At 42.4% G+C, this 144,179-nt stretch overlaps 1 protein-coding gene across 3 annotated transcripts; it reads left to right on the top strand.

Annotated features, from left to right (window-relative positions):
* Nucleotides 1-50,274: 50,274 nt before the first annotated feature.
* Nucleotides 50,275-85,946, top strand: LOC111155705 (microfibril associated protein 3 like). Of its 3 annotated transcripts, XM_022516025.1 has the most exons (3): nucleotides 50,275-50,359; nucleotides 71,635-72,061; nucleotides 84,495-85,946. In XM_022516025.1, the coding sequence occupies exons 2-3, from the start codon at nucleotides 71,767-71,769 to the stop codon at nucleotides 85,427-85,429; spliced, it is 1,230 nt and encodes a 409-aa protein (XP_022371733.1). In that variant the 5' UTR covers nucleotides 50,275-50,359; nucleotides 71,635-71,766; the 3' UTR covers nucleotides 85,430-85,946. The 3 variants fall into 3 exon arrangements, with proteins under 3 accessions (XP_022371733.1, XP_022371742.1, XP_022371751.1); XM_022516034.1 differs by lacking the exon at nucleotides 50,275-50,359 and having other exon boundaries at nucleotides 71,743-72,061; nucleotides 84,498-85,946; XM_022516043.1 differs by lacking the exons at nucleotides 50,275-50,359; nucleotides 71,635-72,061 and adding an exon at nucleotides 73,820-73,849 and having other exon boundaries at nucleotides 84,498-85,946.
* Nucleotides 85,947-144,179: the final 58,233 nt, after the last annotated feature.

Raw genomic sequence — 144,179 nt, 5'->3', positions numbered from 1 at the left:
GCGTCTGACCCAGAGGCCTGGTCCCCAAGTCTCCTAGATTGGGGAACCTTGAGCCATAAACCAGAACCCTGCCTGCCATCCTGCCATGACGTTTGGAATGGCACAGAACCATCAGAGCAGGAGAAAACTGCATGCCCCCGATGCCATCCCCCAATTCTGTGGCCCTCCTGGCCTAAAACCCAGAGTTTGCCGAGCCACCTGAACCCAACCTCAACTCAGCCCCCAGAGGATCCACCGAAGTGCCGGCAGATCGGGCCTGACATGCCCCTAGGCCCTAATCCTTACTCTAGGTTGTATTATCAGGCTTCCATCCCCAGAGTCCTGGCCCCAAGGCTGTCCAGATTGGCGACCCATGAGACACACCGCATGTCCCCACCTGCCACCCAGAGGAAACTGTGTAGTTTGGAACTGCATAGAACCCTCAGAATGGGAGAAGCCTACATGCCTCCCTGAGGCCATGCTGAGTATCGGTGGCTGCCCTGGCCAAAAATCCAGAGTTTGACATGCCGCCTGATCCCCACCCTCAACTCTGTGTAAACCCAGGACCTGACAGCCTGACGGACGCCCTCAACTCAGCTCCCTGGTTGCTGGCCTCAGCACCGGTAGCTTGCGCCTGCCATATCCCTAGGCCCTAACCCTACCCCTAGGTTGGGTTTTCAGGCTTCTGTCCCCAGAGGCCAGGCCCCCAGAACTTACAGCTCATGGACACCAGAGCTATACCAGAGGACTTCATCTGCAACCCTGAAGGAAGCCATGCCTTTTGGAGCTGTACAAAACAGAGAAGGAGAAATCTGCCACGCCCACCTGCATTGAACCCCACCTGAGACAGCGGCCATGGACACAAACGCAGAAATGACACAGCCTGACCCATGCCATCAACTCAGCCCCCCACGATGCTCATCTAAGAGATGGCAGATCAGGCCTTCCATGCCCTTCGGCCCTAACTCTAACCCTAGGTTGGGTTTTCATGTTCTGTCCCCAGAGGCCTGGCTCCAGGCCCTGGTTGTTGGGGATACCAGAGACATATCAGAGGAGTCCAACTGCCATGCAGAAGGATACCGTGCTATTCTCAGCTCTGCAAAACACTCAGTGCAGGAGAAGTCTGCCATGCCAACCTGAGGCCACCCACACCTGATGTTGCCCGCCCCGGACACAAACCCAGAGCCCAACTCTCAACCTGATCTATGCCCTCAACTCAGCCCCCAGGGCACTCATCTCAGTGCTGGCAGAACAGGCCTGCCATGCTTCTAAGCCCTCATCTCAACCCTAGGTTGGGTTTTCAGGCTTCTCTCCCCAGAATCATGGCCCCATGCCCCAGTGGTCATGGAAATTGGAGCCAGACCAGAGGACACCTCCTGCCACCCAGAAGAAACTGGGAGCTCCACAAAACATTCAGGACAGGAGAAATCTGCCATGCCCACCTGAGGCCACCCGCATAAGAGATAGCCACCACAGACATACACGCTAAGCCTGATAGTCTTGCTGACTCACACCCTCAACTCAGTTCCCCAGGGCTCTCCCCTCAGCACTGGCAGTATCACCCAGCATACACCTAGGCCGTAGCTTTGGGAGACAACTGAGCCATACCAAAGGACTCCGCCTGCCACCTAGAAGGAACCTGTGCCATTTGGAGCTCTGACAAAACACTCAGAGCAGGAGACATCTGCCATGCCCACCTGAGGCCACACACACAATGCCCCCCACCCCCCACCGCCCCAGACACAAACGCAGAGGCTTATACTCAGCCTAACCCATGCCCTCAACTCAGCTCCTTGGGGTGTTCCCCTCAGCACTGGCAGATTGGGCCTGCCATGCCCCTATCCCTGACCCTAATCAAAGGTTTTGTTTTCAGGCTTCTGTCCCAGAGGCCTGTCCCCTAGGCCCTAATGAACACCAAAGCCATACCAGAGGACTCCACTTGCTACACAGAAGGAAACCATGCCATTTGGAGCTCCATAAAACATTCAGATCAGCAGAAATTTGCCATGCCCACCTGAGAACAACCACAACTGAAGCAGCCCCCTGGACACAAACCCGGAACCTCACAGTCAGCCTGACCCATGCCATCAAATCAGCCCCCCCAGGGCGCTCATCTCAGCACTGGTCGATCAGACCTGCCATATCCCTAGGCCCTAATGCTCCCCCCTAGGTTGGGTTTTGGTCCCCAAGCCCTAGTGGTTGGGGACACCGGAGCCATATGAGAGGAGTCCACCTGCCACTCAGAAGGAAATTGTGCCATTTGGAGCTCCACAAAACTATCAGAGCATGAGAAATCTGCCATGCCCCCCTGAGGCCACCACCACCTGAAGCGCCACCTTTGGACACAAACCCAGACCCTGACACGCAGCCTGACCCATGCCCTCAACACAGCCACCTGGGGAGCTCACCTCAGTGCCAGCAGATTGGGTCTGTCTTGCCCCTAAGCCCTAACCCTAACCTTAGGTTAGGTTTTCAGGCTTCTGTCTCTAGAGGCCTGGCTCGCAGGTCCTACCAGAGACACCGGACCCATACCAGAGGACCCCCCACCTGCCACCCAGAAAAAAACTGTGCCATTTGGAGTTTCACAAAACACTCAGTGCAGAAGAAATCTGCCATGCTCACCTGAGGCCGCCACCACAAGAGGCAGCCCCACTGGACACAAACCTTGACCCTGACACTCAGCCTGACCCATGCCCTCAACTCAGCACCCCCCCCACACACACACCAGGGAACTCGCATCAGTGGAGGCAGATTGAACCTGCCATGCCCCTATGCCCTAACACTCACCTAGTGTGGGTTTTCTGGCTTCCGTCTGGCTGGCACCCAAGGCCTCCACATTGGGAACCTGAGCCGTACTGCAGGACTGCATCTGCCACCCAGAAGGAAGCTATGCTTTTTGGAACTCTGCAAAGGTTTCAGAGCAGGAGAAATCTGCATGCCCACCTGAGGCCACCATCACATTCAGCAGCCTCCTGGACACAAACCCAGAGCCTGACACTCAGCCTGACACACGCCCTCAACTCAGCGCCACCCCCCAACCCCCGGGAAGTTTGCCTCAGTGCCAGTGGATTCGTCCTGCCATGTCCCTACACCCTAACCCTTATCCTACTTTGGATTTTCAGGCTTCTGTTCCCATAGGCCTGGCACCCACAGTCTCCAGAGTAGGAACACGTGAGCCATACTGGAGGACTTAGCCTGCCATCCAGGACTAAACCGTGACATTTGGAACTCCAGAAAGGATTCAGAGTAGAATTCTGATTGAAATAATCAGCAAATCCCTTTTTAGGTATGTGTTTGTTACCATACTGAACACAAACTCTGAGCCTAATACTATCCCTATCTGTAGCCCTCAAATCTGTCATCTGTGACATTCTCCTCACATCAGCAGATCACACCTTCTATGCTCCTGGGCCTTAAGCCTAACTCTAGCTCAAGACATGGGTGAAAACCTGGACAAGTATACCCTGTAGACCATATAGAAGTGACTAACAGACACATGAAGGAGTGCTCAACATCATTAGCCATCCGGGAAATACAAATCAAAACCACGAGATACCACTTGATACCAGTTAGAATGGTTAAAATTAACAACTCATGGAATAACAAATGTTTTTGAGGATGCATGGAAAGGGGAACCCTCTTCCACTGCTGGTGAGAATGCAAGCTCATACAGCCAGTCTGTAAAATGGTATCGAGTTTCTTCAAGAAGGTAAAAATAGAGCTATCCTACAGCCTAGCAACTGCACGACTGGGTTTTTACCCCAAAGATACAGATTGAGTGAAAAGTAGTGGTACCAGTGTTCACTGCAGCAATATTCACTATAACCAAACTATGGAAAGAGCCCAGGTGTGCATGGACAGATGCATGCATAAATACAATGGAATATTACTCGGCCATCTGAAAGCATGTATACTTACCATTACATCAACCTGGATGGAACTGGATATTATGCTGAGCAAAATGAGTCTATCAGAAAGAAAATTGTCATAGGGTTTCACTCCTATGCGAAACCGAAGAAATAGCACAGAGGATCATAGGGGAAGGGAAGGAAAACTGAATGGGAATCTGTGTGTGGCTGTGTCCTTATTTCTTCTTCATATAAGGACATCTGTCACACCAGTCATATTGGATCAGAGTCTATCTTATGACCTCATTGTAACATGATTCCCTCTAACTCCAAATACAGTCTTATTCTGAGATACAGGGGTTGGGACATCAACACATGAATTTTAGCAGAACACAATTCAGCCCATAATAATAGGTAAGTGGTAGAAGATAAAAAGTCAGAGAGGGGGTCCCTGGGTGACTCATTTGGTTGGGTGGCCAACTCTTGGTTTTGGCTCAGGGCATGATCTCAGGGTCCTGGGATTGAGCCCTCCATCAGACTTCATGCTCAGTGGGGAGTCTTCTTGGGATTCTCTCTCCTTTCCCCTTTGCCCCCACCACCCCCCGCTTTCTTTCTCTCTCTCTCAAATAAATAAAGCTCTAAAAAGTCAGAGAGATGGGAGGGTGAGGGGAGCAGACTAGGTAGAGTCTTGAGTTTCAATAATTCTGATGGAAATGAGAAGCCACTGGGGGGTTTAATCAGAAGAACAGCTATCCTTGGTTTTCAAAAGGTCACTCTGAACCCAGCATGGAAAATGAATGTGAATGGAGCAATGGTAAAAGCTTGGAGATCACTTAGTAGTCTGGACACAAGACCTTCTCTTATGATTAAGACAGTCAAGAAAGAACTCCCCAACAACACAGCACTGAAGTGGAGTACATGAATAAAGTAAGGGGAAATTCATGGAGATACCTGAGGAAAGAGAGAAGCAAAATAATTTCACAATAGAAGTTGAATGTAAAGAGGATACTTAATGAATTTTTTAAATACTTATTTATTTATATGACAGACAGAGATCACAAATAGGCAGAGAGGCAGGCAGAGAGAGAGAGGAGGAAGCAGACTCCCCGTTGAGCAGAGAGCCTGAAGCAGGGTTTGACCCCAGGACCCTGGGATCATGACCTGAGCCGAAGGCAGAAGCTTTAACCCACTGAGCCACCCAGGCTCCCTGGAGTCTACTTAATGAATTTAAGGTGAAATAAGTATTAGAGGATTGCTAACCTCACATGATTTGAATATGTAACTCATTTATTAATCTTATTAGCCTGACTTGTCTAATTTGCTTTTCTTTCCTATTCATGCTTTCAGATTTTTTTATTCCCATTTTATTTCACTAATTTTGCAAACTGTTTTGTGTCTTCTTTCATTTGGAATGCATAACTGAAATTGAAAATTTAATTACTAACTTGAAATATGGTCTTAATTTCAGTAACATTTACTATTGAAATAGCTACATTATCCAGATACTACAACCAAGTTGTAGTCATTGAAAAGGCAATCAAAATTAGAACTTAATGAAGCTGTTAATAATTTTATGTGTAAGGAAGAAACTACATAAAGAGAAAATAAAAACCTTTCTTGATACACTTCAGACATATTGGAAACTACTTTGAAAGTTTAGATCATTTGAGACTCTCCAGGCTTGTGACATTTCAACCATCTGCTATCCTCAGCTCACAGACTTGCCACAGGGTCATGTTTTCCAAGACTCCGTGAGCCCCATTGGAACACCATCTTGGAAGGAAGTACCAAAATAACAGGGGTCCTGGAATTCCCTAGACACCTAAACTTCCACCCTTCCAGCAAAATAATATATGGAAAATTTTAAGAGAAAAAGAAAGAAGGAGGGATGGGAAGAAGACAGGGCAAAACTGCATACATTCTGACCTAGCAATTTTAGTTCTAAGAATTTACCATAAGGAAGTATTTTAAAGATCCTCATCACCGCATCTGTTCATGAAAGAATGAAACAGCCTAGCAGTCTGGTCATAACAACCTTCCTTCTAGTGCCCCACTTGGCCCTACTTCCTTTAATTGCCTGATTCCTATTCATCCTATAGGCTCAGCTTAAATTATATTTTGTGAGAGAACACTGCCCTGACTCCCAAGATAAGATTAGGGCATTCTGCTAGTGACTCATAGAACACCCTACCTCATTGCCTTTGTAGCACTCACCACAATAGTAAGTAATATTTGTGCAGTGCTTAGTTAATGTTTGAATGTCCTCTTCTCTTCCCACACCATAATCTCTGTGAGGACAGAAGTTATGCCCATTTTCTCCATGGCTATATCCTTAGAGTGTATCACTGTGGGGCAGATAGCATGCTCTCAATAAATATGTGTTGGCACTGGATCCACTTTAAATGGATAAATTTTATGGTATGTGAATTACATCTCAATTAAGCTTTTTAAAAAAGATGTTGCCATGGGGCTGCCTGGGTGGCTCAGTGGGTTAAGCCTCTGCCTTCGGCTCAGGTCATGATCTCAGGGTCCTGGGATTGAGTCCCGCATTGGGCTCTCTGCTAGGCAGGGACTCTGCTTCCTCCTCCCTCTCTCTCTGTCTCTCTGCTTGCCTCTCTGCCTACTTGTGATATCTCTCTGTCAAATAAATAAAATCTTTAAAAAAAATAAATAAAAAGATGTTACCATTAACACATTAATTAAGGGGTGCCTGGGTGTCTCAGTCAGTTAAGGATCTTGATTTCAGCTCAGGTCATGATTTCAGGGTCATGAGATCAACTCTGGTGTGGGTCTCAAGCTCTGTGCTCAGCAGGGGGTCTGCTGGAGATTCTCTCTCTCTCTCCCTCTCCCTCTGCTCCTCCTCCCTGCATGCTTCCTCTCTCTAAAATAAATAAATATGTTTTAAAAAGCATAAATTATGGGAGAGGAAGCAAGATGGCAGAGGAGTAGGAAACTGAATTGGCATTAGGTCCCAGGAATTCAGCTAGATAGTTATCAAACCATTCTGAACACCTACAAACTCAACAGGTGATACATGTAAAGAAGAGCAGCAATTCTTGGAACAGAAAATCAACCACTTTTGGGAGAGTAGGATGTGCGGAAAAGTGAATCCAAAGCGATGGGAAGAGAGACCATAGGGTGAAGGGCTGGCTCACAGCAAACAGTGGAGCAGCAGAGCATGAAAACAAAACAAGTCTGCTCCACTGAGGGACGTCGCTCTAGAGGCTAAGCGGAGGTGGAGCCCTCATGGGAACAGTGTGGTCTCAGGACCCATGGGGTCACAGAAAGACCGGGGATGTCTGAGTGTGGCAGAGCTGCCAGGTATTGGATCAGAGAAGCTGGCTAGAGAGACAGAGCCAAGGTGGGGGCTCTCAGCTCAGGGTTACATTAAACCATGATCTGAGGCAAGGTTGGGCCACTGCTCTTCAAGCAGGGGCCCCACAAGTGGCAGATCTGGAAAGACCCCCTCCTTCCTCCTCCAGGAGTAGCAGCGCAGGAGCACACGGCAGGAATCAGCTGGGTTTGGAGAATCCAAATGGGGCCATGCACCAGAGATAAAAATGCTCGATCATGGGCTGGGTGAGCTTGGAATGTGGCTGGAGACCAGGGAGACGTGAGGGATTGACTGCTTTTCTCTGAGGGCACACTGAGGAGTGGGGTCCCAAGCTCTCAGCTCCTCCGGGCCAAACATTGGTAGGCTGCCATTTTCATTCCCATCCGCCAGAGCTCTATGGAAAGTATTCAGGGAACAAAAGCTACAGAGAGTGAACCCAAGCAGATTATTTAGTCTGGCCCCTGGCAAGGGAGGTGCAATTCCACCTCGGGCAAATACTTTTGAGAATCACTGCAACAGGACCCCCACAAAAGATCAGCAAAACATCCAGCCAAGACCAAGTTCACCAATCAATGAGAACTACAGAACTCCAGAGCTAGGGGAAAGCAACACATAGAATTCATGGCCTTTTCCCCATGATCATTTAGTCTTGCAAAGTCAAATATTTTTAATTTAATTTTATTCTTATTCTATTTTTTTAACTTTTCTTCTTTCCTCCTTTAATGTTTTTTAAACTATTTTGTCTTATCAATACATCTTTTTTAAATTTTCATTGTTATAGTCATATTTTATCCCTTCATTGTATTTAACCTTATTTTTTGTATACATATAGATTTTTTTTCTTTAAAATTTTGGGATATAATTTTTTCTGATAGATCAAAATAGACCCTAAATCTAGCTCCAGCATGATCACATTCTCTCCTCTTTTTTTCTTTTTCCAGCCAACATATCAATTCCTTTTTTAGAATCTTTTTAAATTTTCATCTTTACAGTCATATTCCATCCTTTCATCATGTTTAACCTTATTGCTGTATATATATAAGTTTTTCTTTCTTTAAAATTTTGGGAGGTAGTTTCTTCTAAGAGACCAGAATACACCCAAAATCAAGTGGGTGACTCTGTTCTATTCACCAGTCTAATATATATTTTTATTTTTTATTTTTTATTTTTTATTTTTTATTTTTTTATTTTTCCCCCCTTTCCTCTTCTGCCAGTTTCAGGTCTCCTCTGATTTGGTTAGCATATATTTTTCTGGGGTCTTCGCCACCCTTTTAGTATTTTACTCTCTCATTCATATATTTTTATCTCAATAAAATGACAAAGTGGAAAAACTCACCACACCAAAAAAAAAAAAAAAAAAAAAAAAAAGAATTGGAGGCAGTACTGATGACTAGGGATCTAATCAATACAGACATTGGTAATATGTCAGAACTAGAGTTCAGAATGATGATTATCAAGGTGCTAGCTGGGCTTGAAAAAGGCATGGAAGATATTAGAGAATTCCTTTTGGGAGAAATAAAATCTCTTTCTGGAGAAATAAAAGAACTGAAATCTATCCAAGTTGAAATCAGAAAAGCTATTAATGAGGTGCAATAAAAAATGGAGGCTCTTACTGCTAGGATAAATGAGGCAGAAGAGAGAATTAGTTATATAGAAGACCAAATGATGGAGAATAAAGAAGCTGAGCAAAAGAGAAACAAACAACTACTGGACCATGAGGGGAGAATTTGAGAGATAAGTGATACCGTAAGATGAAACAATATTAGAATAATTGGGTCCAGAAGAAGAAGAAAGAGAGGGGCAGAAGGTATATTGGAGCAAATTATAATAGAGAATTTCCCTAATTTGGTGAAGATAACAAGCATCAAAATCCAGGAGGCACAGAGAATTCCCCTCAAAATCAATAAAAATAGGTCCATACCCCGTCATCTAATAGTAAAACTTACAAGCCTTAGTGACAAAGAGGAAATCCTGAAAGCAGCTCAGGACAAGGGGTCTGTAATATACAATGGTAGAAATAATAGATTGACAGCAGATTTATCCATAGAGACATGGCAGGCCAGAAAGGACTGGCATTATATATTCAGAGCACTAAACGAGACAAATATGCAGCCAAGAATACTATATCCAGCTAGGCTGTCATTGAAGATAGAAGGAGAGATAAGAAGCTTTCAGGACAAACAAAAACTAAAAGAATTTGCAAGCACCAAACCAGCCCTACAGGAAATATTGAAAGGGTCCTCTAAGCAAAGAGAGAGCCTAAAAGTAGTAGACCAGAAAGGAACAGAGACAATATACAGTAACAGTCACCTTACAGGCAATACAATGGCACTAAATTAATATCTTTCAATAGTTACCCTGAATGTAAATGGGCTATATGCCCCAATCAAAACACACAGGGTATCAGAATGGATTAAGAAAAACAAGACCCATAGGTATGCTGTCTGAAAGAAACTCATTTAAGGCCCAAAGACACCTCCAGATTTAAAGTGAGGGGGTGGAAAACAATTTACCATGCTAATGGACACCAAAAGAAAGCTGGGGTGGCAATCCTTTTATCAGATAAATTATATTTTTAAGCCAAAGACTATAATAAGAGATGAGGAAGGACACTATATCATACTTAAAGGGTCTGTCCAACAAGAAGATCTAACAATTTTAAATATCTATGCCCCTAACATGGGAGCAGCCAACTATATAAACCAATTAATAACAAAATCAAAGAAACACATTGATGATAATACAATAATAGCAGGGGACTTTACAACCCCCTCACTGAAATGGACAGATCATCTAAGCAAAAGACCAACAAGGAAATAAAGGCTTTAAATGACATACTGGACCAGATGGACATCACAGATATATTCAGAACATTCTATCCCAAAGCAACAGAATACACATTCTTCTCTAGCACACATGGAACATCCTCCAGAATAGATCACATTCTGGGTCACAAATCAGGTCTCAACTGGAATCTAAAGATTGGAACTATTCCCTGCATATTTTCAGACCACAATGCCTTGAAACTAGAACTCAACCACAAGAGGAAAGTTGGAAAGAACTCAAATACATGGAGGCTAAAGAACACCCTACTAGGGGCGCCTGGGTGGCTCAGTGGGTTGGGCCTCTGCCTTCGGCTCAGGTCATGGTCTTAGGGTCCTGGGATTGAGCCCCATGTCGGGCTCTCTGCTTGGTGGAGAGCCTGCTTCCCTTCCTCTCTCTCTCTGCCTGCCTCTCTGCCTACTTGTGATCTCTATCTGTCAAGTGACTGGGTAAAATCTTAAAAAAAAAAAAAAAAAAAGAACACCCTACTAGAGAATGAATGGGTCAACCAGGAAATTAAAGAAGAATTTTAAAAATTCATGGAAACAAATGAAAATGAAAACACAACTGTTCAAAATCTTTGGGTCACAGCAAAGGTGGTCCTGAGAGGAAAGTATATAGTGATACAAGCCTTTCTCAAGAAACAAGAAAGGTCTCAAGTACACAACCTAACCCTACACCTAAAGGAGCTGGAGAAAGAACAGCAAAGAAAGTCTAAACCCAGCAGGAGAAGAGAAATAATGAAGATCAGAGCATAAAACAATGAAATAGAAACCAAAAGAACAGTAGAACACATCAACAAAACTAGGAGTTGGTTCTTTGAAGAATTAATAAGATTGATAAAACCCTGGCCAGACTTATCAAAAAGAAAAGAGAAAGGACCCAAATTAATAAAATCATCAATGAAAGAGGAGAGATCACAACCAGCACCAAAGAAATACAAACAATTATAAGAACATATTATGAGCAACTATACAACAGCAAATTTGACAATCTGGAAGAAATGGATGCATTCCTAGAGACATATAAACTACCACAACTGAACCAGGAAGAAACAGATAACCTGATCTGACCCACCAGTAAGGAGATTGAAACAGTCATCAAAAATCTCCCAAGAAACAAGAGCCCAGGGCCAGACAGCTTCCAGACAGGGGAATTCTACCAAATATTTAAAGAAAAATTAATACCTATTCTCCTGAAACTGTTCCAAAAAATAGAAATGGAAGGAAAACTTCCAAACTCATTTTATGAGGTCAGCATTACCTTGATCCCAAAACCAGACAAAGACCCCATCAAAAAGGAGAATTACAGACCAATACCCTTGATGAACACAGATGCAAAAATTCTCACCAAAATACTAGCCAATAGGATCCAACAGTACATTAAAAGGATTATTCACCACGACCAAGTGGGATTTATTCCTGGGCTGCAAGGTTGGCACAACATCCACAAATCAATCAATGTGATACAGTACATTAATAAAAGAAAGAACAAGAATCATATGATACTCTCTTGGGGGCGCCTGGGTGGCTCAGTGGGTTAAGCCGCTGCCTTCGGCTCGGGTCATGATCCCAGGTCCTGGGTTCGAGCCCTACATCGGGCTTTCTGCTCAGCAGGGAGCCTGCTTCCTCCTCTCTCTCTGCCTGCCTCTCTGCCTACTTGTGATTTCTGTCAAATAAATAAATAAAATCTTTAAAAAAAAAAAAGAAAGAATCATATGATACTCTCAATAGATTCTGAAAAAGCATTTGACAAAGTACAGCATCCATTTTTTTTTTTTTAAGATTTTATTTATTTATTTGACAGAGAGATCACAAGCAGGCAGAGAGGCAGGCAGAGAGAGAGGAGGAAGCAGGCTCCCCGAGAGAGCAGAGAGCCCGATGTGGGGCTCGATCCCAGGACTCTGAGATCATGACCTGAGCCGAAGGCAGCGGCTTAACCCACTGAGCCACCCAGGCGCCCCTACAGCATCCATTCTTGATGAAAAGTCTTCACAGTGTAGGGATAGAGGCTACATACCTCAATATCATCAAAGCCATCTATGAAAAACCCACAGCAAATATCATTCTCAATGGGGAAAAACTGAGAGTTTTCCCCCTAAGGTGAGGAACATGGCAGGGATGTCCACTATCACACTGCTATTTAACATAGTACTAGAAGTCCTAGCCTCAGCAATCAGAGAGAAAGAAATAAAAGGCATCCAAATCAGCACAGAAGAAGTCAAACTCTTACTCTTTGCAGATGATATGATACTTTATGTGGAAAACCCAAAAGGTTCCACTCCAAAACTCCTAGAACTCATACACCAATTCAGTAAGGTGTTAGCATATAAAATCAATGCACAGAAATCAGTTGCATTTGTATACACCAACAGCAAGACAGAAAAAAGAGGAATTAAGGAGTTGATCCCATTTACAATTGTATCCAAAACCATATGATACCTAAGAATAAACCTAACTGAAGAAGCAAAGAATCTGTACTCAGAAACCTATAAAGTACTCATGAAAGAAATTGAGAAAGACACAAAGAAATGGAAAAATGTTCCATACTCATGGACTGGAAGAACAAATATTGTGAAAATGTCTATGCTACCCAAAGCAATCTACACATTTAATGCAATCCCTATTAAAATACCATCAATCTTTTTTCAAAAAAATGGAAAAAATAATCCTGAAATTTATATGAAACAGGAAAAGACCCTGAATAGCCAGAGGAATGTTGAAAAAGAAAGCCAAAGTTGATAGCATCACAATTTCAGACTTCAAGCTCTATTACAAAGCTGTCTTCATCAAGACAGCACAAAAACAGACACATAGATCAATGGAACAGAATAGAGAGCCCAGAAATGGATCCTCCACTCTATGGTCAACTAATCTTCCACAAAGCAGGAAAGAATGTCCAATGGAAAAAAGACAGTCTCTTCAACAAACAGTGTTGGGGAAATTGGACAGCCACATGACGAAGAATGAAACTGGACCATATCCTTATACCACACACAAAAAAAGAGACTCAAAATGGATGAAAGACCTCAATGTGAGACAGGAATCCATCCAAATCCTTGAGGAGAACACAGGTGGCAACCTCTTCAACCTTAGCCACAGCAACTTCTTCCTAGAAGCATTGCCAAAGGAAAGGGAAGCAAGGGCAAAAAATGAACTATTGGGACTTCATCAAGATCAAAAGCTTTTGCACAGCAAAGGAAACACTCAACAAAACCAGAAGTCAGCTGAAAGAATGGCAGACAAAATTTGCAAATGACATATCAGATAAAGGGCGAGTATCCAAAATCTATAAAGAATTTACCAAACTCAACACCCAAAGAACAAATAATCTAATCAAGAAATGGGCAGAAGACATGAACAGACATTTCTGTAAAGAAGACATCCAAATGGCCATCAGATACACAAAAAAGTGCTCCACATCACTCAGCATCAGGGAAATACAAATCAAAACCACAGTGAGATACCACCTCATACCAGTCAGAATGGCTAAAATTAATAAGTCAGGAAATCACAGATGTTGACAAGGGTGTGGAGAAAGGGGTATCCTCCTACACTGTTGGTGGGAATGTGAGCTGGTGAAGCCACCCTGGAAAACAGTATGGAGGTCCCTCAAAAAGTTGAAAATAGAGCTACCCTACGACCCAACAATTGCATTACTGGGTATTTACCCTAAAGATACAAATGTAATGATCTGAAGGGGCATGTGCACCTGAATGTTTACAGCAGCAACGTCCACAATAGCCAAACTATGGAAAGAACCTGGATGTCCATCAATAGATGAATGGATAAAGAAGATGTGGTGTATATATAGACAATAGAATACTATACAGCCATGAAAAATTGAAATCTTGCCATTTGCAATGATGTGGTTGGAATTAGAGGATATTATGCTAAGCAAAATAAGGCAATCAGAGAAAGCTAATTATCATATGATTTCTCTGATATGAGGAATTTGAGAAACAGGCAGGGGGTCATGGGACGTAGGGAGGGAAAAAATGAAACAAGATGGGATTAGGAGGGAGAAAAACCATAAGAGACTCTTAATCTCAGGAAACAAACTGAAGGTTGCTGGGGGGTGGGGGGGTAGGGATAGGGTGGCTAGGTTATGGACATTGGGGAGGGTATGTGCTATGGTGAGTCCTGTGAAAAGGATAAGCCTGATGATTCACAAGCCTGTACCCCTGGAGCAAATAATACATTATATGTTAATTTTTTAAAAAAGATCAATGTGATTGCCAAGTGCTTAGTTTACACTGTGAGCACTGTTTATGCAGGACAGCCAAAGACCCATCTAGAAGATACAAATGTCAACTCTATTGAGGAGAGAAGGGAAATATGAGAAATTTCAGGCACCTGAAGCCTGTAAGACCTAAAAAGGTTAAAAAAAAAAATCCCTGGGAAATCCAAATGTGGACTGGAATTAAAAGGCCAAGAGATTTTTGTGAACTGCTTCTGAATGGAGGCTCTTTTCCTGATCTTCTGTACCCTGTACTTCTCCTAGTAGTGCCCATGGTTAGCACTTAATTAACATTTATTGAACTACTTACCTCACTTGCTCTTTTTTACTGAAGTAGTCATAATGATTTTCCCCTCCTTCTAGCAAACACAAAGTTAGATTTAATGAGTGGAGACTAATTAACATACAAGTAAAGCTAGAGAATCTTGAAATGTTTGGCGGACCCACGGTGGCATTTCTCTCCAGCCTCCAGATGATTTCTGTCATGGAAACAGTGATGTGCTCAATTTCTGGTCCCTGAGGTTGCCAAGTCCATCTGCCAATGAAGGGGGTCTTCAAAGTACAAAAGGGAAGAAAACAAGGATAAAAAAATGGATATGACAATATAGCTGAGGTGAAAAGTCATAGTGTTAAATCTTGGTGAGTCTCCTAACTACTGATAATAGACATACAGTAAAATCTTATCAGGTTAATGAATAATAATAATGAAGCTAAGTGCTCTTCATGCATTATCCAATTGAATGCTCAAAACAACCGGAAACAGAATTATTCGCCCTATCTTACAAACGAGGAAACTGAGTTTCTGGATGACCTGAGTAATGAATGACCCCAAGGCTAGGCTCAGGGCCAGCCAGATGAATGCAGGCAGCTGCAGGCTGGGATCCCACAAGGCGACACAGAAGCGTTACAAGTATATTTGTGCAAAAGTGATCAGAAAAAGAAGGGGCAGAGGAGTGCAGTTCTGCAGGAGGTTTATCAACATTTAGGGACCTCTCACCTACAGATAGATCCTTGGCACACAATGGCTCAAGAGAAAGAAGCCAGAATAGAACTTAGGCTATATCAAAGACTCAGAAATACACCGCTGTAGCTTTATCAGTAGTCATCAAGAGGGAAAAATCAACATGAAAGCCTTGTGGGGGTGACAACTGTCAGAATATACAGGCTTCAATAACTTGATAACCTACAAAATCTCAAGTCAGTGTGTAGAATTGCTTCATATTGTATTACATTCCTATGCTGTAATGAAAAATGCCAAATTTATTTGAAATGTAAAATGAAGTGATAAATCTTGACCAATAGGTGGCAGGCTTTACCTCACGATGATTTCTTAAAAACCTTGCAGAAGGATTACAGTAAACTTTTGAATCTAAGGAATATCATTACAAAAATTCAAATCTACCTCATATGTAGCAGGACTTAGGAATACAAATACTTAATCATACTATGTCCTGTAACTTCATGGCTAAGGTTGACTAAATTTGTTCATTCAACTAACTGCAAGAACACAAGATAATACATATAGGTATTAAGTGAATTCATCTTCAAGACATTTCTGTACACTAGACACAAAGTGTCTAGACCATTCTAAATTATAGTGAGGGGAAATGATATACTTACACATTGATTTCCCATTAAGATATTTAATATATTCTGTCTTCCTATGTGGATCTGTATAATTTTATATTGCATACTCCTGTTTCACTTAATTTTTTAAAAAATGTTTAAGGTTTTCATTCATTCTACATTTAAAAGTATATTTCACATACTATTCAAAATTAATATGGCAAATCCCATCAGATAACCATGGCAAATATATGTTTACTCTTAAAAAATATGTTGAGTCTAGCAGAGTAAGATAACACATTCTGCTTTATTGAAAAGAATGTTTCTTTCTTTACCTTATTTACATTATGGCAACTTCTGGCTTCACTAAATAATGTAATAAGTTAATAAGCATGCCTTCAGCCAGAAAGTTTGTTGGGTACTAAGATGGAAAAGAGAAGGTTCTTCAAGGAGCTTATAACCATATTACAGAGACAAGACCAATAGAATCTTATACTTCTGGGAACCTTCTGAAATTCCCGAGTGTATGATTGCATGTACATTCCATTCAAAAGGTCTTCATTATTAAAGTGCAACAGGGCAGCTAGCTTAACTTTTGAGTAAGGAATGATCAGCTAGGCACTCCCTAACTCAGTTACTCATTACCACCTCACATCACAGCCAGGACCACACACATTCACAACGCTGCACTTCAAAATTCAGGTGATTACAATTTGTTTCTCAGAAAAGCTCCATGGGCCTAGGTATCTGAGTTCCTTCTACTTACGGAACCAGAAAATGTTCAATCTACAAATGCCAGGCACACAAAATGCATGGAATGATAAAAACATAAGACAGTATATACATTTCAAATGCCAGCTAAGAGGGGCGCCTGGGTGTCTTAGTCATTAAGCATCTGACTTCGGCTTGGGTCATGACCGCAGAGTCCTGGGATGGAACCTCCCTGCTTGGTGGGAAGCCTGCTTCTCCCTCTCCCACTCCCCCTCCTTGTGTCCCCTCTCTCCCTGTGTCTCTCTCTGTCAAATAAATAATAAAATCTTAAAAAAAATAAAATAAAAAAGGTCAGCTAAGAAAAGTCAGGAGACAGAATGGACCAAGTCAGGGAAGGCTGGGGGTGCAGGTGACAAGGCAGAGTTGGCAGTGTGCCAGTGGGAACAGCTAAGGAAGACTTCCTGACAGTGATAAAGGTGAACTGGTGCTGGGATGATGGCAGAGATTCAGAGAAAGAAGGGCCTTTTGGGTTGGGAGAGAAATATGAGAAAACATAAAAGAGCTTTTATTATTATACAACATTGGGAAGATAATTCATCTAACTTAACTTTTCAAAATCATGTGCCCTTTACTGGCCACTAATCTCCTAAGAGGGTTGTAGCTAATAGTTAATCTTCTAGGAGCCTACTGGTGCTAACCCTCCATAAGCTGATTTTCTTCATGCCAGCTGCACTGTTATGGGCCGAACTGTGTCCCCCCCAAATTCATATGTTGAAGTCCTAAATTCAGTGACCTCAGAATGTGACCTTATTTGGAAACTGGGTGGTTGCAGATGTAATTACTTAAGACGAGGTCACAATGGACCACAATGGCCACAATATGTCCGGTGTCCTTATAAAAAGGAGACATTTGGACACAGAACCACACCCAGGGAGAACACCACGTGAAGACTGGAGTGAGGCTGCCACAAGCCAGTGAGCTCCCAGAAGCCAGGAGAGGGGGCTGGAAAGGATCCCTCCCTAAGGCCTTCAGAGGGAGCATGGCTTGCCAACACCTTGATGTCGGACTTCTCGCCTCCAGAACTATGACACTAGTTTCTGTTTAAGCACTAGATTTGTGGTCCTTTGTTACAGCAACCCTAGAGCAAACTAACCACCCACACCAACCAGAATTCATGACCTTGACTCAGTTTTGTACATGTACAAATAGATACAGTGAAATCCAGTAGGAGTGTCCAGATGTAGCAGTCTACGGGAATTGCAGATCGGGGGCAAACTGTTTTTGCAGAGGCTGTATACATCCAAAGACTCTGGGTAAATCTTCTTTTGCCAACTTGAAGTGTGGCTACTGGTGGAGGCCCATGAAACAGCAAGAGGCCAAATGAGACTCCTCTCTGGGGTCCCGTCATGGGGAGGGCGGGTTGTGCCCCTGCTCTAGAAACCATCCCCTCATTTGCAACATCAGCCCCATGCAACGTGCTCACACTGTGCTCCCCAAGTTACTCTTCTTGTTCTTGCTCTAATGGCATATCTGTTGGCAGACAGATGGCCTTGCATAGCAGAACTGGGCTCTCAGCTCCGAGGGCCAACCTGGAAAATGATCCAGAATGCTCCTGACCCTGATCTACACATCTATGACTCTCCAGCTTTGGTGGCAGCACTGTGCTGGTTCTGAAAAACAAAACAAGACAAAAAACTGTTCATATCTCTCTGCTTATTTGGTGACTTATTCATTAATTGACATCCCCATTTCTGAAAAGGACTTGAGGTGATTTAAAACAAGAACATCTGGGGGCGCTTGGGTGGCTCAGTGGGTTGAGCCTCTGCCTTCGGCTCAGGTCATGATCTCAGGGTCCTGGAGTCGAGCCCCACATCGGGCTCTCTGCTCAGTGGGGAGCCTGCTTCCTGCCCCCCCCCCCCCCCCCTCCTTGTCACCTCTCTCTCTCTCTTTCAGTTAAATAAATAAAATCTTAAAGAAAAAAAAAAAGTCTGGCCAGCAGGTACATTATAAACTCTATGATCTGAAATAGACAGGGTAGCTACCCATTCCATAAAGTCTATTTTTATGAAATTGTCGGGTCTTCCCAGACACCCAGTGGAAACATATGCCCATCTGTGCTACGAGAATGACGTGTACTTTCCAACTCCAAAATAAGTTTTATTAGCTATCATGTTACCTCTTACACGCAGGAGATAAACAAAGGTAAATTGATCACTGGAAATGACAGAGAGAAGGGGGGGGAAATGTCCCCATTTCTCATTCTTATTATCTGCTGATTACATTTCCCTCTAACAGGCTCGGTAACACAATAAGCTCCTCATACAGGAAAATTCACTTTGTGGAAAATGTTTTGTGTGTGTTACTAACCTGTGCTTGTATATACTCAAAAGGTGATAGAACTTCTAAAGGAGACAGAAAAAACCATAAGAGCCAAATATGTAATAGAACAACAAGGAGTACAAAAAAGTAGGAGAACTAAAAATGAATTGAGTGAAACTTTTTTTTTTCCTAGCAAAATAAGCATTCAAGCACTACAACTCCTTGTAAATTTTTTACACAGAGAACTGCAATTCCAGAAAAGAGGCAGGGATGAAGAGTGACTGACAACTTTTAAAACTGGTAACAAACTGATTTTTTTTAGAAAATTTTAAAGAAAAAAGCAGCATCTAAGAATTTCACTGAGAGCAAATGATCATAGACCTTTCCTGAAAGAGATGCTTTGAGTTATCTTTAAGAGTCTCAAAACAGGGGCGCCTGGGTGGCTCAGTTGTTAAGCAACTGCCTTCAGCTCAGGTCATGATCCCAGCGTCCTGGGATTGAGCCCCGCATTGGGCTCCTTACTCAGCAGGGAGCCTGCCTTTCCCTCTCCCTCTGCCTACTACTCCACCTGCTTGTGTTCTCTCTCTCTGTCAAAAAAAAAAAAAAAAAAAAAAAAGAGTCTCAAAACAAACAAACAAAACCAGAACCATTTCTTCAAAAAAGGTACATACAGTACAAATTGCATTCCAAACCCAATCCCATGCATACCACGTTCAGACTGCATGGCAACACAGCAACTCTCTCCCAAAGAGGCATTTAACTGCCTCCTTACAAAAAAGAAAACTTCTCAGGCCCTCATGCTAGCATCACATTGCATTAACTAAAGGGACACTAATGTTAGCCCCCTCTGAAACTGTCACTCATTTGTCCTACTGAAAGCTGATTCTTCCATATAAGGAGACATGAGTCAGCGAAAGACTATTACCCTGAAGGATAACAGTATGTTCTAGACAAACATTTTCTGGAAACACACAGTCTTAGCTCTGGCTACTATAACAAAATATGATAGGCTAGGCAATTTAAACAACCTATATTTATTGCTCACAGTCTGACAGCTAGAAATCTAAGATCAGAGTGCTAGCATGGTCGGGATCTGGTAAGAGGTTCTTGCTGGCTGCAGAAGGCTGACTTCTGGCTGTGTCCTCCCATTGCCGGAGGACAATGTCCTCTTCTTGTGTCTCTTGTGAAAAAAGCACTAATCCCAGCAGGACCCTACCCTTAAGAACTAACTTCTTTCTAACCCACTCATAATGCCATCACGTTGGGGATTAGGGTTTCAACATACGAATCTGGGGAGGACAGAACTCAGTCCTTAGCGCAAACACAGGATCTATCCAATTTTGCTCCCCTTTTAAGGTCCTCCCTCACGTAACTGACTCATCTGCCCATGGCAAACCCAGCAACACTCAAACCAGTGGGTTTTGAGCTTGTGCTTCAGGCTAAGACAGTAGGGCTCCTGCCACCTCAGTAATGATGCGATGCTGTGTACAGAGCTGCTCGGCAACAGGCAAGCACCATATACAGTCAGCAGAATCACACACCAGATCGCAAAGCACTTGAAGGAAGGATCCGTACACAGTTTGTAAATGAAGCGGAACTCGCAAGGTAGGCTACACAGCGGAGAGGAAAGTAGCTTTCATGGCAGGCTGGCCAGAGGATGCTGGCAGGAGAGGCAGCACATAAAAGACTCTGACCCCCGAGTCGCTCAGTCTGTGGAGGTCCAGCTACTTTGCCCCCATCGAATACCAGGCCTGTTGGAAAGGGCTCCATTAACTTTCTGCTCTGGGATGGAAATACTAAGTGTAATTAAATGAGAAGAGCACAAAGATTCATGGAGCTCATGAACCCCATGTTCTCCATCATTCCATTTTGATCAACAATATGGCTAGTTATCAGTGCTCTTGGGACCATCTGAAAACACTGGACAGACTCCTCCAAAAACCAGAACAAGGTGAAATCAAATTCCAAACATAAATGATGTCTTATTGTGATCTGAGACCAGTAATCAACCAAACAGGCCTTCATCAAACAGTCCAGACTGGATCCAAACCTCTCCTGGTTCAGACTGGATCCCAACCCCTCCCCAACGTGGCCACGGCATGGAGTCACAGCAACTCTCAAGTAATTTGACTGAATCAAAGAACTGCCACAGACGCCCAGTGTCACTCCACATCACAAAACCCCTATTTATAGAACAAAAAGCAGTGGAGACTCTGACTTCTGTATCCGATCCCTACGAGATACAGAATATATGACTACTTGTTACATTTAATCATCATAGTATCATGCATTTCTTAGGCATTATAGTTATAGAGATTGAATACTAAGCCAGAATGGAGCCAACCCTGTGGGCACACAGGAACCTCTGCACGTCCACTCGTAGGCTCCATTCACCTGGGAATTTGATAGGTATCTTCAAAACAGATGGATCTGATGCCCAGATATTTACATAGAGAATTTCCTTTCATCTCTCGCTTTGGAAATAGTTATATACTCAAACAGGTGTGTTAAATTTTATTAATGGAAGGGGTTTTTTCTTATTTAAATTCAATTAGCCAGCATAGAGTACATCATTAGTTTCAGATGTAGTGTTCAATAATTTATTAGTTGCATATAATACCCAGGGCTCATCACATCACATGCTGGAAGGGATTTTCTAGATTAAGTTTTACTATAGACTAATTTTAGAACCCAACTTGACATGAGAAACCACCTCCCCAAATACCAACTTGCTTCTAACCAAATAATCATTCTTTTCTTTTTTTTTTTTTAAAGATTTTATTTATTTATTTGTCAGAGAGAGAGAGGGAGAGAGAGCGAGCACAGGCAGACAGAGTGGCAGGCAGAGGCAGAGGGAGAAGCAGGCTCCCTGATGAGCAAGGAGCCCGATGTGGGACTCCATCCCAGGACGCTGAGATCATGACCTGAGCCGAAGGCAGCTGCCTAACCAACTGAGCCACCCAGGCGTCCCCATTCTTTTCTTTTTTTAAGGTAAGCAACTATTCAAAGTTAAGTCATTGCCTATTTTCCATATACCTCCTTTCCCAATATAGACTAGTTTACTTGAAAACAGCATAAGTCACCATTTAGGTCATATTTTATTCAACAGACATTGAGCAAACACCTACTATGTGTAGGATAATAGCCTGGAAGGCAGAGTGTGCAAGAACATGAGCCATGGCCTCTATCCTCAGGCCATGGTTTGGGTGGGCAAGCAGTGCTGTTAAACGTAACTTGCACAATAAAACAGTGTTAATGTTGTACCAGATACAAATAAAATCACTTCATTTGACGCTTAAGAAAATTCTGTAGACTGATTAAAAATGTAAAATTCATTATACTTTTTATTGTTGCTGATATTTTTTCTTGCTGTAGACCTGTCACTGAAAGTTCATTCATCATGCTTAATGGTTTTATTAATCTTCTGCTATAAATAACTCATGGGATAAGAGTCACTCTCCAATGTGTTTTATAGCGGACACAAACAAAGGCACTCTAGCTCTTTTGTAAATGAACTGTCACTATAAATTATGCAGTGTTCCCGAATTGCAGACAAATCTGGCATATTTATTTTCTTATAAATTGAAATGTATGCATTAGATCTGATTTTCCCTCTTATTGCAATATTAGTTTCACTGATCCAAAATATTACATCTAGTTCATTCTAAAACTCATGAATTATATGGCTAATTTATTGTGATTACATTAAGAGCCAATCATACTGAAACTCATAAAACATTACTCAATTTACCACACCCTCACAGGTGTGCTGGTGGGCCACGTCACCTTAATGTTTAGGATGATCCAACTTGACAGTTAATGCAACAAACCAAAAAACAATCTCTCACTCTGAAACTATCAATATGCATTTACAGATATTAAAGATAACCATTGCATTAAAAAAGTTGCATTCCATTGACAAAGAGTATGACGTGAAGATGTACATACCCCCTACTTAAATTCCCGTTTCCTCTCACTCCAGGGCCCCACCTCTAGGCCTAATGAACTCACAGCTCCAACCATGACTCCAGATGGAGCTGTGGCTCTGAGAGTCCTGGTGGCATTTGAGGAGCTCTGAAGAAATCTGAGGGGTGATCCGCAGGTTGCCAGATACCTTCACTAGGACTGGGTCGGGCGTAGCACTGCCTCAGCACTAAAAACTCGCAAGTCATCTGCCTATATGACTGGTGAAGCAGCGATGATAAGAGCACAGGGGGAGAGTCATTTCAGCCCCAACACCCGGCTTCCAGCTGGTGCCACCACAAGGCACTGGGAGATGGGGGTGGGGTAGTGAACGGCAGTGACAAAAGATTCCTAACTACATTCTTTCATCACCCTCTACCCCAATGACAAAAGACAGGGGCCAAGGAAGAGCTGGAGCGTGAAGCAGAGCACAACACTCTTGATCCAGGGTACCCCGAGTTCCCAGGAGAGCCCCAGAACGCTGTGTTTGATCGCCTGATGAGAGGGCCACTGAGACGGTGACCTTCTCCTACAGCAAGTGAGACCCTGGTGGAGACAGGGGCAGGTGGGGCTTTGGGGGAAGCTGTGGAGCAAGGGAACCCCAGGAAGGGATCTGGTAACACAGCAGCCTTCCTGATGCTGCCAATACTACTCTCAGTGTGGTTTCCTAACAATTTAAATGCATTTGGTTTTTGTTTTTTTTTTTTAAAGATTTTATTTATTTATTTGACAGAGATCACAAGCAGGCTGAGAGGCAGGCAGAGAGAGAGGAGGAAGCAGGCTCCCTGCTGAGCAGAGAGCGCGACATGACGCGGGGCTCTGATCCCAGCATCCTGGGATCATGACCCTAGCCAAAGGCAGAGGCTTTAACCCACTAAGCCACCCAGGCACCCCAATTTAAATGCATTTGTAAGCAGATCTCACAAACTGAAAAAGGTGCGTTTTTGTACTAAATGCTGGCATCAAAGAGCCAGTGATCCTTGAATTGTGTTACTTCTATGTTCCTGATTTGCCTGTCATATCACATTTTTAATATTTTAGTTTAGACAATAACTACTATTTAAAGGAAACCTATGCCGGAGCCCAAATCGTGTAAGAAATCAATCGATCTAATCATTTAAGCACGTGTTCTTTGGGAAGTGTCCGGGACATCAGGCGACAGGAATGGGATCTGGAGGGCTGCAGCCTGGCTGGCATCCGAGAAGTCTCTCAGATTCATCCCATAATGGCTGCGGTTCCTCATTTCTCCATTAGTTTTCTCATGAGTCTTCCCATAATATTACGAAAGGTGGCAAATAACACTCTCAAGAAAAATAGTGTAAGGGTAAATACGAGCAAAGAGAAAAGAGACAGAAATCCAGATTAAGACCTTTTATTTTTTTTAAAGATTTTACTTATTTATTTGACAGAGAGAGACAGTGAGAGAGAGAACACAAGCAGGGGTGGGAAGGTGAAAGAGGGGGAAGCAGGCTCCCCTCTGAGCAGGGAGCCTGATACAGGGCTCGATCCCAAGACCCAGGAATCATGACCTGAGCTGAAGGCAGACACAACGACTGAGCCACCCAGGCGCCCCAGATTAAGACCTTTATAAGAAAAGCATCCTCGTTCCATAGTGACTTCACATAGTGACTTCAAAATGCTGAACTTCAAGCTATAAAAAGCACAAGATGGGGGGAAGGAGTATGATTTTCCTATGGATGCCTATTTTGGGGGCTCTTTTGTAATGCTACCATCTTTCAGAAATCTCTTTGGTTCTCCTGCTCTTCAGGTACCCTTAGCAATGGGGACCCAGTGCCAGATGAATTATAGGCTATAAAGGGCTAAGGGATGACAGGTCGTTCTGCTCTGAGTGAACTCATTACCTACTGTGTCTCTTATGAGCAATAAGCAATAGTGGACTTTTAACATAATTAAATGTAATATTCATGGAACAGTAGAAGATTCCTGAAGATGGGCTGGGTACTCCCCTTTCCAGCTTAGTCTATTTTCAATAATTAGTCCTACAGGCCAAAGCACACAGAATTATAAATCACTGAAATCAATCACATCAAGACAGACATGCAGAATCCTTTTATACTCCACTCTGTTTCTCCCTGTCACTGCAGGCCAATGCCATTATGCTTATTAATGATTCTTAGCTGTACTTCTGAGCCATCTCACCCTTCATTCTTTACTTGTGAGCACCGAATCATAATTTCTGCTCAATTTAAGGAAAAGCCCATTTAGTTCATAAATATAATCACAGAATTCCTCAAGTTTTATGGATGGTTCATTTCAAAATTAAGCCACCTTTAAAAATTCCAACAAAAGCAAAAAGGAAGACTTGTTGAAATTAATAGCAGAAATGCTATTACATGCAATAATAGCTGAAATTACAAGAGAGAACCCATAAACTATGATGCTGGAAAAAATAGCCACTATTTCTTAGGAACCTTCCTTAAAATGTTTCATGCTTTCGGCCCTACACTGATCCACAACAATTTAGCGGCTTTGCCTTTGTGCCGGCTGATCCCAATAAGGGAGGAACATGCAGGTAACAGATCTGGAACACTTCATCAGAAAGAAACGCAGAATCAATCTCACACAGACTAAGGCCAATGTCTGAATGGCATTTCAAACCAGCTAAGCGACTGACAGCATTTGTATTTTAAAATGCCTGCCTCCGAGATACCCCAACGCGTAGTTCTAACTCTAATATCCAGCATGTAATTGAACAAAATTTATTGGCATCTCTTATATGCTAGAAACTATAGTAGAGTAGGTTGAAAAGACTACTGAAGAGAAGCTGTGAAGCTTATACATGCCTGAAAAGCAGGTGTAGTACACATGGGGAAATCCTATTCCCTTAGCCAGATAATCACAGTCACATCATAACCCCCACACCGTCCCTAAGTGAAAACAACTGTCTGTAAGTGCACTCATCTGTGGTGGAGAATGAACCAAACACCATGGCTCCCGTAATTACACGTAGAAACTGTATTTATCGTTTGGGAGAGGGAGGGCGGGGATCACACTGAGGGATAGCACACAGAACTGTGTCTTTTGCAAAGAACAGAGTTTCAATCTGTTAGAACACTTCATTCCTAGGTTTGGCTCCAACCACCACTGTAACGTCATCAAAAGTAAATTTCAGTACCCTCTCAGCCCTCACCCGTGGTGACAATTCACTTGTACATGTCCAGAGCGCTCATGCTCCCCACTAGGAAGCCTCTTAGGGGAGAGCCTGGGCTTTGGACCCCAGCTTTATGGAAACCTGGCCTAGCAGAGGGGAAGGCCTCAAGAAAGGAAACCAGATCTCCATATAATGAGGGGCTTCTCAGCCTTCCAGTGTCCTTCAAATCCTACCAGATGAAAACCAGTGATTTCTACCTACTATTGGGCCAGCATCTCATTCTCCCCATTCTTGCCTCTATAAATCCCCTAAGCCCCCAAAAGAGCTTGTGCTCCTCCGTCATCCCCCCATCCTCTGCCTTCCCTGCCCCAGCCTTACAGTGGGGCTCCTTCCCAGCCTCTGCCCTCACAGAAGCCTGTGCCCACACAGTTCCCTTCTGGTGACCAGACAGCAAGCTGACAGGGTCCTTGCAGTCTTAGGGCCAGTGGAGAGAGCAGCCCTACCCACCATGGTTCAGCCCTAAAGCACTGCCATAACCGCAGCTTGCAGAAGCGCATAAACCACACAGCAGGTTAGCCCTGAAGCTAGTTGGTCTGAGGCCACGTAGTCTAATAGCCCTGAATGAGAAAACTGTTACTTACCTACCGGTAGATTGTTCCATTGAATTATCTATGCAACGATCAAAGGAACTCCCACGTGAGCGTATTGTACTCGAATCATATAAAACTGCTGTAAACAAATAAACGTCTTAGCGTTGGCTGTGACCCTCCTGGTCCCATTTTTTGTGTTTCTTTCTTTTTTATTCTCACCCCTGAACTCTGGTTTCTCCGTTCAGTCAAGACTGGTCCTTGGCAGGTGGTGCCGGAACAGGGACCTGAGCACTCGGGATTGGCATATGCCACAGCGGGTGAGGAACTCCTCTGGGGTAGGGAGGTCTCAGCATTTGGAATTGGTACATGAAGAAGCACTTGTGCATTGGAAGTAAGAAATTATGGGACAGCTAAATTCTAAGAATTGGGTACTTTTTGTACAAGTTCTTAAATCTACGTTAAAGGCCCATGGGACAAAAGTTAGTGATGCTCAAACAGAAAGATTTCTTAAATTTGTCCAAGAAGTTTGCCCCTGGTTTCCTGAGGAGGGCACAGTTAATCTTCCTACCTGGGAAAAGATAGGAGAACGGCTTAAAGATGATGACTCTGTACATGGTCTTACCAAGGCTCTTGTTGATACTTTTTCTTTGTGGAACTGTGTATGTGATTGCCTTGATCTGGTCCATGAATTGGAAAAGGTCTTGGGCTTTTTATAACCCCTTTCTGGAACTGGGTTAAGGAAAAAGGCTTCTACTAAAAATATTTTAAAGAAATGCCTTTCCGAGCCCATCTTATCATCCAGTCAGTGCACTCCTCTGATTCAGATGGCTATAACTGGAGCCAACTGTTGTTCATCTTCCTCAGGATTGAGACTTTAAGGAATATTCCCAAGCAGCTGCTGAAACTCCCTTTGTTTCAGGGAAATTCCCTGTCTTCTCTGGCCCAACGTGGACTGCCTAACCCCTCCCCCGTGTTGGGGGGAAAACATGGCGCCTACTCCTCTGTTGGAGCTGATGAGCTCTGAAACCAGGAACCCTTTCTCTGCCTTCTGGTAGCACTTTCTCTTCTGTTTCCCCTTCTGTTTCTGCACCAACTAGGGTGCAGCCTGCATAACTGGCCTCTAGACCATCCTTGGTGCCTCCTGCACCATGGCTCCTCCCCTCTTCACTGTCAAGGAGCAAGAAGAACACCCCCTGGACTTAGCACCACCCACTCCAGATTTCCCCACCCATGTCTCAGGTAAAAATTGAAAATGGGGTGGACCCAGATGGAACTGTTGTGGAAGTTCTGAGGCAACTGAGAAACTCAAGCGGCTCGCGGAGAGCTGGGAGAATGCAGCTTTATTAACACCTGCAGGCTCAGCAGGGTCCTTCCCAAAGTCTGAGCACATGGCCTTTGTTGGGACAGGTATTTATAGGCAAACTAGGGATTTTTTCGCCATTTCTCACAGCTGATTGGCTCGGGGGTCTCGCGGTAGCTCTTAAAGCTATGTGGAAGTGACTTGGTGGAGAAGTGCCAAGTCATCTTTGGTGGCTCCTCATCTCAGTGAGGTGCCCATTTTGGGCTTTCTGCCTCATGTCCCCCCTCCTGATGATCGATAGGGATTCCCTGAAAATCACCATTTATATCTGGGGGCGATATCCTCAAAGGGCGAGGTTGCAGGCGTTTGTGTACTGGGAGAGTTTCCCTGATAAAGCAAACAAGGCCAGTGAGGATGCAGAGGCCTAGGGTTATTAAGAGGAATAGGGTTAGGAGGGGGCCCGTGAGGGGAAGTAACCACAATGTCCCTGCCTGGGGGTTAAATCCCCAGGTGGTGGGTTCTTCTCTGTGCCCTTGAATGCAGTCGCGAAGCTCTTGAACCTTGGACACAACAATTCCAGACTTGTTGACATAGTAGCAGTATTCTTCTTGCAGGAAAAGGCATGTCCCCCCTTTCTCGGCAGTGAGGAGATCTAGAGCTCGTTGGTTCTGTAGGGCAACCGCAGGTAAGGTGGTGAGTTGCATCTGTAAAGATGTCAAGGAGTCCGCGATTCCTTCCATGTCATCGTTGAGTTCCTGTGAAAGCTTATAATAAAAGGTAATAGAAGTTCCAAGACCTGAGGCACCAGTGGCTACGCCAGCAAAGATACCAACACCCAGGAGGATAGGTAAGGCAACTGCTCGTCGGTTCTGGTGGTGGGAAGAGACCCGGAACTGGAGTTGGGGGTCAGAGTACAGCGAGGCTGAGGGGGACAAAAATACAAGTATGCATCCAGAGCTGGTGTCATCTTTGTCATGGCACCTAAAGAGAAGGTTGTCCTCGCAGGAGAGAAAGATGCTGGGGGGGGGGGGGGACACGGTAGGGAAGAGGGACTGTAAAGTTAAGGCAATGGTCATCTGGGGGTTGAGAAAGGCCTGGGGGCAGGAAGCAAATAAGATTGGGTGCCGGAGCCAGGGGAATAGGATTGCTTAGAGGTCCGATGGTTACGGACCTCTTGGTAGTGGCCAGCTGGGCAGAATGGGAATCCTGAACACAGTCAACTGGGTGAGGGGGAGACAGACCCAACAGGCTTTATTGCTGGGATCCTGAGAAAAATTTAACCATATTTGATAGCTGATGCTGATGAGTTGTCTCGTGAGTCCCTGGGTGTCTGGAAGTCGAGTGAGTTGTTGAAGTGAGGTTAAGTTGATTCCTCGGTAATGAGGCTGGGGTACTGGAGGTTGGCTGGCTAGATCCTTTAGTTGAGTCATACCCTGCCCTCGGAGGGCAAGAGCTTGGACGCCACCCCCATCTGACGAACCAGCCTGGGCTAGATAGTTCCAACATACTGGACCCGATTTTGGATATTTTGTACAGGGGGACCTAGAGGTCTATGTCAAGGTTGCCATCCAGAAAGTCTGGCCGGGAACATGGGAGGAGTTGCAAGTAGTCGGTTTTTTTTTTTTTTTTTTTTTTTTTTTGCCATAAGTTAGGGAGGGGGCCGTGCCCTCTCCCTTTCCCATGAGAATCCTTTATTTACCCCAACTGAGGGGTGGGCACGGGGTGTTAAATAAGAACTGGAATAGGCAGGGGTGCTGTACAGAGGGGCCCGGGGAGGGGCTGGTGGGTGGGCAGCAGTTCAGTGCACCTGAGGCTGGGGGTGCCCATGGCAGAGCCCTCCTGGTGGCTCAGGGGGTGAGCCCAGCTTCTCTGCCTCTTGTTCCACCGACTGGCTCCCGTATGCACTGTCCTCCTTCACCTCTGTGCTGGGCAGCTTGTCTCGGGCCTCAGGACCCCTCAGCAGCCTCACTCCTTCCTCCAGGCCCATGTCAGATAGGGCGTCCAGCAGGCCTGCCAAATCTCCACCAGCCAGCTTGTAACTGCGCAGGAGGCTGCCGCTGGGTGAGGCGGTCTTCCGGTATGTGTCCACCAGACTGCGCAGCCCCAGCCGTTCTGCCAGTTCTGCCCAGCTGCCCTGGGCTCCTGGCCCATCTAGCAGATGCTCCAGGTTCTGTAAGGCTGTATCCTCAAGTGGTGGCTCTGGCCCTGCAGGGCTGGGCGGGGTAAGGGGGGGTGCCGTGGCATCCTGAGCAGCATTTAGCAGCAAGGTCTTCACCTTGGTGCTGCGAGTGAGGTCAAGAGGTGTGTGGCCCCGGAAGCTGCCTCGGGTGTCCCTCTCAGGTCCCTCAGAATCTGAGTCGCTACCAGAGGTTGGGGGCGAAGGCAGTGGGCACAGGGGCTCTTCATTCTCTGCGAGGATATCGGCCCCAGCCTTCAGGAGGAGGTAACAGGTAACAGGAGGTAACAGGCCTGGTAACAGGCCAGAGGCGTTGGGTAAAGGATTGAAAGTATCAAGGCCTTTCAGAGCCTTTCATGTAGTTATATTTGGTGGAGGTCCTCAGCAGGAAAAGGCAGGAGAAACTTAATAGCCCTAGTATGAGGCCCCAGCTGGGTCGAGGAAGAAGAAGATGTATTTTAGAGTTTAGGGGCCCTTCTTTAACGTGACCTTCAGAGGGTTTGATGGTGATGGATGTGGGGTGCAGGAAGCTTGGCCCAGGTTTGTCTTTTTCAGTCATGAGTTGTGGATCCATGGTGTGATGTCAGAGACCTTGAGAGTGGTAGGGGTTATAAGGATTACTGTTTGTGGACCAGTCTAGGTTGGGTGCAGGGGTTACTGTTTGTGGACCAGCCCAGGTTGGGCACAGGGGTTCATGTTTCCAATCTTTTACCCAGACCTCATCCCCAGGGCGGAAGGAATGAACGGGAGTTCCTAGAGATATGGGGGCTCTAACAGGTGGGCATGTAGCTTTGTGAGGACTTGTCCTAGGGATTTTAGTTGACTCTGGAGGTGTACATCTCCTAGGACACTGAGATTGCCTGGGGTGGGAATTAATAAGGGAGGTGGTCTGCCATAAAGCACTTCAAATGAAGAAAACCCATGTTTTTGTGGAGTACAGCAGGAACGGAGGAGTGCTAAGGGGAGTAACTCTGTCCACCCCAGAGAGGTTTCAGCATGTAATTTGGAGAGGGTTTCCTTTAGGGTATGGTTCATGCACTCTACTTTCCCTGAACTCTGCCTGAGATCGATAGGCCATATGGAGTTTCCAGGAGATGTTAAGGGCCGAAGTTAGTCCTCGTAAAACTCCAGAGATGAAAGCAGGGCCATTGTCACTGTGAATGGTGAGCAGGATCCCATATCAGGGAACAATTTCCTGGAGCAGCACCCTGGTGACCTCTTTGGCTCGCTCAGTTCGGATGGAAAATGCTTCAGCCTATCGTGAGAAGGTGCAGACCAAGACCAAAAGGTATTTGATACCTTGGTGAGGGGTCATCTCCATAAAATCTATCTCTAAATCTTCAAAGGGTGTTGCCCCTATGTATTGTACCCCGGGGGGTAGGGCGGGTCCAGTTTTGGGGTTATGTTTAGCACAAGTGACACAACGGTCTGTGACCGACTTACACAGAGGTGCAAGTCTGGCGATGTAGAAGTGTTTTGCCAGAAGTTTTTCGAGTCCTGTTTTTCCCAGGTGTGAGGTTGAATGTTGTTCTGCGACTGCATGAGGGGCGAGGGCTGCCGGAAGAAACCGTCGCTCCATGGGAAGGATCCACCATCCTTGCGGGTGTCGGACTGCTCCTTCGGTCTTGGCCCCGCTATCCTCGGCAGCTGTGTACGTGGGATTCTGTAGGGAGGGAGTGACGGGGGCTATGATGGCAGGTTGCCCACTCTGTGCAGCTTCTCTGGCTGCCTGATCAGCTAGGCGGTTCCTGGTGGCAGGTTCGTTATCCCCTTTCTGGTGTCCCCGACAATGAATGATACCTAGACTCCAGGGCACCCATACCACCTCTAATAACTGAAGGATTTCCTTTTTATTTGGGGTGGTCTTCCCTTCTGATGTCAGGAACCCCCTTTCTTTGTAAATTGCCCCATGTACATGTAAGGTGGTGAAGGCGTATCTTGAGTTGGTGTATATGTTGACTTGTTTGTCCCTCGATAACGTAAGCACCTGTATTAAGGCCCAGAGTTCAGCCCCTTGAGCAGACCATCCTGTAGGAAGGGCTTTAGCTTCCAGGACCCCTGGGGCCGTGTTGACGGCATAACCTGCTTTCCTTGAACCATTACTCATGAAAGTGTTGCCATCAGTGTATAGGGTGAGGTCAACGTTTGTTAAAGGGGAGACCTTGAGGTCCGGACGGGTGGCATACACTTCAGTAATGACTTCCAGGCAGTTATGTTATGGTTCTCCTTCTGCCATCAGAAGGTATGTGGCTGGGTTGAGAGCCTGTACAGTCTGCAAGGTAATGCGGGAATTTTCCAGGAGTAGTCCTTGATACTGAGTGAGCCTGGTATTTGATATCCATTTTTGACCTTGGCTATTCTTTAGAATTACTACTGAGTGGGGAACCTTTATGGTTAGTTGCTGTCCAAGAGTGAGCTGGTCAGCTTCTTTGATAAGGAATATGGTGGCTGCCAGGGCTTACAGGCAAGGGGGCCATCCAGAAGCGATGGGATCTAATTTCTTGGACAGGTATGCAATGGGCTTTCCCCAGGGGCCTAAGGGCTGAGTGAGAAGCCTTAAGGCTGTTTTATCCTTTTCATGGACATCTAGGCAGAAAGGTTTTCCAGTGTCAGGTAGGCCCAAGGCTGGAGCCTTTCCAAGTAGGTCCTTAAGTTCCCTAAAGACTTTTTCTTGTATGTCTTTCCACTGTAAAGGTTGTGTCTCGGGTCCCACTAGTAGATTGTATAGGGACCTGGCTATGACTGAGAACCTTGGTATCCAGATCCAGCAGAATCCTGCAGCTCCCAGGAATTCATGTAGGGCCCATTTAGTAGTGGACCATGGAAGGCTAGCCTTCTGTTCTATGCTGAGGGCTCACTTTCCTTGAGTTATTATGAACCCCAAATACATGACTTCTTTTCTGCATAGTTGAGCTTTCTTCCAAGAAACTCGATATCCTCTTTTTGATAAGTGTTGTAGGAGGTCGAGTGTTTCTCAGTGGCAGGTCTCTGCAGTTGAGCTGGCAATGAGGAGGTCATCGACGTACTGGAGGACCATGCATCCAGTCTGGTCCTAGGGAAAGTCAGCTAGGTCAGAGGCTAGGGCTTCGCTGAACATTGTTGGTGAGTTTTTAAATCCTTGTGGGAGCCAGGTCCAAATGAGTTGCGTTTGGTGCCCTGAGTCGGTGTCTGTCCATTCAAAAGCAAAAAGGGGCTGACTTACTGGGGTCAAGTAGATGCAGAAAAAGGTGTCCTTTAAGTTGAGGCAGGTGAACCAGGCAGCGTCTGGTGGGATCTGGCTTAAAAGGGTGTAGGGGTTGGGCACTACTGGGTGTAGGGTTTGAGTAACTTGATTCAGAGCACGCAAGTCCTGGACGGGTCAGTAGTCACCATTAGGTTTTTTGACTGGGGGCAGCGGGGTGTTCCAGGGGGATTGGCACTCAATTAGGAAGTCTGCCTCTTTCAGTCGCTCCAGATGAGCCTGTATGCCCAACTGAGCTTCCCGCAGAGATTGGATATTGTCTCTGCCAGTGAGGTTGAGTTCCAATTTTTAGTTCTATAATAACTGGGGCTTACCAAATGGCGAGCCTGGGTGGGTTATCTTCTGCCCGTACATCAGGGACTGCGGTCCGGAAGGCTTCAGGGTTGGCTTCAGGATGGTCTTGTTCAAATAGTCTCCATTCCTCATCTCGGGGTGTGTTTAAGGACATGATTATCCCAGGCTTGGTGGGGCTTAGATTCATGGTGGCCTGTCCTGATGGGTCGAAAGAAAACTATGCCCCTAATTTTGAAAGTAAGTCTCTTCCCAATAGCAGTAGTGGGCTGTCTGGGACATACAGGAATTCATGGGAAACTACATGTCCTCCCAGTTTATAGGTCCGAGATTGACAGAAGGGTTAACCTGTGGCCCAATCCCCCGTGGCGTCCATGACGGTTATGGTTCTTCCTTTTAGGGCTGCCACTGGTAGTAGTCACTACTGAGTGCTCTGCTCCGGTGTCGACCATGAAAGTGATCTTTTGGCCCCCAACGCTCATATCAACCTTGGGCTACTGGGGGCCTAGCATCATTGAGCCTAGTCTCTGTCGGTCTGAATCTATATTTGCTAGCACAATGAAGTCAGGATCTTGGTTTGCCCGAGTCTCAGGTTGGGTGGAGGGCTTGAGTGACCTGGGCTTCCGATTCGGGCATTCATTTTTCCAGTGTCCCATTTCCTTGCAATATGCTCATTGATCCTTTTTGAGGGCTCTGCATTGCTGAGGTCGTGCCTCTGATTGTCCTGTTGTTCCATGTAGTTGGAGCCTTGTTGGAGGGCTGCAGCTAGCAGAGTGACTTTGTTTCATTTTCTTTTCAGCCTTTCATTTGGCTATGGTGTCTAGGTTGCAGTAGACCTTGTTTGCTATTTCTAGTAGTTGAGTGATGTTCATCCAGGCAAAACCCTCAAGTTTTTGGAGTTTGTGGTGGGTGTCAGGGGCTGACTGAGCCACAAACGCTGCATTTACCATTTGTTGGTTCTCTGGTGCCTCTGGATCAAGTGGAGTGTATATGCAGAAAGCCTATCAGAGCCGCTCATAATAATTACCGGGTGTCTCTTCTCTGTCCTGAGTCACATCAGCCATTTTTGACATGTTAGTAGGCCTTTTGGCTCCTTGGCAGAGGCCCCGCAGGATAGCGTCTTGGTAGTGCTTGATGGCATTCCGGCCTTCCTCTATGTTGAAGTCCCAGCCAGGTTGGTTGTCCAGGGCAGACTCTTCGGCCCCTCCCTCTGGGCTTAAGGTGCTGACTCGTGCCATGTTTTTGAGCCATTTATGCGCCTCCTGGAGAATTCTTCCTCTTTCCTCTGTGTTGAACAAGGTGCGAAGGAGCTGTTGGCAGTCTTTCCAGGTTGGTCGGTAGGTCTGGAAGATGGATTCCATAAGGTCAATCATTGCCTGTGATTTTTCCAAATAGGTGGGAGTGTGATACTTCCAATTCAGGAGATCTGTGGTTGTGAAGGGCTGGTAGTAGATAATGGGTCTGCCTGGTTGGGTGCCATCTACTCCAATTATGTCAGGATCTCGAGTTTCTCAGAGGGGCATCTGGTAAGGAAGGATTTCTCACATTCGGAGATGATGTGTGATGTTCCATGGTTCGTGTTCTGGGGAGGGGTCCCCATCAGGGACAGTTAGCAAGGAGTCTGGGGAGAGGTCTCCATTAGAAACAGCTGGCAAGGAGGCTGGTGCTGGTTGTGGGGTTACTGGTATCTTGGGGAGTCAGAGACAGTGGGGAAATTGTTGCTATTGATGAAACCAGAGGCATCAGTGGGAAGACTGACGGTGTAGGAGTGGGTGAAGGCAGAGAGGGTATGTCTGATGGTGAAATGGAAGGTGGTGGTGTGTTGGGTCCCACTTTGAGTGCAGTTGGGAGGGCTGAGGCAGTTGAGAGGGCCGGAGGCCCATAGGACGGTGGGAGTTCATCATCTGGGTCCCCTTGATGTATAGCCTTATTTCGGATGCCTTTGGTTGGTTGTGCGATGAGAATCCTGCACTGTCCCTTGCCATTGACACAGAACCGTACCCATGGGGGGAGGGTCCTGGGTATCTCTAACCAGGAATTGATGTATGGGAACTGGTCTGGATGTCCTGGGTCTCCCGTGACTACACAATAAATTCGTTGGATGGTAGGGAGGTGTAAGTTTCCTCCTGAGGGCCAGCCATCATCAAAAGTGGGCCACTCCAGTTCACATAGGGTTCTCAGTTTTCCTGGGGTCATATGTACCCTGTAGTCAGCACTAAAGCCTTTCCTAAAGTTTTTTTTCTTTTTTTTTTCTTTAAAGATTTTATTTATTTATTTGACAGACAAAGATCACAAGTAGGCAGAGAGGCAGGCAGAGAGAGAGGAGGAAGCAGGCTCCCCGCCAAGCAGAGCGCCTGATGCAGGGCTCGATCCCAGGACCCTGGGACCATGACCTGAGCTGAAGGCAGAGGCTTTAACCCACTGAGCCACCCAGATGCCCCTTTCCTGAAGTTTTTAAGCATACAATCTAAGACAGTGGGTTTGTTGGGTTTCCCACCCATTGTGAACGGTGTCGCAAACAAAGGGTGGGGTACAGCACTCAGGTGCTGTCCTGCTCACATCCCTTGTGGGAACTTAGGAGTGTCTTAGCTAAGGTCTATCCATATAAGCCCTGGACCAGGGTAGAGTAGATGACCATTATGCCGTATGACGCTCCACAAGACTCAGGGTGCAGCCCACTCAGACTCCATAGCCAAAGAAGTGAAGCCATACAGACACACTCATACATTCAAGCGTTCCTCAGATTCAAGCAGGTTGGACACCCTCCTCTGGGTATCCCTGGCTAATGGGAGGTGATCACTCTCCCCTTCCATCCTGATATTCCATCCTTCCATCCTGACTTGGACAGTGGCCCTGGGCCTTACCTGGTTTGACAGGTAGATCCAGTCAGTTTTCCCCAGTCTCCTATTGTTGGTCCAGCAGGACAGAAGTGAGCTGTGGCTGTCCAGGATAACCCAGCCTTGGGTCCACTGAAATCAGCGGGGCACACCTAAACCCTAGGGTAGGTACTCCATTGCCCTCCGCGGCCCATCTCCAGACCCACAATGGTGGCATAATGGGCCAGTGTGGTTGGGTTTCCTGGTTAGGGAACCAAATGTTGTGGAAGTTCTGAGGTGACCGAGAAACTCAAACGGCATGTGGAGAGCTGGGAGAATGCAGCTTTATTAATGCCAACGGGCTCAGTGGGATCCTTCCCAAAGTCTGAGCAACTGACCTTTTTTGGGACAGGTATTTATAGGCAAACTAGGGATTTTTCTCCATTTCTCACAGGTGATTGGCTCAGGGGTCTCGTGGTAGTTCTTAAAGCTATGTGGAAGTGACTTGGTGGAGAAGTGCCAAGTCATCCTTGGTGGCTCCTCATCTCAGTAAGGTGGCCATTTTGGGCTTTCCACCTCAGAACAGATCAGTATTTGAATTAAGTTAAGTTTGTTGGTTTAATTAAGATAGACATGTCTTTAAAATTAATCAGCACTAAATGTAAAACTTACTCTATCGAGGTTTGCTGAAGGTCAAATAAGCTCATATTATCTCTGTTGTAATTTGTTAGCAAAAAGATGACTAAACTGACAGTTAATTGTCTCTGAAATTTTGATGGCTAATTGTTAAAATAGCTTTCAAAGTCTTTGGTAATCTGAAACTTTAAACTTTTGCTTGGATGATAAATGGAATTAAATTTGTTGTTACATCTAGGTCTTTCCCAATGGGATAAAGTGCTAAATCACTGTTAACTGGACATAAGTTTGTGCTTTTACTTCTTACTGCAAAGAAACTATGGATATTTAAATCTGTTGGTAAACATGTTTTGTGCTTAACTGATTCACAAGTTTGCCATCTGAAGAATTATGGCATAACAGTTCATAATTGATTAATACTTAGTCATCACTGGAGACTAAGGAGTTTCTAAGAGTGTAAATTTCTGCTAACTGTAACTAAGACCAATGGAAATAAGGGAAACAACTCTGTATGTGGAAAAGTAGGAGATATGTAAAAAAGATGTGAAAAATGGGAATACATCTTTGTTGAAGGTATAAGAAGATAATTTGTCCTAAATGAGAGGGTTGTTGGTAAAGAAATGGCTTGGGACAAAATCAGAATGCCCAGGAAACTTGTAGAAGGTTTTTGATGGGAAATCTTTGGAAAGGAATTTTAGGTGTGGTCAGGATGGACTAAGATAGAAATGAACGGATTATAAAGGTACACTTTATAGGTACACTATATAAAGGTACATATATACATATGTATGTGTATATATATATATATATAGGTACACTGTATATATATAAAGGTACACTATAAAGGTACACTTTCAAAAATTCTCTTTTCGAAAGATAAGTTTTCTTGAATTGTTAATCTGCTCTGGATAAGAAAATGGTGAGCAAAGGTTTTCTTTCTTTTTTTTTTTTCCTCTTTGTCTGCTCAGAAAACCAGTTTCTATGTTTTGTCTTTTATCCTGTCTTCATACTTGGTTAAACCTCAATATTAAGGGAGCTACATTTTGCTAACAACTATAGAACCCTATGTATTTGCCTTTCAAATTTTTGTCACCTTGGTTAAAAAAAATAAATTTTTGTAATCATCTATAAAGCTATGCAGGCATGTGTAATAACTTTCTAAGGTTTTAACAAACTCCCCAAGATTTAAATTATAAATGAATTCTCTTTAACTCATTAGACCTTTTTCTTTGGTATGCTAAGTTATTCCTGAAGTATTGTTTAACAAATAATAAGCCTTAGATTACATTTGGGTAAATGCTGTAACTATTGTAAAGATAATATCCGATTCCTAAAGTTTTAGTGTGTTAATACAAGGTCATCATTACTGGATCTTTTGGCTGTTGAAGTGTTAAGTGTCACAGGAATAACCTGATTTCCTTGCCAGCTCTGTTGTAAACTCTCATCAGATCTGGAGCCATGTCCATCCTGAGTTTTATTTATTTATTTATTTTTAAAGATTTTTTATTTATTTGACAGACAGAGATTACAAGTAGGCAGAGAGGCAAGCAGAGAGAGAGGAGGAAGCGGGTTCCCCGCTGAGCAGAGAGCCCGATGCGGGGCTCGATCCCAGGACCCTGAGATCATGACCTGAGCTGAAGGCAGAGGCTTTAACCCACTGAGACACCCAGGCGCCCCCATCCTGAGTTTTCATCATTTATAATTGTTCTAATTCTCTTGTAAAACGAGTTTTATCTTTTTTTTTTTTTAAATGAGTTTTATCTTAGGGAGATTCATATAAGGGACTTTCAGGACAACACCAGTATTCAATATCTTTAAGATCAAAACTGAAATGGGTAAGAATTTCCAGAACTAACTAAAGCTGCATTCAAACTGAACAAGAACTAGTAGCATGGGATTAAATAAATTAAAAAGATGAATTATAGTGTTATGACCCTTGTTTGAAACATTGCTGGTTCTCTGCTCTTTCATACTAAGGAAATTTTTCTTAATCTGTGACTTACAGAAATGTAAAAATATTCATTTGTGAACAAATCAAAGCATTCAACTTCTTTATCTGAACCCTCTGAAACACAAAATGTCTCCGTAAGTATTCCTTCTTCCATGGAAATCCTAGTCATTTGCATAAGTCCAATAAGAATCTGTTCTCCTTGTAACAGGACACCATAGGAAACATTGGTTATTTTACCAAGGTTTTGACTGGAATGTCATATTTGAGAAACATGCTTAGACTCAGATATGACCAGACAGCTTAAAGGAACTCAGGTTGGACTGATACCTTACTTACAGATTTCCCAGCAGCCTCACCAGGTGAGTAAGGGATGTCACTTACTGGCAGGTGCAAGAGCCTCAGGATACTTTGGGGACCTCAGGAGGAGGAGTTTGCCCAAATCTGCAGGTATCGCAGGCATGTCTGATGGTAAACACTGGACTTGGCTTCTGGCCTGCAGAGGATACTAAAAGTTCAACCTAGAGATTCCTCATAAAGTTCCATCAAAGCAGATTAAGAAAGATCTGTATGATAATGCACTGTTCTTGCTGAGCTTATGTAAATAATTAGAACAAGTCTGTTAAAACTGAACTTGTTTTTCAAATAAATTAGTCCTGATTTGGCTATCTCTGGAAGTGAGGGTTATTTTAGAGGGAAAAATTGTATTTCAGTAACACATCTTTGTGGATGTTAAATTCCAGATCTGATTGTCTTTAAATGTTGTTTACCTAAGCTAGACAACCTGGCATAAACTTCAGAGAAATTATGACAGTAACTCATATATAGCCAATCTTCTTGCTTATTATTCTGTAGGGATAACAGAACCCTATAGGCACATAATTATTTAAATAGCTGGAAAATGGGATTAATTCCCCAACAATTGTATAACTCAGCTAGCACCTTGGCCAATTCTGTGTGGTTGGGATGATGAAACCGTTCCTAAAAGCCAGAGCATGCCCCACTCCCCAGGGTTAACTATGGACTTATGGAAATAATGGATGGCCCTACATCCTTTAGGATTGGATTGGATGAGGCACTTGGGGGATGACCATATCTCCTGAGAGAAGTTTTCTCCCACTTGCCAGTGATCTTTGTAATTAGGATATTAATGCTCTGCCTCAAACAAAGAGGTCTTCTTGATATTATTCCTTGGTCATATTTATCCCAGAAGCCACCTCTATTAAGATACAATTACAAGTAAAGGCTTTAGCTAAGCATAAAAGAGCCCTCCTGGTAAAAGGAGTCTCAAAGCTCACTATGGAATGGTCCCTGATTGTCATGACTTCACATCAGGTCCAGAACATCTTAGAAACCAAAGGCCACCAATGGATGATGGAGGCTGACTTATTAAATATCAGGCTATGCTTATAGATATGCCTAAAGTAATTCTTGAAACCTGTCAGATTTTAAACCCATCTACCCTTATTCTAAACCTGACCATTGTACTTCTTTATAAAGCATAACTGTTCAGAGGTTATTGACCTTGCTTCTCTAGTTGACCAGATTTAAGATGCCCCTATTGAAAATACAAATGACAGTTGGCTTAAACATGTTCCCAAATAATAGTACCCTGGGCTACTGACTGGTTTGCTACTGATTGGGTTGGGTGACCTGGCCTCAGATGGCCAGCTCCAAAACGAACCCACTGGATATATGGAACTAGCTACAGTCCTGGCGTCTTCTGGGGTGGATAGGTCACTGAACCTTAGGGTTTGCCTAAATGCACAGATGCATTATTAAAGCCATTACACCAATACAGCTGGCCCTTCAAATTTAATTAAAACCAGGGTGGACACGTTTTGTATTACATTGGTATTGTTGGGTCCCTCCAAAATTGGGTACCCCAATAATGGGTCCATGATTAAAGGAGCGAGACTGATACAAAGTGAAGGTCAAGCAAAGCTTTATTTCACGCCAAGCATCAGGAATCAGACCGACCGTCAAACAGACCGATCAGGGCCGCCCCTACAGAGAGGACAACCCCTCCCTGCTTTCCAGACTAACTTTTATAGAGCAAAGGCCATGTGGTTGGGCCTGGCCACACACAGGTGGCCAATGAGATTGTAACACACACACAGGAAACTCCACAGTCATGCTAGGCTACAAATTGTATTACAATTTACCTTAGTAGACATTTGAACCAGCCTATCACACCTTGGTTAGGATTGGCGCCAAAAGGCTCCCAAAGGGTGGGGGCCCATACTCCTTGGTAGCTAGGAGACAGTATGGCCCCCACTGATTGAATACCTCCACCTGGCCTGACCCACCCTTGTACTTGGACTTTGTTACCTGGGACTGGTTTCCCGGACTTGCTTTTAAATAAGTTCCCCTGGTGGGGGGCAAGGTCAATTTAAGTTTTACAACAAAATGGCAGTTCAACCGGGGTGGGCTGCTCTGGCTGAATAGGCCCTTACAGTATAATCACCTAGCCTCCATTTTTGTTCCCTCCTTAAAAGGACTGGAGAATATTGTTTGGTACACGGAAGCTCTTACTACGTACATAGTCAGCCCTAACTGACCCTTGAAACAGCATTTCTCTATTAGAAGCTATGGTAATACAAATGTGTAAAGCAGCTTTACAAAATAGAGTGGCATTAGATGTTTTAACTGCTACACAAGCTGGAAGTTGTGCTATCACAAAAACAAAATACTATGCATATGTTCCAGATTATCACAAAATTTCTGGGTTTCTAACTGACATGTGTAAGGACCTATTTAGCAAGAGGCTTCCATTCAGGTTAAACAATAACTTTGTTGTTTAACCCTTAAACTGTCCCTGCTCCTCTTCCCCCAGGGGACTTACTTAAAAACAAGTCCCAGAAACCAGCCCCAGGTAACAAAGCTCAAATACAAGGGTGGGTCAGGCCAGGTGGAGACATCTGATCAGTGGAGGGGGGATGCATACTGTCTCCCTATTTACCAAGGAGTATGGGCTCCACCCTTTGGGCACCTTTCGGGTGCCAATTATGACCAAGGCGATAGGCTGGTTCAAATGTCTACTAGGGTAAATTGTAATTCAGTTGGTCACCTAGCATGACTGTGCAGCTTTCTCTGTGTGTTACAGTTTCAGTGGCCACCTGTGCGTGGCCAGGCCCAACCCCATGGCCTATGCCCTTAAAAGCTAGTCTGTGTAACAGAGAAAGGTCGCCCTCTCTCTAAGAGGCACGACCCTGGCCGGTCAGTCTGATTCTTGATGCCTGGCACGAAATAAAGCTTTGCTTGACCTTTGCTTTGTATCAGTCTCGCTTCTTTAATCACGGACCCATTATTGGGGGACCCAACAACATGAATACTTAAAATGGCATTTTAAATGTTAATCTCTTTCCTTCAGTGATCACTTTAAACTCCCGGACTGGAGAAAAATGATCAAAGGTTAACTATCAAAGGTCTTTTACTCAAACATCTCTTTCTTTGGTTACAGTATTAACCTTGTCTTGTCATTTCCGGTGTCTCCTTGCCTGGTGCCGAGACTCCTTCACTGCCAAGACTTCCAGCTAACAGATGATCCTTTCTGCTCAGGGAGAAGTTCACGTGTTTACAGTGTTGGATTCAGCTGCCTCCATCTTTCCTAACCCCCCCTACACATTCCCCAGCTGATCAATGTTGACCTCGGTAGGTAGGGACAACTCCGAGCCCCCATTCAGCAGTAAGAAGTTACAGAAGATGAGACCTTCCATCTTCATCAACCTTAAAGATTTAAGAGTCAAAACTGTTTAGAGGGGTATGATGAGGAAACAAAAGGCAAACTGAGGACAGTGGGGAAGCTGATGAGCAGCAACCTCCCAGCACCGCCCATGCCTGGGTGGGACCTGTGTGACATTCTTGCAGGAATCACCCATCTTTGTTAACACCTTGCTAGAGGGGAAAAACAACCTTAACCTGACAATGGCAAGGCCTCAAGGCCTCTAGTATCTGGTAGGTCTGATTTAGCATATGAAAATTCTTTAAAACCTCCTCACATTCTTGTCTTAATCAAGCTTTATATACTTTAAACTTTTTAAATCTCTCTGCTGATGGTTCCTCTGCAGCTGACTGTGGTCTGCGCCTGGAAAATATTATGCCAAAGTGCAGTGGAAGGACCCTTTAAAAAAAATCAGTGACCTGGTCCTGTTTTAATTTGTGTGTATTTTTCCTAGGAACGCTGACGGACCCATCTGACTCCCTGAGCGCCTGGTACAGACCTGCAATGGCTCACACTCCAGAGGAACTTCTAGATTCATCCCAAACGCCTCATCTCACCATTCTGGAGGCTGAGGATTACAGCCCTAAGGCCTGTTCCTCCACAACAGCCACCTCATGCGAGAGCAACTTGCCAAGCAATGATCCCAACTTGGGGGCAACTGAAGACCCTCATAGTGCAGGCATGGGAATTGGTGGAGGGTCAGAAAGTTTAGAGTGAACCCAAAACACTTTTTCTAGCCATGATAGCACTTGTTGCCTTGCCAGGTATCCACTGCACATGCTGATACAACTTACTGGGCTATTGCTCAAGCCATCCGAACTTGCCAAACAAGCGTTTGATAATATACAAAATTCATTGCACTCAAATGGCCTTACTTCCTTTATTCGATTGCTGTCACCCTAGCTTTTGTCCTGTTTGCGTGTCTTTTGCCAGTCGGCATTCCAGTGGGGTTCCCATCCCTTCGGCAGCTCCAATCTGGCCTCCACGAGCTTCATATAAAAAAGAAGGTGTGGGGGATGGGGGGGCATGGTGACCAGACAGCAAGCTGACAGGGTCCTTGCAGTCTTAAGGCCAGTGGAGAGAGCAGCCCTACCCACCACGGTTCAGCCCTAAAGCACTGCCATAACCACAGCTTGCAGAAGCGTGTAAACCGCACAGCAGGTTAGCCCTGAAGCTAGTTGATCTGAGGCCACGTAGTGTAATAGCACTGAATGAGAAAACTGTTACTTACCTACCCGTAGATTGTTCCATTGAATTATCTATGCAATGATCAAAGTAACTCCTACGTGAGTGTATTGTACTCGAATCATAAAACTGCTGTAAACAAATAAACACCTTAGCCTTGGCTGTGACCCTCCCGTCCCTTTCTTTGTGTTTCTTTCTCATCCCCACCCCCACCTCCGGTTTCTCCCTTCAGTCAAGGCTGGTCCTTGGCATTTTCTGGTGTTAAACATTTAACTATAAGCTAAAAAGAAAGAATGTAGACTTTCCTTCCCTCACTTCCAATTCTAGTATACTTACTAAAGAGAGGCATGAAAATCAACGGCACTGAAATGGACAATTCACCTTTCCGAGTTTATTTTGGGTTTCTCGGTGCGCGGGCTTACTAGGCTATTCTGGCTGAGGTCACACAATGCGGCAGATGCTCACCTGGGCTGGAGAGCGCCTCGGGCCTGAGCAGCATTCTGACGTTGGAACCGTGACCTCCTTGTCAAGTGTCAGGGACAAAGGAATGCCCTTGTGAGACTCCTGGAGAATACGTTGGCTTCCTTCAGATGTTCGCTTTCCCACTTGTTGAACAGTGATTTATTTGATTACTTGGGTCCCTCTACAGTGTCCTCTGCCACCCTATGGTGGGAAAGTGGATGTCTGGCCTTCTCTCCTTCCCAAGGAAATTATAAACTAAAAACTTCCAGCTATGTGCAAAATATAACTTTTCCAGAACCCAAGAGAGAAGCCCCTGTGAAGTCAAGTTTTTACAGAGGGCTCCCTGCAGAACTCACCCCATCTCCCCAGCCAGCCTTTCCAGGGCCCTTTTCACACCTCGCTTAAGGGATCCCCTCTTCTAACCTTCCTGTGCAAATACCGTTCACCATTCAGAAAGCCCCTACACACGGGAAAAGATTCCTGGATTCATCCCTATGTGACTCATTGTGTGCACGGAAGTCCTGAAGTTGGGAGGCTTGGCTGCAATGACCATTAATGCTCCAGGCTAACAAAGTTTTCCAGGACGGTAGGGCTTTGGTGCCGTCCCCCAGGGAGGGCCAGGAAGGGCGTGGCCTTTGAGCTGGAGCTTCTGCTCCTTGTGAGTTGCAGGCACACCATCTGCTCTCCTGATTGTTGCTGCTGGCTAACTGGTTAGACCACACACACGTGTGCACACACACCTCCAAAGGACCAACACAAATGTTCAGTCTAAACCTATAATGAGGAAGGGAGTATTTTTCTAATAGTGATTCATACTTCTCAAGATGCTTCACTCTCCTTGGCCAGCAAATCACAAGATTGTGGAGAGAACTATTTGTTTTCTTTCATTCCTCCCCCATGCCCTGTCCTAATTGTGTCTTTTCAGACTCCCAGGAACAAGGAAAAAGACAAATGTAGGGTCATAGACCTCTTACTGTCCTCTTGCAGGAAGGGGGTAAGGTCAGAACTTCCACTGTCCCACCCACCCTTTGTCAAAGGAGGCTGAATTGAAGACAGGTGCTGGTGAATAACATGGGGTCTACATGGTTACGGAATAAAAATCCCCGTGTTTCAACACAGAGCAAGAAGCTTCCTAACTATGGGCTCTTCCATATTCTCCAGATTCTAAAATAAGTCAAGGCTATTTAATAAGCACAAACATGGATGACACTTTTTGAAATGGACCGATGATACCCTTTCCCCTCACATATATCTCTCTGCCAATGAAAAAGAATTACTGGGGCTACTTGAAGTTCTAGACTAACAGTTACTATTTTCCCTTTTATCTATATGATGTAGAGCTATGTTTCTCAGATACAGTGTGTGAAATCCTCTTGAGGGCTTGTTAAAATCGCTGCCCCCGAGACCATTCTATCCAGGTCTGGAAGACATTCCCAACCGTGGGGGTGGGGAGGTGTAGCTTCCAAAGCAGGTGGTTAATTAAGTTCCTTCCACAGTTAACTCTAGGTGCTCTGAGCAGACAAGGGGAGCTGGAAGAACTCTAAAGAGTATGTTCATTCCTAAAGGGTTAATCTGCTTTCCAAAGGTGCCATACCTTTAACACAAAAAAATAAAATCTATTCTAAGGACTAACTATATAATTAGAGGATAATAACAACCCCATGGGGGAAAAAAACACAGTGATAAAGAACAATGGAATTTGTGGATTCATTAGCAATACAATGCTGAGCTTTGTGGGGTTAGAGACTGATAATACAAGGACATCAGACTGGCTCACAACACACTTCCCAGACTTCTCAAACTGAAGAAAATTTACTGGGTTTAAGGTCAAGTCCGAGATCTTGCTTATATTACTCAAAAAAGCTGGGGTGCCTGGGTGGCTCAGTGGGTTGAAGCCTCTGCCTTCGGCTTGGGTCATGATCCGGGGGTCCTGGGATCGAGCCCCGCATCAGGCTCTCTGCTCAGCAGGGAGCCTGCTTCCTCCTCTCTCTACCCACTCGTGATCTCTCTCTCTGTCAAATGAATAAATAAAATCTTAAAAAAAAAAAAGCATAACCATTCAGCAGGTTGTATGTGATATGACTTTGTTCTGGTATTTTTTCTTTGCATTCTATTTACAATACTCAAGAGGAATTTTAAAAATGAATGAACTTTAAATATTGTAGGGTGCAAATGTCGATCATTCATTTATTAAGTAAAATGTTACTGAAAACTGAAAAGCAAAGACACAAAGATGACTGAGGCAAGCCCTTGTTGTCACATGGCCTACAATGTAATGGAGGAGTTGAAAAAAAATAAACCAAGGTTAGGTGTCAAAATGAAGACAAAGTATATGGTATATAGGTGAAGTATTCACAAGGAAGTCATCTGAGGAGGTCGCAGGGGACCAACCCTGAACTGGACATTAAAGGCTTAACAGTTGCCAAGGGGTGAACAAGCGGAAAGAAGAAACAAAAGAACTAAAGGAACATGGAGGCATGAATTTGCATAGCAAGTAGTTCGGGCTGGCGAGGATATGGGCCATTAGGGGACACTGGCTGGAGATTAATCTGGAGAGGGAGACAGGGGCCAGTTCATGCTTCAAACTTGGACTTTATCCTGAAGGCACTATGAATCCATACACTAAGGGCTTAGCAAATATACTAAAATATAATTTGCTCAGAAAGAAAAGTCTGAGGAGGCATGGAGACTGGATTGGAGGAAACATGGGGAGAGAGAGGACTCATTTGGAAGGGATAATGGGCCTGAGAGGGCAGTGCAGGCCGAGGGTCCATAAGCAGAGATGTCTAAATGTAGGGTGGGCAGTACCCAGTGGCTAGCTGGATGACAGAGGAAAGACAGATGGATGAATCGAGGATAACATCTTTACTTGTGGTGTGCAGAGTTGAGAAGATGCGGGTACCAGGAACCAAGTTAGGACACATAAGCAGGAGAGTGACTATAGCTCTTGAGTTGTGTTTGGGAATACAGAGCTCAAGTTTCCTGAGGGTCACAGCAATTAAGATACTGGTAGACCACATATAAGAGTCCAAACCCAGGGAGAGCTGGACAGAATATAACGTTTGGGGCAAAGATACTCAAATGTATTGGGGCGCCTGGGTGGCTCAATGGGTTAAGCCGCTGCCTTCGGCTCAGGTCATGATCTCAGGGTCCTGGGATCGAGTCCCGCATCAGGCTCTCTGCTCAGCAGGGAGCCTGCTTCCCTCTCTCTCTCTCTCTCTCTCTCTCTCTCTCTGCCTGCCTCTCCATCTACTTGTGATCTCTCTCTCTGTCAAATAAATAAATAAAATCTTAAAAAAAAAAAAAAAAAGATACTCAAATGTATCTTTGGGGCAAAGATACTCAAAATATTAATAACCAGTAGAGACCAGTGGTCAGGCATAGACACTGACCAAAGAGAATAGGTACCTGATTGGCCAGAAAGAACTGTGGCAATTAACAGCTAGCATGACCTTATGTGTACACACCAACTGAACACCACCTTGGTACTGTCAGTCATTGAATTAGAAGAGCAGAAGGGAAAGCAGAAGGGAAGAGGCCACAGGACCGAACACTTAAATTAAGATGGGGTGGTGAAAAGGAAAAGAACCTGGAGGAACCATCAGAAAGATAGGAAAACTAAGAAAGGTTTATGTCACGGAAGACTGGGGACCAGGAAGCTTCAGTGGGGAAGGAATGGCAGTATGAACTATTAGAGAGACGCCTTACCCACTTCTTCCCCAGCCAGACTCTTTGTGGTGTAGATGCCAACACAGAACAAGAGCACTGCTCAGGAACTTGGGGCGTCTCAAAGCTGAGGGATGAAGGTGACCCAGCACAAATTAGAGTCTAGGGGGAAACACTTAAGCTCTTCCCAGGAGTGACCGTCCACTAACAACGGTGTCTCCAATCATGCTGAAGCTGAAGGAGGGAGGGATGAGAGGGAGAGGTTGAAATGAAGCCAACCCTTACTGAGGGTGTCTCCCACTGTCACACCAAACCTCACTGAGCAGCTGGCCCACCTGCCCATTTTCCTCCTCAGATAGAAAACAGACACCTATCCCACTAACCTGCCTGGGCTCACTGCAAGACTCTCTCTGGGCTTTTGAGTTTATTCACCTCAAACCTGTAAAATCTCTTCCCTGTAATCTTTCTCCACTTCAGCCTTCTCTTCTGTGACAGCATTAAAAGCAAGTTTCCCACACCCTCCTCAAGCCTATTTAAGCCAGCAGGAGAGTATTCTGCTCATTCTCTGAAAATTTGAAAAAAGGTGGACAGAAGTCGCAGTGAACACAGAATTGTTGGAAGCGAAAAAAAAAAGTAGTATGATACTGTGGTATTATTTGAAAGGGACGACATTTAATCTTTGATAAGAGAAAATTTAGGGTTCTAGTGCAAATGTGAATAAGTGAAAATTCAGGGTTTTGTGCGAATGTAAAGAATACTTTAAAAAAGATGTCGGTTTCTTTAAAGAAAGAGGGGCTGAAAAGTTCGTAATTATTGAAGATGCCATAAAGCCAATGTTAAACTAGTATTTCTAATTTTAATCTTTGTGGGAAAAATCAGGCTTTGAATCACCTATAAGCCAGATCCCACGCACCCAGCCCCCCCAACGCGGGCCTGGCTAGGGGTGACCTGTCCACGTGTCGAAGCTGTAGCGCACCTCCAGGGCCCTGCTTCCACCGGACTCCAGACCTTCGATGTCGTGACGAGCGAGCGCAGCTCCATCAACCTTGGGCAGAATGCCGCGTGCGGCATTCTGGCACTGTCCGGAGCATGCTCAGTCGAATCCTGACCCACTTTGCAGGTCCGAGCTCGGGGCAGGAGGTCGGAGGTGCTACTTAGTTCAGTTTGCCAAGGACGGAGAGAACGAGGAGAGAGACTGGGAGTTGCTTAAAGACGCTTCTCTCTCCTTGTCAGCGGTCCCTGACCCGGCGGCGGAACATGCCCAGTCTGGCACAGGAGCCACCGGGAACGTCAGTGTCGAAAGTCCACCCTTCCGCGTTTTCTCAGCAACCAAGAGAAGGGGGCGGTACTGGAGCGAAAGGGTCAGATTGGGGGCGTGGCCAAGGGGCGGCCCGAAAAGAGCCGGGGAGGAGGAGTCTGGTCCCAGCCCCAGAAATTGTCTCCCTCAAGTCTAAAAAAAAAGGGGAGTGGTGGTGTGCTTACAGCGCAGAATGGTGCTGCCGAAGTTCTGCGGGCGTTTTTAAAAAATAATTTTAGAATAACATATCTTACTTAAAAAGCACTGGACTGTCCGTTACACAATACTTAGAAACTGTAAATAATCAAAAAAGAAGAAAATTAAAAATCCCGTGGAACCCCACCACTCTGAAGCCACCGGGGAACATCCTGCTGTACTTTCTCGCAGCCGCTTCTGTGTGGTCTTTGGAAGTGACAGCACAGTCACCCGGAAAAGCCTGAGAAGCTTTTGATGGCCAGGTGGCCTCCCAGGTGGCCTTGGAGTAGGCACGTCCGGAGGCTGGACACTCGGCTCTCTCCCGTGTCCCAGGAGGGTAACCCAGAACGACACTGCGACGCGACGCTCAGGAGAGTAGCGCTGGAGGCCCGGGGAGCGCCGTGCTCCCCGACAATTATCAGTCAGGCTGCCCAAGCACCGCAGCGTCGGAAACGAGCCCTCAGCCCCAGGAACACCCTAGGCGTGCTGGAACAGAGCCCGGGAGACCCAGGCCGGCCCCAGAGCCAGCGCCGGCGGAAGGAGGGACTCCGGGGCACGCTCAGCCCGCCCCCCCAACCTCTCTGCGGGCGGACCCCGCTGCTCTCCCAGGTCCGCCCGGCGCCGCCCGCTCCGCCCCACGCCGGTGGCTGCTGCGAAAACCCGGCGGCGACACCCCGCGCGGCCACGCGCCTCCGCGCCGCCCTGCGAGTCGCACTGGGCATGCTCCGCACCGGCCGGCTCCGGCTGCTGTAGGTGCGGAGCTCCGCACTCCCGGCTGCCCGCGGCGCAGCCCGCATCGCTGCCCGGCGCGGGCGGACACAGCTTGCCCGCAGTAGGCGCTCCCGGGCATCGGGCGCGGGGCGTGGAGCGGCGACAGCTAGCAGACTGGCCATGGCGAGGGGCGCAAGGCGGCCACCTGAGTGGCGCGGCGGCGTCAGGTTAGCAGGGGCGCCCGGACAGCAGGGGCGGGGGGGCGAGGGTGGCAGGGAGCCCGGCACTGGGTGGGCGGCCAGGTCGCTGTGGCCGCTGGGGCCGAGGAACTTTCGGGCGCTTAGGCTGGCGGAGCCCAGGGAGGAGGCGTCGTGCAGGAGGCGCCGCGAGGTCCCAGTAACGAGCTCCTAGCGAGCGGGTAGCAGGATGCCTCGAGATCCGTGCGGGGTGGGACCCGGGGGGCGGTGGGCTGGGGACAGCCACCTCTCAGGCTAGTGCCATAATCTTCCTACGGCGAAGAGCGCGGTGTCTACCGTGTGCTGCCGAGGAGCCTCCCAGACCTCCGGGGGGCAAGGGAAGCCAAGCAGCGGCGGGGGCCTTCGCCGGACTCCAGATCGCTCGGGTCACTGTGCCTCACTTTCCCCGGGACGGGGGTAGGGTATACTGTCCCGTGGCCCGGAGGCCCCGAGTTCGGGTTCTGCGCCCAGCCTGGAGAGTGCTGCGTCCTGATGCTGCAGGAGTGCGGGAAGCTGTGGGTGCAGCAAGCCGCCGCCTCGCGACTGGAGCTCTCGGAGTTTGCCGCATTTGACTCCATAGCAAGTTAACATCGCATTGCTTCATGGCGTGGAATGGGGAAACGTGCTTCATCGGCTTAAAAAAAAAAGTAATTGCAAAGCCGATTTATTTTAAGCTCGACTATTAACTTGTCTTTGCCTCCAAAAAAAACCCTTGAGCTTGCAAGTTGCAAGATTTATGAACCAAGCTAGCAAAAATCAAAAAGAAGAAGTATGTAGGTTCATTATCTGCTCACTGTAGAAAATAATCTATTATGGTTGAATTGTCATTGTTTTTAAGGATACTTGTTAGCAGAAAAGTTTGGTTACTGTAGCAGTCTTTATTTGTGTTAGCTTAGCTTATATTAAGAACTTGGAAATCTAGCTTTGGAGAAGCTCAGTGTTTTTTGTAAAGGTTTCTCACTTTTGCTTCTAGATGAAACACTTTTTTTTTTTTTTCCAGTTGCTACTATGGTGAACATAGTAAAATTGTTCAGGATGAAATGTAAGATGGAAGAAGATTTATATTGAGACGGGAGAATGTTGGAATGGTGTGGTTTTACTGGCATTTCACTTTTACAGAAAAATGAAGTTTGTAGATCCCACTGGGATTTCTACTGTTGGTTCTTCCTGAAACATTTAGTACCAATACCACTCTTTGGATTATTGGATTTAATCCGAGCAAGGTAAACAATCCTTGTTCTAGTGGGAACCTGTTCTACCTCTCAGGCTATATCCTTTATTTAGTCTGTTCCCCGTAAGTACCACTTAGTAGGTTCAGTTGTTTTATTTATTAAGCTTATTACAAAACTTGTTTGCATTCTTGACAGACCTTAGTAGACTTTGGAGGTGCATTGACTTTTCGTTGGTTTGTGAATAGCCTTTAATGTTTGTTCTGGTCTGAGATGGCTCCAGCTCTAATTCCAGATCCTCTGTGTGATTTCCCCAGTGAGCTTTATGCTTAGCCTGTACGTAACCAAGATTTAAGAACAGGAAAGGCTTGAAATGTCTGGACAACAGCAATTAGCAACAACATGATTAGTATTTCTACAAATTAGGCCTGAAGTCCTCCATGTTAGCCCAGTTGGTTGGTGGTGGTGTTCATGGCCCCTAAATGTACTTCTAAATACAGTCACGGAACAGTTTAGAAGTTAGGAAAAAACACCAACACCAGCACTGAGAAATTGCACTTCCCTTCTCTGTAAAAATGCGCCAAGTTGAAAGTCGGCCTTGACACACGGCATCCATGCACAGCTGATCCGTAGAGCAAGTCTTGCATTCTCAGGCTGTGTTCCCAGGCAGCAGGCAGTGATGTCTCCTCCTTAGCCTCTGCTTCTTCCTGAGCTAGAGGAAGCAGCAAGGCTTCAGAGTCCCTCTTTGTCAATGTGAGCTATAATACGGATCAGTAGGCCCCTTTTGGATCTAAAATATCTCATTTTTTTTTCAAGATTAGGAAAAGCAGTGAAATTGAACAAAAGGCATGTTTAAACGTCAATTATTGCTTCAGAAATTCCACAAAAGAATGGAGTTTCCTAAACTAAAATGACCCAAACTGACAGGATTTAGATCGAAGAGGGCTTTTACTCTTGCTGATGAAGAAAAAATAGCAAAGTAGACTTTGTATTCAAATTAGGAAATAGGTGATCATTTCTTCTTTTTTGGTGCCTGTTGGGTTCTTTCAACTCAACTGCTAGGCACATAATTTTTCATCTTATTTCCGTATCTTCAGATTTCTGTACTGTATGGTGGTATCAGAGACATGAGATATTCACAGCAAACTATTGGCCTTTAAAAATCTTCCAGCATTCACATGGCCATAATTTATTCAACCTCTCATTTGACTTGTAATTTGAATAGTTGAGTAGCTAAGACTATTTAAATTTTGTTTAATTTTGAACTTTTTGTTCTATTTTTTTAAATGAAAAACTTCTAGGTACTGAAATACCAAATAAATATTGTGGCAAGGTGGCTTTTAACCTCCAATGTAGTACAGTCAGATGTGTTAGAAGGGCATCATCTTTGGGAATTCAGAAATCATTCAGAGAGTATCACTTCCCTCAGCTAACCAAGCACTTGGGGTGCTGCTTGCCCTTTTCCAGCCACGTCCAGGAGGACACTTAAAACTGACATGTTTTGATCCATGGTAACTTACATTAAAGTTAGAAATGTCCTAAAGAAAAGAAAAGAAAAAGAAAATATCCTTAGATGTGAATGGTTTAAGTTTGCTAGAATGCCTCCCTGGAATGGTTAAAGAATTCAGGAGATTGACTGATAATGTGTTAAGACCCAGTTAAGAGCTGTCAGAACTAGTTTCTAAGCTATACGCAAAACAGAAGCCCTGTGAATTTACTATCTACCTGAGGTCTTCATTTATTAAAATAATCACCTTCATTTTTCTTCCCCACAGTGTTTAATAGTTAGGCCCCAGGGGCTGCAGAAATGAATAAGACTTAGTGACTCAGAATCTAGTCAGACAGACATACTTGAGGACAAGTAAACTACAGTGCAAGGTATGTGCTGCAGGAGAGGTATTTGTACATGGGACTAAGGAGACAAGAGAAATGAGCCCCTTGGGTTGGAGGAAGAGGGGGGCCCCGTGAAAACAGTGGTATTTCCATAGAATCTTAAGGATTGCCTAAGGAATTTGGGTAGAAGTCTTCTAACTGTCCAGGCAGAAGGAACACTACTATGGTAGTTAGAATAATGGCCCCCCAAAGATGTCCACTCTGCGACCTTGCAGATGTGATTAAGTTGAAGATTTGGAAATGGAGAGATTATCTGGATCATTCCATGGGCCCAGTGTAATCACGAGAGTCTGTGTAGGTAAAAGAGGTAATCCGAAGTCAGTGTCAGAGTGAGGCCGTGTGAAATAGATTTTGACTGGCCATTGCTGACTTTGAAGATGGAAGGGGGCCACGACTCAAGAATGCAGGCAGCCTCTAGAAGCTGGCAAAGGCAGGGAAACAGATGCTGTTCTGGAGCATCCAGAAGGAACACAGCACTGCCAGTTCTCCGATTAGCCTGGTAAGATCCCCTTTGAACTTTTAACCCACATAACTGAAAGATGATACATTCGTATGTTGAAGTCACTAAGTTTACGACTTAGTGTCATAGAAAGGAGCAGTAGAAAGCTAATACAACCGTTATGCAAAGAAAGACTTGGTGTGATGGAATATTGAGCAGAGGCAGGAGAAGGGGAATGAAATGGTCCTTTCATTGTGATGGTGCCATGCAAAGGAGTTTGGATTTTATCTTGTCACATGTAGAGAAGCAGTGGGAAACCAGCTAAGCATTTTTAAACAGGAACATGGGAGGAACAGACTGTTCCCAGACTTATCTTCCTAAAAAAGCAATATATGGCTAAACCCCAAGTTTCATACAGCTGTTTGACAAAGGGTGTCCAGCCAGAAGTGGTCAGTGACAGAAATCTAGAACCCCCATGATTTATAATTCAGTTCTCCGAATTGATCTGAAATGGCATTTATATACATCTGTGAAATTAATAGCTTAAGAGACTTCTTTTTCACAATTTGTAATAGAAGAAGGTCATAGAAAATAAAGCAGAAGGGCCAAGTCACATTTTGATTCCTTTGTTTCTGCCCATTGTCCTCTTAGCAGACAGCTGCTCTGCTGACTGTGTACCGTGCCGACATAACCAGGGAGCCACGAAAGCTCAAATCTAGTGAGCTTTCTCTAGTGCAGTTCACTTGAGATGATGTAATGTCACCTGGGCCAGCTCTGACCGGTTGCTGTAGCTTGTGGGGTGTTTGTGGGCTTGTACAGGCTCAGCTGGGAAATGGCCAAAATCAATTAGCGATCTTTACCATAGGCCCCGTATTTGCCAGGGTATGGATAAAAGCTATGATTCTAGATGACCTAACTTCTGTAAGAAATTCTCAGTCATTCTTTCCAAACATATTTGTTGACTCTTCAATATACGGGCTTAATTTCTGTCCTAGAAAAACTTTTAGTTGGTTGAGTTGCCATCTCTGTGTCTGGAAAACCTCACCTGAAGAAATCTACCTTAGTGTTACAAGAGTGGCTCTGAACTGAAGCTAAACTATATGTTAGAAAAAATTGGTAAGGGAAAAAACACTTTTCTGACAGCATGGTAAAGGAAGACTTGGGTTGGCAAAATCTGAAACTGGAAACAGACTTGACTGAGAATCATCTTAATAAAAACAAAACTGTGTATCTATATTGTCTAGCTCCCATCTGTAAACTTTATAAGATTTTTACCTAAATGTCCTTATAAAAGGATGTAATAATTATTGTTCAGCACTAAAGGACTAGCTCAGTGCACACCATTTCTCTTTCTTGAATCTCCTCTGCCTTGGTCTACTGGGATATATGCCCCCTAGTTCTCTCCATGCTTATTTTATTTTATTTTATTTTTTTATTGCTCTTTCTCAAAGAGAGGGTTTGTCTCTCTTTTCTCTGAGTTCTAACCTTGGTCTTCTCATCCTGTGGTCTACTGTGTTCCTTCTGGGCAATTTCTTTTTCCTCATGACTGTATTACTAGCCTATATACCAGTGTCTCCAAAGCTGTATCTTCAGATAAGTTTCTCTTATCCATTCATTAATTAACTCGTTGATCCATTCAACAAATATTGATGATCTCAGAGCGTCATGGTGGGGCAGATGTGCACAAAAATAATGGCAGGAGGAAAAATGAAGGTATGGATAAAGAATGGCGAGAGGAGGAGAGTCCAGGGCTACCTGGGGGAATCCTCGAGGGCTTTTGAACCAAGACTTAAAAGCCAGGTAGGGGTTTGCCAGATGTATAAGGTTATGAAGGGCAGCATGGCCAGCCGGAGACATTCGAGGAAATCAAGAAAGAAGAGAGGCAGGGGAAGCTCCAGAGATGAGGTTAAAGAGATCAGTAGGAGTCAGAGCATGAAGGATCAGGTATGTCCTGCCAAGGACTTTAGCTTTATACTACTGACAAAGATGTGGAATATGTTCTAAGTCAGATCTTTCGGAGTCTGCTGACTTTGGCAGCAGCGTGGTCTGTGGATTGGAGACAGGCAAGACTAGGGGCAGGGCAGTGAGGAAGGAGTCTAGTAGAGGGGTGCCCATCAGAGATGATGAGCACATAAAGCTGGGCCCTACAAGGGACGTGTGGCCGTGTGGGCAAGGAAGGAAAGGAGGAGACTTTGGAAGTGACTTGCATGTAATTGGATTCTGTGTGTCAGGTCCTGCAGAGTGTGGAAAGTGCCCTCTCTAGGGTTCTGCAGAGCACAAAACTTTGCAGGACCAGACACACAGACTTCCACTGCAGATGCTTAACCAGAAGGACCTAAAGCAGCAGAGGAGCAGGAAGCCCAAACTCACAGCTGTGTGTGGAGGAGGAAATCAGAATTTCCTTGCCGGGCACATAGTTTGTAAGGGAAATGTGGAAGAAAGAAAGAAGGAATTGATTCTCTGATGGTTCATCAGCTTCTGGGCAGAAGTATTTGAGGATGCTAATGAGGCTGAAATGATATTGATACGGGGTAGACTTCCTAATTCTGCATTGGAAGATAACTGTCTTAAAGGCTGGGCTGAAGTTGACTCTTTGTAATCCATGGAAAAGAGGAAGTTTGCTGAGCAGGTATTTAAATATAATTCAAAATCTTGCCTTCCATTGAGGATTTGAGTTGGCTCATGGTGCCAGGAAGGCTGTACTCCTTAAGGAAATAAATGGGTTGGAATAAAGTGCTCCAGAATTACTCATTGACAAGTCCCACCCAGTTTAGCCCTGGAGAACCCTGGCTGGGGCTAATTCACTTCATTTTCATCGGTTTATTAAAGCGGTACCTCTCCTAGACAAGAGGGGATACATCTGTTCCGGGGTCTGTATCTTTCTGTACTATTTTGGAAATAGCAAGAACTCTGTATTTGTGAAAGTGGGAACTATTCCAAGTTGACCAGTTAATTCTTTTCTTCCCAGTGGCCAAGCTCCTCTGTAAAGAAATAAGTAGATGTATGTGTAGGCATTATGTTTTCTTAAATATACAAAACCCACTTTCCTTGGTCTTCAGCAGGGGGAGGTTTTTGAGTAAAGACTGCATTAGTATTTGGCTCCAGGCTTCATCCAGGACTTTCTTCTGGGCCTTTACACCCCAGGATAGCCACAGAATGGTTTGAACATCTAGTAACCCTTGAGATATCTTGCTTCTCAGCTGCTAGTGCGAACTTCACTTTGTAAATTTCTGCTTTGTTACCAAAGACAGGTGCTGGGCTGCATTGCCCTTAGTAATCACACCTGGGCTTCTGCTCTTGCCTTCTCCCCCCCACCCCCACCTTTGTGCCATTCCTGTTGTCAGTCCCAAGCTGGAGGGAAGGTTTTATTCCTTCAAGATTTCAACAACGCTGGATTATCTGGCGTCTGAGTGAGTCTTGCTCGTTAGGCTTCCCAAAGGTAACTTGGTTTTTTCTATCTTAAAACACTTTTGAGGAACTGGAAATAATTTCTAGAAAATAGTTGCATATCACCAGTACTTTGCTTCACCGAGGGCAGAGCATTTATTCCTGTGCAGCTGGACCCAGGACATAGAGTGGACTTTTGCTTCCCTCCTGCCTTCCTAGGGCATCTCATCTCTACCTCTGTGCTATGGCTGTCTCCCCTTCTTTGACTGGTGTGTTAGTTTTACATTCTAAGTGATGGATCATTCGTCCCAGAATCCTCTTTATCATTTCTCCTAGGTAACCCTTAAGGCCCCCTTATTTTTTTTTATTTTTTTTTTAAAGATTTTATTTATTTTTTTATTTATTTGTCAGAGAGAGAGAGGGAGAGAGCGAGCACAGGCAGACAGAATGGCAGGCAGAGGCAGAGGGAGAAGCAGGTTCCCTGACGAGCAAGGAGCCCGATGTGGGACTCGATCCCAGGATGCTGGGATCATGACCCGAGCCGAAGGCAGCTGCTTAACCAACTGAGCCACCCAGGCGTCCCTTAAGGCCCCCTTATTAATTAGAATTTCTGGAGGAATACTCTGATATCCCAGAGTTCTTGAGATGAGGATGCACATCAGACCCATTGCACAAGCCTCACAAAAACCTACTCTAACATTAGGTTAGATTTTTAGATTAGGTTTTTATTTTTAAGTGGCATGCCGTGTTTATTTCTATTCCTACTTGTCTAAACTAAGCCATTATTCCTGCTGAGAAAATTATCCTGTCTCCTTTATTCATCCTTCAGGGTCTGACCAACCCCAGGGAACATTCTATGACCTTTCCAGCTGGCCCTCCTCTGAATTTCTGTGGTATTTGCCCAGTTTAGTGCTTAATTATATATTGCTTGGTATGTGGTTATCACCAAGATTCCAGACATCATTAGGGTAAAGAACTGATCTCACAATTTTTTTTTTTTTCCAGTTCACAACAGTTGGTACTAAACATAATAGTGGTCTCATAAGTACTTTGAGTTCAGCTTAACTGATATAACTGGCTCCTGGATTTTTATCACTTAGCTGAATTTGACTGCACAGGTGAGATATCATTAAGAACATCTGGCAAGTGTGCTCAGGGCCTGTTCCCATCAACGCTGAGAGAATAGCAAAGCTTCCTTTAAAATTCTGTGTGGCAATCACTGAATCCATGTTTTCAACTTTCTTCTGGTTTTTTGTTTAGTTAAGGCAATTTTCCATATTGTCGCACTGAAAAAACACTTAATTTGGGGGAAAGGTTGATCTTAGGGTATGCGCTAAAGTCAAGCTAGAAGATTATGATTAAGATTTGCTTTCAACCAAATTTTGAAAGATAATTGATTTTATGTCCAAAATTTTAAAATAATTTTAAAAATAATAACAATATTTCAAAATAAACAATTTTTTTTTTAAAGATTTTATTTATTTATTTGACAGAGAGAGATCACAAGCAGACAGAGAGGCAGGCAGAGAGAGAGGAGGAAGCAGACTCCCTGCTGAGCAGAGAGCCCGATGCGGGGCTCGATCCCAGGACCCTGAGATCATGACCCGAGCCGAAGGCAGCGGCCCAACCCACTGAGCCACCCAGGCGCCCCTCAAAATAAACAATTTTTAACCGTTCTGACAGCTTTGGGTGCTCATGACGTTCAGAGAGTTTGGCCAAGCTCTGGTATTCACTTGGTGATCACTGTGCATGAGTTAGCCCGGGAGTGAGAGTAGATGAGATTATGTGAGGGGCTTCTCCTCTTGGGCTGGTGGCTTGGCCTCTGCTGCTTTCACCATCAGTGTGGACAGAAAACCACAAGGGCCTGCCTGTGTCCTAGGATAGTGTGAGACTCAAACGGGGTACCATCCATGGGAGTGTTTTATAAACCGTAAATGTTAGGTAAGCATAAGGGCCATTGTTATTGAGCTCTTAATAACAAGTCAGATAGGGTTTAAGTTACAGGATCTCTTCTGATCTGCTTTCCACTAAGATCCAGGTCCTAGTGTCTATGAAAAACACTCGGCATATGGGATTCAGAGAAATATTCATTATGTAATTCCACTTTGTGATAATAAGCTGGTAAAGAAAGGAGGAGGAAAGGCTTTTCTAACTACCCTCTTCAGTTATTGAGCATATTTTTACAAATAGATGAAACTTTACTCTGCTGAAAGAAGAAACCCTGGGTAATCCAGTTCCTACCGTGAATTTGAATGGCCTTAATCAAACAAGCAGAAAGATAGGGAGTTTAAGGGATGGTTTCAACATTTGATGTATAAATTAAGTAGGCGGTTGCTTTTCATCTCAACAATAAAAGGAATGTATATTTCAGGCATAGAAAATAGTCCCCAGATACATTCCTCGTGCCAGACAGCTGCCCCAAGTGCTCTGACAGACCGGCTCCCTCAGCCTCCACTCCCAGGCCCTGTTGGGAGTCCTTAGCCTCTCAGGGCTCTCTGTAAGGAAGGATGTGTTTCTGAAGACTGACTTTTAAAGAAATCTTGGTTTATATTTTAAGGTTAGTTTCATGGTAAGGACTAGACCCAGTTACTTAGAATTTCTAAGAAATGGGTAGAATTTGCAGAAAATGTAGGGCAAATGTCAGTGCCTTGTGAGTTAGTAATATGTCCAACTGAGAGGCGATAGAACCAGTATAAATTCACTCAGCAGATATCCAAGCCCTTGCAATAGCAGAGCGAGTTTCTAGACGCGGGGATACGACAGCGAACAATGGCAGCAGCAGAAGTCCGTCCGTCCAGGAGCTCACATCTTAGTAGGGACAGGGTAGTTCACAGTATGAAGGAAAAGGCAGGTAAAGGGGACAAGGCCTGTTGGGGGTTGGAGCACACAATTTTTTGTAAGATGACCAGGGAGGGCCTTGCTGATGAGGTGACATATGAGATAGGAAATGTAGGAAGTGAGCCTGCAGGCATCCTGGGGACTGACTTCAGACGGAAGGAATAGTAAGTGCGAGGGTTCCAGTGTATCTGGCACATTCCAGGATTAGCAGGGCCCCATGTGGCTGGCAGGGAGCAAGGGAAGAGTAGAGAGGTCAGAAATGAAGAAGATTGCGAGGCTGCTGGGGGCCAAATATCGTAGGGCCGTGGGCAGGCCTTCTCTGGCCTTTACGCTTGAAAGAAGAACCCCTGGAAATGTACATTGTAATAATTTAAAGTGTTTTTGTTTTATTTTCATTTTCTTTGAAGCTTTCCCATGCATAGATTGTTACTAGTCATTAAAAAAGGAAAAAAAAAAGTAATGAATGCCTGGTTCCTAGGACAGTCAGTAAATACTTCAACACCAACCATATTTTGTCAGTGGAATTTCGTGATAAAAATTATACCCCCAAATGGCCAGAGCAGACCCAAGACCTCTCTGTAGTGAATTATCCAGTGAAATGACAATTTTAAGGCCCAGGCGAGGACTGTGGTTCGCCTCGACAGTGGTCGCCTCGACAGCCCCTCAGTGGTACAGCCTTGCAGGAATCTTAGCTCATTCACCTCAGCAGTGTGGTGAGAGTGTCTGGAGGGTGTGGATGGAGGGTTCAAAGGCCTTGGGAGCTTGAGTAGGTTTTCTTTTTCATTATAATGCTTAGGATGTGAGTAACACTCAAGAGGTTTCCTTCCCTACAGAGAACAAAATACCATGTGCTGTGTGATGCACAAGCTGGTTCCTGGGTCATCACCAAGTCACGAATGGCTTGGCAACCACAGTTCTTTGCCCTAATTGAATTTCTGGCAATAGGATCTTCATCGTACACAAAGAACTCCCTCCTCTTTCCCTCTTCTTATTTAGCACTCACCATTCCATCCCTTGGCCAGCCCCAGCCACATTCCTGGTGGTCATGGTCACAGAATGGTAGATCAGAAGGGGCCCAAGAGATGGGTCTGCAGCTCAGAGGGATCAGCTAATTCCCAGAGGTCATCTACTAACTAGTAAATGGCAAAACTGAGGAAAGGAGTTTGTAGGTTTTAATCCTAAAATGCTAAACTGGTACCCTTTTTCCAGCTCACCCCAAAATTTCTGTCCTTGACTTTAACCTCAGAGCCCATCCCATTTCTTATCCTAGGAACCTAATTCCAACCTTTTGCTATATTATGATCTCAGTTCTCTGGCTATAGGGAGTCCTGTACCAAGTTCCTTTTCACACTGGCTATCCCTTGGAACACTGGATGTAGTCCTCTTAGACAGTACTCTGTGTTTTGTTTGGGTTCTATTACTACTGTCCTTCATACTCATGATCAATGAAATACCTTTATCACGGGCTGTCCTGGGGTGCCTGGGTGGCTCAGTGGGTTAAAGCCTCTGCTTTCGGCTCAGGTCATGATCCTAGGGTCCTGGGATCGAGCCCCATATTGGGCTCTCTGCTCAGCAGGGAGCCTGCTTCCCCCTGCCCTCTCTGCCTGCCTCTCTGCCTGCTTGTCTTCTCTGTCAAATAAATAAATAAATAAAATCTTTAAAAAAAAATTTATCACGGGCTGTCCTAGCACTAAACAGTCAACCCCCCTCATAATATCACGTCGATGGAAAACTGTCCACAAGTGCATTACATCTGGTGGGTTGGGAAGCTGTCTGTGTCCAGTCAAATAGGGAAACTGAGAAAGGCACTTTTACTATGAAGGCCTGAGAAGTTTACAAAGTATACCAGAATCCATAAGAAAATGTAATTGTTGGCAATTGCCTCAGGCTATATATTCTATTTAGGAAAGCAAGTTAACAATACGGCTTCTGATTTATAGAGCAGTTTCCTGTGCTGCACGGCGGACATGTGTCTTCCTCCTCTGTCTGGACAGAGAGCTGGCCGGCCTGGATCTGCAGGCAGGCAGGCAGCTAGGGGTCAGCACCTCAATAAAACATCTCCCTGATACCGTGGGATCTTCTGGCCATTTTTCTAGGCTGGAGAAGAGTTCTTGCTCATTGATGTGTTCAGCCTTCCAGATGCCCATCAGCCCCTGCCTGACTTCACTCTGGATACGGGGGCTTTTATACGGAGCACATCAAGAACTTCTGAGGAAACGGGCTTGAGCTGAAATGAAAAAAAGAACTGAAAGTTGGCAGAAGTAGTGTGATAGATTAGCAGGTGACATAAATAATGGTGCTAGAAAGAAAAATGTGAATCTCCCTATGCACACACTCCGCGTGAGTAGGGAAAATATTTTGAAAGGACACAACTATATTTAAAGGGAGAAGACACCAGAAAAAATATCTTGTAATAGGGACAGGAAGAGAAAGACATAAACGGAGGTGCTTCTGGACAGGCTTTAGGTTTTATAGGTGTAGAGAATCTGATACATGATGGTGTCAGAGATTCAAGAAGAATGCCGAGACAGCATCGTAACCCTTTTAAACTACACTGTAATGTGTTTTGGGTGTTGAACTGGGACCATCCACCAGTGCATCTATCCCATTTGTATTCATTTCCCGGGTTTGGTTTATTCCCTGGACCATCAGATTCCGGAGGAAGCATCCCTCTGATCTGTTAAGGATTTGCATTAATGGGGCCCGGAACTATTTTAGCCTCTTCATTTAGAATGAGAATTCGAAGACGCTGAATACACACGGAAACATCAGTAAACTCTTCCACGGGTAAACCCAAGATTAGAACAGCTGTCAACGCATGTTTCAGCTGCTGGGACAACTCAGAAATGGCCTTTGTGGAACCAAGAGATTGTAATGTAATTCAGGCCCAGTCTGGGTGTGAGGTTTTTATCCTGCTTCTAAGCCACTAAACTGTGTGATGCTGGGAAACTGCTCATCTTCTGTGGGCCTCCCTTTCTCATCTTGCATAAAGGAAAACCTTTATGAAAACACATGTGAGTTTTTCCAGATCTAATATTCTAGTTAGGTGAACAGATAATGTATGATAGACCTGTTTTTATCTTGCCTAATGATAATTGTACCTGCAGAGGAAAACCTTTACTATAATCCTTTTTATCTTCCTCCTTTTTAGAAGATTACATTTCTGGGAGCTTTATTTTATATCAGCCTTACTTTTAATCAGAAAAACATACCGTGTGGGAATATTGTGGTGAAGATCCAAGAATGATTTCTTAATATGATGCACCACCAAAAATAAAGCATTACAAGATGGCATCTCTGGGCCTAGAGTTCCTTTTCAGGTTTGAAAAACAGTGATTTAAAAACAGATCCGTTTTTGAAGAGTCTGTGCCTTTTGTGTATTGAAAAAAAAAAAAACAAAGCCTAGAATTCTGTAGAGGCCTGAACATTAGTGCATTTGGTAAAGTAGAATTGAAACCTTTTGTTGTAGCTCCTTCTAAATTGTTGGATGAGCTTAGAATTGCTCATCTGGTGGCCATCAACAGCATTCCTGCAAATCGGGGTATATATTTTGTTTTACCCATTAAGTAGCTATGAATTATGCCAATACCATGCAGTTAATAGATAGAGGGGCTGCCCAGAATGCCACGAGGCATCGTAGGGTCTGACTACTTTCTTAAGACAGTCCTACTTCTTCCCATGATATGCTGCCATATAGCTCCCAGTTTGTGACAGTTCATAAATATAAGTGTCGCTGAGGCCACTTGTCCTCACAGACCTTCATCGGCCGGGACTTGTAGAGCAAGGAGAGTGTGAAGCCAGGGGGAGAGGTTGGTGGAACGGCAGGAGCCACCATGGGCTCTGCTCAGCCACACGGCCGGCATTCGGGCCTTCATCCAAGTGTAGCAGCAACTGGGCAGTGCAGCCCCAGGGAGTTGTCAGTGGAAATTCCTAACTCACGTGTTCATGTGTGTTCCGCCCACCGTGCCAGGCATGGGTTCTTAGCTAATGAAACGCTCCTTTTCTCAGACAGCTGTTGGTATGACCATGGGCACTGCTGCTCCAGAAGTCCGGAGTTCATGTCACCTGCTGTGTAGTCAGGCAGTCATTAAGGCCTGCACATTCTGATTCCTCTACCTCTTTTGGATCTACCTACGTCTTGGCTTCCCCAATGCTTTTAGTCCATGCCCCCGTTCTTTGTTTCCTTCCTGCACCTCGTAGTAAGTCTCTGGCCACCTCTGTGTCATCAGCCACACTCTGAGCAAGGTGATCTTTCTAAACACGAAAATGGCCATGTCACCTCCCCCTTCCAGAACCTGTGAGTGCTCCCCATCCTTGGTATTACACACCAGTCCCTCCGTTATGTGGACCGGCCTACCTCAGCCTTCCTCCTCCTCCTCTCTTCGCCTTACCGCAAAGTGGTGCCTAATTCCGTGCAGCTCCCTAAATGCGCAAGGTTCCCTCTAATCAGCATTTTCTTAAATATGCTCCTCCTCCTTTGGGGTCAGCTTCACTCCCTTGGTCTATTTGGTGAACTCCTTTATAACTAAACTAAAGGGCCACTTCTTATAGAATGTTCTCCCTGGTCCTTCCAGACCACTTGGGTCTCCTCTCCTGTACCCTCAGTGGATCTTTGACCTCTTTCTGATGGAACAGTTTTCACATTGTTTTTAGTTGTTGCCTTGCTTTTCTCTCTCCACCTACTAGATTTGCAGATGAATGAGGGTAAGGACTGTGTCTTACCTTTATACTCCTCACCCCTGGCAGTATGCCAGGCACAGAAAAATTCCTCTGTTAATGTGTAGTGATTCGGATTGAACTGACCTATCTGGGTACTTCGAAAAGTAACCTAAAAACAATGTTCTTCCATTCTTTCATGTAATGATCCCATTTGCCATCTAAGTGAGCAGTTACCTTTGTGTTATTAGAGGCATTAAGAACTCTACACATACAGATTCTAGAACATCTGTAGGAAAGAAACAAAGACAGTATGAATCTTTCTGCAATGTAAGCGGACATTCAGATGAAACTTATTATACTTAGCACTTACATACTTTGATTCTGGACTGTAGTAATTGCTACAGGAATATTCTTGTTCTGCAAGGTTTTTGGACTTTGGATTCTCATTGTTCATATTCAGACACCACCTTAGCTACCTAAAAACTCTGTATATGTTGATCTTAAAAGAAATTAGGGGAGTCCACATTGGGGGCCCTAACAAAAATGGCCTCAGTTGCCTGCCAGTTTTAAAAAGTTAGTGTTTATGATTAGAGTATTTCAGTGTCTCTCTTCATTTCCCATGAACTTGAGATGTCTTCTCCTTGCTGCATGAGGAGAAACCTCTCAAGAATGTGTTCTAAACTAAAAGGCAGCCTTTGTGTCTATGGCATCATTTATGCACAAATGAAAATAGTGGTCACTCTCAGAAGATGTTGTGACAAAATCTAGTTATGTAACTAGAAAATTACTCATCATAGTTGATGGGAAAATGGCAGCATGAACTGTGCCAAGAAAAAAACAACAATGTATATTCATTTAGTCCAAACACCCTTAAACAAGGGGCCCTTTCCTCCCAACTCCAGAAATACATGGCCAACAGTCATGTTTTATTATAGGTGAAGGAACAAAAATAAGATCCAACAAAGCATTTTATTACATGTTCTTAAGATAAAATACAATCATTGGGAAATAGGGAAGCGGCTGAGTAAAGAAAGGACATTTGATGTCTGTTAAATATTTTCTCTTTTGTTTTATTTATAGAAAATATTCTATGAAAGTTTTCCAAAGGCCATGAACAAACACATGAAGCTTAACAATTTGTCCATTGTAGCTTTTGTTAAACCCTGGTTTTGGAATCTGTGGCCTTTGTTCTTGTATTTTGAAGGACTGCATTTTAAAACTGCTGGATTATAGTGCTCATGGTTTAGTCGTTGGTAGCTAAAATGTCTTCCACAATGTTATAGTGTTATTAACCGAACTTTTCACCATGCTGTCTGTAACATCTGACGGGCTGCACAAAGTACATTTGTAGAATATTTCCCCAGTGCCCAAAGTGACATGATGTCTATATGCTTTTCTGGCAATATATTGTGAATTTATTCCAGTTGCCATTGGATCCCACATAAGTGTGGCTTCATACAGCAAGTGTATAAGCATTACTTTGGGTGCCCAGTACTCAGAAAATTCTACAGAGCTATTTGCCCAGCGTTTCTGCCATCAAGGGGCTCTGCTTGTAATTGTGAAAAGAAGTTTCCTCAACACAAAGCTAAGAAAAATGCAAGATCATATGCCAGGGAGGAGTGTCGCAAGTTCGGTACAAGCTGCAGGCTCATTGGAAGATTAGAAGGACTGGGATTGTTGTGAACAACGGGGCTGTGGGAAGGGGAAGGTGACACCGGGATTGGGTGCTGGGTAGGCAGTCAACAAACATCTCCAAGCATCACCCAGACCAGCCAGTGCTCCTTCTGCATACCCAATGCTAAGCTCATTGCACCTGGAGAATGTACTGGAATTAGCTGTATCTCTCTCCCTAGTAGATGATAAGTGGACTAGCCTATGGCTTAGTGAGCCTTGTAGCACTCCCACACCCAACTGCCTGCCCCAGACCCTAGCAGTGTGGCCAGCACGTAAACCATACTTAAAACAAACTAAACAGACAAACCTAAAAGGGCATGGTATGAAATCGGTCGAATTCCTACTGACAACTTTTAATTCATTAGTGTTAACCAGTTAAATGCTTTATTTTAGAAAATAAATGTTCACAGAGTTTTTGAGCAGAAATGCATTGACACAGGGGCGCCTGGGTGGCTCAGTGGGTTAAGCCTCTGCCTTCGGCTCCGGTCATGATCCCATCGGGCTCTCTGCTCAGCGGGGAACCTGTTTCCGCCTCTCTCCCTCTCTCTCTCTCTCTCTTTCTCTCTCTCTCTCTTGCTGCCTGCCTCTCTGCCTACTTGTGATCTCTGTGTGTCAAATTAATAAATTAAAAAAAAATGCATTGACACAAACAACTTACAAATTACACATTGTGATTTCTGTACTTTGGTAACTTTTCAAAATGGGAAAGGATGGGAGTGAGATGGCAGAGGGAAGAATGAGTGTGCTAACTGAAATCCCTGCATTAAGATCACAGTCTCTGCCTCTGTGCCTGTGAAGGTCTCTAAGGGAACTAGTTACAGTTTTGGAATAGTTGCTGTGTTTCTAGCCCAAAGTTCCTACTGGCATTATATGCCAGTTATATATGCCATATAATATAATGGCATTATATGCCATTATATTAAAATATAATGGAACAGCAGTGTCCCATTCTCTTTGTTCTTGCTAGCACAAGGTGTTTGAATTAGAAAACCAAAGTGGCCAGCCTTTGCTTGAAAACAGTTTTAGAGTTCTGCATTTTAAAACCAGTTTGATCTTCCATTTGTTGCATTCTCCCTCATTGTGAAAAAAGAAATGGTATAGTATATTTACTACACACACTTCCTGGAACCTACCTCGTACTTTGCCTTGTCTCTCATTCTCCCCCAAGCTATTTAGTTAGGCATTGGGTCTGGTATAGGCATCAGGGAGTCAGAGAGCAGTGACCCCAGACACTATCCACAGGGTGTTCATTGCAGTGTCTGTCCAGAGGGGCAGCTAGTGTATTTTCAGACTCGAGGCCCTGCAAAAGGACCCAGTGCAGAAAATCCCTTGTAATTATTTCCAGGTGGTGGGAGGGCAGTCAGTAAGGTCTTAAAACCAAAAACAAGGTAGGTCTTCTAAATGCTATAATAAAAATCAACTTGAGAAGCGTAATTTCAGCAAAGCATGCTTTATACATTATGCTAACAATTCTTGTCTATCAAGCCAAGGGTTATGTAAGTACGGTATGTACATTTGGTCATGAATCCTTATAATTGTCCTGTACTTGGTGAGTTCTTGGCCAAAAACACACAGCCAGTGAGGGTGGTTAGATCCAGGATCCTGGCCCAGTCTATCTACAACCGGAGGCCATGCTCTTAACTACCATCCTGTACTGAATAGGTCAGCTTTACAACTTCCCTGTTCAAAGGAAACCACGAGTTAGCCAAGTAAAGAAAACATTTACAAAGTCATAACAGGGTATGTGTCATGCTGTAGCAGCCTGTGCTATCTCCCATAAACCACGATTCCTGCTGGTGGAGAAATGCGTTGGCTTTCCTGGGGCAGGAAGGCACTCGAGTGCATGGGGGAGTGTGGAAGTCTGCAGCACTAAGAAAACTCTTTGTCTTTCCCACTGAAGAAATGTATGGTCTGAAGCTAATTTATCACCCCTGATTGATTTATCTCCTCAGTTTCATTGTCTACAGAATCGGCATAATTATTTCTGCCTTTGGAGAGAGATTCATTTATTCAGTAACTTGTTGTCCGGGATGACTTGAGACATGGCAGATGCCAAGATGAATGAGGCAGGCAGAGCAGTTCGTGAGGTACATGCCCAAGGATAGACGTAAACATTAGTGGAACAGAATAGAGTTTAGAAGTGGACTCACTGTTTTTGAGAAGAAGACAAGATAATCCATTGAAAAAATGATAGTCTTTTTTAGGAATGGTGCCGAACCAACCAGATATCCATATGGGGGAAAACTGAACCTCAGTCCTTACCTCATGCCATACAGATACACACAGCAAATACTGGAATGGATCAGTGTAAACATGAGGCACAAGGGAACTTCTGGAGATGGTGGAAACATTCCATATTTTGCTTATTGTGGTAGTTACATAGTTATATACATTTGTCAATACCCACTGCAATGTTTACCTAAAATGGGCACATTTCATTGTTTGTCAATTATACCATAGTAAAGTTGATTTTAAAAAAGGAATCATATCCTGTCACTCCTTTGCTTAAAATTTTCCAGTGAATGTTAGGTAAATCCAAACTCCTTACTGTGTCCTACAAAGTCCTAGGTGATCTGGACCTTCCTACTCCTCTGACCATCCTATAGTGCTCCATTTGCTTTTGTTCTTCCTCGAATGCTCTTCTCCCAGATCTAGGTGTGGCTGATTCCTGAAGCAGCTGTAGCCCAAGGGCTACCTCCTCAGGGAAGTTCTCCCTGATTGCCTAACTTAGCATTTGAGTACCTCGTGGTGTGTTTTCAGAACCATGCATCATTAGCTGAAATTCTTATTTACCTGATATTTATTTATTGTCCGTTTTTCCCCATGAGAATATAATATCCACAGAATAGGAGAGATATGTCTTATCTACTCTTCTGTCTCCAAGGACCTATAATAATGTCTGCCTAAAAAGTTCATGTGCAGTAACTATTTAAAAAAATAATATAATACAGTAATAAAAAGGGTAAGACATTCAGATTCTATAACGTAGACAATGCAGAAATACTGAAGGTTGCTAAGTAAAGAAATGGCACCATAGAATTTGTGTCGCAGAATGGTTATAGGGATCGGATTGGGAACTGGGGTAAGACCAAAGGCAGGCAGATTATCTAGAAGGCAGCCACACCATTTCTGGTAAGGAGAAGAGAGGGAGGCTGACTTGAGGCTCACACAGAGGACACAAGGGATGGAACAAGCCAAGCAACATTTAAGAGATGGAATCAGCAACCTGTAGCTACATTCTGAGAGACCCAGGGTCACAGTGGAATTGAGGATTCTGTCCGTGCATACCTGAGCTAATGATGTGCCCTGAACTGATAGAAGGGATGTGGGAAATGTAGCATAGTTAGCAGATGAGTTTGGCTTGGGAGTGTTAATTTTGAGTTACCTGCAAAACATCCTCCTAAAGCTGCTCCGTGCACAGTTGGTAACATCTGGCAGAAATTCAGGGAGGAGTCAGGACTGAGGACAGGGATTTGAGACTTACTAAATAAAGGTATGAAAATGGAACTTGGGTAATAGCTGAGGGTAAAAAGAGAAGAGGACCAATGATGAAACTCTGGGGGTTAACTGCCTCGTAAGGACTGGAAAGAAGAAGAGGAACCAGTAAAGAATAATGAGAGCGGTTAAGAGGAGTGGAGTGTGGAAGCCAGGGAAGGAACTTTGTTCACAAGAGTGGCAATTGCCACAGAGATCTGGCAAGAGAAAGACTGAAAACTTGGCAACGTGCAGTGACTGGTGACTTGAGCAAGAAGTACAAAGCAGGCAAAATGCGGAATGTAGTTCTTTGAGGAGTGAGTGGTGGGGGTGGGGTGGTAGTTAGGATAAGATGCAGAGGATTCTTTCCAAAAGGTGGCACAGTAGGAATTCGTGCTTGCACAACCTAGTAGCAGAAAGCGGTCTTTTGAGAAAGGTAAGGATACCACTGGGCTAGGGTGCTTGATTCAAAAGCTTAAGGAGTCTATGGGCATCTTGGGAAAAGGATACCGAATGGACTCAGCACTGATACAGAGATTACCAGATATCACTGAGGGCCTGGCGGGGGTTGAGGTGGTTCTTTTAGTTTGGTAGTAATGAGGTGGTGGTGTGATTCTTTCCAGGAGGTGCTCCAGCCTCCTGGGTACAGGCGCCGGGATGACAAGTGATGAGCTTGATCACAGTTGTATCCTGGCACAGTAGTTGTGGCAGAAGGATGGGGTGAGGATATTGGGGACTGTGGTCCATGTGATTGGGTCTAGACTGAGACAGAAGTGGAGCATGCAGGTCGGGATGGGTAGTGGAGATAGAGACTGAGGAAAATGGAAGGGCTAGCAAGTTCAGTGAGGGGAGTAAGAGATCTGGAAGAATGGGCGGGTGCAGCTAAAGATGGTAGAACTTCAGAACTACTTGGCACTTTGGAACTTAGAGTGTGGAGAGATGAAAGGTCCAGGGTGTGGCTACATGATTCGTGGATGAAATGGAAGATAGAGATGTAGGTGAAGGTTAGACCTTTGGACATAAGAAGTGTAGCCACCACAATGTCACCCCACTTCTACTGATTTTCCCCTGCCTCCGGGAGATAGATGAAGACTGAAACCAGGGAATTCAGTGAGTGATCACGGGTTGGTGATGGCAGTTAACATGGAACAGAGGGAGCTAGATGGTATGCAGCTCAAAGGAGGATGAGCAGTTGCCTGAAAGGGGAGAAGGCATATGTAGAAGCCGTAATGGGGAGTGAGGAAAATGCCAGACTGATTCCAGTAGTGCCCTTGCAAATGCTGGCAGCACCCAAGCCGGGACCACTGAAATCAGCTAGAAGGAAAGAGAAGAGGGGAAGAAGGACCCCAGGTGAACAGTCAGGTCATCCACAGTAGCAACAGGTGACAGGGCAGAAGGAGACCTTAGCATGCTAAATGAAGGAAGCCTGAATTGGTTTTGGAACTCTCCGAAGTCATGTGATATAAATTTAACATACAAAGCATATATTTGTTCCTACTAAGAGCCATATGTTTCAATAGCAAACATAACAAAATCATACTGTTACGATTTCTGTGGAAAAAAATACCTTAACATTTGGAACATCTTCTAGTTTGTGTGTTTAAAAATTATAGAAATGTGTATTTTACCTGGGTTTCTAACATTTTATAAATAAAGTTGTTAAAGTTTGAATGCTAGTATTTATGTGTGTGGGGTTTTTTTGTTTTTTTTTTTGTTTGTTTGTTTTTAAACAGGTTCTTAATCAGGAACCAACTCTATGGATCCAGGACAGGTTTGTCCCACGGCCTGCTCTGAACAGCGTGTTGTCCTATAGAAGATTCCCATTGGCAAAACATCTCTGATGCCTTATAGAGCAAGCAAAGAAGATGGATCGATTGAAGAACCATCTGCCTGTGTGCTTTCTACCTACAGTGCCCTTTTTAATCCTAGTATCCACTCTAGCGACTGCTAAGAGTGTGACTAATAGCACTTTAAATGGCACTGACGTGGTCTCGGGCTCTGTGCCTGTAATCATTGCCAGAACTGACCATATCATAGTCAAGGAAGGGAACAGTGCCTTGATTAATTGTAGTGTTTATGGCATCCCTGATCCACAATTCAAGTGGTATAATTCCGTTGGCAAGCTGCTACAAGACGACGAGGAGAAGGAGCGAGGAGGAGGTAGGCTTTCAAGTTGTGTCAAATGTCATAAAATATAAACAGACTCTGGAAGCCACACTGAGAATGTTAGTTGCTCTTATTCAAGTCATTTAAAGATCTCATTCTGTCTTCTTTGCTAAGGCAAGAGAGAGAAATATATATCCTTAAGGATTCAAAGCAGTAATTAATTCATAGTCTTCACTCTGCCACTCAGAAGACAAAGGGCAAACATAAAAGTCTCTTAAAAGGCTTCTTGGAATTTTGTAGTATAATGCATACAGAATGTTATAGGGACGAATGTAAAGTGGATTTCCCATTAGTATACGTTCCATTTATAAGGGAGTTTTATTTCATTTCATGGGGCTGGCTCTAGTATTCAGTATAGCAGTTTATGGTTAAGCGTCAGTTTAATTCATTGACTGTGGATTTAAGGACCACACTTCTTAAAAGAAGTCTCTGTGCAAAGTTGTCAGCCGCTGACTAGAGATGGCTCTGTGCTCCCAAAGACCTGGCTGAAGTTTCTAGATTGTCTCTTGCAGCTGAGGCCAAGACAGAGGGAGGATTCAAGAGCAAGAAATAACATGTGGCAATAGGGGAGTGTTTGGTTTTTAATGAGTGCCTTTCTGGCCAAAAAATGTGAATCACCTACCTAAGCACCAAGCTTGCTTCAGGAAAGTCTCCAGCTAGAGAGAGGATTGGTTGGGTCATTGTGAATTTGTACATTTCTTTTTTTTTTTTTTTTTTAAGATTTTATTTATTTATTTGACAGAGATCACAAGGAGGCAGAGAGGCAGGCAGAGAGAGAGAGAGGGAAGCAGGCTCCCCGCTGAGCAGAGAGCCCGATGTGGGGCTCGATCCCAGGACCCTGGGATCATGACCTGAGCCAAAGGCAGAGGCTTTAACCCACTGAGCCATCCAGGCGCCCCTGAATTTGTACATTTCTTGATTGAGATGGGAGAGGTACTTGTCTGAAAACCCAATCCTGCTTTAATTGATCTGAAGGAATTAATGTGCTTTCTGAAGCATTTACTGTGTGAAGTAGGGGGCTGAGGGTGGGGGATTAAAACGACCCTTGTTCCTGAAGTAGCAGCTTACTAGTTTCTGTCACCTTTCATTCATATTGTACTTCCCATTCCACACCCTTTGACCAATGAGTAATCCCCATAGAGTTTCTGCTGCAAGAAAACCTACACTCTTAATCTCTTTCCCTCATTTCATCTTCTGTACTCTGAAAAATTGTAGAGGCTAATGTCTTATGTCTTCTTGGGAGCTGAGTGAATGGAGTTTTCTTACAACTACATGTGGTTGAGGCCACTAGCAGTCCAGCTCCCTGGGACGTGGGGTTTCCTTATAGTGCTCTCATTACATTGCTTTTGGTTAGCCATCCAAGGATGTGTAGTATGACAAAGCTTCTTCTCTTAATGTTATATATCACATGTGTATCTATTGGTTTAACCTAGGAGAGCAGAACTCTTTGCCCACCAAGTAAAATTATGGGTTAAAAATTTGGATTATACTTGGAGACAGTGTAATCCAAATCCCTCTTTTATCTACATTTCCCAAGGTCCTACTGTTATTAAGTGACTGTGACTAGAACCTTCACTACTGGTGATGAGAAGATGAGACACCACCACCCCTTAGCCCACAGGTGGTTTCCATTCATCCCGTTCCTTCCTCCCAGACTCCCAAGTCAAAAGGAAGTGATACCACACTTATGAGGGGGCAGTAACCGTGGTAACATACACACTCTCCAGTCCCTGTACTTCATCAGATCTCTCCGCAAGCTGGGCCACTGTGAGGAATAACAAGGTAACTGAAGTGAGGGGAACAAGGACTCCAGACCTGCATCTACCTTTCACACGGACGTGGAAGCACAGGTTATGCCGGGTACCCAGGAGCTGGGGCTGGGGCCCTGAACCCCTGAGTCCTAGAGGGGAAGACAACTGTGGGAACCTTAGAGCGCTGGGCCTGAATTTCAGGCTCAATATTTGAGGGCATTCCTGAAGTAGTACCTTTCTCCTTCAAAGAGATCCCCCGTTGCCTCCATTGAAAAGGTCCTTATAGCTATTGACTCAGTCCGGCAAGCACACGTTGCACCGTGCCTTCTCTACCTGTGTCGTGGGAAGCTGGCCTAGAGGGAAGCCCCACATGGCTTAATTGCCCTTTGTTCTGTGGGTGCTCAGGCGACCCTATGGTAACAGCCTGTCCCAGACCCCGGAAGCAGGGGTAGCCACCAAAAGCCTTTGGCGCAGACACCTGCTCCATCAGAAGCCGGTGCTCGCGTCACAGTGCAATCGGCAGTATTGCTGATAAGCCAGTTATAGCTGTTTTTGAATCTCGTAAGGAAGATGCACTGCTGATTTTTAAAAAAGAACTCATTATACTAGTACTTGATGTTCCAACTCAGCTTTTGTGTTACGACGCATAGTGATAGTAACCTCAGGACATCAGTAACACAGGGTAATACACAAATCACTACACCTAACCAAGCCAGATATAAGAAAGCAGAAATGAGTCCTCATCATGAAGTATTCGAATTTTAGTGCTCAAATGGCCTATTAGAGGACCCATAAGTCTTTAACTCTTCATTTCTGATGGGGAAAATGCCCATATTATGACTATGGACAAAAATTTCAGTTTTCAGGCTTAGTCTTTAAGTTTAAATAGAGCAGTGTTTCCCTTATAACTCAACAAAGAGGTAATTGAACATAGTATGAAAAATTATGCTAATATCCCAGAACATTACCTAGATACAATGGACTACTGTTAAACCAAACTAACAAAATTAATGTAGTTTTCATTAATAATCCCTACCATTGAATAAGCCCCCGTACCAAGTTTCAGATACTATTTCTAATCCTTACAACACATGTGATGGGTAGATGTTATTAATCTTCATGCATACAGATGAGGAACCAGGTAAACAGGATATTACACAACCAGCGTATGGCCAAGCTAGTGTGTATTGTCCTCTGCCCAGCCAGCATCTGCTCACCCTTTAGGTCTTGGTAGGCGAAAACCATTGAAGAGCATCGAACCCAGATGGGGTGAGTGCGAGAAGTCTTCCTGGATGGAAAATGCACGGTGATCACCCCCATCACAGTCACAGATGTGTTAGGATGCATGCTACCTCGTGTACACACGACCTCTGCATGCACACACACGTCGTCAGAATCCAGGAACACACCACCATTAGCATGGAAAGGAGGAATGTCATTTCTTGGTTATGCTGAAAAAGTGAGATCGCTATTATTCATGCCAGCACTGCCAGTCCTAGAAAGAATGGGGCTCTTTCCTGTAGGAGCAGCAGCTGCTTTGCCTTGCTTCCCTGGTGCTTGTGACTTAAAGTCTGCAGGATCAGGAGAGGCTAACGTGTAATCTATTTCTGGAGGAGGACTTTTTTTTTTTCTTCCTTTGGTAGTTCACCGAAGGACATGTTGGGGGTGGTCCACCAACCACATTACAGAAATAACTCAGAATTCGAGTAACATGCGTAACCACAAATGGCCACAAACTGCACTGTTTTCAAATTTCCTTCTGCTAGAGGTGAGTAGAAATAGTTGTCAGAAAGTATTATGAGAAAAGACCTAGTTATTTCAGGTACGAATTAGCCAGTGTATTTTTGCCGTGCTTTCTTGCTCTGATTTTAAGCCATGTAAATGCACATTAGCATCTTTATCAGATGATAAATAACAAGCATTTCAATAAAGTCAGCTGGCATGGGCCTTGGTAAACATGTCTGGCTTGTTAGTGATTACGTTGGAAATTCTTCCTTCAAGTTAGGTTTGAGACTTTCCTTGGGTTTCTCTCCATAGCCTTGCTGCATTCTTTCACCAAAAATAATGAAGAACGATAGAACAATCTTTGAAAGTAAACATGCACAGAGTAAACTGAGCTGAACTGCTTAGAGTTCACGGTTGTCACAACTGGAATTCATGGTTATAAGTTTTGCATTTCTTGTCACGCCATTGTTTTTTATCTCCACTTTTCAAGTTTTTTGAATAGACTATGAAATGCTTATTAACTACTTCTGCAAGGGACAGCAAGCTGTGCCAGGCCGGTTTGCAGACCATAGCTTCTGACCTCCCTACTTACTACATGTAGAAGGAGATCCATTTCCACCTGGAAGGTAAATTATCCTTTGCCTCTAAGATCGTCATGAAGTAGCTAGCTCATTAAATCCTGAAAATATGATGCTGAATTCTTCTTTTAGTAGATTCAATATTTAAGATGAAAAATCAACTTATCAAAGGCTTAAAACAAGATTGATGTAATTATGAATATATTGTGGGGAATTCAGAAGAATCACAGAAGGGTCTTTGAGCAAGTGCCTCAACTTCCCCTGAGCATCAGTTTTTGTATCTGTAAAATAGAGACAATCCTTTTTTATTAGCAGGTGGGGCTGAGAGTCTTGAATAAACTATTGTATATGAAATGTTTCGGATAGTTGCCTGGAGCACACCAAGCTGTCCGTGGCAGCCGCTGTCACTGTTGTTGGTAATACTGTCCTGTGTTGTCACAGTCATAGATTCCAAGGGCTTAAATCTCGGTTTCATAGTCCAGTGTGTTTTTGAAAAGACAGGAAATAATTTTCTGGGTGATTTCTTATTCTCTAGCTCAGTTTCTCAACCTTAAAAGCATTTAATTGATACAAAAAAATTTATGTCCCTTAAAAGTTACTGGAAATTTCAAAACAAGGTTGTGACTGCAAGGTTAGCACGTCTGGAACCCTCTTCTCCCTCAGAGGCTTCCCCTTGCCCCAACATCACTCTTGGGTACAAAGGACCCATTGATATCCAGTAATGCTTCTATCTCTGAGAAGGCCGTATATGTGCAGATTACTAAGCATATCATGCACAAGATAAACTTCACATTTGCCAAAACCAGTGGTTCTCAGCAGGGGCCTGTTTTCCAAGCAGCTGCCGTTTGGCAAAGTCTGGAGATACTCTTCGTTTGTCATAACTTGGGGGAGGAGAAAAAGGAAGAGGGAGATGATGCTGCTGGCATGTGGTGGGCAGCAGGGAGGAACGCTGCTAAGCATCCGATAATGCAAAGGATAGAGTTACTGGGCACAAAAAGTCAGTGGCGTCAAAGCTGAGAAACCCTGATCTAACCCAAAGAAGCAAGCACTTCTCAGCTAACTAAAGAATCATTCCAAAGTAGATCTTCAGTTCAGTCGTTTGAACCCATTATGTATTTTCCCACAAAAGTAGTTTAAAGTTATTTTGGTTCACTGAGTCATTTCAAGGGCCTGATAACCACCATCAATAGTTTTTCTTTAATGAGGTGTGCTCTCTTTGGGATATGAATTCAGAGTGCTCTACTCTCAGCTGTGAAAAGACCCTTCCAGACCTATCTCAGATAAGGATGACAGCTGAGATTCCCCAAATGGAAGTTATTTATGTGAACCCAGTGTAGGGTGCTCTTGTCTTGGAAAACCACCTGTAGCTCTTCTCAGAAAAGACTGTTGTTTGTCTCCATGGAATTACATGCTTGGCACTTTTTAAAAAAATTAAGATCACCAGATCAAATTAGCTAGAAGGTCAGTTGTTTCCTTAGCCAGGAAATGCAAAGACAGTAGGTCCTCGTCAGGTATTATTTATACCTTTAAGCAGAGCATAACTGCGGGCTCTGAACAGCGTGGCTTTCCCCCCACACCTTCCGGCGCTGAAAACTGAGCGAAGCAGGTATTATCCCAGGCCACCTTTGCTCCACGTGATATAGGAAATAGCTTGTTAGGGCTGCCCTAGTACACTTTGAAGAGGTCTCTTGGGAGGATTGGGGAGTGGGAGCGGGGGCAGGGGGAGGGACAAGAGCTCTCGCAGCCTGCAGTGTTTATAACCAGAGTCTTTGCAGTGGCTTCAAGGAGCTGTCATCTCCTGCAGAAGCCTTGTAATAGGTGCAACCATGCAGTGCTAAATTTGTTTTCAATTATGTTTTTAAAAAATTATTTTTATTAACATATAATGTATTATTAGCCTCAGGGGTACAGGTCTGTGAATCATTGGGCTTACACATTTCACAGCACTCACCATAGCACATACTCCCCCAATGTCCATAACCCAGCCACCCTCAATTATGTTTTGTAAAAAGATGTGGGTCCTTTCTCATCAGCAGTCTCTCTTTCACCTATTGGACAAGAAGTGCCACATTTATAGGCACTATCCACACATGCATTTTAGTCTTATTTGAAGAGTGTTGATTCAACATGTTACTCATTTGAGTGAACCTTGTACTCCATTTATGTCAGCATAAACATTTCTTGGAACTCTTACCACATAAAAATGTTTAAAGCTGGTTTCAAGAAAGTAACCTACTTATTTTGGCCAATTGAACCCCCTCTAAACAGCATGGGCATGTAAGGCTCCAGAGCCTCTGTCCAAATGGGATTGTGAATAGAGCTTTAATCTTTTCAAACCACTTAACAGACAAACTATACATCAGCTTGTTTCCACATTCCCAGAAAGATATCACCAAAGAAGAAGAAATCCTTATCTAATGAGTAATCTGCGGGAGATTCTAAGAGCTTAGTATTTGGGCATAATTGTTGATGTCTGATGCTCCGTGGTCCTCAGGAAAAGCTGGAGAAGTGTTGGATTGCAGTGGACATGGCGCTCGAAGGAAGCTATAATTACAGTATCTTTGTAGGTTGTGCTCTCACTTTCTTTGTGGTTCTTTAGTTCCAGAAGGTATACGGATGCTGCTCATTTCTCTACAGCACGAATTTGGTCAGAAGTTGCATGAACCATAGCTCTGATCTGGGGCCATACAGTGGCTGGACACCGAGGCACAGTCACTGTGACAGGTTTGACGTATGATGCCATATTTGACAATATGCCATATGATGCCATATTGCCTTGCTTCTCATTACTAGACGGTCTACCTGACGCTGTCCTAGTGACATGACATTGTACTTTCTGGAGCTGCCTTCCCCCTGCATGTGTGTATGCCCCACAGTGAGCATAGTGGTACCAGGTCAGCCACCTTCCTGGTTTGGGACCGAGGTTATGACTTATCCCAGGGGATGTTGGCAGGGGAAGAAAGTTCTGGAGCTATGTCCCTGGGAGAAAAATTATCTTGAAAAGGAGATTTTTTTTTTTTCGTTACCTCAGTTTTCTTATATTCATTAATATTTTTCCAGTCAAGTTAAGGCTTGTCTGATTTGAAGAATTTCAAGAAATCTAAAAGTGGGTCACAGATTATATTCATTCTGAATTTCGACAGATGCCTCCATATCAACCTTCCAAAAGTTTTGCCAACTCCTGCCTGCAGTGTGTGTGAGCGTCCCTTTCCCCATTCTCTCAACATCATGTCTAATCAGTGCCTCCCCACTTTTCCTGGCACTCTGAAAGCTTAAAATGTTACCTTTTAAAAAATTACTTTGATCTCTTTCAGTTTCTCTGTAATGTAATCATTAGTGATTTTTATATTTAGACACTATATTTTTTCTGTGACCTATCCATATGTTTTCCCCATTTTTTTCTTTTGGGTTACTTATCTTGATTTATAGGAGTTCTTTATGTTTTATACTGATTAAGCATTGTCAAATATTCTAGCGTTTTCTCCCTGTCGTTTGCATTTAGTTTTATTTAGTATGACATATTCTGTAGTGTAAAAACTTTTAATTGTGGAGAAATCTGGTGCATCAGTGTTTTCCTTTAGTATTTCTGGGATTCTCGTGATGCTTTAAAAGGCCCTCCTATCCCCAGTTTGTAAAAATGTTCTTATATGCTCTATTAATTTTATCCTTTCAATTTACATTTCGATCTTCAGAATACTTGGAACTTTATTTTTATGTATCACACAAAATAGGAGTATAACTTTATTTTCTTTTAAATGAATAGTCAGTTGTCCTGAAATCCTTTTCCCTGCTGATTTAAAATATCTTCCTTATTTTTTAAAATTCCCATGCTTTTCAGCATCTGCTTCTGGACTTTCTGATTTTCTTTACTGGTTTAATCAGAGGTCAGAGAAGGCTTTCTCAGGGAGTGCAATGAGAGGTGAGGTGGTATCTAAACTGGGCTAAGAATGTGTGAGGTAAGGGCTTAGAGTGAGGAGGGAAGAGAGCTTTCCAGGCAGAGAGAAAAGCATGTGGGAAGGTCCTGTGGCAGCTTGAAGAAATGAAATAAGGCTGGCTTGTCAGGGGGAAGTCCTGAAGGGCAAGGGGTTCCTGTTCTCCCACAGGATAAATAGGAAGCTCTTAAACACTGGGATAATTGACTCTGCATTCCTCTTATCCCTGTCTCCACCCTACCCCTTCTCTTGGTGTTTGTCGGTCAGCTGCAGGAGCAGTGTCTGGCTTCCCTCTTTTGCTCATACACTCGTGGCATCCCCTTCCTGTCTGCATCCCCCAGCCTGCCCTCACCCCATACCTTTCTAAGGAGCTGGTGCTCCGCCCCACTCCCCTGGGCCAGTGTTTCTGCCAAGTGATCCACAGTTGTTTGTAGCTATCTGTGTCCCTTCTTGGGCTGGATGATTTTCTTGTCAGGGATCTTACTCATCTTTGTATTTGCACAGTCTAGCATAGAACCCAGTGCAATTGCAATTTACTCAATAATATTTGTTGACTAAATGCATGAACAAGATTAAAAAAAGATCACTGCCCTTCTAAAAATGTCAGCTTTTTCTTTTTTTTCTTTTTGTGCCACATAATACACACTGCAGTTACAGCTAAGAAATAATATCTGGGGTGCCTGGGTGTCTCAGTGGGTTAAGCCGCCACCTTCGGCTCAGGTTATGATCTCAGGGTTCTGGAATCGAGTCCCGTATTGGGCTCTCTGCTCAGCGGGGAGCCTGTTTCCCTCTCTCTGTCTGCCTCTCTGCCTACTTGTGATCTCTCTCTCTGTCAAATAAATTAAATCTTTAAAAAAAAAAAAAAAGGAAAGAATATCTGTTAGCTTTTCTCTTTGCAAAGGAGGGATTGTCCCCACACTACTTCTGTTCGCACGTGGGAGATTTTCACTTGTGGTTTTGGTGTCTGGAGTTTCTTGGGGAGACTGTGACAGATTCCTAGGCAAACTCTGGTCTCCAGTAGAGGAGACTCTGGCATCCCCCTCCTACTGTGTGTGGCAGTATTTTATCATGAAGCCTTCGGGTGAGGGTCCCCTTACAGGACCACAGCTGGTGGAGAGGAGGTGGGGGAAGAGCTTTCTGAAAGAGGAGCCACCATCTGAGCGAGGCACAGGACGTGAATAAGTGAACCACTGTCAAGGGCGTTAGAGAAACATTTTGCACATCATCTTTGGTAATATATTCAGAAAGTCGTGGTTAAACAACCGCCTCTTTCTTTCCTCTAAAGTCATTGCGTGTAGAACTGACTTGGTGTCGGCTGCTGACATTTTAGGTTTTTATTTGTGAAGTGATGCAGCTTAATGAAAATTCAACACGTAAGTTTGACATTCCCACTCAATTACCATCTGAAATACATGAGAACAGCACTGTATCTCCACTCCATGTATAGCCCTGATGGTTTCCTGAGACAGTCACTGTGGGTTATTTTTGTTTCTTTCAAGTTAAAGCCAAAGTCAGGACCCTTCCAGAACGAGTCTCAGGGCAAGGTATTTGTAGACAGAGGTGAATGGCAGCGTGCAGCAGAGAAAATGCTCTCAAGATGATCCCAGCTGCTGTGTTCCATACGGAGAGTCTTTGTGTGCCTGGGCCTGAAGATGTGGGAGATACCCTCAATGTGCAGTTTATGCCATCTTCCTATTTTTCAGGGCTCCACATGGTAGTAGAACATGCAGAAAGCTTTATTTTCTACTAATCAAAGGTCAGGCTTAGACTGAGAGGAAATCTGTAGTCTTGGGATTAGCCTTTTAAAAAAAAAGATACAGATATACGTCACCTTTGAGGTTGGTATCTTAGCTTTTCTGACACTGTAGTCTTTGGAAGTGTGTGTGTGTGTGTGTGTGTGTGTGTGTGTGTGTGTGTGTGTGTGTTGGCTACCAAAGACCTGCTTTGTGACCCTTAACAATTAGAATACAGTTATCACTGAACTAGTTATTATGTAGGTATGAGAATAAAGCTGTTTATAGTGCCATCGGATGCCTGCCTGCCTTCTCAGTTTAGTGTTCTTGTTTGCTTTTCTTCTCCTACCGCCCAGGTTCCAATTATTTTGGAGGTAATTCCTCCATAAAAGGAGTGGCCATGGGTGGTTAGGAGGTAACAATTTGGCCCTCACCATTCCCCATACAAATCACCTCACCTTGCCCTCTTCCATGCTTTCTCTGTTATATTTTCCAACAAAAGAAGGAAGGTAAATTTGAGAAACTACTATTGAGTATAGTCTGTAAATCTCTGGAACCAAATACCTTGCATATCCCTAATAAGCTTTCAGTCATCTAGAGCTTTTTTCCTATGCCTGCTGTCGTCCACTTCTGTGAAACATGTAAATTTTAAGAAAGTCAGTGGATAATTTCCCTTGCCTCGGATCATTTCCATATTTGGATAGATCTGCAGCTGAACTATCAAAATCCAAGTTCAGGGAACAAAGAGGGTAGAAGGCTTGCCCCAGCCCAATCTAAATGAGAGGTTTCATAGACTGGGTGCTTAGGTTTGTCTGTTAAGACACAGTCACAAGAGGGGCGCCTGGGTGGCTCAGTGGGTTAAGGTCTCTGCCTTCGGCTCAGGTCATGATCCCAGGGTCCTGGGATCGAGCCCCGCATCGGGCTCTCTGCTCAGCAGAGAGTCTGCTTCCTCCTATCTCTCTCTGCCTGCTTCTCTGCCTACTTGTGATCTCTGTCAAATAAATAAATAAAATCTTTAAAAAAAAAAAAAAAAAAAAGACACAGTCACAAGAAACTGAAAATTCACTAGATTTTCCAAACCAGTGTTTTCTATTCTTGGGGAAAATACACTGGCTGAATTGTTAGAAAAGGGTTACTCAGGGACACCAGGAACCACTCTCCACAGTTGTTCTTTCAGAAAGCAAAGTAATGGGACAGCATAAACGAGAGGCATCCTGCCAGATCCAGCATGGCTAGCAAGGAGGAGGAACTATAGGCCCTCAGAAGGCACCTTGCTGCTCTGCCTAGCTTTCTTAAGAATGTTCCTTGGACCAGAAGATGCTGGGAAAAACAAGGCCCTCTGTTGCCTCCTTCCATAGTCCCTTGAGACCATAGTCACTTAGGTGCTCACAAATTTAAAGAAGGGTGGGGAAGGGAACATGAACATGTTGCTTGTTGCTTTTGGGAAATACCAGACTTTTAAAAAAATGAAAAGTCACTGCCAGAAGGGGAAGAAACAAGAAAACAATACAGGTCAATAATAGATGCTTAAAAGGGAAACTAATGTTAACTTACCTCATCTCTTAGGAGAGGTTCCTCCAGTTGGCTTAGGGAACTGGAGTGCTTTTATGGAGAACTACCTGCCTGCCTGCTCCTCAGAACTCTCAGGGACTTGATCTGGACCTTCCTTTCTCTATGGGACAGTATAGGGAGCTAGTAGGATTTCAGAAAGCCTCAGACCCAAGACCTGGAAGCCAAACATTGTATCATGTTTCCCGGGGGTCTTCTGACATGTGGGTGCACAGGCAAACTAAGAGTCAGTCCCAACTAAAGAGTTTCTCCTGATTCAGAACTTCATTGCCAGGGCAACACTAGATCCTTTCCAGGCCATAGAAGGAAATAAGAATTGCACTTACCAACGTGCATTCTCCATTATGTGAGGCTTCTTTTCAACTTGATGGGTCTATAATTTGCAAGGCTAAAACAAATTGATAGTAATTCCTACCCAGCCTCTGAATGTTCACATTGTTAGCTTGTAGCTTTTAAGTACTATAAACAAGTCATTGTAAATTCTCAAAATTAATGATATGTTAAATTTTAGTTAACTGAGGTCATACAAGGATAACTCCAACCTCAAATACGAGAAACCCAGGTAAACAATTATAATTTAATTAACTTACTGCAGATTTTATGTTTATCCTAAAATACCTTATATTCTGAGATGCATTAAATTCCCAAGTGAACTTATATCCAGCAGAGCCATGCTCACAGGCAGGTTAGAAAACCAGATGCTACATTTACAGCATTCTTTAACAGCACAAGATTTTCCAGATGGTTTATTTTTTCTATTTTTCACAAAGCCGTGGAATTACATAGTATAGTTTTGGGATTAAGGATATAGCCTTTTGAACTTGAGTTCATCAGCTAGCTCTACTCCTTCCAAACTGGTGACCTGGGGAAGGTGGTTTGATCTAACACCGCCTTAGTTTTTTCATCCTGAGAAGGGGAGCCAGGATTCGTGCCTGCCTCATTGGAGTTGTTGTGAAGATGAAATGAGTTAGTATGTGTCACTGTCTGGTGCACGGTAAAGGTCCATCGTCATTATCATTTGTAGTAGTAGAAGCAGCAGCAGTGGTCGTAGCAAGAGTTGTTTTTAGTAATGTGAGAGTTCATAGACGCTTTGGTGGGACCTGTCTGTCCTTGGTTGAATTCTCCACTCTTCCTTCCAGCAGGAAAATGGCAGATGCACGACAGCGGCCTCCTGAACATCACCAAGGTGTCTTTTTCAGACCGAGGTAAATACACATGTGTTGCTTCTAACGTCCATGGCACTGTGAACAACACGGTGACCTTGAGAGTCATCTTTACCTCTGGAGACATGGGCGTCTACTACATGGTTGTCTGCCTCGTGGCCTTCACTGTCGTCATGATCCTCAACATCACCCGCCTCTGCATGATGAGCAGCCACCTGAAGAAGACCGAGAAAGCTATCAACGAGTTCTTTAGGACAGAAGGCGCCGAGAAGCTGCAGAAGGCATTTGAGATTGCCAAGCGGATCCCCATCATCACCTCAGCCAAAACTCTAGAGCTTGCCAAAGTCACCCAGTTCAAAACCATGGAGTTTGCCCGCTACATTGAAGAGCTTGCCAGGAGTGTGCCTCTGCCTCCCCTCATTATGAACTGTAGGACTATCATGGAGGAAATCATGGAAGTGGTTGGGCTGGAGGAGCAGGGGCAGAATTTTGTGCGGCATACTCCAGAAGGCCAGGAGGCCTCCGACAGGGATGAGGTTTACACGATCCCCAACTCCCTGAAGAGAAGTGACTCGCCCACCGCGGACTCGGACGCCTCGTCGCTGCATGAGCAGCCCCAGCAAATTGCCATCAAGGTGTCTGTGCACCCGCAGTCTAAAAAAGATCCCGTGGGTGACCCAGACGGTGTACAGTTTGAAGTCAAAGATGAAGAGGAGACAGAACCGTCTGCTGAACATTCCCCAGAAACTGCAGAGCCTTCTACGGATATAACATCCACGGAGCTAACATCTGAAGAACCAACGCCTGTTGAGGTAGTAGATCGAGTCCTGCCACCAGCTCACCTGGAAACTGCAGAGCCAGCGGTGGCACATGACAAAAACACCTGCATTATTTATGAAAGCCATGTCTAATATCAACTACGAAAAGCTATGCATATCAAGAAAATCAGGGGCTGCTCCTTGTAGTGCAGATGTAGTACGCACTTGCCGCTAAGCCTTACCAGGAGACTCTCATCCCTTGGGTAGGAGTGATGCCATTTTCAAAGGGGAAACTCCTGAGTGCAGGTATTATGTGACTGGAATTTCCCCAATAGAAAAGGATGCGAGAAACATCAGGGTGCAGAATCGATAATACTGGACGGAAGGCGTCTGTCCACGTGATACGAATTTTAGAGGCTCTTCTCTGCCAAATACCTTAATGGGTGATTCCCTTTTGGCAAAGAGAATATTACTATAAGATATTCTGAGCTCAAGAGCCCTGTCCAATGCACACTGCATTGCTTTTCCTTTAAAAAAAAAAATTATAGGTCTGCTACAATAGCAAATGCACGTACATGGGTTTGTTGCACTTTCTTCTCAGTTTTTATTCCTATCATTGTTCCTTTATAATGGAGTAGTCGTTATAGAAATACTAATTGCTCTTTCCGGTTTAGTCCTCTTGGCCACTTTGTCCTTATTTTCCCCTCGAACACGTACCTCACAGACTTTGGTATCAGTCACTCTAGTAGCAGGGCTGATACCTATAAGTCAAGTTGTAATGTTCCATAGTTACTAGGCTCATTATTTTTGTCACTTCCCAAGCCCGCTTTCATACATCACCTTTTTTTGGTTTCCAGTGAAGCTGCTATTGTGAAACTGAGAAAACCTTTGTCCAGGAATAGCACTTTAATAGCCAAATAAAAACGTGTTTACCTGTCCAGTTCTGAGAGCCTTTTGGTGAGCTCAACTGAAGTATGGAGGGAGATGGTAAAAGGTTGAATATACCCATATTACCCATGAAAACTGCTCTTTTTATGGTTACATAACATCATCCTACAAACAAAAACTGATTCTTTATTTGGAAAATGTATTGCTTCCAAGGACAGAGGCATTTGATGAATCCCTGCAGGTTGCAGAGTTTTGGCTTCCCCGGAGGGCTTGCAGGGACATATGCCTTTGGGTGACTCAAACACTGGATCTGGGGCAGCAAAAGAAAGATCTGTGAGGCCGTGTAACCAGGTCCACTTTTGTGAACCACAGAGCTAACTCATTAGTCTTGAAGGGGAGAGTGAAAGGTTAGAAAAATGGTGTAGCTGTGTCATCAAATTTCATGCCAGATTGTGGAATTATTTTTTAGTCTCACAAGAAAGCAGTTATACGTGAGACTGAATGATGATGGAAAGAAGAAAAAGTCGGTCTATGTAGAGGCCAACACCTTACCTGACCGTGCCAATAACCAACTGCCTGACATTGGGCAGGTCTGGGTCTCAGTTTCCTTTTGTCAGAGGAGAGAGACTAGATGTACTCTGAGCACCATCTAAATGGTCTCACTCTCTCACAGAACCAAATCAATATCATCATGCTTTTCTCTTTCCAGGTACTTAACAGATTTTTACTTTCTACTCTGGGGTTCCCCTCACATTGTTTATGCTGCATGACTTACTCAAAGAGGATCAATTTCAAATAATCATAGCATTTTAAGCAAGTTGTGGCTGTTCTCTCCCAAACCATCATTAGGATCACTTCCATAGTTGAAATTTAATCGTGGTGAGAATGAGTGGTATTTCATTTTCACTTAGAACCTTAAAGTTGTAAGGGTCATGGCCACATCAAGTGATGGGGTCATGACACTGGAGGTTACACAGGCCACGCTGGTACTGAGAGCAGACCCAGATGTTTAGTCCTCACTCTGTCACTATCTGGATGAGTGACCTTGGACAATTCCCTTCCCCTCTCTAGGGTTTACTCTTTCTCTGCTGCAGAATATGGGGGTTGTGCTTGATGAGTCACAAGATCCCTTCTAGCTCAGACATTTACTGCTTTCTAGAAAGTTTGTAATATGCCAAGATGGAATGGCCCCCACTGCAAGAGACAAACAACATTGGGAGCAAAACACAGAGACAGGAGATTGGTTGCTTTTGTGGTCCTGATTTTACAACAAATGTGTCTGGCTCTGGAGCCAGAGGACGGTGGGTTTGGCTTTAGGGGTGGCTTCTTCTTCATAGATAACTCATGTGGAAGGCAATCTGACAAGACCTGGAGTTTGGTCAGACATCACTTGGCCAGGAAAGAACTGCTGGCGTCCAGTTAGAAGTGTCTTGGGTGATCATGGAAAGCAACTAGTAGTCCAGCAGTCAGGAGAAACCATGACTCCCAATGGGCTCCCTGGGCTAGGGTTTTATGTATTCATGTTGCAAACCAGCTTTATCTCCAACTCTCAGAATATAAACATTATCCACTTGTCATGGATGTCAGCAGATTCTTAGTATGGATCTAGGTGTCCAAAACAAGAACAGAGATTTAAGCTCACTTTGTGATATTATGTGAACTTTTCCCCATTCTGTTCAGTTCTCATTCCGTTTAAACCCATGTGCAGATTTCCACATGGAAATTACAGAAGGCATCAGTACTATCTAGACATTGATTAGGAATTAAAAATGTAAAATCAGCAGATTTTTTTATGAAGCAGGAGCAGAAATGTGTGACCAAAGAATGTTCCAGATTGGTTTTAGCTTCTAAAGACTGGGGAGATGATTATACAGATTTTCCAAACTTTTCCCTTCTGAGGCATCAAGAAGCTCTTGACACAATAATGGCCAACCTAAAAGGAGGTTGGTTTACAATGGAGATTTCTTCTTCCTGAAATTCTGCACTCTTCCTATCCATCTTACAGCTTCTTTATGAAATGAGAAAGGCTCTCTTCTAGAATATAAAATGCAGAAAGACCTCGTGACTTTCAGCTGATTTTTCAAAGATAAACTGTTCAGCTTCATAGAAATTCATAGAAGTATGGCTATAGGTGTGTGTGCTTGTGTGCACGCATGCGCATCAGGCTCATTTGGGCAGTTTTAAAACCTTAACACTAAATCCCAAGCCATGTCCTTTGGGTCTTATGTAGTCATTCTCAATATCACACAGTTTCTGGTTTCTGAGTCATAACTCTAACAACTTTTTTCTTGAAATTCTGAAAATGATTCAGATACATGTGCATATTTAATTCACTTAGATGACCTGTAAACTTGGACGGTATTTATTCTAAATGGGAAAAAAAAAACAATTTTATACTGAAAAATCTATGTAATTTATAATGGTTTTGTTTTATATATTATATTTTCATATATTTAGGGCACATCTACTGTTCTCATCTTTTTGTATATCATACTCGGCAAAAAGAAATACTAATACTTGACTAAAATCTCTAGGAACCAAATGTGACATATAACGTATAGAAATTGCTCTAAAAATATCTGAATGTTCTCACTCATCCCAACCATTATTGTGCCATTACATCCGGAATGATTTGTCTCAGATGCTTGTGAACATTCCTTTTTTTTTCAAAAGTAAGGTTAAAAGGCCTGACATCCCACAAGGGATTCTGGAATCTCCGTCCTTCCCTTACCTTTTGTATTGTTTGCTTCATTTTTAACTGTAGAAGTCTGTGTTGTTTACGTTTCCCTTTGAAGGGCAAAGGTGAGATAAGAAAGCAATTTGACAAAAAAACTGAATTGAACTACGGCTATGTAAATTATTTAATGGACTGATGACATGTTTGAAGTCTAATGCTTAGATTGTTATTTGTCGGTGATCTAGGATCTGCTCAGCTCTTTAGCACATGAAGAAAATGTAAGGCACAAAGAGTATTTGCATGTTGTGAACAGGCACCCTCTCAGTGTAGTGCAGCCAACACAAATCAGCCTAACTATAGAAACACCCATCCCAGCCACTGAAGACGCGGTTTTAGAAAGGCAAATCGACACCTTTTATTCGCAGATTGAAATACAGTGTTGTATCTGTGCTAAAACTCTTTAATGGCGGCCCCTATGGTTCTGTTCACAGGGGATTTCCTCTCAGTGTTTCATTTGGGAAGAAAATGGGACATTTAACTTATCTTTCAGATACTCTGTTTGATAATCAGCTCAGTCACTCAGTGACTATTCTGCACCTATCTTCACAGATCCTTTTGGCATTCCCTTAAGATTGTAATCCCTGTTTCTAGTCTTCCTTTTTAAACTAATTTACTGGTACTCTTTCAGCCTACCAAATTTCATTGTATATTCACACACATATTTTGAGCACCTGATACCTTCAAGAAACTAGACATTTTGACATTCACCTATTCAGTTAAAAATCCCTCAGTAGATAACAAAGTTCATTTTCCTAATGACTTCTTTTTAGGGTTTCTACAGTGATTAGCCAGGTTTGGATTCAGTAAATCAGTGGTGGGGGGAAAAAATCAAAAGAAAATTGCTTAGGATGTTTTCCAAAGGACTGAGTGTGTGTCTGTTACACAAGAATCATCTGAGGGGGATAATGATCTTTGAGATTTTTTAGAGATACCAATTTTAAGGGGGCTAATACTTAGACTACCACAATCAAAACCGAAGCTGTTAGGGAATGTAAAAATAGAAAACAAATAGCTCTAAGAATATTCTGGCATAAATCGATTTTATTTAACCAGTAATGAAAACCTTCAGATGTGTCTGTCAGACACCATAGCGCTGCTTACAGTGAGTTAGGGTCAAAGAAGATGCTTGCTTGCACTTAGGTTTTGGCTTGCTATAGCTCTAGTTCTGGATGTCCTTTGTTAAAATTGGAAAATAAGATGAAAACCTTTATCTGGGAAAAATGTCAAACTGTTGATTTCGTGAACTATGAATGTTCACTTTTTAAAAATAATTTAAAGATATAAACAAATGACTTTTAAGTTGATGTTATAGTAGCAAAACAAAAACCATGTGTTCCATCCTGTATTTTGATTGTTGCTTTAATAAAGGATTTGCGCAGGTGTATGGATTATGTGTCATGTCCCACCTGAAGGGCATTTGATTGTGGCCTGATTTACTCTTTCAAGTGGTAGGACATCTGTCACCAATTCTTTTCCCAACCTTTTGCATCCATGACATATCTGGAGAGAAAAAAAGGAAAAATGAAATAATTTATATGTAAAACTGCAAAATTTATCCAAATTCAGAGACTTCAACTCCATCTTAACAAACTTTGTAGCAGTGCCTTTTTATCTTTATCAAGAAATCATTTTTAACATGTAACGTCAAGCATTCTGTAGAGAATTCAGAAAGGCCAGGAAACTCATATACTCACCATTCCACAGAAGGTATGAGTAATAGATCTGCCTAGACACCACCTAGACAACAACCAAATCCAGGTCAAATCCAAGAACATGCTAAGTAGGTTCCTTTTGACAATCCCTAAGCTTCAAAAGTGGAGTCCCTCTCAGATAAGATGAGATATAACATATAAAGAAAACAAGAAAGGGCACTACCAAATGGGAAAGCAAGACAAAAAGGGCAGAAAGTAATTTACAGCAGACTGAAGAGGCAAACAAAATAACTGAGTTATTCAATAAACTATGCATATAACTAACCATCCCGAGGTTCTCCTAAGCAAAAAACAAAAACAGTCTAAGAGAATTATGCTGGCATTAAGGGAAGAATTAACAATTGTGTTATTACGAAAGAGAAAATAGGAAAGTTTTGTGCTAACCAGGTAACTTTGGTGCATATTTTCAGACCCGGAGCAAAGAGTTGCTCAATTTTTTGCAGGTTTTGGAGTGCTATGGACCTTAAAGGAGCTAGGTAAAGATTAATATGAATTGGAGTGATTTTCAAATAAGCATATAGTCACTGAGTGGGAAAATAAATGTGAAGTTATCTGATTATCTTTTTTACAATGTGCCCACAGGTAGTCATTCAGCGTGGCTTGAAAATCTCTGATAAATGGGGAGCTCATTTCCTCCTGCAGTAGTATATTCCACTGTGGCTGGGTTTTAAGTGATGAGTCAAATTAAAGTGGTACCGCACTGGTCCTTGAGCTACCTGGAGCTGAAAGTGTGAGTTAGTCTTGCCACAATAAAATTGCCTTTTTACTGTCAACACAAAACTAAAATTGTAAATGTATTCATGTAAAAGGATTACAAAAATGTGGGGCGCCCTGAAGCTACTACATTAACGTACCATGTGGCAAACACCCTTTTGAGTGAATGGCTTCTGCCACTGGGTAGTAGAGGCCGAAGTCCGGTGAATAAGGCGCTCCCCCTCCCAGCCCGAGATGTCCTAAGGCGACAGCTCACTAAAGGATGGTTGGCAGCCAGAAGGAAGAAGTGTACCAAGCAGCGGATTAATTGCCTCAGTCTATTAGTATACTTTTGAAAGACCATTAGAACTGACTGCTGAGAGAAGTATATATATGTGTTAGATGGCATATTGAGGTATTTTAAAACCAATTGAATTAGAGCTGTCCCCAATTGCATTTACGCTATTAGGTAAAATGAAGATACCCAGGGTAAAATAACAATTTTGCTAAGATATTTAAATAACTAATGAGTAAGGTAAAAATATGAAGATTGATAAAGCCGTATGAATTTTTCAAAAAAATTTCTCAATACCAGTGGAGTGGGTTTCCTTACAATTATTCATGTTTTAAAGTTCATTATGGATTAGGTGTCACAGTGAATTATGCAGAAAAATCACCTGCACCTAGAACCCTAACAGCATTAGTGGACATTTTATTCAGTGCAAATGCTGTACAGCACCTATTTTCTGAAATTTTTCATGATTCATAGGAAGCTGATGTGTACTGGAGACCCCTGAGGTGTTCGGTGCCTCTGGTTTGAAGTCTGATTGCCTCTCGTGTCTGCTGGGGCTGCACACTTCTTCCAACTAGGCAAATGGTGAGGTGAATAAAATTGTCCCAAAGCTGTAAGAAGCTTCCTAATTCAAACCATCAAGGAAAGAAATGACAAGTGTGTGTGAAGAAAGAGGTACAACTCTCTGTCCTCGCTGTCTAGAACGCCCCCACTGTCGGTGATGTTTCCCACTCTCATCCCCTCTAGCAATACCTCAGCTGTTCTGCCAAGAGAACCAGGTTACTGTGCATGAAGTATAATGCTTGATTACAGAAGAGAGTCTATGAAAAAAATTCATCTACCACATAGTAGACATTTTATCAGTTTAACCTAAAAGAAATAAAATTATTTTTAAAGATTTTATTTATTTATTTGATGGACAGAGATCACAAGTAGGCAGAGAGGCAGGCAGAGAGAGAGGAGGAAGCAGGCCCCCGGCCGAGCAGGAAGCCCGATTTGGGGCTCAATCCCTGGACCCCGGAATCATGACCTGAGCTGAAGGCAAAGGCTTCAGCCCACTTAGCCACCCAGGCGCCCCTAAAAGAAGTAAATTTTAATGCTGGTTATGTTTGAAATTATTTTAAAACAAACATTACAAAAATTATGAGTTGGCATCTTTGTAGAAATGTCTTCAACTAAAGAAATTTGAAAGTGTTAAGACCTTAGAAATTGCAGATGATTTAAATACATTCTATTTGTAGGGGGGGAATGACAGCCAATGTAGACCATTTGCGATCATTAAATTTTTTAATGTGCAGAATGTAACGTTCCTAATTTTTTGGTCATCACAGTAATTACTGTAATTAATAAATTTCTGAAACCCTGCCTGATAGTGAAAAAAATTTAATCCCCCAATTCTAAATATATATGTACTATTCTTGTATCATGTTAACTATTTTGTTACCTTTCATTCCACAATGAGTTTTATGTGATTGGGTTAAATATATTGTACATTCTGTGAGTCCTTTGAAATTGGAAATTGCTGTGTTTCAAACAAGCTCACTAATTCTCAGTAATCAAATATCTTACTCCCAATTATTTTGAGTCAAGAAACCTTTACTGTATGATTAAAAAAGCAGAACAGCTAGATGATCTATAAATGCTTTATCTGAAGCTAAAAATGGAAGGCTTTCTGCTGTAACACAAGAATAAGACATTATTATGCTATGCTTACATACAGACCAAACGTTCGTGTCCACCTAAAATTCTATGGTGAAATCCTAATCCCCAATGTGATGTTATTTGGATGTAGGGCCTTTGGTAGGGGATTAGGTCATGAAAGATGAAGCCCTCATCAATGGAATTAGTGCCCTTATTAAAAAAGACCCCACACAACTCCCTCACCTCTTCTGCCATATGAGGACACAGCAAGAGGTCAATGTCTATGAACCAGGAAACAGGCTCCCACCAGACACTGAATCTTCCACTGCCTTGATCTTGGACTTCCAGCTTCCAGGACATAAAAAACAAAACAAAACAAAAACAAACCCTTGTTGTTTATGCCACCCAGTCTAAGGTATTTTTGTCTAGTAGCCTGATGGACCAAGACAGCATGAACAGTGTAAAACAATACAATGTAGGAAAATACAACGCATGTAGCTTATTTCCTCCAAGTCCTTACGTATGGGTTTGGATTGCCTTTTTAAACATTATCCTTATAATTTTTTTAACACAGCAATATAAAAATCAATACAAATATAGAATTATGAACTTTCAATTATTTTTCTTCTTTATTAAACGTACATTCACCAGGATAGGAAAATTATAAGATAGTCATGATTGTCTTCTTTGTATGAGATCTAAAGAAGATAGCTATGCTTTATGACACCAAATTTAGATTCAATCCTTTTCCTAAACACAAAACTGTCTCCCAACTGGTAGCAAAAATGTGTATGTACCTACAATGGCAGGATGAACCTTGCTACTGTTTGTGAACATGTGTGTTTGCTTCTGTGTTGCACGTATGAATTTTATCTTCCCAAATACTCTTGACGCTAGAACAGCAAACACATTTTAATTAGACTTTGTTTTGAGATAATTGTAGATTCACTTGCAGTTGTAAGACTCAATATGGAGAGATCACATGTACCCTTTATCAGGGCCCCACAATGGTAACATTTCACAAAACTACAGTACACTATCACGATCAGGATATCAACTGACACAATTACCAGTCTTAATCAGATTTCCCAGGTTTACATGCACACATCTATTTTGTGTATCTACCACCATAATCAAGATATGGAACCATTCCATTACCACAAGGATCCCCTGTGTGGCTCTCTTACAACTACATCTACCCCCATCCCACCCCAGAACACATTTACTGTAAATCAGTAAACTCAGATAACTAAAATGTGCCTGGGGAACCAACTGTAATAAGTGTGTTTTTCCATAGAAATATGTTTAAATTTATCAGTCTCTTGATATCTGGTTTCCTGTCCCTTTTGAAGGATTCACACGGTGAAGACAGAGAGTTGGTTTCTGAAACACAAAGGAGGGACAGCCACATATATTGAAATTCTAGAAAACTCTTGAGAAGTAGGGGTCTGAGTAGCAACAGGTCACAGTGTGTTGGTGGGGGAACTCTTGGACATCCTATTCATACCCTAAGCTGTTCCTGTAGCCAAAAGATCGCAAACATAGAACAAAGGCATGATTTTTACATGTCTTTGCAAGTCTCAAGGGAAGAAAAAGTAGTCACTCCAGTATCTAAAATGTCTAGTACTCCAGAAATTCTAAAACTAAGGGTGGTAGAAAATCATGAGTGAAGATTCAAACCACCTCTATGATACTGGTGGTCTTGATAGCCTTGTATTCGTCTCTCTTAGGTAAGACAGGACGTAGAATTTCAAAGCCCAGCACCTAGGCCGTAATGAGATATGGATTCTGATGTTACCATAAGCATCAAGGGCCTTAGTAAAACCCTAGTAATGACAGTTACCATTCAAGTATTGAAATCAAGACAACTGGCCACACTGTTGAGGAAAAAGATCCTCTACCTACCCAGCCTGAGGGAATGTGCGGGAGGCAGATTCCTAAGCAGGGTCACTTGAGTCTTAAAAGATCCTCATTCAAAGCCACTGAAATGGCATCGCGAAAAATTCATTCCTTCAGAGTAACGTTTTCTCTTATTACACAAATAGCCTAGGCATGTAATCACTTTTAGCCTCTGTCAGGCATCATGAATACAGAGAAGGAACTGGTTTAATCCTATGACTCTACCTAACAACCAGCTGAGATTTCAGCACCTGGGGGTGAGAAGTGTTTAAAGGATAGAGGAGAAGAATGTTGACTCCAAGGAGACTTTCAGAAGGACAGACCTAGACAGAGGTCCAGAGCAGCCAAAAAGCTGAATCCTGACCTCACAGAAATATGAGAGGAGTTGCCTAAGGGAAGTACAAGAAAACTAAAAATAAAAAAATAAGTATGAGAAATATAAAAATTTTATACTATTCCCCAGGACAAGCCATGCCCAGATGATCAGTGAATTTTTAAAATATGGCAAACAGTATATGCACTAGCTTAATACAAATCAGTCATTGAAATCATGGAAAATTATACTCATCTAATATCTAGTCCAAAAAAAATCTCTTCAGTTTTTAAAAATATTTTTATTTTTTTTAATTTCTTTTCAGTGTTCCAGAATTCATTGTTTATGCACCACACCCAGTGCTCCATGCAATACATGTCCTCCTTAATACCCACCACCAGGCTCACCCAACCTCCCACTCCCCTCCCCTATAAAAACCTCAGTTTGTTTCTCGGAGTCCACAGTCTCTCATGGTTCGTCGCCCTCTCCAATTTCCCCCAATTCACTTCTCCTCTCCATTTCCCCATGTCCTCCGCGTTATTCCTTACGCTCCACAAATAAGCAAAACCATATAATTGACTCTCTCTGCTTGACTTATTTCACTCAGCATAATCTCTTCCTGTCCTGTCCATGTTGATACAAAAATTGGGTATTCATCCTTTCTGGTGGAGGCATAATACTCCATTGTATATATGGACCATATCTTCTTTATCCATTCGTCCACTGAAGGGCATCTTGGTTCTTTCCACAGTTTGGCGACTGTGGCCATTGCTGCTATAAACACTGGGGTACAGATGGCCCTTCTTTTCACATCTGTATCTTTGGGGTAAATACCCAGTAATGCAATTGCAGGGTCATAGGGTAGCTCTCTGTTTAGTTTCTTAAGGAATCTCCATACTGTTTTCTAAAGTGGCTACACAAAACTTGCCTTCCCACCAACAGAGTAAGATGGTTCCCCTTCCTCCTCGTCCTCTCCAACACATGTTGTTTACTGTCTTGTTAATTTTGGCCATTCTAACTGATAATCATATCAAAAAATGGGCAGAAGACATGAACAGAGACTTCTCCAAAGAAGACATACAAATGGCTATCAGACACATGAAAAAATGGTCATCATCCCTAGCCATCAGGGAGATTCAGATCAAAACCACATTGAGATAACACCCTAAACCAGTAGGAATGGCCAAAATCTCTTCAGTTTTAATCCTTCTTCCCTCCTCAATGACACGAACCTCAGTGCTTAAAGCATTTTGTTCTAAGCTGATCAGCAGTGTCCTGTTATAAAAAAATCAAGTTATTAAATCATTTCTAAGAAATTATTACCAGTGAAAGTGGCAGACTTTCAGCTGAGTAGCAACACTGAAGCATCTTTGAAATACTTGTTTGTTTTGAATGTGATATATTAATTAGGATGTTTTATTTCAATCACGTTAAAAAATGTTCTTTACAATTGCCAGATCAGTAACACTACTATTCTGTATTTTCCACTCAAACCCCAAGATTAAACACAGAATTTGCACACCACACTCTAACTATAATGCTCAATTTTATCCTGTTCTACCTAAGTTTTGCTCTGTTTTCTCTGCACATGCTGGATTTCACAGTCTTACAGAGTTGTTTCTAGTCATTTATCAACAGTGGGATGTTGTAACATTTCCTGTCTTTTTTTTTTTTTTTTTGTCAGAGTAGTTAGATAAAGCAGGGTAAAAACGCTTACGATTTTTCTTTGGTCCTCCCTCCATAATAGCCTTCCTCGATCTTACAGGCAAATTAGCTTAATAGATGATCCTGCATTCTAAAAACACAAAAAAGTAATTTTCCCAAGACCATACTAAAGTCTTCAGCCTGTGAGCTCTCTCCAAACAGGAATCACACCCAAATTGCCATGTTGTCACAGTGCTTCCTGCAGAACCTTAAGGATTACTGGCCTTTAGTAAGTGTTAATTAAATAAAAACTCCTATGTCTTCTAGCTAATTAAGATTTATTAGGATTGGATTAAATGTCCTCATTTACAGGGGCCAATGAAGGGTAAAAAGTACATTTTGAAGAATCTCTTTGAACCTAAAACCATACTTGTACAGACTCCCATGATCTCAGGATGGTTTTTCTGGGTAGATTTCTTTTTTTGTGAACAGCATATAGCTTAAAGCTGTAAATTTCTTCCCGTGTTCTCTTCTTTCACACTTTAACCTACTATTTAAAAGGGCTGCTTAAAAGTCTTTGGTCCTCTCCAGTGGTGTCACGGTAAGACGATTTTCTCCAATTAAAAATCTGCAGCAAATCCAAGAGAAAGGAATTGTGACATTGAAATTACTTCTATGTCATCACATGTCATGTTCTCTGCAAGAATTTTATAGTCACTGGAAGATGGAGCAGAATCGAATCCTGTCCTTTCTGCAGTGCAGAGATTGGCCAGGATGGTCCATGCATCCCAAAAGGTTAATACATTGCCTGTACAGATTGCCCTCCTTTTGTTCTAGGTTTCTTTTCCCTCAAAAACAAACAAATAAACAAAACCCAAAACGAAACAAAAGAAAATTCTAGAGAATCCAGTTCCTGGAGCTCGTGCTACCTCCTCCTTAAATCTTTACCTAGGCATGGGACGCCTGGGTGGCTCAGTTGGTTAACCTGCTACCTTCCGCTCAGGTCATGATCCTGGGGTCCTGGGATCAAGTCCCGCATCCGGCTCCTTGCTCAGCAGGAAGCCTGCTTCCTCCTCTCTGCCTGCCTCTCTGCCTGCTTGTGTGTACTCTCTCTCTCTGACAAATAAATAAAAATCTTTAAAAAAAAAAAAAAAAGATCTCTACCCAGGCAGACTAGCTCTGACAGAAAAATAATCCCCAAACAGCTGACAAGTTTAAATTTTCCTTTCCTAAATGGTAAGGTATTTGTCTTCCCCGATTTGCTCTCAAGGCACAAACAGGGCAGCACTGCGCATGGACCTCATTGCAGGAGCAAAAAAAATCGGGTACATTAGGTGAGGGGATTATTTCAAGATCAAGAAGACAGCAGAGAGAGACACAACCGGCATAATATACCAACTGATACATATATTGACTCTGAAATCGGGAGCCTGAACATCCTGGTGTTGCCCGCATGCATTTCGCTTACACGAAAGCCAGTGTCTACGTGAAGAGCCACTGTTGACCGCTCGTTGGGAGACAGAGGCCTTCTGCAGCTTGCTGCTGCTTCATTTTCTCGAGGACTCACCACTGTTTCCCTCCCTCCTCCTCTTTTCCCAAAGAAACCCAGTTTCCCCTTATCTTTTTATGCCCCTGCTTCTTGGTCTTTTTATATGCCAGGTTGGACCAGTTACCCAGCCTGGCCTCAGCCCCTGTGGGTAATGAACACTTTTGTTTTCCTCCTGTCTTGAAATTAGCCAGTTGCTTCTCAGTAACCTGGTGCTCAAATTTACACAGGCAACTTCTGAATACACTCCAAGACATACTGGCATTTACTCATATTTCCACCTTAATTATCTCTGGCCCCTCCACCCATTCTTGGTCACCAAATGTCTTCACTGAGACACAAAAATGTCCAAACATGAATTACCTTCAGGGCGTTAACTTTTCCTCCATATTTTACAAAGGCCTTTGAAAGATAAGCTGCATATTTCCTTAATTCCACCTCTTTCCAAACTTCATAACTGATTAGGCTCAATATATCTCCGCTCGCCTGACTCTGCCTTACTGTTCTTTTTTTTTTTTTTTAAAGATTTTTATTTATTTATTTGACAGACAGAGATCACAAGTAGGCAGAGAGGCAGGCAGAGAGAGAGGAAGGGAAGCAGGCTCCCTGCTGAGCAGAGAGCCCGATGCGGGACTCCATCCCAGGACCCTGAGATCCTGACCTGAGCCGAAGGCAGCGGCTTAACCCACTGAGCCACCCAGGCGCCCTGCCTTACTGTTCTGATCCCCAGACCTCACAAACTCATTCTCATTCTCCCCTTCCTAAGCCTACCTTCCACTGACCCACACCCTGAACAAGTTACCGCCTTCAGAATATTATCATCATTGTTCATCCTTGTTCTCTGGGACACTGAGCAAACTTGTCTTAGAGGCCTTGGGCTATTAGGCCCTGAATTGCTTCCTTAAGTGATAAACTGCTTATGTACCAATGTGCCCCACTTCCCCCATCACCCCTGCGCATGTGTTCACGTGCCTACACACATGTACATACAACCCAGCACCAGCATCCCACTGGCCACCAGAGGCAAGCAAGGAAGAAAAAGAAGTGTCAACAATGATGTGAGCCATTCTGGTCATTCTCAGAAACAGTAAATACAGATCATCAAAAGGATAGGTCTTAGAATGGCAGAACCACGTCACAGTTCAGTACACATGTGATCTTGCAACAGAAGGACTGATGGCTGCAACCATGAAAATCTACCTATCCCCTCTCCTATCCTCTCTGATGCCCCACCCAGACAGAAACACACTCATAACCAAATAAGCCAGTTCTTTGTCCTGCTTCTAATACTACCCTCCATCCTGAAGTTTAATAACATTCTAGAGGCAGTGGCAAAGGCGGAAGTCAGAGCCAGATTCCAAACTTGTCTCTGCTAGAGTCCATTTGCGGCCACTCTTCACGCTCCCCTGAATGGCCTATTTCCATAATCGCTGTTGCATGAATGTGAGAAAGTTCTGGGATCCCGGAGTGCTCCACTGACCTGGCATCTGGCAGGGTGGCTCCACTGCTGCCTTCTTATGTAACCTTGCTCTGCCCAATCTCACTGTAAATCCTCTTTTCTGGCATTTGCAAAGTCATGAGAGGCTGGACCCTAGGTATTATTTAACGGCAGAGTAAAAATCCTTTTGAACCCTCTTTGTAAGTCACTTCTCTCTCCTTATTTGCTGTGTTTCTCTGAGCTCCATTTGACCTCTTTATCACCACTTGGTGAAGGAACTGTCAGATCCAGCTATGGATTGAAGGTGGGCCCAGGAGTTTTTTACTTTTATAAGACTATTGTACAAATAAAATCTTTTTTTTTTTTAAAGATTTTATTTATTTGACAGAGAGAGATCACAAGTGGGCAGAGAGGCAAGCAGAGAGAGAGAGAGGGGGAAGCAGGCTCCTTGCAGAGCAGAGAGCCCGATGTGGGACTCGATTCCAGGACCCTGAGATCATGAACTGAGCTGAAGGCAGAGGCTTAACCACTGAGCCACCCAGGCGCCCTACAAATAAATCTTAATTGTTCTTGCTAAGTACTAAGGAATTCAATTTTACCAATTATCAAGAGGTTACTTTGTAATCTGTCCTTAAACTCACTGAGTCAGAACAAATTCTACTGTGGAACTGGGTTACATTATCTTCTTAGCCAATAAGCAATATTGGAAATGAATGGGGCGCATTTACCATACAGTTTCTCTGATCTAATAACATCTAGGTCTACTTCTGTTTTATACTGTGTATTAAATTTAAGCTAAACAGCAAGAAAAAATTAAGGGTGAGAAAATGTGGAGAGTAATCCTAAATATTTCTCAGAATTCCCCCACACATGGGTATGTATTGCATTGTTTTTCTGCAGGCCAGCAGATTAGAGATTCCAGAAGTTCGACAGAATCTCCCTTGTGTTAATTTTTAGCGAGGTAATTATGCATCTCATCACGGTACTTACAAGTGAAATGCAGTACACTAAACTTGATAAGCAGGAAAGTCTGCCTCGGGAAGAACTAGGCATTTTTTTTTTTTTTTTTTAATAAAAGTATCCTTCATCTTGATATTGATGCATATGACTCTTGACTCATTGAAAAGTGGTGTTTTCCAGTAAAACAAAACAAACATCTTTTTGTAAAATTCAAATAATAATCTTCAGATGAAAGATCAAAAACTATTACAAATTTGGAGAATAATGCTGAAGCATATTTGTTATTCAAACTCTCTTCCAGATTAGGAATATTTCTGAAATGGAAAACTAAGTTATCTATCCTCTTTGTAGTTAATATAATTCTGAATTCATTGCTCTTAAAGAATTCTCCCTCATGTGGTCCATTACTGACCATCTGAACCAAATAATTTCCCTTTTTTCCAAAATTTTATTACATTTTCATTGATCAGATGGTGATAAGAAAAGGATTGAACAAAAAGCTGGTCACTCTTTAGCAATTCAACTCTATTTATTGGGTATTTGTTACAATCAAGGAAATACCAGTCTCCAAGATGAACACAAAAATGAACAAGATCTGGTTCCTGTCCTCAAGAACTTCACCTTTTTTAAAAAGGACATAAGTAGTAAATAATTATAATAGATGGTTAAAAAGTAATAAATCCCTTCATTAATAGAGAGATAAAATCCCAGTGAAATCCAAGGGATGAAGAGCACAATAGTTTTGACTGGGAGAAATCAAGAGATCTTTGTAAAGAAAATGGTAATTTCAGATAACCTGTGACTGGCAGTTAGGATTTGAACAGATGAAGATAAGAAACTCAATGTGAGATGAGGGGTCAAGTCAATAAAGGACAATAAAGGACCTTGTCTTGGACTAGAACATAGAATGTGAAGAGGACAATGGTGACAAGGAATGTTGAGAGGTCAGTCAGATGGAGCCGCTATCTGGACCTTGTATGCCAGCATGTAGAGATCAGGCTTTATCCTTGAGCAATGTGGACACACTAAGGAGAAAGTAAGCATGACAGATCTCTGCTTTCAAAAGAAGAAGGGAGGGACACCTGGGTGGCCCAGTCAGCTGAGCCTCTGGCTTTGGATTTTGGCTCAGGTCATGATCTCAGGGTGGTGGGATTGAGCCCCACATCAGTCTCTGCATTGAGTGTGGAGTCTTCTGGAGATTCTCTCTCTCCTTCTCTCTCTACCCTTCCCCCTGTTCGCCCACTTTCTCTCTAAATAAATAAATAAAATTTAAGAAAAAAGAAAGAAGACTGGAGAGAACATGGAAACTCTCTGCAAAGCAGTTCAGAAGACTCTTGATGAACTAAGTTAGTGGCAATGGGAGTAGAGCAAATGGAAGGGATGTAAGAGTATTTCTAAAATGACATTATTGAGGGCTTGACAACAGATTGTTTCTGGAGTAAGAGAGTAGGAGGAGCCAAAAATAAATTGGAGATTTTAAGCCTGGATGACTAAGAGAATTATAGTGCCATTAGCAGAAATAGCGGGGAGAATATAAAGAAAATGGAACATTTGAAACCATTGTAATTATTAATGTGATTTTTTAAAGTCCTTTAAGTACCTCAAAATTCACAGATGAGTATATCAACATGCAATATGACAGAAATGTTTTCTCTCAGTACATTTGGTATTATTAAATATCTTCTTGTCCTTGGACTGATAGAGCAGGCAGTTAGTTAGACATGAGCTTGGGCAAAAGCAATGATAAGCAAGTGACATATTAGAAGCCCTGAGGCACAATATCCTGACTTTGTGGCTTCCAAGACCCTGGGGGCTAAGAGACCAAGAGGCACAGGTACAGAGCATATCCTCTCCTCTTCTGCCTCCTCTACCTCTGCCCCCAGGGTAACCCCTAGACTCATTATAATGCATTTGTATTGTGATTTGAACTCCCACTCCCCTGGGGAAAGGCTGCCATGACAGTTCCAGTACAAAACTTGCAGGGTCGGTCCCTTGGGAAGAGTCTTCCAAATGATTAGAAGCAGCCTCCATTAGAGACCACCCCTGTCCATGACCCAAGATTTGGCTCACATAAAAAGAAAAGACCCCTGTAACCTCAGGGCAGTTGCCGCCCCTGGGCCTGCCTGCTTCTCCTCCTGAGAGTGTACTGTCCTTAATAAACTGTTTTATGCTTGCTACCTTCCTTCTGGCTGCTTTATTTGAGCATAAATCTTTTCTGGGGCATTCAAGAACCAATCTCCATTCACATAATGCAATCTCTCCCACCAGTAAGAAAGACTCCCTCACACAGCAGAACTTTAAGAGCCTGCTATGATATGAGAATATGCAAGGCATTCTTGTATATTGAAAATAAAATACAAATAACACTGATTTTCCTAACACTTAAAAATAGAATCAAGGGGCGCCTGGGTGGCTCAGTGAGTTAAAGCCTCTGCCTTTAGCTCAGTTCATGATCCCTGGGTCCCGGCATCGAGCCCTGCATCGGGCTCTCTGCTCAGCGGGGAGCCTGCTTCCCCTTCCCTCTCTGCCTGCTTGTGATCTCTATCTGATAAATAAATTTAAAAATCTTAAAAAAAAGGGACGCCTGGGTGGCTCGGTTGGTTGGGCGGCTGCCTTCGGCTCGGGTCATGATCCCGGCGTCCTGGGATCGAGTCCCACATCGGGCTCCTTGCTCAGCGGGGAGCTTGCTTCTCCCTCTGCCTCTGCCTACCACTCTGCCTGTGCTCATGCTCTCTCTCTCTCTCTCTCTCTCTCTAATAAATAAATAAAAAATCTTTAAAAAAAATCTTAAAAAAAATAGAATCAATACTTTGTCTTCTGTTAAAAATAGAAACCCATCACATTTAGTATCTTAACTAATTAACTCCTAGGAAGTCTTATTGTTGTTCAAAAGGCCCCAAACCAATGAAGAGAGGATAATTCTAAAGACATGTTGAGCAAACAACCAGAAATGAAATGGCTCCATTAGGATGCTTTTGGCTGCCCTAGGAGAAAACCCAACTCCAAATGATTTAAACGTTAGGATTTTTTTTTTTTTTTAAATCTCACATAACAAGAACGCTGGAGAGTTTCCCAGATTGACTAAATCATCAGTATAATTGAGTACTAAGATTTCTCCAGATTTCAACAGTCCCATTTTCTCCTCAGTCTTTCAACTAGGTTCCCTCATGATTATCCAAGTAGCAAAAGCAACTGCAGGTATGGTCTGTTCGTACTTGCCATTTGGAAACAGAAAATTAAAAAGGCTACTTCTTCTTATTCCTGTTAGTTTGCTTTGTTTTAAGGAAGGAAAATCTATCTCATCAGTGCACCCAGCAGACTTCCCGTCACATCTCATTTCTGGCACGGAGTGAAATGCCCATCCTTAAATCAGTCACCGGCTTATAGCAACCAAAACACATACCCTGTTGATAGGGCCAACCTCCCCCTGAAATCCTCAACTATTAAGAGGGTTGAGCAAAATTGGGGCTCTAGTAAAAAGGAAGACAATACAGATGAAGTTGGGTGACAACCAGTGGTATCTGCAATAATCTCAAGGGCAGAAGAGAGAGAGAGAAAGAGGAGGAGGGAGTGGGGGAGAGAGAGAGAGAGAGAGAGAGAATAATCAACTTGAGAATGGATTAAGAGGGTGGATTTTTTTAACACTTTATATCAATGAATTCAGAAATTGAGAACAATCTGCCCTTATTTTCTGTCACTCTTTCAGGGGCCTTTTGTAGCCATAGAAACTAGCACTGATTAGAATAAAGTTCTTGGCCTCTCCAGCCACAACCAACGTTTGGAAGGGAATTCAAAGTCACCGGAGAGCTAGCACGGATTCTTGGGAGAATGTGAGCACGAACCCTCCTCACGATGCCAAACTGGCACAGGATACTGCAGCCGCTCTGCAAATGAACAGTACACAATAAACAAGCCAAGAGAAAGAGCTTCAAGTCCTAAATGCCCTCTTGAGAGAAGAGAGAAGGCAGTTCCTGGGAACAGTGAACAAATCCTGTCAGAAAAGTAGAATCATTGATTTCTATCATGAATGACTAATCACTATGGTGTGGTTTCGAATAGAAATACAAGTTCTACAGCCCAAAGAACTACTGGCCCTATCTGCTGTGATGTTCCCTTTACACTCACTTGATAAAAGCATCCCAATAAATTAGACTGTCTAGAGTTTGTTTAAACCAGACCATCGCAGATTCATTAAAGTATTTACCCACAAATCCAATTTTCATTTCCATTTGTCGTGCCTCCGGGAATTTTCTTACTCGATTAGGGATGGCTGATACATGTCTGAGGTTTGGGTAAGATAAATACTGCCAACACAGCTGAGTTCTTTGTATCTTCATGTCAATGCACATGGTACTTTTAGCCTGTCAATTCAATAAATCTGTGCATTTGCCATCTCAAGGCAATATGAAAACCTTGAAAAATTCATGCTCACGTGTCTAAAGCAACTAACTGGACACCTATCCTTACCAGCAAGTTAACAGATACAAGACACCTATAGCTTACCAGCCAAGTTATCAACTCACTGGGTCATACACAAACACTACCACAGCCAGGTGATCAAGGACACCCTGGCCTGTTTGTGGGCTCTACTGTTCTCCATTCTCCTCTATTCATGTTCTTTTAAATCAATATAAAGAATATATATCAATATACCTAAATCAAATACAATACCACAGAATAATGGTGATGATCATGAGAACAATAATCATTTACTTAACAAGTGTTATTAAATGCCTGCTAATGTATATGCTAGGAACTATTCTAGGTGTTAGAAGTGCAGCAGTGAACAAGGCAAAAATATCATATGACATTTATTTATTTTTGCTAAGGCAAAAACAACAATGCAGGGTAAAGAGAAAATGAAGTGTGGTCGGTGAGGACAGGGCCCTAGTCCGTATGTAGCGGTCTTTATGCGAAGGCCTCAATAATAGGGTAATATTGAAGAAAAACCCTGAGGAAATTTAGAGCAAGCCAAAGTGGGTATCTGAACAAGGAAATTCTAGGTAGGGGGAGGAATGAGTACAAAATGCCGAGAGAGAAGAGTGCTCAGTATGTTCCAGGAGCAGCAAGGATCCAGTGTGGGCTAGTGACAGGGAGCCCCAGGACTTAAGACAGGGAGGAAGAGGCAAATTTCCCAGGCCCTGGACGGCAACTTAAAGATCTGTGATTCTAATTTGAGATGGGATACCACTGGAGGACTTCGGTCACAGTAATGATGGGATTTAGGAAATCAGCAAAACGAGGAAATTCAATACTAACTTAAAGTCCCAGGATTCAAATGAAATTGTGTGGTGTAACAACCCTAAAGGCATGCCTTCAGTAGAGCACAGCACCTCCTTTCCAACCCTGATTCCTTCTCACCACTCTTCAGTGGCACAGAGTCTGTGCTTTTGGCAGAATCCGGCAGAGTCCAGCTCAATCTGCCCATCTCCACTCTGGTTAGCAGCACATGCTGTGGTGGTCTTCTGCCACTACCTAAACCCCCTTCTTGTGCTTGAGGAATCCTCCACCTCGAGATAGAGGGCAGCTCTCACTCTAGAAGCTTAAAAAGCCCAATACTCTACCAGTTTCCCTTGCAGAGAGAACATGGCTTCTCAAAGAAGACAGCATATTTAGAGGTCCATAAGGAAGGTGGTGGCCTGTGGAAGCAGGGGTCATGGACTCGCCATCCTTCCTTCCTCCAGGGCCAGCGATGGCAGAGGTTTGGTCATACCGCTCACGCTAGCCCATGTGATCATAGTGGTACGAGATGCAGTGACTATTCCCAGTCTGGGGTAGTGCCTTGTTCTGCTTATCAATTGCTGCACAAAAAAAACACTCTATATGCACACTTTCAAAATACCCAATAAAGTATTGCTACCTACAGACACTACACTGTAAATTAATTCTCCAGGACTTACTTCTCTTGTAACTGGAGGTTTGTACCTTTCCTCTTCCTTCACACTTAGATCCCCCAACTCTGGCAACCACCAATCTGTTCTTTATTTCTACAGTTTTTAAAATATATTCTCTCTATATATATTTCTGTCTCATTTATTTTGTTTAGCATAATGCCCTCAAGGTTTATCCATGTTGTCACAAATGGCAGGGTTTCCTTCTTTCTTATTATGACTGAATAATATTCTACTTCTCACATTTTTTTTCCTTTTTTTTTTTTGAAAGCTTTCTATTTTTTGGTGGTTTAAAACAACAGAAATTTATTATTTTATTTCACAGTTCTAGAGGCCAGAAGTCTGAAATCAACTGCAAAACAGTCCAGCAGTTTCTACACTTAAACCACGTGACCAGTAATTCCAATCCAAATATAAACTCAGTAGAAATGAAACAAATACCCACGTAACAATTTGTACACAAAATGTTTAAAAATGCATACAAACCAGTGTCTGTTCTTTCACAGTTCTGAAAGCCAAAAGTCTGGAATCAATTTCACTGGATCAAAATCAAGGTGTCAGCAGGGGCCAGGCTCCTCTGGAACTTCTGGGGGAGAATATGTTCCTTATACCTTTCAGCTTCTGGTGGTTACTGGCATTCCTTGGCTTCTGGTGCATCAGTCCAATTTCTGCCTCAATGCCTTCTGTGGCAAATCTCTCTTGCTCTTTTTTAAAGTTTTTATTTTAGTCACCTGGTGCTCATCACAACAAGTGCACTCCTTAATCCCCATCACCTATTTCACCCATCCTCTGGTAACCATCAGTTTGGTTACTGATGGTAACTCTATGGTTAAGAGCCTGTTTCTTGGTTTGACTTCCTCTCTCTCACTGCCCCCCTTCACTTGTTTGTTTTGTTCCTAAAATTCCACATATGAGTGAAGTCATATGATACTTCTCTTTCTCTGACTTATTTCAATTAGCATAAAGCTTTCTAGCTCCATCCATGTTGCTGTCAATGGCAAGATTTCATTCTTTTTTATGGCTGAGTAAATATTCCATTGTATATATATATACACCAAATCTTTATCCATTCATCTGTCAGTGGACAGTTGGGTTGCTTCTATATCTTGGCTATTGTAAATAATGCTGCTGTAAGCAGAGGGATGCCTGTATCCCTTTGAATTAGTGTTTTGTACTCTTTGGGTAAATACTTAGTAGAGCAATTGCTGGGTCATAGAGTAGTTCCATTCTGAACTTTTTTTAAGGCAGTGGCAGGCAGAGGAAGAGGAAGAGAGAGAAAATTAAGCAGGCTCCACACCCCTCACAGAGCTGGGTATGGGGCTCAATCTTACAACCTTGAGATCATGACCTGAGTTGAAATCAAGAGTCAGATGCTTAACCAACTGAACCACCCAGGTGGCCCTATTTTTAACTTTTTAAGGAACCTCCATATTGCTTTCCAGAGTGGCTGTACCAGATTGCACATTCCTACCAACAGTGCAAGAGGGTTCCCCTTCCTCCACATTCTCACCAACACCTGTTGGTTTTTGTGCCATTGATTTTAGACATTCTGACACGTGTGAGGTGATATCTTATTGTAGTTGTTATTTGCATTTCCCTTATGGTAAGTGATGATGAGCATCTTTTCATGTGCCTGTTAGCCATCTGTATGTCTTCTTTGGAGAAATGTTTATTCATGTCTTCTGCCCATTTTTAATTGGATTATTCATTTTTGGGGTGTTTGGTTTTACAAGTCCTTTATATATTTTGGATACTAACCCTTTATTGAATATGTCATTTGCAAATGTCTTCTCCCATTGTGTAGGTTGTCTTTTAGTTTTATTGATTGTTTCCTTCACTGTGTAGAAGGTTTTTTTTTTTTTTTAAGAAACTTTTTATTTTGCTGTAATACCAATAGTTTATTTTTGCTTTTGTTTCCCTAGCCTTAGGAGACATCTAGAAAGAGGCTGCTATAGCCACTGTCAAAGAAGTTATGGCCTGTGCTCTCTTCTAGGATTTTTATGGTTTCAGGTCCCACATTTTGGTCTTTAATCCATTCTGAATTTACTTTTGTGTATCTCATCCCCTCACTTTCAATCTTCAGGTTTTTTGGGTCTAAAATGAGTCTTTTGTAGGCAGCATATAGATGGATCTTGGTTGGTTTTGGGGGGCTTTTTGTTTGTTTTATCTATTCTGTCACCCTGTAGCTTTTGATTAGAATATTTAGTCCATTTACATTCAAAGTAATTATTGATAGATAAGCATTTATTGCCATTTGATTACTGGGTTTGTGATTGTTTCTGAAGATTTTCTCTTATCCTTTCTTGTCTTTCTCTCTTTCATAGTTTGCTGGCTTTCTTTAGTGATATATTTGGATTTCTTTCTCTATATTCTTTGCACATTTATTAGTGGTTTTTGTTTTGTCATTACCATTTGCTTTGTATATAGTATCTTCTGCATATTGCAGTCTATATTAAGTTGATGATCTTTTAAGTTTGAACCCATTCTTTACTCCTCTCCTCCCCACAATTTAGGTACATGGTGTCATATTTTACATCCTTTTATTTTGTGAGTTCTTTGATGGATTTTTTTACAGAAATATTCATTTTTACTGTGTTTGTGTTTTCTACTTTTATACTGTGACTTTTTGTCATTCCTTTCCACTCTTTAATATTTCTTACAGGGCTTAGTGGTCACAGACTCCTTTAGTTTTTGTTTGTCAGGGAAACTCTTTATCTCTCCTTCTATTTTGAATGTTAACTTTGCTGGATAGAGTATTCTTGGCTACAGATTTTTCCCTGTCATACTTTGAATCTATCATGCCACTCATTTCTGGGTTGCAAAGTTCCTGCTGAAAAATACACTGGTAGACTTCAAGGGTTTCCTTTGTACCTAACTGTCTTCTTTTCTCTGGGTGCTTTCAATATTTTCCCCTTATCACTATATTTTGTCATTTTTTTTAAGTATAAGATAGCTCAGTGTGGATGTGCTTTTGTTGATTTTCTTGAGGGTTTTCTGTGCCTCCTAATCTACATACGATTCCTTCCCCAAATTTGGGAAGTTTTCAGCTATTATTTTTTTAAATACATTCTCTGCCCATTTTCTTGCTCTTCTTCTGGGACTCTTATAATATATACATTATTATGTTACATGGGGTCACTGAGTTCCCTAAGTCTATTCTCATTTTGTGAACTTCTTTTTTCCTGTCTTTTGTGCAGCATGATTATTTTGCATTACTCTCTCTCGTAGGTCATTAATTCATCCCTCTGCTTCCTCCAGCCTGTTGTTCATTCCATCAAGTGTGTTTCTCATTTCATTTATTGAGGACTTTATCTCTGCTATGTTATTCCTTATCTCTGTATTAATGCTCTCGTTGATGTTCTCTCCTCTCTTCTCAAGTCCAGAGAGTATCCTTATGATCATTGCTTTAAGTTCTCCATCAGGCATGTTTCTTTTATCTGTTTCACTTAGATTTCTGGCCATGGCCTTGTCTTGTTCTTTTAATCAGGACAAATTCTTCTGTCTTCTCATTTTGTCTTAGTCTCTGTGCCTATTTCTCTGTGTCAGGAAAGTCAGCTATGTCTCCTGTTCTGGAAGGAATGGCTTTAAGAAGAGGTCCTGTAGTGCCCTGCAGTTGAGTATTTTCTGTTCTCCAGAACTCCCAAGCCTCCCTGAAGTGTCTCCAATGTGTGCTGCCTATATTCTGGTGCTGTGCCCTGGCTGCTTTATCCCTAAGGCCAAAAAACTAAAGATGCTCTCTTCGTCTGTTGTGGGCAGTGTTTGGTCCCTGGCCTAAATATGGCATGTTTTAACTAGGTGTTCTCTGGTCTGCTTGTGGAATGAAACCTGTTGCTGTTGCCACAAGAACTGTGGCCTCACAAAACTCCCAGGTTAGGAGATGTTTTGTTGGTGGGGGTTTGGGACAGTCTTCTGGGGAGGGGACCCACTACACTGGGATTGAGGTAAGTGTGACTGGGAAAGGCAGTTCCAACTGAGCACGGAGGGGCAGGGTTTAATGTAAGTAAGTCAGGTAATGAGTGTCAGCACTGCACTGGTTTCCACAGGTGGCCCTCTGTTGATTCTTGGGTGGGGGGCAGGACAGGGAAATGTTGCCTACGAGTTCCTTTGTTCCCAGAGGGGTCTCTCCATGCATGCTGCTTTTCTGGAACACATTCCAAGATGAATAAATAACCTCCACACTGTGTGCCCCAGGCACTCTATGGATTGCTGTTTCCACACTGTATGTCCATGGGTTATTTGCCCTTCCTTCTCTCCAAGAGCAGCCCCAATGTCTTCCAAGCTCCCCTAAAGACAAACATGCTGACCTTTAAAACTTTAGGCTTTGAGTCCCACTAGTTTCAAGAATTCACAGAACTCAGGCCCTCTCGCTTTCCAGGCCAATTGCTGTGGGGATTTGTTTTCCCCTGGTCCTCCCCTGTGTATCAGTCTCTCTTCCTTTTCTGTAACTGTGGCTTCCTCACCACCACAACAGCCATAATCCACTTCTCTCCCAAATGGTGGCTCAGCATTTCCTACCTTCTTTGATGTGGTTTCTTTTCTACCGTTAGTTGTGGAGTTTGTTCTGCCAGTTTTCAGACCAATTTCTGGGGTATTTAGGATGATTTGATAGTTATATGGTTTATTCATGAGATGAAGCAACCCTAGGGTCCTCCTACTCTGCTGCCATTTTCCCCTCCACCTACTTCTCACATTTCTTTATCCATTTATATGTTGGTAGACACTGAAGTTGTTTCCATATCTTAGCTATTACAAATAATACTGCAATGAACTTGAGGGTGTATATATCTCTTTGAGATAGTGATTTTGTTTCCTGTGGATAAATACCCAGTAGTGGAATTGCTGGATCATATGGTAGTTCAATTTTTAAATTTTTGAGGAACCTCTATGATGTTTTCCATAGTGGCGGCACCAATTTACACCCCCACCAATAGTGCACATGGTTTCCCTTTCTCCACATTCTTGCCAACACTTGTTACCTCTTGATTGAGCTGATATCTCAATGTAGTTTTGATTTGCATTTCCCTGACTATTAGTGATGTTGAGCATCTTTTCATGTACATGTGGGCCATTTGTATGTCTCCTGTGGAAAAATGTCTATTCAGGCCCTCTGCCTATTTTTAAACTGGCTTATTTGTGGATTTTAAAAATTCAGTTGTATGAGTTCTTTACATGTTTTGGATATTAACCTCTTATCAGAGATATGATTTATAAATACTTTCTTCCATTCCATAGGTTGTCTTCATTTTGCTGATGTTTCCTTTGCAGTACAGAAGCTTTTAAATTTGATGTAGTCCCAATTCTTTATCCTTTCTTTTGTTTCCTTTACTTTTGGTGTCAAATTCAAAAAAATCACTGCCAAGACTGATAACAAGGGGTTTACTCCTTATGTTTTCTTCTATGAGTTTTCTGGTTTTTGTTTGTCTTATGTTCAAGTCATTAATTCATTTTGAATTCATTTTTGTATATGATATAAGATAGAGATCCACTTTCATTCTTTTGCATATGGCTGTCCAGTTTTCCTAGCACCATTTAGTAAACAGTTTATCCTTTTCACCATTTTATATTCTTGGCCTTTTTGTCATAAATTAATTGACTATATATGCATGGAAAAGACTTGAATTCTCTAAACCTATAGCATTCCTATAACTGTTTTCATCCCTGAAATCAGTTCACAGTTTTTATAACCATAGAATCTTGGGTCTATGAAAATTACATTCATACACATTTTTTTTTCTTTTTTCTGATCCAGCATTCTGATGGCCCCAGTTGCAGTTAGAGAGGAAGAAATTTCCAGAAGCCCCAAAGAATTTGAAATCTCCATCTATCTTTAGTATGTCGGGCTACATAAGCAGTACCTCACTAAATTTATCAAAGGACAATTCTTTTCAGACTCCTAGATCTTAGGGCACTGAAACTGGCAATCAGATGAAACAACAACAACAGAAGAAGAAGAAGAAGGAAGAAGAGAAGGAAGTTGAGGGGGAGGAGGAAGAGATAAAGAAGAAGAAAAGAAACTAAGAGTACATGCTATACATTTTGATTATCTATGAAATTTAAAAGTTGAGGCTTATCATATACAAAGAGAAACATTTAACAGGGACACTTAGGTTTTTAAGTCCCACGTATCTACAAATTTGTTAATTATGAATAGCTTTCTACTTAGATGGCCCACGTTTTGTCTAGAAATATCTTGACATTACCTTTGTGTTTCCCAGCTGTCTTAAAGACCAGGGGGGCAAATATAACTGTCAAACATCATGAGCTCCCCAGAATATTAGAGTTCTGTAATATTATCCATCATGATTATGGCTATTAGTATAAAATGCTAGAAAACATGCTTTTTTGTTTGTTTGTGTGTGTGTGTGTGTGTGTGTGTTTGCCAATGAAGTGTGAACATCAAGTATTGGGGGAAAAAAGTACTGATTCACGAGGTTGGGGAAAAAAGTACTGATTCACCTCTCTCAGAGGCTGAGACACATTTCCAATGGTTTCCCACATAACTATTTTGGAGCATAGTATTTTTACATTTTGGCCTTGTGCCTAATCATACAATCAGATTGCTTCAACCACCCAGATGTATATGGGCAAAAATAGTAGTTCCACATAAGTTATTATTAGCTTTTGCTGCCTGAATCATGGCTTGAGATCTATTTGTTTTTAGAAGTGATATTGACATAATCAGATTGCAATTAATTTGGATATTTTTTTTCCAGCCTGTGCCCCCTTAGCAGCTCTCAGAAATCTTTTCATGAATGGACAAAGTATTCTTCAAGCATTATCAGTTTACCCATACCACTTGATCCTTTTAGGAAGTCTGACCTACTGTGTATGTTATAGTAATGAACTTTTTAAGTATAAAACATTCGTTTTAGACTTGGCTACTAACTATTATTTAGGGCTCTAAATATATATATATATATATATATATATATATATATATATATATATGTAGGGCTCTAAAGTTGAAAACAATCAGCCAGCAGACTAAGAGATTCTGACATAGTAAGAATTAAATATTACACACAGTATTAGAATCAGAACAGTCAGTCCATAATATTACGTAACAATACCCTTTCCCTAATGGGGAGTGTGAAATACAGGGATCACTATATGAATATGAAATGTGTGTATATTAGTTGGAGTGGCTATTTGGGAAGTTTTATTTCATTTGGTGTTAAATAAGTGTCAAGTGTTAAGGTAACAATTCTAAACCACCTAAAATCATTTTTTTAAAAAAGATTTTATTTATTTATTTGAGAGAGAGAGGGAGTACAAGATGGGGAGAAATGCAGAGGGAGAAGAAGCAGGGAGCTGCTGAGCAGGGAGCCAGACGCAGGGCTCAATCCCAGGACCCCAAGATCATGACCGGAGCCCAAGGCAGATGCTTAACCCACTGAGCCACCCAGGCACCCCCTAAAATCCTTTCTAATGGTAGATAATATAAGTATATTAATTTGAAATGTATCTGTAAATAACAAACAGTGTTTCATTTTTGAGAGGGTATAAACTGGGTGTTACTTTTAAAGACAGCATTTGGAGTTTTCCTAGACTAGTAGTTCAGATTTAACGTGAGTTATTGGCCCAATTAACCCTTTTATGAAGCAGCAATTTGAGGGAATCAGGCCAAATTAAATGTGGGGTAGGGGAGGCAAATCATGTAATCTTGGTTTTGTCAGTTCTCCACCTTACCTTTCAGTTTTTCCTCCTCATTCCTGATGCTCCTGCGTTCACCAGCTTCCTATCTTATACCCTGCTTCTAGGTCTTATTTTTTTTTTTTTAAGATTTTATTTATTTATTTGACAGACAGAGATCACACGTAGGCAGGGAGGCAGGCAGAGAGAGAGGAAAGGAAGCAGGCTTTCCTCGGAGCAGAGAGCCCGATGCGGGGCTCCATCCCAGGACCCTGGGATCATGACCTGAGCCGAAGGCAGAGGCTTTAACCCACTGAGCCACGCAGGTGCCCTCTCCTAGGTCTTCTGCCCATCCAGCTATTCAACAAACCTCCACGTAAGTTTGAACCTGATAACTTTTTAAACAAGATCAAAGAAGTATCACTAACAGTACAATTTCAGGTAGATGGTGACAGGCCAGGATGGTAATTGAATCCAGTAGGAGTGGTTGGAAGGACTTTGAAATGGGAATTTTGAATACCCCATCTGCCTCCCCTTAGGTTCTAAAGGTCGGAGATGAAGAATATTAAGAATACCCCATCATTACTGTTTTTGCCTATCACAAACTTTTTCCAGACCAACCCCCATCCAATGCCCTTAAAATAGATATGCCAGAGATATTGGCTAATCCTGATCTATCATTCTTCTGCCAATAAAACAGTAACTATAAATAAAAGAATACAATTGCTGGAAAAAATGGCAAAGCAAAAGTTCATTCTACATTGACAGATAAAAGCAACATTTTAAATCAGATCAGACTGAAGTACTGACAATATTTAATAAAATGTTTCTAAGCAACAGAGTGGAAGAATCAAAGAGCTTCAACAGAGCTGATATTAATAGAATGAAAAGAGATCCAAAAATAGCCTCATTTTCTTATAAGCAATTCAGTCCGCAAGGTAAAACAAACTCTTTCCCAAAACTCAGCCTATTGAATAATAACCTCTTTACAAACATCCTGAATTTGGCCTCAGCATGGAATAACCATGTTAGTAGCCAAGTTTTAATATGGATGAAAACTTGGGGAGTAAGTACCGGGGAGCAGCAGTGATTTTGATGCCCTGGCCATGTGATAGACCCTTCTTCAACTTTTGGTTACCAAGATAACCACAAATCAAAAGGAATACTCAACTTCTCTTTTAAATTTGTTCTAAGCCCATCTAAGTGGAAGTTTTGAAATCCCATTGTTAGTGGCCCCTAGCTTTGTCAGCAAGAAAGACTTTTGAAAGAGAAATTCAAATCTCTGTAATAGGCCAGACTGAGTACTTAATAGATTTGAGTCAAGGGGAATATGTGATCTTTCCTTGTCACCTTCATGCCATAAGACCAAGAATACTTTAATACTTGTAGATCAATTTTCCCACCATCGTGTCTTTGAAATTACAGCTTAGGAGTCAGTAAACATTCTCATTAGCTTTTTCAAAAGATGAGTACAGTGTGTGTGAATGTCCTTTTTAAATAACAGTCTAGAGAAGGACTGTGGCATACAAATGTGTATTCTCAGCTCTTTCTCATTCTGCATTTAAAAAAAACAAAAGGGGGGGGGGGGAGGAAACCCCTGTGCAGGCTACTGGTCTGACTGACAGACCAGTACTGGATACTTTGATTTCTCCATTTCTGCTGCCAGCTGGAGGTGGGAATAGAGTCAAGGAAGGAAACTCTATGGATCATTTTATTGGCGAAAAAGATGTTTAGTGAAATACATACATACACGCACACATTCAGGAAACCACAGTTTTTAGGGTTATTTGATGGCTAACCACTCTGAGAAAACTCACCAAAAATATGTAGTGTGTGTGTCCACTTAAGCCCACCAGAGATGATTTGTAAGATCAACACCCATAACTTTGGTCCCACTAAGTTCCAGCCCAGTGAGTGCATACCTCCTGCCCAAACAACCCCAAACAACCCTGAATTTTCTCCATGATGTGTCTTTCTACACTCTAGACACAAATTCCAGAACTACTGGTTCGTTCTTTTCAACCATCTTCAATTTCAAAATTAACTTATACTTGTCCAGTCCTTTTTCATGAGTTTCCTTGGTGGATATAATTTTTTAAGATTTAAAAAAAATTTTTTTTATTTATTTGACACAGAGAGAGAGATCACAAGTAGGCAGAGAGGCAGGCAGAGAGAGAGGGGGAAGCAGGCTCCCTGATGAGCAGAGAGCCTGATGTGGGGCTCGATCCCAGGACCCTGAGATCCCGACCCAAGACTAAGGCAGAGGCTTAACCCACTGAGCCAACCAGGCACCCCCTTGGTGGACATTTTTGAGACAGGGGTTTGATGCTATGGTTTTCATTGTTTTTATTATTCCCAGAACCTTTTAATATATCTCAGTGAAAATGTAAAGTCACCCAAAAGTAAAATGTTTAAATTTTTTATAGAAAATGATTGGCACAACGTCCGTTTTAAATCATTGTCACAAAGGCTGAAATTAAGCTGCCAACTGCTCCTACCATTTTTCTAAGGTATCCATTATAGTGTGCCTCTCCTGACTTTTTAAACTATTATGCATCTTAGGTTCTACAATAACTACCTGAGGGAGTCAGAGATGTGAGACCAAAATTGAGTGCAAGGTTAATGTTCTTTTTTTTTTTTTTTTTAAAGATTTTATTTATTTATTTGACAGACAGAGATCACAAGCAGCAGAGAGGCAGGCAGAGAGAGAGGAGGAAGCAGGCTCCCCGCTGAGCAGAGAGCCCGATGCGGGACTCGATCCCAGGACCCTGAGATCATGACCTGAGCTGAAGGCAGCGGCTTAACCCACTGAGCCACCCAGGTGCCCCAGGTTAATGTTCTTTTACTTGGGCTCCATCCCTAATAGTCTGCTGATATAGCCATTTTTCATTGTAATAATATAATGGCATTTTCATTCAGACATATTGCCTGCATTAATGCTGTCTGTCCTGATATCAGCATGTATATTTAAATTGCACCACTCCATGCAGCAAAATATTAGGTAAGCCATAGCTCACGGCAGTAAAAAACAGTGCTGAATTGATAGAAAAATAAAACTGCTTCTAATCATAAATTGCAAGTCAAACTATGAACTATGCTTTGCATTACTCTAGATTAGCCTTAAAATGACCCTCGTAGGTAAATCAACTGATTTGAATTAACCTGGAGAGAACCTTGCAAATAAATCCTGAGTGGCAAGGCATGAATTACCCTCATTGCTTGCTGCTTCTTCAAGAGCCCAAGCTCTTAAATCATGATTGAAAAGATTGAGAAGTGGTGCTGAACCATGAAATAATCTCTCTAGGCACAAGAGTTTTGGGGAAGAGCAAAGAACACTGAACTAAGAGGCAAAATACTTGTTTTCTTATCTGGCTCAGCCAATAACTAGCTATGTGAACACAATTTAGACCACATTTATTGTCACTGTAGTTGCTCTAGGTGGCTGCCAGTTACCATCCAGACCAAATCCAAGCTCCCAGTGTGGCTTTCAATTTCAGCCACTGTTCTGCTCCAATTGTCTGAGAGGTGATCTTGTTTAGTGGTAAGGTGTCCACTCTGCTATGAATCCTCAGTCTGCCGCTGGCGAGTTATATGTTCTTGGGCAAATTATTTAACTTCTCTGGCACTCAATTTCCTAATTTGGAAATGAGAGGTAATAACCATAGCTGCCTTGTTGGGTTGTGGTGACGATTAAATGTGTTGAAATTGCCATATCCTTAGTATAGTACCTGTAAAAAGTAAGTACTCTGTGTTTGCTAAAGAAAAAGGAGTCTCTTCACAGCCCACACTTTAAACCCATCTGCCGTGCACTGCTTTCCCAAAAGAATGTACATGCATTCAGAATCGATGGACAATTGTTGAGTTGCATTAGCGGCTCAGACATGCTGATGTGTTCAAGGTGTCTGAAAGCAATGAGACTGATTTTCTTTTGATGCCTGATCCGTGTCATAGTCACCCTTCATGCTTCCTCTTCTGTTTCTTTTTTCCCTGTGTATGTGTAAGCCTGAGAGATGTTGTTTCCTCTGAAGAATCATTTCTCACCCACGCCACTTCTCCCAGCAAATTTCCATTCTTCTTTCAATGCCACCTCTCCTGTGAAGCCTCCCCTGACTCCCCAAGTTCGTAAGTCACTGTCTTTTCACAGCAGTTTTTAAATGGCTACAAATTCCTTGACATTCTTCTCATTCAGAGTTAGGATCCATGTTCCTTCCTCTTGGTACTAGGTGGACTTGTAGCTGCTTCATCTGAGAGGGTATATGGAAGAAGTGAAACTCGTGTCTTATGAAGCCAGGTCATGAGAAGTGATAAGGCTTCCACCTGGTTTGCTGGGACACCTGCACTTGGAGCCTGAGGCTGCCGCACATGAGGAAACCTGGCTGTATATGTGAGCCCTCTGGTCAGTAGTCATAGTCATCATGCCTTCCCAGTTGGGGTCCCAAACATTATGGAACACACACAAGCCATTAGTATGCTATCTCTTCTGTGCCCTTTCCAAATTCCTAACCCACCAAATCTGTGAGAAATGAAAAAGGTTGCTTCAAGCCACTAAGTCTTGGGCTAATTTATTCTATGGCAGAGTAACTAGAATATTTTGTCTCTGACTGCAAAAGACTTTGTATATATCACCATTATAGCACTCAATAACATTGCAGAATAGTGATTTTTATTTGTCCTACTCACTGGATTGTGAACTCCACAAAGATGGGAATCCTGCTTTATTTGTATGTTAGCATGGAATATGGTGACTGGCACCTAACAAATGCTCAGTATATGCTTGTTGAGAAAATTATTTCTTAAAGAGTACAGATGTCAAATGTTAAATTATGATAAATTAAGATATAATTTTAGTTTATAATCACCAGAAGTTTTTTTTCAGTGCCCCAAGCTCTATGAATTCTCAGAAATGGACATAATGGACAGTAGTACTTGTATATCTGTATAAACATTTGATGCATATGAATGTACATACCCCTTTGCGTGCATTCATTCACCCCAGAATCCCTGCCCCCACTTCACCAGCACCTACATTTATCAGGCTTTTCACTTAAAGGGATCATCTAATTTGGACTAGCTTAGAGAAAATCCTTCTTTCTTCCTGGCCCTAAATCATGCCTAAGTATAAAAGCCTTCCCGGAAACCAACCTTGTTAAATTAGTACAGAATAGGATGAGAAGCTGGCCTCTGAGTTCCAAACCAAGGGGCAGTCAGACTGCAAGATTCTTAACAGATTCTTTCAAGGGAAATGCACACACCCTTTAACTAGCAGTGGCTTGCATATTGTTCTCTATTTTTACTCAGTTTAAGTAAGCCAAGAAAGTACAGAGTTTTTGTTTTCATTGCCAGCTTTAGCTGACTATATATAGATACGATATTATATGCTCACGTAGACATATAACATATATATGTATATTCACGCCAAGTTTTTTCCACTGGGTTAGCAGCCTGATTTGGCTCGACTCCGTAGCTTAGAGCTCCTGGTAATACTTCAGGGAATGCTGTTCACTTGCTCCTCCATGTGCTATGCTGGGGAAATCTGTGCCATCCCTGCTAAATGCCAAGCAGGAGCCTCATTCTGGCTTCATTTATTTTGTTGGGTTTGAGGTAAATCTTTGATTCAGTGTCTACATGCAAACCAATTTTACCACTTCTCAAATGTCTAATTCTATAAATAGGATTTAAGAAACCATGTGAGTCAACAAGCATGTAAAAGGGCGGAGATTGAAATAAACATGAAATTGACTCAAAAGTGACATCACAGACTCTGAGATTGGGATTTATGGGGGGAGGCCAGCCTGTGAACTACGGAAGTGGAAGGTGGGATTTTCTGGGATGGGACAGTGCCTGCAAGACCATACAATGAAAACTGAGGGTCAGGGAGAAGGAATACATTGGCAGAGCAGTTGCTTACCTGTGGGCCCTGGACTGAAAAGAGTCCATATTCAGGAATCTATTAAGTTACATAATGAAAAATAAAAGAGGGGTCAAACATTTACTGAGCACTGATTAGTCATGTGCCAGGAATTTTTCTAGATACTTTACTTGTTGGCCCATGCGCTTTGCACCACCCTCATGGCAAGTTATATGATCCCTGGGTCTGTTTCCTCATCTGAGACAATGGTTCTCACTCCCAAGGCTGTTTTACCCCACTTCCACCACCATGTTCAAGACTGTTCCCTCCCTTCACTGAGATTAGAGCATCTAGTGTGAAGTCACTGTGCTTCCAAATTTTTCATTATCTTCACTTACATTTGTTACTGTTTTTTTTTCCTGATTTCAGAAAAACTTTTCCAAGGCTCCTTCTTTGATCCCAAATTTCCTCTCTTGTATCTTCAAATATTACCTCTGAAGCGGCCCTTTCCCCTCAGCCTCTAAATTTTTTTCCCCAATTTATTTTGTTGTATTTCTTTTCAGTGTTCCAGCATTCATTTATGCACCACACCCAGTGCTTGAAACCCAGAGACATCCTCTTGACTGCTCTCTCTTCCAGAGACTCTCTTCAGTGTCTACTTCAAGAAATGTTGAACTCCCAAACCCCTGAGGTTCAAGTCCCTCTAAATATGGTTGAAAAAATTTTCCTAACTTTATCTTCTACTGCTCTTCATTCATATCACATTTTCTAGATCAGCTTATTTGTTACTCTCTATCCTATGCCTCAGACGGCCTGAATTTTTCCACATTTGTACCTTTGCATATATATATATGTATATATATATATACATATATATATATACTTTCTTCTGCCTTCTCTGTCCATTAAATCTTACTTATACCTCAGAGTAAATCTTACATTGCAACTCTCCCTCCCAGAATATTTACACAAGATCTGCCACAAAATGAAATTTCTGTCTTCCATGGATATCAACCTATTTCTATGCAAGAGCAAACAACCCCCAAATCTCAGGGGCTTAAAGTTTTCATACCCTCATTGCATATATATTGTGTATCCCTTCATTCTGGGACCCAGCCTAAAGGATCAACCCAATCTGGGTTACTCTTTTGGCTGAGAGAAAGAACAAGTGAGCTGATAGAAACTCACAATGACTCTTGCATCTTTTGCTTGGAGGTAGCACACCTCTGGTTCTCTCACATTCCATTGGCCAAAGAATATCAAATGGCCAAGTCCAAAGTCATGGGGATGAAGATGTCTAATCCTCTTCCAGGGAAAGGAGAAGTACATAATTGCAAATCTGATCTCATGGTACTTTACTTGTATCTTTATGAGAGCATGAAGCACAGTACCTCTTATTTCACTTTTATTTGAGGTAAGAAATAAGTTTTGATCATTATTGTATCTCTCATACTTGTCTTATATATTGAGATACTGAAATATTTAGAGACTTTAAAATACTCTAATTTGCTTAATGTAGGACACCTAATTTCATTTTTCAATAAAACTTCTTTGTATTGGGCAAGTATTGCATTCAATAAATATTTATTGAGCACTGATCATACATTAATTTCCTCTTTAAAGAAAAAAAAAAAAAAGAGAGAGAGCCCCAAGCGGTCATATAGAGTGAATTTGATTGACTCCTTAGTAGGCTTTTCACTAAGGGAATAATAGCAGTCAGGGTTTTCAAGCACAATGAGACTTTGTACAGGATATCAAGCACCTACAAAATCATAGGCTAGTGCGAGTAGTTGTAAACCACCATCAGACTTCTGATTTCAAAGACACCACCACAGGTGAAAATCAGATAGTATCAGAAGGCTGATACTGTTGTCGCCTCTACTGCTAAAACAATCGCTCCCCATTCTCACTGAGCTGAGTACCACACACTGAAATGCTGCATCCAACTAAAAACTTCAGGCCTCAGTAGTACAGAATGACCTCTGCTCCTCTTCCACCTTCTACAAGTATATCTCATTATGGAAATATGTTCACTTCCAGAACCCTAGCTGCAAGGGAGTCAAATAAATGCCGCTTTTGGTTTTTCAGCTATGTGTGTTTTAGAAAGGTAGATGCAGGGATGGGAGCATTATGCTGAGTGCCCTATGTCATAGGCAGCACCTACATGAGGCTAGCTGTACCCTCTCGCACAGGAGTCATGGAACTCTATCTCCCACCCACACTCTGATGTTTGGGACAATTGCTTAATATTTCATCAGGAACATGGAGACTGACTTCATAGCATTGCTGTATGAAATATTTGGTCATATTAAAGCACAGAAAATAGGTGGTAACTAGTGTCATTTATTAAAATGTAGTTTAAGTTGAGTGTGCTGGTAGGTCTGTTTAGGGACTTCGACTAAATTCTGAAGTAAGATGGGACTCTGAAAATAGCCCTCATCTACCAGCATGAATCAGAGATGATGTGATGGTAGAAGACAAGAAGATAAAAGAGGGAACATGAAAAGCAAGAAATTGGGTATTAACTGAAGTACATGACAAGCTTCAACTACTCCTAGAAGATATGATGCTGAGACTTGTCTGGGTATGTAAGAAAATAGAAGTCTATGAAGGAAGGTCTTTGATTTCTCAAACTTCCTCTCTAAAAGATGGAACCTGGGGTGAGAACTAGAGTTTGCAAGCTGAATAATATAGATAGAAAGCATCCTGTCAGGTCTTTCCTTTGGAATATTCCCTGAAATTACAATTCACTTCAAAAAATATTTTTAATGTTGAAATACTAAGCCAGTATTGAAGGAAATTCTATATCAAAAAATACCCCTTATCACACAACTACCTTTATTTTTTCATGTCCCATTTTGGTCTTGTCATGTGTATATTCATTCCTTCAATTATTGTGCTCCTTCTAGGAGCCAGACACTGGTCTGAGTGCTAGGATACCATGGTGAACAGGAAGGAGACAGCATGTATCCTCATGGAAGTTATATTCCAGTGGGAGGGTGAGATCATGAACAAGTAATAAATAAAATAAGAGCAGGATGTGTCAAGGTGCTCTGCAGAAACAAAGGGATGCAGGGGACAACTTTATATAGGAAGGTCTGGGAAGGCCTCTCTGAAGATAGTTACAATCTCAATGTGTATACACATATAGGTACTGGGAAACCAAACTTCTTTTTTTTTTTTTTTTAAACATCAATTTATATGCCTTTTTATTTATCTTTAAAGTGTATGAGTTATATATATTGGAAGCTAAGTAAATATTTAGTATATACTAAAGGAACTTAGAAATGTTTTTTTTTTCTTTTCAGCGTAACAGTATTCATTGTTTATGCACCACACCCAGTGCTCCATGCAATCTGTGCCCTCTCTAATACCTACCACCTGGTTCCCCTGACCTCCCACCCCCCGCCCCTTCAAAACCCTCAGATTGTTTTTCAGAGTCCATAGTCTCTCATGGTTCACCTCCCCTTCCAACTTCCCTCAACTCCCTTCTCCTCTCCATCTCCCCTTGTCCTCCATGCTGTTTGTTATGCTTCACAAATAAGTGAAACCATATGATAATTGACTCTCTCTGCTTGACTTACTTCACTCAGCATAATCTCTTCCAGTCCCGTCCATGTTGCTACAAAAGTTGGGTATTCATCCTTTCTGATGGAAGCATAATACTCCATAGTGTATATGGACCACATCTTCCTTATCCATTTGTCCATTGAAGGGCATCTTGGTTCTTTCCACAATTTGGTGACCGTGGCCATTGCTGCTATAAACATTGGGGTACAGATGGCCCTTCTTTTCACTACATCTGTATCTTTGGGGTAAATACCCAGTAGTGCAACTGCAGGGTCATAGGGAAGCTCTATCTTTAATTTCTTGAGGAATCTCCACACTGTTTTCCAAAGTGGCTTCACCAACTTGCATTCCCACCAACAGTGTAAGAGGGTTCCCCTTTCTCCACATCCTCTCCAACACATGTTGTTTCCTGTCTTGCTAATTTTGGCCATTCTAAGTGGTGTAAGGTGGTATCTCAATGTGGTTTTAATTTGAATCTCCCTGATGGCTAGTGATGATGAATATTTTTTCATGTGTCTGATAGCCATTTGTATGTCTTCATTGGAGAAGTGTCTGTTCATATCTTCTGCCCATTTTTTTATATGATTGTCTGTTTTGTGTGTGTTGAGTTTGAGATCCTGGATATCAACCTTTTGTCTGTACTGTCATTTGCAAATATCTTCTCCCATTCCGTGGGTTGCCTCTTTGTTTTGTTGACTGTTTCCTTTGCTGTGCAGAAGCTTTTGATCTTGAGGAAGTCCCAAAAGTTCATTTTCGCTTTTGTTTCCTTTGCCTTTGGAGACATATCTTGAAAGAAGTTGCTGTGGCTGATATCGAAGAGGTTACTGCCTATGTTCTCCTCTAGGATTCTGATGGATTCCTGTCTCATGTTGAGGTCTTTTATCCATTTTGAGTTTATCTTTGTGTACAGTGTAAGAGAATGGTCGAGTTTCATTCTTCTACATATAGCTGTCCAGTTTTCCCAGCACCATTTATTGAAGAGACTGTCTTTTTTCCACTGTATATTTTTTCCTGGGAAACCAAACTTCTATACTGAATTAGATAATGCTCTGAATATTGGTTACAATTTATTTCTTTCTCCTAAAATAGTATTAATATATGTCCTGGTTCTTTATGACTTCAGGCTTAACTCCAGTTTTAGGTAACAGGCAAGAAGATATATACTTACACTTCATTACAATTTGTCATACATGGAATTAACCTATATTTTATCTACTTAAAATATGGATGTTTCAATGTAGCATTCATGTGATATAAATAAAAACACATGCAAAATAATGTAAAATTGTGTATTGTAGGATTTTACTGGAAGAGCTTAATAGCATGTAAAACATCATGCATGCCAAGGACCAGACACCCCATTAATTGCTCTTCATCTAGTTTTCTGTATTTTATACACATCCTTATTATACCACCTATCATACTGACTTTCAGCTATTTATATACACCTCTTCATTTCTCATTACATAGCACACAAAATGATAATGATTACTATTTGTTGAATTCACGCCTTTTGGTTTCTCTCAGATTGAAAGCAACCATCACCATTTTTTATCCATCAGTCCCTCATACCCAATATCTCAACAGGGAAACTTAATGGAAGCCCAGGAGCATGCACATAGACATTTCTTCCTCTCTAGTCACGTGGAGACAAGAATGCCAGGAGAAAAGCTGCTCTGCAGCTTAGAGGAAACTCAGACACTTCATAGAAAACTGATGTTCGTTTATGTTGCAAGTGATTGTGATAAATGTAAAAAGAAAGTGGAAGATTTTCCTAGCTTGTACTAGAAAAATGACAGAACTCAAGACATGGGATAGTCAAAGTGAAAGTCATAGAGGTAGGCTTTGCTTCAAGTTTCTCTGGAGTTTCACGAACTAAACTGTGTTCCACTTAAAAAGCCTAATTAGTAACCATTCTCTTTTCTCAGGCTACTATTCAGTGTTCTGCAAATATGTTTTTCATCATCATTACTTAAAGAATCTAACTCCTAAAGACATCTCAGTAGTAAGCACTTTGAGGAGAGCAGAAAATTAATCTTAAGCACCTATCACTTGTGGTTACTAAATGACTCAAGGCAAAAACCCAGCCCAGTCTGGTTCTCAAAGTTTCACATGTAACAGGATCACCTGAAGAGCTTATGAAAGCACAGATTGCTTCCCCTACCCCTGAGATTCTGATTTAGTAGATCTTAATTGGGGCCCAAGAATTCACATTTCTAGCAAATATCCCAAGTGATGCTAATTCTCCTTGACTAGGGACCTCATTATGAGAACCACTTACCTCACTCATCTCCCATGCTAGTCTCCAGGCAGGATCATGTAGGTCTGCATGTCTTCTCATAAACTCTTCCTACCATTTCTGTCTAATGGAATGGGATGCCAGATGATGACTGCAACAATGCCCAGGCATGCTACACCTAAAAAAACAAAGAGATGAAGTTATGAAAAAAGGGAAGTGAGGAAAGATACACATTTAGTTGGAACGAAAGCAAAAAACAGATATCCCATGCATTCTACAATACCAAAATTTATACTCTCTCAAGGATAGGGCATGCCTTCTTTAGAGCTCCTCTACAAGGACTTAAAACTATCTAATTCACAAAAGTTCTTTTTTTTTAATATTCTTTTTTAATTTAAATTAAATTAGCCAAGGTATACTACATCATTAGTTTTTTACATAATGTTCAATGATTCATTAGTTGAATATTATATCCAATGCTCACCATATCACATGCCCTAAAAAGTTCTCTTTGAATCTTCTCAAAAAACACACTGTCTTTACCCAAATTTACTGATAATCCTTCCTTCCCATCCCTTCTATTGTTCCATGTAAAGACAATGCTGAATGGTTTGCAGTCATAACATTAATGATAAAGATAACCTTAGACATACATTTGATTTTCACAACTCAGTGTCAACTGGGCACACTTTGTGTTTTGAGATTAAAATAAAATTGGCTCAAATCTCTAGTTCATATAGTCTGGGAAATACTCTGAGCCTCCCAATGTCCCCATGGATTTCATGGGGTTATGTTTTTGCTTAGTCACCTCTAGCTACCATTTTCTCTTCAACTCAATTCTAGATCTCACTCACTCCTTACTTCTTGAATTTGACCCTTTAGCTGCACTGTTTAATCACCCAAATGGGAAATATAATAATTATATGGTTTCATTCATACGTGGAACATAAGGAATAGTGCCAAGGACCACAGGGGAAGGGAGGGAAAACTGGAAAGAAATCAGAGAGGGAGTCAAATCATGAGAGACTCTGGACTCCAGGAAACAAACTGAGGGTTACATAAGGGAGGGATGTGGGGAAATGAGGTAACCTCATGATGGGTATTAAGGAGGGCATGTGTGGTGATGAGCACTGGGTGTTAATATACAACTAATGAGTCGTTGAACACTACATCAAAAACTAATGATGTACTATATGCTGGCTAACTGAACATAATAATATAAATAAATAAATTAAATTAAATTAAAAAAAAAAAGGAAATACAGCTGTTGAACCCATATTTCCTCCCAAACATTTTTTATTCAAAGCTCTTTTGTATTGTGGACTCTGCTGAAGAGTTGTGGATAATAGTAGGAGATTCCACAACTTCCTACCATAAACTTAAAATTGAATATTAGGTATCTATTTTTTAAGTGTGAAAAATGGTCATTAACATGGAAAAAAAAATAAGGAAAGGTGTGGAGCCACACATAGATAAAGCCACTCCTTTGAACTCTATTAATGCTTGGAATTGTTTTAACTTTTAGATTCATTCATTCATTCAACAAATATTTATTGAAAAACCACTATGACACAGGTACTGTGAAAAACATTGCAGGTACAGTAACTCATAAGACAGGATAGTGTTAGAGATAGAAAAATGAGAAGGTTAATACTGTGGAATGTACTAGGTTCATATTCCATAAGACAAGTTGAACCCAGGAAAAGGGAGCTTCCGGGAGGTAGTAACCTCTAAGCTGTTATCTGAAGGGTGAGTTGGAATGACCCAGGTGAAGAGGGAAGTATAGACAGAAATGTGACTGGAGAGTTGCACAAGGACCAGATAATAAAAGTCCTGAAAGATCATGCTAAGGATTTGTTCTTTCACATGTATAGTGTGAATCCTACTGCCTAGTATATAATAAGTTCTCAGTAAATTGTATCCTGTATTAATTATTTTGGGGCAATAGGAAGTCAATGAAAGATTTTTTTTTCAATGAAGGATTTTAAGTAGTGTGTATGTGTCAGGATGGGATGTATTGACATAGTAGTTGCATTTTGCAAGCTCCCTTGACTACAAGGAGGAAAACAGATTGTAGAGGTTTAACATTAGAAGTAGTGAGACAGGGGCGCCTGGGTGGCTCAGTGGGTTAAGCCTCAGGGGGTAACACTCAGGTCATGATCTCAGGGTCCTGGGATCGAGCCCCACATGGGGCTCTCTGCTCGGCAGGGAGCCTGCTTCCCCCTCTCTCTGCCTGACTCTGCCTACTTGTGATCTCTCTCTCTCTCTCTCTCAAATAAATGAACAAAATCTTTCCTTCCACTTGTGTTCCCTCTCTCACTGTGTCTTTCTCTGTCAAATAAATAAATAATATCTTAAAAAAAAAAAAGAAGTAGTGAGGCAGTGTAGGAACCTGATGGAGCAAGCTGACAAAATATGATGGTAGCTGGAGTGAAAGAGTGGCAACATAGAAAGGGGGAGTGGTAAAGTGTCACAGATGGCTGTAGGTTGAAGAAAACAATAGTGTCAGGGATGACGTCGAGTTTCCTAGTGGAGCAAATAAGTGAGTGTTGGTACCATTCCCCAAAATAGGGAATACTAGAGGAAAGGGAGGGCAAGGAGATAGGAAAAAATGATGTTTTCTATTTTTGAAATGTCCAGCTAAGTGCCCGTGGGACATGTAGGCAGCTGGGCACAGGCTGAAACTAATGAGAAAATCTGAACCAGAAATGTAACTTTTAGAAGTTGGCAGCCTTTAGAAAGTAATTAAATCCATGGGAGTGGATGAAATCACCCTGAGAGGATAAGAAGAGAAAACCCTGAGGATGAAGAGAGGAACAACAGTTGTTGAACAAAATCAGGACTCCAGAGAAATAGGAAACAACACAGAGAGTGCATGTTATGGAAGCCAAGGGAGGAGAATATTTCAAAAACAGAGTATTTCCAATTTTGTTGGAAATTCAAATAAGATTAAGAATTTTTAAAATTCTCTTTGCTATACCACTTTCCCAGCCTTATTGAACCTACTATTTGCCTTCTTAGAAATCTCATGCCCTTCAAACTCTCTGTTATTAGCATTTTTTACTTATTCTTGACCTTATTTGCCTCCCTAAATCTTAAATCTCACCATCAATCATTTTAACATCACTTTCATTGTTGGTCAAGTTTTAAATCTGTTCATGATAAACAACTTAATATAGCCCTGTCTTCTGTTTATTATCTTTTTCTCTCCCTATTTCCACTTCTCATCAACATCTGTAACATTCTCCATAGTACCTATTTAAAATATTTTCCACTTTTCTCAAAGCATGAATCCCTAACACTCAGACTTAAGAAATAATATCACCTCCTATTTGCCAGGAAGATCTACTCTCTTGGAAACTTCCCTTCACACTTTAAAACTTCTCTTCCCTTCTCCAGTTACTTCCCTCCTCCTATATTCAAAATGTAAAGTCTTCTTTTCCAAATCTAACTTACATGTGACCTTAACCCCTGCACGCCAGTCATCCCTGACGTGTCTCTAAAGATTGTTTTTTCCTCTACTCTGGCCATTGCCTTCCAGACAATAAACAAATCCAAGTCTTCTGTGGCAAGCCAACTCTACGATGGTCCCTATAATCCCCACTTCCTGGTATTCATGACCTTGTGTGTTCCCTTCTGTTAAGTGTGGATGGGACCTGCTTTGTAACAATTAGAAAATAGCAAATATGACAGGATGTACATGATTACATGTATGTGATTAAAATACATAATGTCTGTCCCGTAAGGACATTCATTCCCTCTTGCTGGCTTTGAGAAAGCAAGTACATGCAGGGAAGTCTCATGTGGCAAGGAACTGAATGCTGCTAAAACATATGAAAGCCTGGAAATGTCCCTTCTCCAGCTGAGCATTAGATGAGACCTCAGCCCCAAATGATTCTTTAATTGCAGCTTTGTGAAATCTTCATGGCAGAGGATCAACTTGGCCATGCCTAGATTCCTGATCCACAGAAACTGTGAAATCATAATAGTCATGGTTTTAGGCTGTAAGTTTGAGGTCATACTGGTACACAGTACTACATAATTTATATTCTCATCTGTATCCTAAGAAAACCCTTCCCTCAAATGCCTGCACTCTCAAACAACCACATCACTCTCTTTTCCCCTTTTATTATAATATTTCTTGAAATGTAAATAGTGTATATTAACTATATCTACCTTCTCATCACCCACCCTGTGGCAAACTAAAAACGGTTTCAAATTCTTGGCCACTTCTCCCATTGAGAAGTAGAGTCTATTTCTCCAAACCCCTGAATCTGGCCTTTGAATCCAGCTGGCCTTGTGGCTTGCTTTTACTATAAGAATATGGTTGAAATAATGTTAAATTCAGAGACAGAGATCTACAGCTCTTTTAGGTACTTGAGATATATCTCCTTATAATCCCACTGCCATGCTGTGAGAAACCCAGTTCTCATGGATAAACTCTACATATTTACTGGATAACCAGTACTCTTTGGCCAACAGCCAGCACTCAATGCCACTCACTGTCATGTGAGTGAGCCACTTTGGATATTTCTAGCCAATCAAACCTCCAAGAACTGCAGCCTCCCAGGACCCAGTCAACACAAGGTAGAGCTGAAGAACCACCCGGCTGAGCCAAATCAATACACAGAAATGTGAGAAACAATAAAGGATGCTCTTATTTTAAAACTTTGTGTCTGGAGTTTTTGTTAATCAGCAACAGATCAACACAGAGCTTTTCATCTTTACTTCTCTGGTGAAGTAATTCCTTTAAAGATCAACATTGACCTCAGTCTCAAAGTTCAGTGACCTTTCCTTCATCTTTCCCTTCTTGACAGCTCCAAGGTAATAAAATTCTAATGAAATTCTTTCTCTAGATGCTTTCTTCCCTTTTCATTTCTGTGATATACCCTAGGACTCAATTTCTTCTCCATATGCCCTAAATACAGATGTTCCCCAAGGTACTATACTTGAACATTTCTCTCTAAACCCTCTTCCCTGGTAGTTTCATCCAATCTCATTGTTTTAAATATCACCTCTATGCAGATAATGTTCAAATCCTTTAAAAGGCATAATGATTAAAAGCTCAAGGTTTGGAAATGGACCAGATGGGGCTTTAATCCTGAAGCTGCGAATTACTAGCCATGTGACATTGAAGTGAACCACTGAAGTGGTTTAACATTTCTAAACCTCCATTTTCTCCCCTCTTAAATCTGGATAGCATCTTGCTCATAGGGATATCACTTGAGTCTGCCACAGAATAAGCACTCAGCAAATCTGTGTTTTCCAATATTTTACAGTTTTTCATACCACTGCAGACATAAGCAAAATAATAATGTTTGTATGCACCCTGGGGTAAACGGAGACAGCTGCTCAGGTCAAAGACAATTGGCTCAAGGGCTCTGGCCTCTCCATCCCCCCAACCCCTCTCCATGCTGTAGCCCTTCTCCAGGGGGTGATCAATACGTGGGCCCATTATTGGCACACCAATGGGAAGCTTTACAGTAAATGGGAGCAATTATTATCCTTCTGTCTGGGCATGATCTCTCTCCAGGCCCTCTCTACTGGATTCCGCCTACCACCTCCACTCCAAAAACCAGATGGTGTTTCTCAAAGTGAGGTCCCCTGGTCAGCAGCACAGCATTACCTGGGAACTTGTTAGAAATGCAAATTTCTAACCCGACCCATACCTACACCTCAGCAGTTCTGGGGATGGACCCAGCAATGTGTATTTTAACAAATTCTACAGTGATTCTGATACAGACTGAAGTTTGAGAACAAATGACTAATGGTGATTTCAACTTGTAGTAGCCAAACCTACTCCTCTCCCTTGGCTCCCAATTTGGGTTAATTAGTTCCACTACCCTCTCAGCGACCTGGATCCAAAACCTCAGATTCATTCTTTTATTTTTTTTTAATTTAATTTTATTTTTTTCAGTGTTCCAAGATTCATTGTTTATGCACCACACCCTGACCTGCCTTCTATATCTAGCTGGTCACCAATCCTGTCTTTGCCTCCAGTAACATTATTCGCATCTCTTTCTCCTCTCTGTTCCTATCACCATGCCCCTTTGAGGTGGAGCTGGCCAATTTCTCCCAAACCAATTCACTTAAAATCCAATTTGCCTTGATTAATTTCATGAAGAGTCAGTTAGGATAACACAAATTTAATTTAAAAATTACATTAAGATTAAGTTAATATTTAATTAAATGTTAATGAAAATACAACTAAAATATAATTAATTATAATTATATATTAACATTTTAAAATCATAAGTAAAAATATTAAGTAAAAATTGAATTAATTTTAATTTAAAAATTAATTTTATACAATCAAATCTGCCCTTTCTTTTTTTTTTTTTTTTTAAGATTTTATTTATTTTTCAGAGAGAGAGAGAGAACAAGCAGGATGAGGGGCAGAGGGAGAAGCAGGCTCCCTGCTAAGCAAGAAGCCCAATGTTGGGCTTGATCCCAGGACCCTGGGATCATGACTTGAGCCAAAGGCAGATGCTTAACCAACACAGCCACCCAGGGGTCCCTCCAATTCTTTTCTTCAAGACTTTTACTGCCACTTCTAAGTTTACTGTGTCCTCTCCCAATGTTTGATAAATATTTAATTCTATTTTTCTAGTTCCTCTATACTTTAATTTTCTCACATGTAACTCGAATTTTCTGGAGTTTGTTTTGGTTTTGGTATAAAGTCAAGGTCAAATTACTTGCCCACTTACTGCACAAAAGGGAAAGGCTCCTCATTTACAAGTTTAAGTTCTTAGCCACTTATATTTTATTCCCCTCCAGGCCAAACATAAATATCAAAGAAGATAACCAGGATGTGTAAAGTGCTGTGGTTGCTGCTTCACAAGTGAGTGGCTGTTCCACTTTCTACATTTGACTGACTTTCCCTGAAGGACCTTCCTTCCTTCCTTCCTTCCTTCCTTTCTTTCTTTCTTTCTTTCTTCCTTCCTTTCTTTCTTTCTTTCCTTCTTCCTTTCTTTTAAGATTTTATTTATTTATTTGACAGAGAAAGAGAGAGAGAGAGACATCGAGAGAGGGAACACAAGCACGGGGAGTGAGAGAGGGAGAAGCAGGCTTGCCTGGGAGACTGATGCAGGGCTTGGTCCCAGGAACCCAGGACCATGACCTGAGCTGAAGGCAGACCCAGGAACCCAGGACCATGACCTGAGCTGAAGGCAGACCCTTTAACGACTGAGCCACCCAGGCATCCCGGACCTTCCTTTCTTATTAGTGGCTTAAAATGGGCTTGTTTACTAGAAACTAAGGCAGAAGTGTCCATGGACAAATTAGCTTGAAAATCCTTAAATGCTCAAAAATTAGTGTTAGGAAGTTAAAACTTCTGCATCTTCCCTTTCTCTGAGGCAGTTTCTCCCCCTGGCCCAGGGAAGGAGGTAGAAGGAAAAGGGGGTGGAGTAGAGGTCACTACAAGAGGAAATGCCAGGCCCACCCCTTCTTCCCCAATAGATTGCATAAAGGAGGAAGCAGGGATTGGGGAAACAAGGGTCAGACAAATGTGGGATGACTGCTACCTTCCAGATGATTCCCTGAAGGGGAGCAGTATCACACAAACAGAGGGGAAAGCTAAAACAAAAGCAGTGCAGAGTGGTCCCAGGCAACATACACAGCTACACCTGAATGAAAGGAGCAGGACCACCTCGTTTGATGAGGAGAGCCTGAGTCACCACCCATGAGCTGCCCTCAGCTCCTCTGTGACATGAGGTAAAGTTCTTTCATACCCTAGGATGGAGAGGAAGGCTACTTAATTGAGAGTAGTGGGCCTGAGCTGGGAGGTGTGGAGGGGAAAGGTGACCCTGCTGAAGAGGGTTCAGATGGCTTACTAGAAATGCAGCTGAGACTCAGAGCAGCCACTAGTGCTCACAGAATCAGCAGGACTGCCAGGACCTGATGAAGCCAAGAGGAAACCAGAAGTTCCTCCCTTTGCCTCATGGGCACTGGCAGAAGGCCCTGGAGCAGGCAAGGCCAGTAGTCCCCCATGAATACCAGCAAGGCTCCAGAGGACAACAAGAGGGTCTAGACTAGAAACCCCTTCCCATTTGCCACCATGTCACACCCTGGACCCTATACATCCAGGGAGGATAAGAATAAGAAAGAAGACATCTGAAAGGCTGAACATTTCCCAAGAGAGTGAGTCACCTAAAAAAGACCACTGAAACCTACAGACACAGAGGGACCGATTAAAAGGGCTGACTGTGGCCCCTGCTTTCCCTGCCTATCACCACACAGCAGTGTGAGGATTGAGGAGGAAAATTAGATTATGGATAATAAAGAACTGGGGTGTCTGGGTGGCTCAGTGGGTTAATCCTCTGCCTTTGGCTCAGGTCATGGTCTCAGGATCCTGGGATCGAGCCCCACATTGGGCTCTCTGTTCAGCGGGGAGCCTGCTTACCCCCCTCTGCCTTTCTACCTACTTGTAATCTCTCTCTCTCTGTCAAATGGATAAACAAAATCTTAAAAAAAAAAAAAGAAAGAAAGAACTGTATTTTCTTTGCACATCTGAGCAGTAAGTACATGTAAATTAGCAATTCCCTTTACATAATAAAAATAGAAAATGCATCTAAAAACTTGTAAAAGTGCAGAAAGGTCTGGAAACTTCCTACCATAAATGAACTATCTATTCTCTCCCCATATAATGTGCTAACTTGCTTAAATTAGTTTCTATTTCTTAAATAATTAATAAATTATTTATATATTTATATAGATAATTATACAAATAATTAACAAATAAAACTAATACTTATGAAATATGTGTAATGTACAAAAAATAGTGACTCAACAAAACCCATATACCCACAGGCTTATTTTTTTTATTAGTTTCAGGGGTAGAATTTAGTGATTTGTCAGTTCCATACAACATCCAGTGCTCATTACATCAAGTGCCCTCCTTAATGCCTATCACCCAATTAACCCTTTCCCCCACCCACCTCCCCTCCACCCTCTGTTTGTTTTCTATGGTTAAGAGTCTCTTTTATGGTTTGGCTCTCTCTCTTTTTCCCCACTATGTTCATCTGTTTTATTTCTTAAATTCCACAGGTGAGTGAAATAATATGGCATTTATCTTTCTCTGGCTGACTTACTTTGCTTAGCATAATGTTCTAGCTCTACCCCTGTCATTGCAAATGGCAAGATTTCATTTTCTTGATGGCTGAGTAATATTCCCTTGTGTGTGTGTGTGTGTGTGTGTGTGTGTGTGTGTGTGTGTGTGTATACAGCCCCTTTATACATTCATGAGATGATGGACACTTGGGCTCTTTCCATAGTTTGTTTATTGTGGACATTGCTGCTATAAACATTGGGATGCATGTACCCCTTCATATCACTGTTTGTATCTTTGGGATAAATACCCAGTAGTGGAATTGCTGGGTTGTAGGGTAGATTTATTTTAACTTTTTGAGGAACCTACATACTGTTTTCCAGAATGACTGCACCAGTTTATACTCCTACCAACAGTGTAAGAGGGTTCCTCTTTCTTGCCATCCTTGCCCCTGGGCCTATTTATAAAAAAGGACACTCCCATAACTCTAATGACCCACCCAGTCACCCTTCCCCAGTCCTACCTCCCTTGCTCCCCCAAGGAACAAGGGTTCTGGGTTCTGCTTTCATCATTCCTTTGTTTTTCTTAATAGTTTTTACCACATATGTTTGTTTAATAATACATAGTTCAGTTTTGCAGGGTTTTTTTAAAACTTTATATAGATACAGAGTTGTATGTATTCTTTGGGGAACCTTTTTTGGGTCACCATTTTGTTCAAATGCTTCCATGTAGCTGTAAGTATTGAGGAAGAAAATGTTCTCCTTACCCTCTTAGGGTCCCTACCTACATCTGAAGATTACGTTGATAAAGACAGATTGACAGGAGAAACGCATAGATTTATATAAGTTTTATGTGACATGGGAGCCTTCATAAGAAAATGGAGACCCAAAGGAACAGACTTATGTATTTTCAGACTTAGTTTGATGAAGAGTGTGTAGTCATGGAGGAATAAGATAGGTTGATGAATATGAGGGTAGAGTAGTAGGCTGGGGGAAACTTAATAAGGCTTTTATTTTTGGATTCTTCTTGGCAAACTTCTGTCTTCAGAGATAAGATGTGGCTTTTCTCCAGGTAAAGGTAGGCAGGGTACCTCTGGGGTTTTAAAACCTGTTTAAGTGAAGAAAGGGGAGGCAGGAGGAGGACAGAGTGACCTTCCTGCTTCTACTGTTTCCTCAAACTCCTTCAGCCTAAAACATTCAGCTTAAAATTGAATATTAGGATAGTCAATATGTCAAGATGCCGTATTTGGAGGTAGCATGTCCTAAACCTCATCATCAGTAACTGAAAGTCATTCATTTCCCCTGCTGTTTCTCAGTGCATCATACCAAATTTATTCATCTATATTTGGGCTGTTCCAGTCATTTGTTATTACCAACAGTGCTGCTCTGTATATGTCTTGGGGTTCATGATCCAAGAGATTCTCTAAGGTGTATACCTAGGCAGGGACAGCTTATGGTATGAAACCTGGGCAGTCATACAGGGCCCTGGGCACAGAAGGACCCTGCACTTGGTTTAAAGCTCTACCATCTCCATCTTGAATTCTCAATTTCTGAATAAGGGGCTCTTCACTTTCATTCTGCACCAAGCCTCACAAAAATATAATTGGTCTGATACCTAGAGTGGACTTTCTCGGTCACAGTGCCAAGTTTAGTAGACTATCGGCATTGTTGTTAAATATGCAAATGGTTTTCCAAAGGTATTAAACACATTTGTGTTCCCATCAGCTGGGGAGGAAAGTCGTTGTTTCCTTGCCCACACTTACTGCCAAATATTTTAATTTTTGTCAGTGTGATGGGTATGAAATGCATTTCATTGTATTATTTTTAATCAGACTTTTTATTTTGAGATAATTGTAGATTCACATGCAGTTGTTAGAAACAGTATAGAGAAATTGCTTGAGCTCTCCACTCAGGCTTCCCAAGGCAACATTCTGAAAAACTTCAGTACACTATTACAACTAGGACACAGACAGATACAATCCATTGATCCTATTCAGATTTCCCCAATTTTACTTGTTCTCATTTGTGTGTGTATTTAGTTCTGTACAATTTTTTCACGTATGTAAGTTTGTATATCCACTACCACAGAAAAGTTAAAGAACATTTCCATCATCACAAGGATCCCATGCTGCCATATTTAACCATACCCACCTACCTCCCACCTCCTACCTATTCCTTTACCATTCCCACTCCCATCCCTAACTCCTGACAGCTGGAGTTATCGATTTCTATCATTGTTTTTCATTTCAAGAATGTTATGTAAGTGGGATCACACAGTATACAGTCTTTTGGGATTTGCTATTTTTTGCTCAGCATAATTCTGTTGACATCCACCCAGGTTACTGCATGTATTAATAGTTTGTCCACTTTGTGGCTGAGTAGTAGTCCATAATATGGATGTACCATGGTTTATTTAACCATTTACCCATTTTAGGAGATTGGGGGTTGTTTTCAGTTTGGTGTTATTACAAATAGAGCTGCTATTAATATGATGCATAGGTTTGTTTGTTTTTTTTATAAACTCTCATTGTACTTTTAAGATGGATTGCTTTGAAAACTCAAGTTACACATTTTTTCATTTGTGTATAGGCTATTGAGGTTTTCCCTTCTCTGAAATGTCTTTTGCCTGTTGATTTTTTTGGTCATTTACTTTTTTCATTTTGATTCATAGGAATTCTTTATAAATTCAGAATACTATTCTTTTGTCAGTATAATGGGTTACAAATACCTCCCAGTTTTTAGTTTGTCTTTTGTCCCTCAGGTGTCTTTGGATGAACATAAATTTTAAATTTTAATTTGGTCAGATTTATCACTCTTACCCTTTTAGTTTTACTCTTTGTGTTCTATTTAAGAAATTATTCCTTACCCCAAAGTCTTAAAGATGACTAACACAGTTTCCTAAAATTTTACTTTTGCCTTTCATATTTAAGTCTTTCATCCACCTGGAATTTGATTTGTGTGACCGATGTTAGATAGGGGTCCAATAACATTTTTTGAACATGAATATCCAACTGTCCTAAGACTATTTATTGAAAAGGCTATTCTTCCCCCTAGTGATCTGCAAAGCCATCTCTTTCATGTATTAAGTATCCCTACATTTTTGGTTCTGTTTCTGGATTTTCTTCACTCCTCAGCAAAGAATGAGAAAGTTTCCTCTGCATTCCCCTAGGGCCTGGGAGTAGGGGGAGACAGGGAAGGTTTATTTCTAGTACCCTCTTAAACTAAGGCTGTGGTCCTTCGGGATCTTAGTTTTACGCAAATGATAGAATTATTTCTTTATGGAACCCCTGCCTTTAGAGGGTTCTGAGTTGTGTTCTTTCTTCCATGACTCAGGAGGCTCCTGTAGTTTTGCAAATGCTCTTCACATGAAAGCCAACTTCAGTGGTTCACTTACCCATCCAGGTACCTGCCTTGGTCTACCTTCTTGCCAGTTTAATTTTTTATAAAAATTTTTCCCTTCTTTCCTGGTATTTTCACAAGGGTGTCAGTCAGGGTTATCTACTCTGCCATTCTTCAAAAAAGAGAAAATATTAAATGTCAAGACAAACTGACAGGTCAATTGACTTTGAGAGAACTGGATTTTTGGCAAATTGACTTAGAGGCCCCACATAAATTCCTTGTTACTCTCATCCGGAATAGTTTGAAAGCCTCCAAACTCATCTCCCAGTCTCTAATCTTACCAGTCTAAACCATTTTACCCACTGCTGTCAGATTAACCTCTTCAGAACAAATTTCTTAATAAGCTACGCCCCTCTCCTCTACCCCGTCCTCTCCCTTGGCTGTCCAGCTACCGAACAGTTCCAATAAGGCTTCATTACTTCCAAAAGAAAGTCTACGCGCCTCAGCCCAGCCTTTGGAATTCCAATCTCTAGCGATGTCCTCCTTTCCAACAGTGCTGTGTAGGCAGAACAGCCCCCCAACCATGTCCACGCCCCAGCCTCTAGAGCCTGTCAATATATTACCTTCCGTGATAAATGGGACTTTGCAGATGTGATTTGAGGTATGAACTTTAGGTAAGGAGATTATCATAGATTATCTGGTAGCCCCAAACTTATTACATGAGCCTTAAAAACAGAGAACTTTCTCCAACTAGAGGCAAGAGAGGTAAGTGGAAAGGGAGGTGAGAGAGACAGGAAGTATAACAAGGACTCAACCCTTCACTGCCAGCTTTGCCCAATAAAAAGGACCATGAACAGGGAATGTGAGCAGCCCCTAGAAGCTGGAACTGATCTTCAGCTGACAATAGTCAGCCAGGAAACAAGGACCTCAATCATATAGATACATGGAGCCAAATTCTACCAATGACCCGAATGAGGCTGGAAGCAGATTCTTACCCAGAGGGGAAGATCAGGGCCCAGGCCAGCCAGCTCCTTGATTTTGGCCCAGAGTTGAAAAATCCATCAAGCACACCCAGATTTCTGACCTAAAAAACTGTGAGATAATAAATTGTGGTTGTTTAAAACAAAGTTTGTGCTAATTTGTCAGAGCAACGATAGAAAATTCCCTCTCAGTGGGAAGAACTCTACAGTCAGGCATTGTGTTCAATCCTACCTTTCTTATTTATCAGCTATTCAACCTCTGTGAGCTTTTTTTCCCTCATCATTGGAAAAGGATTGTGAATTCTTGTTTAGCTTAGCTCACAGGGGTTCTGGGGGGATTCTGTGTAATAACTTACATAAAATGTCTCATGTATTTGCAAGATTTGCAAGGAATAACATCCCCACACATACACTTTCCCATAAGACAAGGCCTTTGTCTTACCTCTTACACACTGAAATCTTCACATCTAATGGCTGCCCATTCTCCAAGTCCCTGCTGGAATATCACCTCTCACACAAAGCAGTCAATCACCAACCACAAGTAATGTCCTTCTCCTTGAATGAAATCTTGCAGCATACCATCTTTATCTCTCTAGGTCAGAACAAAATTAGAACTCAGGCCTCTTCTTTCTGTAGAATCTCAGGACATAACAGAAAGGAAATGCAGAACTTTAAAAGTTCCTATTAGCACTCTTTCCTTTCATGACGGCTCTGAGAGCATAAGTGAGATGCTACCCACTGCCCCAAAGAAGGTACTCTACTAATTCTCTGAATCCCACTCATTGCTTCCCAGGACAAAACTGTATATTAGGATTGGGAAGTGCTGTGGACTGAACTGCGTTCCCTCAAAATTCAAATGTCAAAGCTTTAATAACCTCCAGTACCTCAGAATGTGGCTGTATTTGAAGACAGGGTCTTTAAAGTGATGACTAATTAAAATGAGCCCTGATCTAGTCTGCGTGATGCTCTTGTGAGAAGAGGAAATTTGGACACACAAAGAATGAGGCACCAGGATGCATGCACAGAGGAGACCATGTCCTCATGGGGAGAAGACAACCATTTGCTAAGAGAGAAGCCTCAGAAGAAAGAAAATCTGCCAACACCTTGATCTTGGACTTCTAGCCTCCAGAACCATGAGAAAAAAATTTCTGTTGTTCAAACCATCCAGTTTGTGGTATTTTGTTATATCAGCCCTAGCAGACTAACACAGGAAGAATAAAATTGTGCAATAGACTTCTGATAATTGGTAATTATCCAGTCATGGCCAAAGTTTGGCTTTGTTTAGAGTAAGTTTTAAATTTTAGGACTTACATTTTTAAATATACTATGTATATCATGAAAATAGATCTTCAAGTTCCATCATGAAGATTCTAGAGTAATACTCCAGGATGAAACATGAATCTACATAACCAAGGAGTGTTTAAATCACTCCCTTTGCAGAATCGAATTCTAGTCCAAAATGCAAGAGAAAGGACTAAATTAAAGCTGAGATATTCCACAATTCTCTAAGAAATTTCTTTCTGTCAGAACCAGATCATTGATCATTTAGTAATTGCCCATGACTGGCAATGCCTTGGAGGTGGCTATGGGTGTTCCTGCGGGAAGAGCTCTATTATTCTAACAATGAAAATTAGTGAATAGTCCCTCCTACGTCTCCATATGGTGAATGAAGAGCTCCCACCTGACATCTGCCCTCCAACATGTTTACAATCATGTTCACCAGTTTCTTCCCAAAAGCATGTGTTGTTATTAGGCATATGTTTATCATGCATTGTTCCTAGTTTCTGTATGTTTTACAACCCTTGATTAAATTGACAGCAATCTCTGAAGGTGGGTGGGAGGAAATGAAAGAGAAAAAGAGAGAGAAAAGACTTCACCTGGAACCACCGTTATTGTGCTTTCACAGCTGCAGTTTTACAGGTTTTTTAAAAAAGATTTTATTTATTTATTTATTTTTATTTATTTATTTATTGTAGAGAGAGAGAGAGCGAGCAAGCGTGCAAGCTAGTGGGGGCGGAGCCGAGGAGGAGGAGGAGAAGGGGAGGAAGAGTGAGGGGTTAAGAATCTCAAGCTGGGGGCGCCTGGGTGGCTCAGTGGGTTAAAGCCTCTGCCTTCGGCTCAGGTCGTGATCCCAGGGTCCTGGGATCGAGCCCCGCATCGGGCTCTCTGCTCGGTGAGGAGCCTGCTTCCTCCTCTCTCTCTCTCTCTGCCTGCCTCTCTGCCTACTTGTGATCTCTGTCTGTCAAATAAATAAATAAAAATCTTTAAAAAAAAAAAAAAAGAATCTCAAGCTGGGGGCGTCTGGGTGGCTCAGTGGGTTAAAGCCTCTGCCTTCAGCTCAGGTCATGATCCCAGGGTCCTGGGATTGAGCCCGCATCAGGCTCTCTGCTGAGAGAGCTTCACTTCCTCTCTCTCTGGCTGCCTCTCTGCCTACCTATGATCTCTGTCTGTCAAATGAATAAATAAAATCTTAAAAAAAAAAAAAGAATCTCAAGCTGACTCAGCACGGAGCACAGAACCTGACACAGGGCTCCATCTCACCACCCTGAGATCATGACCTGAGCTGAAACCAAGAGTCAGACATTTAACCGACTAATCCACCTGGGGGCCCCTGCTGTTCCATGTTTTATCACAAACTACCAAAGGCGGCAGCCATGTTGCTGTCCTTTCTAATATACTGGTACAAACAGCCTTGCAAATGACCTATTAATAGCATACTTTCCTCTCCAAACCATCCACTTTCTCTCTCTCTTCCCACATTATTAGTATAAAAGAATTTACCTGAATGCACAATTGCTAAATTATGCTCAAATTATTATTGAATTTATTCACATACTCTTTATCTCCTTGGAGAGATTATAATAAGCTCCTGGGAACAAGAACCATGATCTCTTGTTTACTGTTGAACCCCAGTGACAAGCACAGTGCCTGGTACAGAGGAGGCAGGTAATAAATACTTGCTTAATGAATGAAATCCAGTTCCCAAGAAAAATATCACGAAAGCCTGAGAGAGGAAAGGAATGCTCTAACAAATCACCTTCCAACCCACTTATTGTTTCTATAGGTCCAGTCTGAATTCTCTTAGACTCTATAAATACTTGATTCTAAATATGCATACTTTGAGCAGAATCAAATCCAGTCTCTTCCTGGCTTTCTAATGGCAAAGTCTGGCCTAAACCAATATTTGTTTCCTCCTCTTTTCCTTCATTTGTGACCCATCCTCTGCCTGGGAAGAACTTCTCTTCTCTGCCTTTTCAGATTCTCTGCCTCCATGTATCAAAGAACAATCCTCTTTTTTTCCATCGAGCTTAAGTCAACTATTGCATTTCATACTTATCTTTCCCTCTCAATTCCTATTGAATTTATTAGCTTATAATTCTCCCTTTGTTGATTTGTGTTGCTCACCCATGCATCCCACTACAGAATATGCTCAGTAACTCACATGTCAGTAACAGTACCCAACACATGCTACTTAACACACAGCAGGAATTCAATACTTGCTTTTTAACTGCTTTTTCTAAAGTGAGAGGAAAACATTCATCCATATTCTCACATCTCTCTCACCTTCCTTCTTGATTCTTCCCAAAAGACAGAGATGCCAAATCTACTGGTCCTATTGTAGAACACTGATTGGGCAACATTGACTTTGGAGGGATGACTTTTCAAAATTACTCATTTATTAAATCATTATTTACTGAAAACCTCAATAAACAATGCTTGCTTTAGTGAGCAAGCCAGACACCATTTTAGTCCCTGGGGATGTGGCAATGACTAGACTTAGAACTTCCATTGCAGCAGGAGGTAATAATAAGTACATCTCAACAAATGAGATCGTCTTAGATTCAAAATGCTAAGAATAAAATAGAATGGAGTAATGGGCCTGAGGTGGAGGTGGCTTATTTAGTTTAAGGTGTTAGGAAAGGCCTCTTTAAGGGGGGGTCAATTTAGCCTAAGAAAAAGGAATCAGTTACACAAAGATCAGATAAAGCAAAGCCAAACAGACTGGAGCAGAGACAGGGCAGGGTGGGGAGTGGTCAAAAATAGGCTCAAGAAGCAGACAGCCACTATGAAGAACCATGAGGACCATAATGGCAGGCTGGCTAGGAGGTTGAGATTTTATCCTAAATGCGGTGGGAAGCCCAAAGAAGATTTTCCACAGGAAAGGATATGAATCGATTTACATTTTAAACCCTGACTCTTGTTTTGGAGCTGGGAATGACTGCAGTAAAGCAAAAATGGAGGCAGGGCCAAAGTTACAACACTGTCCCAGTAATCCCAGCAGAAACTATAGAGGCCTAGACTACTGTAGTAGCATAAGAACAGTGAGAAGGGTATGGATTAAGGAGGTGCTGGCAGTAAAATCAAGAGGCGTTCTTGAAAGACCAGATATTGTGAATGGGAGTAGAAAAAAGGAGGAATTTAGGGTGAATCAGATTTTTAGCCTAAGCAATTGGGTACTATTAACCCATACAAGAAAGACTTGGGGATAGGGAGGTTTAAAATAGAGGCTGGAGGGGCACTTAGGTGCCCATTAATTCCATTAAGTCCTTTAAGTCCTTTAAGTCCATTAAGTCCATTAAGCCTTTGACTCTTGGT

This window comes from Enhydra lutris, unplaced genomic scaffold (assembly GCF_002288905.1).
Source record: "Enhydra lutris kenyoni isolate GAN:26980312 unplaced genomic scaffold, ASM228890v2 scaffoldscaffold3, whole genome shotgun sequence".
Taxonomy (NCBI): domain Eukaryota; kingdom Metazoa; phylum Chordata; class Mammalia; order Carnivora; family Mustelidae; genus Enhydra; species Enhydra lutris.
Note: the sequence above shows the minus strand (reverse complement) of the source record. Positions and strands in the feature narration are given on the sequence as shown.

What these genes read in the sequence shown, in the direction of transcription:
- LOC111155705 (XM_022516025.1), top strand. Translation starts at nt 71,767, where the DNA reads ATGGATCGATTGAAGAACCATCTGCCTGTGTGCTTTCTACCTACAGTG. An exon ending in GGAGAAGGAGCGAGGAGGAG is followed by an intron (nt 72,062 to 84,494) that starts GTAGGCTTTCAA and finishes TCTTCCTTCCAG; the next exon opens with CAGGAAAATGGCAGATGCAC.